Source organism: Diceros bicornis, chromosome 8, assembly GCF_020826845.1.
Source record: "Diceros bicornis minor isolate mBicDic1 chromosome 8, mDicBic1.mat.cur, whole genome shotgun sequence".
Lineage (NCBI taxonomy): Eukaryota > Metazoa > Chordata > Mammalia > Perissodactyla > Rhinocerotidae > Diceros > Diceros bicornis.
The window spans coordinates 63,144,821-63,288,999 of NC_080747.1; the positions used below are offsets into that span (position 1 = coordinate 63,144,821).

Below are 144,179 nucleotides of genomic sequence, written 5' to 3' on the forward strand. Positions count from 1 at the left end.
CTCTCTTAGATATCTTTGCACATGCTATTTCCTCAGCATGGTATGCTCTTTCTCATTTTGTCCTCCTCTTGAAATCATCCTTCAATATTTAGCCCAAGCACTACTTCCTTTGTGAAGCCTTCTCTAAAAGCCCTAGTGTATTTCCTGTTCCCACCTCTGTTACAATAAGTGTGGTTAGATTAACTAGTAAATTCTCTTCTACATCTAAACTACCTTGAGTTAGACCTCCACAACCAAGACATCTGGACTAATACTTTGTATTTCTGCATGAAGGTTCTTTCAAAAAAGGCTAACAGCTGCTAAAATAAGTTTGGAAATCACTGAACTAAACTACAAGAAGACATTATTATTGGTTGAATCATAGTCCTTAAAAAGAGGTATCCCATTTGTGGACATGAACTAGAAAAGGTTCCCCCTCTGGGTGAATGCAGTCTATCAAAATATAGCCCCCACTTACCTCTTGGCCGGATGTTTTTGTGCAATATGCAAAATGAACAACCCTATCACAGTATGCTAGAATTATCTATGTAAGTACACATCTGTCTTTCACATCCTAGATTGTGAGCTCTGTCTTTAACCCTAGAACGTCACAGTGTCTGACACATAATGCTCAAGAAACATTTGTTTATTTAATTAATTAATGGTAGTACTTCTCAAATCATACCATGTGGTCTTAATTTACCAGCAATTAGCTGCTAGTAAAAGAAATCAGAAATAACAGTAACAAACAAAATAAATTTTATTTTTCTCTCACATAAAAGAAGTCTGGAAGTAGTAGGTTCAGGGCTGATATGGCATATCCATGGTCAGCAGGAACCTAGCTCCTTCTCTCTTTGGTTTTGCTGTTTTTAAAACATGGATTCCTTTCCTGTTCGGAGTCCAGTATGGCTGGCAGGGCCACCTCATATGGTTGTGCAGTTTGTTTACTACAAAGGCACCTGACCAAAAAGCAAGTGAGGTTATGTACTGTGAGGAATTGCATCTACTCAGAAGAGGAACTTTTTCTAATTTATCTGCAAGGATAAGTGCTTCTTTCTGTTCTGTTCAAAGGCACCAAAGAGATTATCAGAGATATTATGGCTATTGGGATTGCAGCTATCCCATCCATTTTCCTGGCAGGACAAAAATTACTTCCTCCCCTAAGCCCTGTCCTAGAAGGCCCACCCTAAAAATATTTGCTTAGATTTCATTGACCAAAACTTAATGACAGGACATAACCAGCTGAAAGGAAAGCTGGAAAACAGTGTTTCAGTTAAACACACTGCCACTAGAAATAAACTACTGGGCAGCCTCAGTATAGGTGCAGCATACATACAATCCATCACTTCAACATTGGATGTTGATGAGTCCAAAGAAATAGAGTTAAAGCATTGTATTGAGTTCCATAACTAAAACTTTTAACTATAGCAAAACTAACTTACAACTATGTTTATCTAAATTAAAGCAAGACACTTTCAATAAAACTTTCATGGTCTATTTTTAGAAACCAATAATTTCTCTCTCTCCCTTTGTTTTTGGTATCCCAAACACCATCCACATTTAAATTCTGAGTTGTCGAGTAGAAGGAATCCCTTATTCTTTATAAATTAAAAAACCTCTTCTTAAGAGGGTGTTTCTCCTAACTCAGATCCATTGAAACTTCAGGACTCTGTGTTTTACATTCATACCTATATTTCTTTTTTTTTTTTATAATTTTATTTATTTATTTTTCCCCCCAAAGCCCCAGTAGATAGTTGTATGTCATAGCTGCACATCCTTCTAGTTGCTGGACATGGGACCCGGCCTCAGCATGGCCGGAGAAGCGGTGCGTGGGTGCGCGCCGGGGATCCCAACCGGGCTGCCAGCAGCGGAAATCGCGCACTTAACCGCTAAGCCACGGGGCCGCTCGATACCTATATTTCTAAGCCAATGGTATTTAGTAAAGGCTCCTCACTGCCTTTTTTTCAAGTATCTTTTTTTTCTTTCTTTTTTTTTTTTTTTGTGAGGAAGATCAGCCCTGAGCTAACATCCACGCTAATCCTCCTCTTTTTTTGCTGAGGAAGATCGGCTCTGAGCTAACATCTATTGCCAATCCTCCTCCTTTTTTTTTTCCCCCAAAGCCCCAGTGGATAGCTGTATGTCACAGTTGCACATCCTTCCAGCCGCTGCACGTGGGACACGGCCCCAGCACTGCCAGAGAAGCGGCGCATGGGCGCGCCCCCGGGATCCGAACCTGGGCTGCCAGTAGCGGAGCGCGCGCACTCAACCGCTAAGCCACAGGGCCTGCCCTCAAGTATCTTTATAACCTGAACTCAAACACCTTTCCAGACTTAGCACATTTCTCCTTTACTCACTCAAGGTTCTATCCAAACTTGTTTCCTACATATGCCCTAACTTACTCACTCTGTACTTTTGTTCTTGACTGTCACGTCTCAACTTTCTATTTCCACACAATCAAAACAAGCACGTTTTTCAAGCACTAGCTCCAATGCTGCTTCTTTCATAAAGCCTTATTCGATGCCCCCCAACCAGATATTTCTTCCTCCCCCTCTGAACACCCACAGCACTTTGAGAGAAGGGACTCGGACGTGTAAACTTGGTTTAGTATAAAGCCTATGGTTTTTGGAGTAAGACAGATCTCGGTACAAATTCTGGCTCTGCCACTCACTGGGATCCCAGGCAAATTGTTTAACTTCATCTGAAACATAGATATAATATGGGCTTGCAGGGTTGGCATGAAAACAAACAAAATAGTAAATGTTAAGCCTCACAATAGTAGACACTCAATGTTTCCTGACTAAATTAATAAAGATAGTGTATAGGCTGATGCTGAGTTATATTAATATTGGGAATTTTTCAAAGATACCTTCAAGGACCAGCTACTGTGCTTGCTTTTGTAAGATTTTATCAGAAGTAAAAATCATAAAAACAAAACACACTGACATAATTAAAAGACAGAATCCCAAGTAGAAAATACTTAAAGCATGTGTTTAATTCAAGAAATCTCTTCACAAGTAATCTTTAGGTAAGCATAGCCTGAAAAAATTGTGGAAATACACAGATCTGTTTGCACTGGATTGGGAGGCGAGAGTGATGTATTCTACTTCCAATTCTGTCATTAAATAATTTTGCTACCTTTGGTAATTTACCAGGATTTTCATTTCAGAGCTTTCTTGTCTATCAAAAACAGAGGAATAAAAACAGGATATTACATAGCCTAAACAACATGAAGGTGAAGATAACCAAGTGAAAATATTATGAGAAATAATAAATAACAAAAATTCTATATATTATCATAAGTCTTGTAATTATGTTATTACAAAAGACAACTAAGTGGTTAAAAGAAGCATGTCTCTTTGGCTCTCTTCCTGTAAAATTTTCTTCACTATCAGCTATAATGCCTTGTTTTCTGATAGCACACCCTAATCAGTTCCCCAGAACCAACCTACCCACCTACCTTTCTTTTTTCTTCCTTCCTTCCTTTAATAGTGCAGGATTTACAATTGATCAAATAAATTAATATTTTTACCTGACCAACTCATTTGGTGGATAGAAGAGGATTATATGCTAATGCACGCGTTGGCCCACATAACTGTTTTACAAAAAATACCAAATGTCACTGTGTTCTCATGCTAAAAGCATTGAGGAAGAATATGCTTCTCTGTTTTTCTTGTTCTTGTTTTTCAGGACAACCTGCAATTCTGTGTAGCAAGCGGGAGCTAGAGATTGAAATCATAGAAAGATTATATGACATCAACTCAGGCCTCACAGTGATATGTGAATCTGTTAATAAAGTTATAATCAGTTATTAAAGGAATGATTTTTCAGATGAGAAATTTCCGTGAAATTCCAAATTTCCAAAAGAATGTAGATGTTCAACCTTTGGATTTATTTTTGTTTTTATTTTTATTATATGCTTTTTAGTTAAAATATCAGCACATTCAATAGAGAAGTAGAAAGAGTGCATAAAGAAACAAAGAGGTGGAAAGATATTGTTCATTTTATCAAGATTTTACTACCTGGCATGTTATTCGGAGAGCATGCATAATACCATAATTTTCCTAAAATATCGTGAGGAATGGATATTTTGTGTGCTCTAAATTTTCTGTTTGAGCATTTTCATATTTCTTTCAGATGCCAGGTACATTTTTCTTGGATTTTTCCTGTCAACAAAGGACATTTAGTATAGCCTCAAAAAACATGTCCTATACTGTGCTGAAGAGATTGTTGAACTAGCTACACCATTGGGCTGAGGCCAAAGTGAGGGATTCCTTCCCACAGAAATGAAGATGGCTGGTTGTCTGACTTACCCCATCGCACGGGAGAAACTGGATCAGCAAGAGAGAGAACAGTGGACAGGCAGCTACAGGTGGAACAGAGAGAAGATGGCAGGCCTCGTGGTGGGAGGTGCCAAGGAAGCTCTGCCCAAATGTCCAGTTAACTTATTGGAGCTAGAAACACAGCCAACTCCATCTGACGTGAAAAAGAAAGTGCATAGTTGTACTTTCGACTCAGTGACCCTACCCATCAGTAAACTGTGCTCTAGTGAACATCAAGCTCTGACCCATCTGGTTTGCCACTCCTCTTTCCTTGGGGTTCTAGTGAGTAAGGGGCGCAACAGAAAGAGGGTCCATCCAACATTTCCTAGAATGGAGAGAGGACCTGAAGTCTTCTTCTCTGTGAGTCTTTAGGAGACAAGGAGAAGAGTTTACTCTTAGCAACTTTGTGAAAGACTCCCAGAAATATTTGACTGATAAGAGGAATAGGGGGATAAGAGTGGGGTGGAGCAGAAGCATTTTGCAGGAGACTGGAGGTCCCCCATTCACTTGTAGAATCAAGATGCAGCAAAACTTGACTTTTGTCATATTCCCTTCCTGATATACAGCCTGGTAAGTCATGGAGAAACTGTCATTTCCTTGAGGGCCATATATTTTTGTTGTTGTTGTTGTTAATAGCCCTTTATTAATGAATTTGCATTGTAGAAAATACAGATAAGCAAAAATAAAAATATTACATTTTCACTACATTTAAGACCTTAGTGGGTGTATATCTTTCCAATTCTCTCTATTTTTTTAAAACTAAATGAACTCATACCATATATGCTGTTTTGTAACCTGCTTTTATCAGCTGATGATGTCCACCTATCTATTTTAGTAATTGTTTGTTTTATTTTATTTTTTGTTTTTTTTGGTGAGGAAGATCAGACCTGAGCTAACATCCAATGCCAATCCTCCTTTTTTTTTTTTTGCTGAGGAAGACTGGCCCTAGGCTAACATCCATGCCCATCTTCCTCTACTGTATATGGGACGCCACCACAGCATGACTTGACAAGCAGTGTGTCGGTGCATGCCGGGGATCCGAACCTGCAAACTCTCGGGCTGCTGAAGCGGAGCACGTGCACTTAACCCTTGCGCCATCAGGCCGGCCCAGTAATTATTTGTTGTATCTAATACACAGAATATAATTTTTAAAATTCCTTAATGACAAAAATATCCTTTAGAGCTGGTTTGTCCAAGCCAGTCTCCAATCCAGGACCATACATTGCTTCCAGTTAATATGGCTAAGTCTCTCTTCATCTAACGCTATCCCTCTTTTACGACCCTGACTTGTTCAAGGAACCAGGACAATTGATCTGGAGAACGTCACACTTTCTGGTTTGTCTCATTGCTTCCTTGTGTTGTCTTTTGGTTTGTGCCACGATCTCCTGTGTTTTCTGTAAACTGGATATTTATATCTAAAGGTTTAATGGATTCAAATTAAACATTTTTGGCTAGAATACATCATAGGTACATTCTGTACATCATATTACCTCCTGTCAGAAGACACATAATATCTGGTTGACTCACAATAAATGATACTGAATTTGGACCCTGGATTAGAGTGATTACAGGCCGCCCCCCACCCCAAATCTAGCTCAATGGCTTGTGCATGTGGAGACTTAATAACTGGTAAAATACAGATTTCACTATTGTTTTTTCCCTTAAATTAGTTAAGCCTTAATTTGGTTTTAGAATCCATTATCTGACTGTTTGGTTTTTTGGTTTTGTTCTTTCTTTTTGATTATAAACTTACCTTCATGCTTAAGTTTTACTTGATATATTATTGTAATTAGTTTTCATGCACCATCTTGTGCAGGAAACTGTGGCCCAGAAGTGCACTATATGGCAGGGCAAATAAACTAGATGCTAAAATTTCACAATAGATATTCCACTCATTAAATAATTTACATTTTGAAATTTGAGACTTTTATAATCTAGAATAACTCTTTAAATGTCAAATATTAGGTTTTTGTTTTTGTTTTTCTAACTAATACCAACTGCTGATACACCTACACAAAACAAACTCAATGAACTTCCACCAGCTGACCTTCAAAGTAATCATTAGTTAAAGGAATTACGCTGTTTGCTGCAGCAAGGATAATCTTGTTGTTTGTGTATATTTCCAGAATTATATTCCACTTTTTTATTTAGCTTATCTATATGGGTGGCCCAATCCCCCAAATAACTAGGAAAACACAATATTTCAAATCATCTAATTTCTTCCTGTTTATTTTCCACATATATTATATTCTTTCTATATCTACAGTGTGCTCTGTATCTACACTGTGCTGTTTTTCTATAAACAACTTTCAGATTTAACTACTTTAACTGAATAGACCAAACCAGTTTTTTTGACAGAATTTATGAAACAGAGCAATCTTTTGATGTGAAGAGAGCCTCTGTTTCACTCTAGTTCTAAAATGACTCATGCTCATCGCACATTTTAATTTGTGTTCTTTTGTTAACCATTTCAGTTCCTCCTTTCTGTCGATCCGAACTTACAAGTTAGGATTCCAACATATGATGTGATTTAAGAGAATCACTACACAAAACTGTTTCCTCCATTGCTTGTTATAATGCCTGAAAATTAACCATAGGGATTCAGTCCTTTGAAAATAAAAACTTTTCTAAAATATCATATTAAAATGCACATCATCTTAAATTAGTGTGTCCCAACACCTGCTGTGCATACTGTTACTTCCATGAGATTCTCAGGGTATAGGGAGAGGGGACATTCTGTGGTCAAATATATACAGGAAAGGCTACACACTGCACTTATCTCGAAAATTCACAATACTCTTAAGTTTAACAAGAAAACTGAAAACTCTTACCTAAAGAAACATGTTTAACTTCAGCCTAGTATTTTCTCAAATATATTGACCACAGAACTCTATTTACTTAATATCCATAAATGTCCTATTGTATCAGTGTTCTATGGAGCATACTTGGGGAAACACTACCTAAACCTGTAATCAGCAAAGTCATGCTTTAGAATCATAGAACCAGAAAGCTGGAAATCTCGTGTTATTGATAATGTATCTTAAGACTCAGGTTTTTCAGATAAAGAAATACACTCATAAAAGTTAAATAACTTGGCTTAAATAATAAAGCCAAGATTAGAACCCATATTTAATTTCCCATCTGATTCCTGGGAACTCAAACCATACACTTCTATAATTCTCCATTTGAAATGAACCACACAAATTATTTGATCAAAATGCTACAGAACTATAAAGCACATAAAAAGAGGCCTCTTCAGTTGGGGTATTGGCTGTCTTATTTCTGATCCCATAACATATGACGGGGGAAGGAATGTGAGTTCTTGTGGTGTTCATTTGTTTATAAAAATGGGATTAACTCAATAGGTAATGCTTTGAAATTTACTTTTTAGATAACTTCTTTTTTTTTTTGCTGAGCATGATTCGCCCTGAGCTAACATCCATGCCAATTTTCCTCTAGTTTTTTCTTTTTCTAGTATGTGGGCTGCCAGCACAGCAAGGCCGCCAACAGGGTGGTATAGGTCCACGCCCAGGAACCGAACCTGGGCCACCAAATCAGAGCTTGCTGAACTTAACCACTAGGCCACTGGGGCTGGCTCTTGAAATTTACTTTTTTATTTGGCCTTATATTGTTAATGTATTTTTTGCCATTAAATATAATCCTAGAGCACAGTTCACAACCCTATCAGACCCAACACTCCCTTTTAATGACAAATATTTTGTAATGACTTCTTTATTATCCTGAGATGAAATATACAATTTTACAATATTATGTTGTATACAATATTATATTGTATGATAATATATTATATGCACATAAACAATTTACCAAAAGGTAATAGCTATAATATATAGGATAATTAAAAGCAAAGCAATTTATAATGAAATGCTAAGGTTTGACTTCATTAGAAGGCAGAGGGAAGAAGTTAGATGCCTATATGTAGCTTTAATGTGAATGCCATGGCTACAAAAGCAAACTGATATACATATGTGTCGATTTGTCATAGGAGTGACACTGTCACAAGTGATACGATTTTTCTGAAATGGTAAACTATTCTGATAACATTCCAAGTACAACAAAGTACATTCTTTCCTCTATTTATGCCATAGCTGCATGCCCAGAAAATTCATATTAAAACCATGAAAAAGAAACCCTTTTACGTTTTAAGTGAACTGGAGTTGAGTTTTTGGTTCAGATCATTATACACAGGTTTTTTACCAACATGAATGTCTAGGGAGATATGTGAAAATCATGTAGGATGCATGGGTATGCATCCTTTTACGTGCAGGATTTTCCTGAGAATTCTAGAACATCTAGCATTCCCAGCCTCTGTCCACTAATCCCAAGTATTACTTCTCGCTCCCATCCGCATGCTGTGATGTCCAACAAACTCTCAAAATGCCCCCACCCATGAGTGGGGACACACCAGTTAAGAACCGCTGTTGTAGAATATATTTCAATTCCATTGAATTAATATGTCACTAAGAGATTACCAACTATTCACTAAATTCAAGGACACAATCTCCTTAAATCACTGAATAATCATAATAGGAACCACTTACCAAGAGCTCACAATGTCCCAGACATTTTTTTGTGTGTGTGAGGAAGATCAGTCCTGAGCTAACATCCATGCCCATCCTCCTCTTTTTGCCGAGGAAGACCGGCCCCGAGCTAACATCTATTGCCAATCCTCCTCCTTTTTTTTTTTTCTTTTTTTTTGCATTTTCTCCCCAAAGCCCCAGTGTATAGTTGTACGTCATAGATGCACATCCCTCTAGTTGCTGTATGTGGGACGCGGCTTCAGCATGGCCCAACAAGCTGTGCGTTGGTGCGCGCTCAGGATCCGAACCCCGGCCGCCAATAGCAGAGTGCGCGCACTTAACCGCTAAGCCACGGGCCGGCCCCCTGTCCCAGACATTTTATTTGCATTTCCTTATTTAACCTTTACAATCACCATAAAAGGTAAGTAGTAGTGTTATTTCCCTCCCATTTTACAGATGAGAAACCTGAGACTCAAAGATGTCGAACAACTCTCTTCAAGAGAGTCAGGATCCAAATCCAGGTCTCTGTGACGTTGAGGTCCATGTGCTTAGCTACAACAATATATTGCCAGATGTAGTTTTTATTATTCTCAGAGCAGCCATTCTCTTTCTGTTCAGTACTTTTCTTACCTTCTGAAGCAGCTTCCCTTCATAATTGCCTTTCCTTTTTGATCTTTCTGAAACAATTCTTTTCTGGAAACACGAGGCTCTCCCCACCCCCCAGCCTTTTAAAGTGGAGATCTGTGTTAGATTTGGATCTGCTACAATTGGTTCTAATTAATGTCCCTACCCTCAGGCTGTCTCTGAATGAATGACTCAATATTACTGAGCAAATTCAATTTTTAAAGGAGCTTGAGAATTTTTAACCTGAACCAACATGTCCAGGGAGTACACTAGTACGTGTTCATTGCCTCTTTCTCCTCACTGGTCATTCACTTTTTAAACGACCGGCCGGTTGCTTTCCCTCCCACTATTGTCATCTGAAAATATTATTTCAGTAGTTATGAATGACCTCCTCATTAGCGGAGTGTTTCTTTCCCTCCTTTAGTAGAGTGGAAGTAATTTGAGGACAGAGAATGTATGCCACTTTGTTTCCTCTATGATATATTGCAATGCTTGTACATAGTAAATTCACAGTAAATATCTGTTGAGTGACTACATGAAGCCAAGTTCAATCTAATTTAGCACAATAATTATAAGCTAAACATGAACAGACTTCTTCACTTGGATCCTTTGTATTTTGTTTTCCACACCTATAAAATGAGCTGAATTCACAGGGTTGTTGTGAAGACACAATGAGATACTTGTGAGTGTTGCTAGGACGAGACTAGCACATAGGAGACATTTGAAAAGAGGAGCTTCTCTTCCCTCTCCATTCCCTCCCCACACCGCCTCCCCTTCACAGAGTGCTTTGAGGCCAAGTATTGAGGGTTCAAATTTTGAACCTGTGTATGTACAGGGTTTTTTTCTTTTTATATGACATGCATATGGAATTTGGTGAGATATCTGGGCAAAATCAACAAACTTTTAGTTTTATATTATTCTTATTATTTTAATAGGTACAGAGCCCATTTCCCTAATTAGGAATGAAAAAGGAAACCAGAGTGTAGTAGCCTCATGGTTCAGACTAACTTCTTCACCTATACTGTGACTATATGTGTGTATTTCTTGAGAGAATGTTCATCTCATTGTGTTGAGATGCATTCTGAAGAAGTAGGTCTTTCTTGTTGATAATTGCTAAGGAAAGAGGCTAGTCCTCAGACAGGAAAGTCTTACTGGGTGGGTAGGCCCAAAATTGATATGAAGTGAGATTTGATGTCCAAAGGTCAAGGAGTCAGAATGTTTGGAAGTGTACTCTTGAGTAATTACTATTAAAGATGGCTCCCATGATCTAACATATGGTAGCAAATGGGGGGGCCAAGAAGGAAGGACACAGATAAGATCTGTTTGGGTTTTTATTTTGGTGAGAAAGACTGGCCCCGAGCTAACATCTGTTGCCAATCTTTCCTCTTTTTGCTGAGAAAGATTGGCCCTGAGCTAACATCTGTGCCCATCTTTCTCTATTTTGTATGTAGGACACTGCCACAGTGTGGTTTGGTGAGCGGTGCTCGGTCTGAGTCCGGGATTCGAACCTGCAAACCCCAGGCCGCCGAAGCAGAGCACTCGAACTTAACCACTATGCCACTGGGCCGGCCCCTATTTGGGTTTTTTTAATTGTCTTTTTTTCCCCTCCAGAGTAGCACATGAGCTCTGGAGGAAAGATATAACTTTGACCCAGATTATCCAAATTCTTGCTACTAATTAGGTTGATTTACCTTTTTTTTATTCCCCCAATATTTAATAAACTATTTTAGCTGCATTACAGGAAACCAGGAGAGGGTCATTTGTCCATGTTTGGGCCAAAGTACCAAAAGGGGGATCTGCACTCCTACCCCCCACCCCCAGTACGGTTGTCTCAATGGCAAACAGTTTAAAGACTCCAATGGCAAGGGAAAACCAGAGGAAACAGGTGGGCCATGTGGTCCAACTGTCTCCTGACCATCTGTAAATTCTTCTAATGCTAAACTTGGAAGATCTGGGTTATATTTTTGTAAAGAAAAAGAGAATCCTAACACATATGATTCACTGCTCTATCCTCAGAGCCTTCCTAGCACATGGTGCTCACTAAGAATTTGTAGAATGAATAAATAAGCCAGTATATACTTACTGAGCTTTGTCTTGCTTTGTTCCTCTCACTGAGTTTCACAGCCAACATCTAAGTTACAGTAGAAGCAACTTTTATTCAGTTTCAACTCAGTACCCATTGAGTATCTTCTATGAACAAGGAACTGAGCTAGTTGCTCTGGGAGACGCAGGTATGAATAAGATATGGCATCTTGCTTTCAGGAGCTAAAAATCTAGTGGCAGAGATAGACAGACAAAAATAATTCTTTAATGTGTAACCTCAAGGAGTCTGAAGCTCCCTACCTCATTACCTGTCTCTCTTTTTATAAGCGTTTTTCAATTTCTCTCTCAAGAACACTTGTGCTTTTGTACTTCATCTTCCTGGCCTGATTGGCTCCTTTGCCACCATTCTTATGTTCTTTCATATCAACAGTTCTTATTGTTCTAATAGGTCTTTCCTCTCTCTTTCAAGTAAGCTTTGAGTACATCCTTCTTCACTGGAGAAAAGTCTTCCTTGGAGGCTTTTCCTTGATTATTTTTCAAGTTTTTTTTCTTTTCATTTTTTTCTTTAAGTTTTTCTGTACTTCAATTTGGCCATTCTTTTTTTTTTTTTTTCAGTTAATTCTTACTTTATTTGGTTTACAAATATTTAAGTTTCCTTCATAAGTATGTATTTGGTCTCCCAAATTAAATTGTTGTAGTTGGCCATTCTTAACTTTTGGTAGAATAGCCCTCTCTATATTTTCCCCAGAAGATATTTAGTAAATATTTTATTAGTGAAGTGAAAAATCTGTGCCTAATGTGTTTCTTTCTTTTTTTTCCCTGTAACACATAATATATTATAGACGCTGGTTAAAATTCTTAATGGTGGATACATGCACACTGTGTTATAAACAATATTGCCTCATTAAAATCAGATGAGATGTTAAGTATAGTTATCTGAAATCTGAGTTGTATAGCAAAGGACCAATAAAATGAATTAAGGCAAACAAGTATAATGCCATTCTAAACCTCTCCAGTTTCGGTGAAAGAAAGAAAATAAATATTACCTTGCATTCTTTAACAAATATTTTATTACCATATTTCAGATTTTGTATAGCATGTTACAATTTACAAAACTTTTTGATGTACAGTCAGCTCATTTGATCTTTACAACAACGTTGTTTTGAAGAAATCAGAGATATCATAACTGTCATTTTTAGCAGATAAGAAAACTCAGAGATGCCAAATGACATCTCCATATTCACAAGATCTGTTTGTATGTGGCAGATCCAGGTCTCAAATTCAGGAATTCTTACCTTTAAGACATGATCTTTCTGCCTCTAATAATAATAATGCTATATGTTATTTCATCAGGCCCTTTATATTTACATTTAAATGTGGTTTTATATATTCAGGTTTTATCCTGAAATTCTGAGCCACAACTTCTATTGTAGAAATATTTTTCATTAAACTCTTGTATAGAAAATTAGTATAGATTATTTATATGGTTATCCAGTAGGACTAAACTTTTCACCATATAGAATCTAGACCTTAGCAACTACTAATGCAGATTGTGCTGCTTGAAGTATAGGAGTTGGAGAAACCCAGGAGATGGGCTCCATACACCAAAAAATTGCATTGGATCCAAAGACAGCTCTCTAATGAGCTCTATTTCAAAGACTGCATTAAAGTGAGAACACTCACACAAATGTCTGTATCAGTGAATTAACACCAATTATCAAAATATTGGTGAGTTAAGGGGTATTATATTATTAAAGGAATATAACAACAATCTGACTCTTCATTCAAATGAAATTTTGTGGAATAAAAGATTTGTCTCAGTGAAACAACACCGGGCAGCCTGACAATTTCTTGAAGTCAAGACAAACAAATAGAAATCATCAGAGAGTTTTCTTTTCTTTTGTTTTTTTTGTGAGGAAGATCAGCCCTCAGCTCACATCCACGCCAATCCTCCTCTTTTTGCTGAGGAAGACTGGCCCTGGGCTAACATCTGTACTTATCTTCCTCCACTTTTATATGGGACACCGCCACAGCATGGCCTGACAAGCAGTGCAGCGGTTCATGCCCCGGATCCGAACCCGGGCTTCCAGCAGCAGAGCATGTGTACTTAACTGCTACGCTACGGGGCCAGCCCCAGAGAATTTTCTATTAGAAAGATTAGATGGAAATGACAAACTAACAATGAAGTAAAAATGAAAAACTTTATAATGTATTTCCTCCAGAAGTCGTCACTAGTCTCACATATGTCTAAGTCACATAGACTGTCTCATGAGTCTCATAAGTGCGTAAGTCTCATGCACTTAGCTGCCTGCCATGCTGAAAGGCAAACTGGAAATCCGTCAACCAGAAACACGTTAAAAAAAATCCTTTCTTTCCCATGCCTTTCACAAAAGAGCAGACCCCAACTAACAAAAATATTTCTTACCAAAATTTTATTTTTTTTAACAAGTTTTTGTTTGTTTTGTCTTCTCTTTGAGGAAGATTGGCCCTGCACTAACATCTATTGTCAATCTTCCTCTTTTTTTTTCCTCCCCAAAGCCCCAGTAGATAGCTGTGTATCATAGTCGTAGAGTTGTAGGTCTTCTATGTGGGACGCTGCCTCAGCATGGCTTGATGAGAAGTGAGTAGGTCCACACCCAGGATCCGAACCAGTGAACCCTGGGCCACCAATCAGAGCGTGCAAACTTAACTGCTATGCCATGAGGCCAGCCCCCCAAAATTTTATTTTAAGATAGTTGTATAACAGCCTAATTTGCATCCAGATGTTTGTGAATTGGATGTTTGTCACTTAGGGAGTATGACAGTGTCAAAATCAGGTAAGAAAATTCAGTAAGGTCATTTAAGATGTGGATTAAAATCTCTATCAGCTCTTATTTCTTTCATATTTTTATTCCTAAGATTATATATTTGTAGACTAAGATGTGGCATAAAGCAAAGAGAGCATTAGAATAGAAATATGACAGCATCAATTTATTTTATTTTATTTATTTATTTTTTGTGAGGAAGATCAGCCCTGAGCTAACATCTGCCAATCCTCCTCCTTTTGCTGAGGAAGACTGGCCCTGGGCTAACATCCGTGCCCATCTTCCTCCACTTTATATGGGACGCTGCCACAGCATGGCTCAACAAGTGGTGCATCGGTGCCCGCCTGGGATCTGAACTGGTGAACCCTGGGCCGCTGCAGTGGAGCTGGCGCACTTAACCACTTGCACCACCAGGCTGGCCCCGATAGCACCAATTTAATCCTTCATATAATTTAAAAGAGAACCTGATCCAGGTTGCTAAATAGATGCTACAGGCTCTTCACGTACTCTTAGAATTTAGCGTTGGGTTTTGTTCCGGCTGTTGGAAAGTCTTTTGATCCAAAACATCTTATAAGCAGTTTACATGGGGCATACAGAGTGTTTTACTCAGAAAGGAGACTAAATTGCTAGTCTTGCCTTTGATGTTGCTCATACGTTGCTATATTTTTCTGCTCTCAGAAGCAATTTCTAGGAAGTCATAAAGGATTGTTAAACACATAATCATGCTATATTTTTGTTTATTTATCTTAAAATATTGACTTTTTCCCCAAACTTTGTTTTATTTTCTTGGGGAGGTTACACTTCCTGGAAGCTTCTTTCTCCACTGTAGTACCCTAACCTGGATGCAGACTCAGGTCTTGAGTTGACCCTGCTTAACCAGCCAGCTGTGTAATTTTGGCAAAATCTCTTCACCTTTTAGATGTCAATTTTCTTATCTATAAAATGAGAAATTTGGCCTTGATGTCCTCTCAAGGTATTCCTTCTTAAATATTCATTGACATAAAACAGGTGTTCAAAAATACTCATTAAAGGAAAAAACATTAGCCTGTTTTTCACATGTATGTTTGGTCAGAATTATAAGGGTCTCTTAGACATCAATGGAATGAGAGGACTGGCTGGGAAAGGGGACATATTAAAGGCTTCTTTGCTGGAAATATCCAACATATAGTGTCATGAAGTTCAAGTCTAGGAATCATTAACAGAATGAGGTGATAACCAGATTTTGATACTGCAATTGTTTTAAAGTTTTCAACTCTTACTTTATGGACATCAATAGGACTAGGAAGGGGATGAAGAGATATGTTCTCTGTACCCTGCTACTCACACACTAGTGTGGCAAGGAAGCACAACAGATCACTGATCAACTGGGAGAGGCATGCAACATTGGCAATTCACTGTTGGCAATCTTTGGGTAACAAGATTCTCTTGGGTTCTCATCAATTATAGAAGAGGTTTGACTGTCAAGTTTCCCAGTACTTTGGAAATTTCTACTTTCTCGGGTCACCTATTATAATTCTGTGCATTAAAAAAAAAGTCTGGATGAATAAACATGTTAACAGTGGTTACTCCTGGGGAATGGGATTACTGGGGAGAGACATCCGTTTTTACTTTACACTCTTTGGAATTGTTTGTATTACTTTTGTCATAAAAATTTTTTTAATGTGATATATTAACAATCCAAAACTGAAAATAGGCTTGTCATCCAGACCTTTCAGGCAATAGGTGTGATTCTCAGGCTGAAAAGAAAGAATTATTCTCAACTTTCTAAAGTAGATTTTATTAATATGGTTTAAGTTTGTAGGCATTTGAAAGAACACTATTTTCATTTGCTTCTCTCCCTTCACAAGTATTTGATTATTTTATTGTATTCAGAGATTTTTTGTGTGCCTAATTTTCCAACGGATAGACTGTATTCTGGGTACATAGTAGATGATCAATAAATGTTTGTTGAAAGATTACATTAAATAAACGTTTAGCTTATTCTATTTTGAAATCAGAATAACTTTTCTAATAGAAGGATACCAGTTTGGGCTCTGAAACAGTTCTTTTTTTCTTACTAACCAAAAAGATTTTATAGTATCTCTAAAAGTTATCTTAAAAAATTCTCTACTTATTCTCAGGAAATAGTCTACATAATCAAAAATCTGATTTAACAGGGCCGGCCCGGTGGCGCAAGCGGTTAAGTGCGCGCGCTCCGCTGCGGCGGCCCTGGGTTCGCTGGTTCGGATCCCGGGCGCGCACCGACGCACTGCTTGGTAAGCCATGCTGTGGCGGCGTCCCATATAAAGTGGAGGAAGATAGGCACCGACGTTAGCCCAGGGCCGTCTTCCTCAGCAAAAAAAAAAAAAAGAGGAGGATTGGCGGATGTTAGCTCAGGGCTGATCTCCTCATAAAAAAAAAAAAAAAAAAAAATCTGATTTAACAAATAAGCTGTATATATTTCAATTTCTAAAGGAATTATTAAATAAAGCATTTTATATTGGCAAAGCTTTTTCATATTATTTAATAAGCTATTCCTCACAACTATTCCTCTGGTGCTATTATCTGAGTTCAAAGGGAGTGATTAAAGGAATGAATGGATGGATGAATAAATGCTTTGCTTAAGATCCCAAAGGCAAGGAATGGCAAAGACAGGTTAGTGTTCACAGACCCTGTCTCCCCTGACTACTGTTTGGCCCCCTGAGCACTGCTGTCTCCCCAGAACAAAGAGGTAGCACTGGAATGCCTTTTTTCCATGGCAGTAAATAAGTGGGTCATCTGTTGTAGTAAATGCTTGGCAGGGAAAGATGAAAGACTAAGCCAGATAAGAAATGCCTGCTTACTGCAGGTACAGTTTAGCATCTTGGTTTATAATTTATCTATAGTAAATGTTATGATCACCATTAGCAATTCTTCACAGTCTTTACCTGTACAAACTCACATTTCTTCTCCAGCGCCAAAATATAATTTCCCTCTGTTCTATACCTGGCAAGAGAGAGACAGAGAGAGAGAGAGAAAGAGGGAGAGAATATGAACAAAGTTTAAATGGATCTGAATTATGAGATTTCTTTGCTATATTTTATTGAATTTCACATTTAAAAATTGATGGAATGGTTCTTACTGAAAGAAATATTGGTATTGATAAATATACTTTGAAGGAAGGAAGAGAAAATTAAGTTTTTGGCAGTAGGTCAGCTTTTACTAAATCTATTTCTCTTTCTTTTCCTTTCCTTTGAATGGATAGCTGAGCATTGTTTCACAGAGAGCGTTGTTTCCTACTTGATCAAGTGTTTTAAAACCTTTTGATATTTTTGACAAGCTTCCCAAAATTCATATCCTAAATAAAGTCTTTCTTTTGACTTTTTTCTTTGAGAATTTTCAAAGGGCCCTGGGACTTCTCAAAGAAATTCTCTCTTCCTATAAAGAGGGAGACACTAAATTAATTAGGTTTGTTTGGTAAGCTAAATTGCATGGGAAGCATTGTCAAGTAAATGATAAACTTTCTTAGGTTATATTGCATAGGTAAATATTATTCACTATTTTAACCCTGCTACCTTGCTTCCAACATTACAACAGGACAAGACCGTGTCTGCATTCTATTTAATTTGGTTTACAGATGGGTCTTACTTAAATAAGCAAGACATTATCAATCTGGATATGCTGTCCAGCCTCAAGAATGCCTGCTACTTTCTATTAACTCTGCTAACCCAGTAAAAGATTTCCTTCTACAGGCTCAAGAAATCACCATGGAAGAAGAGAAACAAATAATGTCAGTCAAAAGGGGAAATTTTTGACACCCCTCTCACAGATGTGGTTCAGGCCCAATAAGCAACCTATAGTACCTATTGGAGCACAATTGCCACTGCTCCAGGATATACACCAATTAACCCATTGGGCAACTGAAAAGGTAATTTTGTGGGGAAAGCAATACTTTTGAAAACTTTATCCCACAGCAGCCCATATAGCCTACGCTCATTGTGTTATATGCCCAAAATATAATCTAGGGAAACTATTTCATGAGTCACAAGGCCACTTTTCCCTTCCTAAGGTACCCTTTGAGGTATGGCAATTGGACTTTGTCCAAATGTCACCATCTTAAGGATATAAATATATCTTGTGATGATCTGTGTGTTCTCACATTGGGTTGAGGGCTTTCCTTGCAAAAGAGCCATGGCTTTAGACAAATTATTATTGGAGAGAATAATTCCTGTTTGGGGAAGTTCCTACTGAGTTACATAGTGACCAAGGAACTCATTTCACTGGACAAATAATTAAATCTATTTGTAATATTTGGCCAATAATGCAACATTTCCACTGCGCTTACCATCCCCCGTCCTCAGGATTGGTGGAAAGAACAAATGGCACAATAAAAACTCAATTGGCAAAGCTTTCAGAAGCATTTAATCTCTCATGGCCAAAAGCTCTTCCGCTAGTGCTCCTCAAACTTAGATCTACACCCTTTGGTAAACATCAGCTGTCTCCTTTCAAGATAGTAACTGGACTTAGAGGAAGAAATGTATGAACCAACTTTGCCTAAAGGAAGTATCTTAATTATCGTCAAGGTCTTATTGTGGCACTTCAAAAAGAAAAAAAAGAGAGGTTGGGAGCTGATTCTTTTCACAGAGAGCTCCCAGACCTTAAGGATCATGGACCTGGAGAATTTATTTATCAAAAGAGGCATCAAATAAAAGACTCTTTGCAGCCCTGTTGGAAAGGACCATACCAGATACTTTTAACCAGTTCATGCGCTGCAGAATCAAAAGGCATAGACTCATGGATTCACATTTCTCGTTTTAAAAAGAGACTTTTCCACCTGAGTGGGTTTCAGTTCCTATTTCTGATGCCCGACGTCAACTGACCAATGCAAATATCTCCAAACCTGGATGAGAAGAAGACGGCATCTGTTGTAGACAGCTGTCCCAAGACTCCGGACTGGGCCTGTATTCCCAACCTTAAATCTCCTCATTTAAACCTTTGTTATGCTTAAACTGTATACCTATTTTATAATTGTTCCATTTAAGGTTTTCAGAATACTCTCAAACTTAAAGAAAGTAATTGATTTGGAACAGACTGGTGGAAGGCCAGGCATTTATCGGGTAGCTCCTAACGGAACTCAGTGGTTATGTGGAACAAATCTCTGGCCTTGGCTACTGCCTGGATGGCTAAAACACTACACCCCGAGCTTCCCTTGGATGCAGGGAAGGATTCACTGAGCAACATCTGTTGCCAATCTCTCTCTCTTTAAGGCCAGATGGGCTCATTCAGAGTTCCACGGGTATGACCACGGAGCAGCTAGCTATATTTGTTCCTTCTTTGGGCCTAGAGGGGTGTCATATCGCATACAGAAGCCCTTAACAGTTGTCAAGCAGGAATAGTCTTTTTAAATACTAAAATGTCTTTAATGAGGAAGGCTGTCCTTCAAAATAGAATGGCCTTAGATATTCTTACAGCATCCCAAGGTGGTACATATATAGCATTCAAACTGAACGATGTGTTTTTATACCTGATGAGTTTTCCAGTGCATCATCTCTGAAAGCCTTGAGTGATCCTACCTGGTCTTTTTTTTTTTTTTTTATAATTTTATTTATTTATTTTCCCCCCAAAGCCCCTATTTATTTTTTCCCCAAAGCCCCAGTAGATAGTTGTATGTCATAGTTGCACATCCTTCTAGTTGCTGTATGTGGGATGCGGCCTCAGCATGGCCGGAGAAGCGGTGCCTCGGTGCGCGCCCGGGATCTGAACCTGGGCCGCCAGCAGCAGAGCGCGCGCACTTCACTGCTGAGCCAAGGGGCCGGCCCATACCTGGTCTTGATTTGTTTAGTCGGCTCCCTTCCAATATTGGCTTCCATTTGCGGCCCAATTGAAATTCCTATTTCTATTACTCCTTGGAATTCTTGTATTAGTCATAATATTCACACTAATTACTGTTTTCTTTACTCATTGTTGTAAGACTAGCATGCTAGCTAGAGTAACGATTGCTCAGTGATGTGAGATGGTTGATCGATCTTACAACCCAGGATGAATCTCCTTGTCTTATTAAGGCTATGCCTAAGAATTCATTTTTAAGCTAATCTTTTCAAGTATTGGATTACTTGTTCTATAATTGTTATAAACAATGTAACTATAGGAAGTCATGTAAAAGCACATGTGCAATGTTTGTGTGATAATCTAAAAATAATTGACAAATTACATAACATATGAAACATTTCCCTTAATATATACCTCTATGCTTGTCCACTATATCCGACTATTTCCCCCCAATGTGGATAACTGGGCAAATTGATGAAACAAAAGCCTAGCACCGAGGGACATGATGGACCCAGGGCAGGCAGCAACCACCCTGGCACAGAGGGACAATATTTTGATCAGCAATGCCTTCTATTGAAAGATTATTGATCAAAAGGGGGAAATGACAAGAAATTCTCACCTATTGAGGTATACCTCAATACCAAATAGGTAACTATTTGGGTTCAAAACTGATTCAGCTTGAACTAAAAAGCCTGACTTATAGCCTATCAAACATACATTGTACATCTGCTTAACCATTAAAGAATACACTCTTTTTTTTTTACTTTTTAATTTTTTTGTATGTGAGGAAGATCAGCCCTGACCTAACATCTGCCAATCCTCCTCTTTTTGCTGAGGAAGACTGGCCCCAGGCTAACATCCGTGCCCATCTTCCTCCACTTTATATGGGACCCCACCACAGCATGGCTTGACAAGCGGTGCGTCGGTGCGCGCCCGGGACCAGGACCCTAACCGGCGAACCCAGGGCCGCTGCAGCAGAGCACGTGCACTTAACCGCTTGCGCCACGGGGCTGGCCCCAAGAATATGCTCTCTTAAAATAAGAATACATACTTCCTCTTCTATGCCCTATTGGTAACGCCCGGATTAGTCCCTTCTCTGACATCATGGTCATGTTGACCTGATAATTTGCAACTGAATACCTCTTTGAAATTTTGATGAAAATGTATCCTGGGTGTGTTTAATGTATGTAGTTTGTTCTAAAAAGATATGACTGCACTGAAAACCATGCTGCTCCGGAATGCTTTCTAAGGCCTTCCCGGGTTATAATCCTCACTCTGGCTCAAGTAAACTCACTTTATTTCTCTTATCTATAGAATGGTTATTGGTTATTTTGTGTTGACACCTTATTACATTTCTATTGAGTCGTTTCCCATAGTTTTTTGGAATTAAGCTAGTTGCTGTGGGGGGAAACTTGTTTGTCTGCAGAAATGAGTTTTTCCTCCACTTTATTTAGTGTTCGCATGAATTTTTATTCAATTTCTTGGGCTTTGGATATTTACTTCATCTTTTGTGTTCCGAACAGCATTTTTCCTTCCACCTATTGTTCATGTGAATTAGGCATTCACAGTCACATTTACAAACTGTTCTGGAAATTAAAAGTTTCCTTTGTGGCATGTAACTCCTAGAACACAATCCACCCTTAGTGGGTGCCCGTTATGCCTGGTACCTCTCCCAGTCTAAGCACCAGTACAGGTGCTTGGCCGACACCAATGTTGAAGGACAGCTTTTGACTAATAGGCAGAAAATCCCTCTTGTTTCATAGTTCTATTTAGAACATGAATGTTCTTTAAAGGATTTCTGTTTTGTTTTGTTTTTTTCCATTTCAAACTCTTGTTCTTAGCTTTATCTGCCTCTTTGAAGTATTGACCAGCCTCATGTCTCAGTATAATCACTGATAAATGTACGTTATTATTGTGCTGGCTTTAATTCTCTACTAAAATTTAAATATATTTCAGGTATTATTAATATCCATTTACAATGTTCTTTTGATTCTTAATATGGAACAAATCCTGCTGGATAACATTATACAAAACAGCAATTTGATTTACTGACAGTAAACCTAAGTAATTTCTACCCCATGGATTTTGCATTTTTTTAAATGTCAAAATCTCCCATGTAGTTAGTTACAACCAGAAATGACGCAAAAATTGAAATGCTTTTATTTAAATATTGTTACAGCATTAAAAAATTTTGCCTGACTTTCTAATATAAAATGTCTAATGGAATGGGCTGGCCCCGTGGCTTAGCGGTTAAGTGTGTGCGCTCCGCTGCTGGTGACCCAGGTTCAGATCCCGGGCGCACACTGACGCACTGCTTCTCTGGCCATGCTGAGGCCGCGTCCCACATACAGCAACTAGAAGGATGTGCAGCTATGACATACAACTATGTACTGGGGCTTTGGGGGGGAAAATAAATAAATAAATAAAACTAAAAAAAAAAAAAAAATGTTTAATGGAAGTCCCTCTGTACTGAAGATGCAACCCACTTCCAGACTTTTATTTAGGAAAAGATCATTTAGAAATAATTGCTTTTATTACTGTTGCATTTTCTCATTTTTTAAAGAATGCAGCAGGTATCACTAACTTTTATGGGTGTCAAAGGAGCTTTGTGATGAAATTATTACTGTTTCTCCCTTGTCTTTATCAAAACCCTTCAATCTCCAAGGAATGCAGTGATAAATCAAGCTCCTTAGCTTAGCAAGCAAGGGCTGCTTTTTCTGCCAGTCTCCCACAATTCTTTCCTAGTTCGCAAACATCCTAAACCATTTGCTTTCCCAGAACCCTCTCTGACAGTCCCTGCTTTTGGAAATGCCAAACCCCACCCACAATCCCCTTGCCCCTGGCCGTATTACAAAATCCTTCCATTACAAACTCAGCTGTGAAGGCCTCATTGTGAATACCAACATCCTTCTGAGTTAGTTTGTGATTCCTCTAAGTAGCAGTGATTTTCTAAGTGTGGTCCCCTACAGGCAGCATCAGCATCACCTCATCACCTGGGAATTTGTTAGAAATAGAAATTCTCTGGTCACACCCTAGACCTAGTGAATTAGAAATCTGGGAGTGATGTCTACTGTGGGTTTTAACAAGCCCTTTTCTGGTGATTCTCACCCACAGCCCCAAGGGCAGAAATCAACTAATAGCCATCTCACTATCTTCAGACTCTCACTGGTTTTCATAGTAGGTGCTCAATAAAGCTGTTATATAAAACCAATCCTTCTAAACAAACAAAAAAAGTCAGCTAAAATCGCTTAATTAAAATAAATTAATCTGAAGTCAATTTTCCCAAAGCTTATTCACCTAATGATCAGAGTTTTTTGTGTGTGTGAGGAAGATTAGCCCTGGGCTAACGTGTGTTGCCAATCCTCCTCTTTTTGCTGAGGAAGACTGGCCTTGGGCTAACATCCATGCCCATCCTCTTCTACTTTATATGAGATGCCGCCACAGCTCGGCTTGACAAGCAGCGGGGCTGTCCACACTCAGGATCCAAACCTGCGAAGCCCGGGCCTCTGAAGCAGAGCCTGCAAACAACCGCTACACCACCGCTACACCACCAGGCCGGGTCCAATGATCAGGCTTGTTAATGATCAATTTACCTAAGATTCAGCCTCCTTTGAGTGTTTTTTACATCCTTACCAGTTTCCATAGCTACACATTCTTCAAGCCACTAATGAAATCTCTACTCATTTGAAAATCTGAGATTTCCCCCACCTGGGCAAAGTCGTTGTCTCTTATTTGTTCCCAAGGTGAGTTAGCTGCAGGTTTCTCTCCTAACATGAATTTCTTGTGAGAAGAACTCTTTTTTTTCTTTTTCTGTCTTATACAATGCCTTGTGTATAGCAGACATTTGAGAAATGCTTGTTGATTTCCATGAAAGTGTAGTACGATAGTTGAGAGTATAGACTGGAGCCAAACCTTGTGTTCAAATGCCACCTCTTTACTTGCTAGCTGTACGATTTTGGGCAAGTTTTTAAAAAATGACTCTATGCCTCAATCTCCTTATCTATAAAATGGGCATAATATAATAGTACTCACCTCATAGAGTTGTCATAGAATAAAATGAGTTTATGTGTATGGAGTGCCTAGAATAGTGCCAGGCATGTAGTAAGCATTATCTAAGGATTAGTTATTATTATTTCTTTAGTTTTCAAATCCTATTTCTGCCTTTATTCATCTATCTGTTTATGTTTCTTCATTCCTTTTTCAATGTTCCTTGTTCTTACTTTATTCCCTCTGTCTCATTTGGATTTAATAGAATAATTTTATCACAAAAAATAAAATATTATCACTTTTTAAAAGTTACGATGCATGCTACAAATAGTTCATGTTCTCTGACCTAGTAATTGTCCTTCTAGAACACCAGCTTATCATTATTATTTTTGTTTTTGCTGAGGAAGATTCACCCTGAGCTAACATCTGTTGTCAATCTTCCTCTTTTTGCTTGAGGAAGATCTGCCCTGAGCTAACATCCGTGTCAATCTTCCTCTACTTTGTATGTGAGTCACTGCCACAAGCGGTGTAAGTCTGTGCCCAGGAACTGGACCCGGGCCCCTGAAGCAGAGCATGCCGAACTTAACCACTAGGCCACGGGGCTGGCCCCCATCTTATTTTTTTTAATGGTCAAAAACGTAACAAAAATTTATGGACAAAAATATTCATTTTAGCATTATTAACAATAGTTGAGTTCTATACATATTTTGGATACATCTTTTATCAAATATGTGGCTTGCAAATATTTTCTCTCAGTGTGTCGCTTGTCTTCTCATTCTGTTAACATGTCTTTCACAGAATAAAACTTTTTAATTTTAATAAAGTCCAATTTATCAATTTTTTTCTTTCATAGATTGTGCCTTTGGTGTTATATCTAACATCTCATGGCCAAACCTAAGGTCACCTAGATTTTCTCCTATGTTTTCTTCTAGAAGTCTTATAGTTTTGTGTTGTACATTTAGGTCTATGATCCATTTTGAGGTAATTTGCGTCAAGTGTAAGGTATGTGTTGCGATTCATTTTTTCTGCATATAGATGTTCAATTTTCCCAGCACCATTTGCTTAAAAGACTATTCCGGGGTTTTTTTTCCTGCTCATTTTTAAATTTGCATTTATTTACTTTTAAATTTTTATCTATCTATTTATTTTTATTGAGGACATTATATTAATTTCAGGTGTACATCATTATATTTCAACTTCTGAAAAATATGGAACACTTCACAAATTTGCATGTCATCCTTTCACAGGGCCCATGCTGATCTTCTCTGTATTATTCCAATTATTGTATATGTGCTGCCAAAGTGAGCACTGTTCTGTTGTTTTTATGTATTTTTTATTTTTTTTTTATTTTTTTTTTGAGGAAGATCAGCCCTGAGCTAACATCCATGCCAATCCTCCTCTTTTTGCTGAGGAAGACATGCCCCGAGCTAACATCCATTGCCAATCTTCCTCCTTTTTTCCCTTTTTCTCCCCAAACCCCCAGTAGATAGTTGTATGTCATAGTTGCACATCCTTCTAGTTACTGTATGTGGGACGCAGCCTCAGCACGGCCAGACAAGCGGTGCCTCGCTGCGCGGCCAGGATCCAAACCCAGGCCGCCAGTAGCGGAGTGTGCACACTTAACGGACAAGCCACAGGGCTGGCCCCTATTCCGTTGTTTTTAATGTCAAATTCTATCCTTTCTCTTATGAGAAAACACAATCTCTTTATAGTGTGATTCAATGTTTTACTTCTTTTGACAGAAGAAAACTTTTCTTTTTTTTTTTTTAATTTTATTTATTTATTTTTTTCCCCCAAAGCCCCAGTAGATAGTTGTATGTTATAGCTGCACATCCTTCTAGTTGCTGTGTGTGGGACGCGGACTCAGCATGGCCAGAGAAGCAGTGTGTCGGTATGCACCCGGGATCCGAACCCAGGCCGCCAGCAGCGGAGCGCGCATACCTAACCACTAAGCCACCAGGCTGGCCCAGAAAACTTCTTTTCTAACTCGATTGGAATTAGTGGTTGGTTAGTTAATCATATAAAATAATAACCTCATACCTAAAACATTTTTTTCACTTAAAATCTATAAAACTCATTGATTTGCTAAAATCTTCTTTGAATATGGATCTGCTGATTGTTGTTCTGAATTGTCTTTTTTTTTTTTAATAAAACACACACATAATGCATTGCCCATGATTATGCAGTGTTTTCAGCTACAACTCAGACTTCTTAGGTTTAAAACTGTGCTCCACCATGGAATTATTTAGAGTATCTTAACCTCTCTGAGCTTTAATTTTCTCATCTGTAAAATGAGAGTAATAATAGTACCTATATCATAAAAGAATAAAATGAGTTAATATATGTTAATCACTTGGAACATTTGTCCGGCACAGAGTAAGGGTGATATAGGAATTCGCATTAAAGTGGAACAAGCATGTGTGAAGCACTCTGAAGGAAGAATCCTTTTAAATTTTTATTCTTGGGCCGGCCCTGTGGCTTAGCGGTTAAGTGAGCACACTCCACTACTGGCGGCCCGGGGTTCGGATCCTGGGCACGCACCGACACACCGCTTCTCCCGCCATGCTGCGGCCGCGTACCACATACAGCAACTAGAAGAATGTGCAACTATGACATACAACTATCTACTGTGGCTTTGGAGGAAAAAATGGAGGAGGATTGGCAATAGATGTTAGCTCAGAGCCGGTCTTCCTCAGCAAAAAGAGGAGGATTAGCATGGATGTTAGCTCAGGGCTGATCTTCCTCACAAAAATAAATAAATAAATAAATAAATAAATAAATAAATAAATAAATAAATAAATAAATAAAGCTATCTAAATTTTTATTCTTTTTTCTATATTTTTACAGTTGCCTTGTTACCCCAAATTTGGCAACAATGGTTTCTAACAGCTTGCCTTTATCAAGTCTTTCCAAAGCTCTTAGATTAATTTTCGTATTAAAAAAAAAACACTTTTTTCTTTCTTGTACACATAGTTCATCAACAAATATAAACAGATTTGGGAAAATAAACTCTTGAGTATAAAACTCTACTAGTGGAAGAATTGGTGGGGATTACTAGCCAAGTTTGCAAGGTGCTGTCGGAATCAGTCAATATTTTTACCAAAACACTGGAAAGGTTCAGTTAATTTGATTAATTGATTACATTAAAGTTGGTTAATAGAGTGTGTACTACAAATGCAACAAAATCATGTTTCTTTGTTTTGTGTGTGAGGAAGATTAGCCCTGAGCTAACATCTGCCAATCCTCCTCTTTTTGCTGAGGAATATTGGCCCTGGGCTAACATCCATGCCCATCTTCCTCTACTTTATATGTGGGACGCCTGCCACAAGCTTGATAAGCAGTACATAGGTCCGTGCCTAGGATCCGAACCTGTGAACCCTGGGCTGCTGAAGCTGAGCACGCAAACTTAACCACTATGCCACTGGACCATCTTCCCTTATCACTATTTTTAAGCCAACAGTGACTAGACTGTGGCAAATTTTAAATTGGCACTGAGATGCTCCAATGCACAAACCAGTATAAAAAGTTTTAGCACTTTCAAAATCAGTATAAAGTTTTTCTCAGCAATGAAGATTCCATTTAGTGCATTATGACCTCAGTATAATAACACTTTAATAAATTAAGTAGGGCCAGCCCCATGGCCTAGTGGTTAACTTCGGTGTGCTCCACTTTGGCTGCCCGGGTTCTGTTCCTGGGCACAGACCTACGCCACTTGTCTGTTAGTGGCCATGCTGTGGTGGCAGCTCACATACAAAATAGAGGTAGACTGGCAGCGGATGTTAGCTCAGGGTGAATCTTCCTCAGCAAATTAATTAATAAATTAATTAAATAAAGTGTTCCATTTATTTTCATATGTAATGCAGGAGGTCAAGTTTAAAAAATCGGTTGGAATGGTAGTAGATGGGCTTCAAATAAGAATTCTGGACTGAGGATAAAAAAAAGTCTCAGCTAGCACTATACTACATTCTGCAGCATATAAAACTAATTCAAACTGGACAAAACACACTACAGAATTCAAACAAAAAATTTTTAATAATCCATTCATTTAAAAAGCATAATTGAGCTGAGATAAAGTTACCGAAAGCTAGTCTACCTAAACCAGTTTGACTAAGAGTTTCTAATGTGTTCAAAAGTATATAAAATAAAAATACAAATAGACAATCAGGATGCAAAACATCCACCCACTTACAAAAAGTAGCAAATTGTATAAATAATTATTAAACATACAAGGTTGAGATGGAAAGACCCTTAATAAATTGCTTAAAATATGAAAGGCAAATGGACCTTATCTAAGATTTTAGTCAGACCCTTACAAGTGGTAGTTTCAAAGCTTTGGCCTGGTGTTTTTCCTAATGAAACAACCATTAAGAGGTTTATTCTTCAGCACTAGGCCTATTTCTCACTCTGACAGACTCCAGAGGACATAATTTGAAGAGGAGTGGGAGTAGAGGTTGCAAACTCAAGCATCTGCTGGGTCTTGGCAGACACTGTGAATGAGTGAAATGCCTAGAAAGGTGATACAGTGATGATGATTGTGGTGTAGAAGAGTTGATGCCCTATCTAAAAAGGGCAATGTCTATGCAGCTCCAATGGGTCAAGGCCATGTAGAAATATGGGCCCAGTATGGCTTGGTCCGCTGATTATTTTCAAAAGAAGATAGAAAGCCAGATTTTTAGCTTAATTAGTTGTCAATTCAATTAAAAAAATATTTGTGAGCAATACTGTATTAAAGCATACTGTCTCTGAGAATTCATATTTCTCCTTAGGAGATGTGTGTCTGTGTGTGAGTGTGTGCATGCATACATCTGTGTGTGTATGTATGATCTAATAATTATCTGCTAGATAATTGAAAGAATAAAGAGGCATTTTTGCAACTCACACTTGAGAGAAAAGTTAAAGAAGATCGGACTGCAGTGCATATGTCCTTGGGGACTGTTCTACAGTCCTTGGAGAGTACTAATGGACATAAAGAACTGTCCTGTTGGAATCTCTTATTCTTGACTAAACGACTCCAAATATTGGACGTGTATTGTTAGAAGGATTGTAAATCATGGAGTAAGGCCATCCCTTTTACCTATGGAAGGGCTTTCAGCAAAGATGAATGTATAGCATTGCACAGTGGAAGTACAATGAAGGTGGTGATCGTACAGTAAGACACAGACCTCAGGACAGAGTTAAGAACTAAAGTCAGCCATAAGAGGACCTGCTGTGAATGGTTTGACGTCTTGCCTTTGTTTCCTTTTCTACTACGGAAATTGTTATTATTAGCATAGTGTTAAAATTTTTTCAATAACATATATAATTCTCTTTGTTTATCCCATCCCTTCAGTTAAAGTCTGATGGAGCGATATATTGACTAGGTGTTTGTATTAGTCAAAGGCTTGGCAGGAAATAAATGGTAAATTCAGAGTTTAACTGAAGAGGGTTTAACAAGGGGGACTATTTACAGAGGTGTGAGCAGGGTTAAGGGCACCAACAAAGGATGTTGATATAAATACGGACTAGCAAGGCTGGCAGCTACCACCGCATCTAGGTCTGAAGGAGTGAGGGGACACGTGGTGTTATGAGAACTGGGTGAGAGCCGGAGCTACGGAAGAAGGGCTGCCTGGAAGAAGCAGGGGCCATGGAGGAATGCAGCCACCTCAGGACCACAGCCAGACAGGAGGGAGCAGGGTAACACCCTGGCCTCTTTCTTCCTGCACTCTATCTCTTGCTGGCCCTTCCCACCATCAAACCCAGTGAGAAGCCAGAGGGGAAGGGAGCCCCAGTGGTTCAGTTCAAAAGGGTCAGTCTCCAAGGGTACACAAAGCAAGGTGGACAAGGGTGCAGAATGGACATGGTCGGGGGAAAATGAAGTATAAGCAGTACAGTATTCTTTTAAAATAATAAATTACAAGTAATTTACCAGATTATAGCATGGAAAAAAAATCTGCTGGGAAAAAATGACTAAAGATAATGAAGCACTTCTGTAGCAGGTGGATTACGGCAACTGTCTGATGAGGCCAGACAGTTTTGTAAAAATAGTTTCCTTCTAATCTACTCAATTATTTGAAAGAGGTAACATAAACAACAAACGAGGGTTAGCCAGTGAATATAATTTATTCAGATTCTGCAATGAATTGTGATAATGCCTTCTTGTACCTATGAAACATACATAATTCTCATGGAATAAGGAATACGGTAAATAGTCAGAGGTAACTTGATAAGATTTAGCAAATTAGACACGGATTTCATATTAATTCAATTAATAGTAAGTTAAGATACAGGGTATAGTATGTCATATTTTAATTCGTAATCTGGAATTAGATATTTTATAAAAAGGTGCAAGGAAAAAAAATCTGCCGATCTTGGCCAAAAGAAATTAAACATTAAATAAGAGCTAACAAACTTCATAATCGGGCAACATTATTGTAAAAAACATAATCATACTTGCTTGTCTTACTCTCAGATGGCTCTCTGCATGCAGCTGGTGTTTTCCAGACCAGGATGAACCAGAGTCTCAGTATTTCTTTCCCTTTATAATTACTGGCTCTACACATCACCCTAAACTGCCCTGGTTCTCTGGATGGATGTAAAGGTTCTACTAAGAGAGTGTCTCGTTGACTGCTCCAAACACATTTGCTACTGCATGGCATCAGGCCCTTTTTTCCTCTTCTGCTGCTTTTCGTTACATTCTGCCTGTAAGAAAGATGCCAAAGCCATTGACACCATCACTGTCCCAAGTGTGTCACAGGGCTGCAGCACGCTGTGTTTGAGAACTTCTCTCATGTCCTCTTTGTTACCTGGTTCCCATAAACAAGAAGTCCTGTGCTCACAGGTCCCTCAGAGGTTTCAGTAAAATGACTCTTCTAAATATTTTTCTTTTGCCTCCCTCCCCAGGTTCTAACACTCATCCTTGGAAGGTACTGGTGGAAGCAGAACCCTGAGGAACACTCTCAGAATTGCCTTCTCTGTCACTCTGGTCCTGTGCCCTTCAAACGCTCCCACCTTCCTTAGGATGAACCTTTCCTCAGAGCCATGCAAAGACACCCTGCAGGTCCTCTTTACGTCCACCATGTATCTGAATCTAAGGGTGAACTCAGCTCGGGTTTAATGGAGCCCTCCTGTTACACAGCTGCTACTTCCTGAATCCGTTCTGTGAGCTGTATAAATGGTAAGCTGTGGCAACACTGCAAACATCACGACCCTCACTGTCAACCATGGAAGGAGTCAGGCCTCTTCCCATAGCGGAGCCTTGAGAACTAGGGCGTCTTACTCTCCCTAAACTTCTATAGCCCTCCTTCTAGACAGGGGTAAGGAGAGCAATGCATTCTGGTGTTTTCTTGAAGAATTACATGTTTTATACTGTCAAAACAAATTTCTAGGCCCAAGATGGAGCAGCTCCTGCCCGGGGTGCCAGGTCAGCACACCAAAACTTAGATTTAACTTTCCTGTCCTTGTAAATGCTCCACTTGATCAGAAACTGACCAGAAAGGCAGTATATTCAGTCAGCCAACCCCCAAACGCTAAGCCAACTCTGGGCCTTCTCACCCCAAACAAGGGGTGATGTGGCCCAGCCAATCAGATATTTTCTATTTTTCCCTTCCTTGTTCTTTATTCTTTATCCTATAAAAGCTTCCTGGCTTCTGCCCCATTTTGCAGTTCTCCAAAGGAGACTGTTTGCTTCATGAAGTGGCAAATAAAATTTTTGTTTGTATCACCTAAACTGTCTTCTTTAATCATTTTTAACAATACTATTTATGGTGGTACAAACTAAGGAAAGATAAGCAATTACCACTACATATTTTAGAACCTAGATTATTACAGTTGAAAGGAAATTTTAGTTACTAACTTTTCTATCCTTATTTCTATGCCCAGCCATTATTATTTTCCATTGACCTTTGGAGAAATCTATTAATTTTTCTAAATACAATCTATTTTTCCTGATGGCTCAGGATGCTAGTTACTCTCTATCCTTGGGCTCCTGCATATGCCTTTGACTTTTTTTTTTCTTGGGTTAGAGCTCTGTCATCTCTCCCAGAGGAAAGCATCTTTTATTTATCCATTAAAAATTAACCCTTAACAATTATCCATAGTTGTTTATCATAAATTAACAAGATGTCACTGAATCTGAGGAAGTGCAATGGAGAATCATGTGCCACAAAAATGTTGCCATCCCTATTTTCAGATGGAAAAACTGAGGCACTGAGTGGGGACATAACTTAGCTGGAGTTGGCTATGCCAGGAAAGCCTGACCTGAATGTTTGGCTTCTTGATTATCAAAGGCCCCTCCACCCTGAGTCTCTTTTCTCTCCATCTCTCCCCCCATTCCCTCCAACACTACCACTATTCTACCTCTACTACTTGATAACTTTGGGAAGAAGAAAAATGCTAACCCAGTAGCAACGATAAAAAATTGTTTAATGGAATAAAATCATTTAGACAAAGATGAGATGCTACTACACGTGGATGAATATTGGAGTATTTGGACTCAATATTTTTCAGATAAAAATGACTAAGAAATAATTCCCAAGATTCCCTGAAAATCTTGGGCTCATTTCCTGAAGCAGTAAAAAGGAGACATCCAGAGATAGAGAAAGAACTTACTCACCCCAAGGCTGGAGCTTGGTGAGGAACTTAGCCTCAGTTTGACCTAATCTAAAAGAAAGACAGGACCTAAAAGGAGTCCAACAAAATGTCAAGTTCTCTTCTAAGTCTACAAAACACAAAGCCACACAGTACAAAAGGGAGGAAGACAGTCACATCCACACAGTACAAAAGGGAGGAAGACAGTCACAACCTTTCAATTTCAATTACTTACATATCCTCTTATGAGTTGTGCGCCCTCTTCTACAAAAATAAAACATCTTCCTGAGAAGTGCTTTGTTGGTATTGTTAATTTTCTCAGATCTAGACAACTTTTTAAAAATGCATCTCCATATTTTAGATAAATATTTCAAACAAGTTTTACTTCTCCATGCATTAGAGATAAAAAATTAACTCTAATAAGTGTTTTGTTGGTGCTTGTGATTTACATGCTTGCCTTTGAAGACCAAAAAATAATGTATATGTGCTTACATGTTATTTACTTTCTCCCACACACTCTGATATTATCTGGCCATTTTCTAATTTAAAACATCAGCATCAAAAATACTGAGTCATGGGTGTATGTACGTATAAACACCAGAGTTTCAGGGTGGCAGTGAAGCAGGAGGGGGGGTGTAGGGGTCAGATGCACTGGCTGTGATGTTAGGTTCTAACATTAGTTGCATGGCCTTGGGCACGTTACTAACTTTTTGGATCTTCAGTTTCTTCATCTATAAAATGGGAATTAAGCAAGATACTGTATGTACAGTGCTTAGCACAGTGTCCAGCATGAAATAGCTGTATGATACAGGTATAACAGTGGTTAAGAACATAAGTTTCTGGAGCCAGGCATCCTGCGTTAAAATCCCAACTCAACTATGTTTTTTTGTGTGTGTGTGTGAGGAAGATTGGCCCTGAGCTAACATCTGCCAACCCTCCTCTTTTTGCTGAGGAAGATTGGCTCTGGGCTAACATCTATGCCCATCTTCCTCCACTTTATATGGGACATGGCCACAGCATGACCTGACAAGTGGTGCGTCAGTGCGCGCCTGGGATCCGAACCGGCGAACCCCAGGCTGCCGCAGCGGAGCACGCGCACTAAACCGCCTGTGCCACCGGGCGGGCCCCTCAACTATGTTTTAATTGGGCAAGTTACTTAACTTCTCAGTGCCTCTGGTCCTTCACCTGTAAAATGAGAATAATTATAGTGCCTATCTTATAGGATTGTTGTGAAGATTTAAACAGTTAAAACATGTAAACCCCTTAGAAAAGTGCCTGACACACAGTAAGTATTCAATAAGCATTAGCTATTACTATTAATCTAAAATTGTGCTGTCCAATAGGGTAGCCACATGTGGCTATTGAGCATTCAAAATGCAGTGAGTCCTAATTGTGATGTGTAATGTAAATTATCTCAATAATTTTTTATATTACATGTTGAACTGATAATATTATGGATACATTGAGTTAATTAAAATTAATTTTACTTGTTTCTTTTTATTGTTTTAATGCAGCTGCTAGAAAACTTAAAAGTACATCTGTCACTCGCATTATATTTGTATTGGACAGAGTTATTCTAGAATACAGAAATCTTAAAGCAAGAAGTTCATCAAGAAGAACTTTACCTTTCAGTTTAGTTCAAAATCCAGGATACTTGTGGTATACTTTTTTTTTTTTTAATAATTTTATTTATTTATTTTTTTCCCCCAAAGCCCCAGTAGATAGTTGTATGTCATAGTTGCACATCCCTCTAGTTGCTGTATGTGGGACGCGGCCTCAGCATGGCCGGGGAAGCCGTGCCTCGGTGAGTACCCGGGATCCGAACCGGGGCCGCCAGCAGCGGAGCGCGCACACTTAATCGCTAAGCCAAGGGGCCGGCCCATGTGGTATACTTTTTGTCAAAAAGAAAGAAGTATTGAGGAAAAGCAAGGGAATCACAAAGTACTAAGTGAAGCCATTAGCACTGCCAAAGAGGGGCCGGCCCTGTGGAGTAGCGGTTAAGTGCACGCGCTCTGCTGCTGGCAGCCTGGGTTCGGATCCTGGGCGCGCACCTACGTGCCCCTTGTCAGGCCATGCTGTGGCGGCCTCCCACATAAAGTGGAGGAAGATTGGCACACATGTTAGCTCAGGGCCAGGCTTCCTCAGCAAAAAAAGAGGAGGATTGGCATGGATGTTAGCTCAGGGCTGATCTTCCCCACACACACACAAAAAAACTGCCAAAGAAGTTGCTACAATTTTTGGTTGCATTAATTTTTCCAGGAAAAATTAACTATTCTTTTCTCCTCTAGAGTGTTTTGTTCAGTTTTGGGATCACATTCTAAGAGACACAGGCAATCTAGAGCATATCCTTGGTAAGGCTCCTAGAAGATGAGAGGCTCCCATCACCACGCCACGGAAGGAAGGAACTGAGGGTGGGGAAGGACATGGACACACTCAGCCAAGTGAGGAGAAGACTTAAGAGGCATGATAGCTGTTGGCAGGACCAGGAAGTTTGCCATGTGGAAATGGAATTGACCCAAAGGATTTAATTAGGTCTAAGTTACAGGGAAGGTGATTTCAACTTTAATATAGGGAATAACTAACAATTAGAGTTGTCCAAAAATGCAATGAACTACCTTATAGAATATTCAAGACTTTGTCACCAGAAATTTAAGCAGAGAATTATAGAGAGGGTTTATACATCAGGTAGCTAGAAGACCTTCAAAAGCCTCTCAAACTCTGAGATTCCATGATTAAGGCTTTGCTACTAATTCAGGAAGAGAGCTGGCCAGTTCATGCACTACGACTAGAATAACTAGAGACCCATGGCCCATGGTCTTAATTAGATGTTTGTTTGTTTGTTTAAAAGATATAGAAATTCACTGGTGCTAGCTCAAGAAAACAGGGGTTATTGCAGGGATATATATGGTAGATAGGCATCTCCCAAGAACTCAGGGAGAGGGACAGTGATACAGCAGACTTCACGGAAACTAACAGGAACTGAGGCAGCATTTGCTACCTTCCTCTCAGGGGCCAGTTGATCTCTTTCTTTTTCATGATATCTCTGCTTTTCTCGGTATCCTTGCTCCATTCTATTCTTGAAACTGACTAGCTTCATGTAACTACTCATGCATCATTTCTGTTTGCTAATAATTTTAGCTTGCCTTTTGAGGCTTTGCCAGCCTTGAGTCTACTTCATGACCTTACAGCTTGAGTTCTCCCACCTAAATATTTCAGTCTTTTGTTTTCCCAAGCCTAGCCTCATGAGAGGAACCACTGACCTAGCTTTTCTTTTCAAGCCAGATCACTGGCTACAGTATGGATGGACCTTTCTTGAGTCAGATGGCTTCCACTGGGGAATAGCTGGGGCTGGGGAATTTTACTTATACGGGAGGGGAAAGTTTCCACCAGAAGCAGATGTGAGTGGGGCAGGAAGTTACTGATGTTTGTAGTATCTCCACTGAAAGATGAAGGTCACGGAGCTTAAACCCAGAAATTTTGGGATCCACTTAAGTTTATTCTCTGTATTAGGAAGAGAGAGCCTATTCAAAAGGTTCTGGTTTGGGACTAATGACAGAAATGTGAATTTTGCTCTAGGATGTGTTCTAGGACCCTGCTACTCAAAGTGTGGTCCATGGACCAGCACCATCATCAACATCACTTAGGAGCCTGTTAGAAATCAGAATCTCAGGCTCCAGCCCAGGCCTACTAAAGTAGAATCTACATTTTTCATAAGATTCCCAGGTAATCTGTATTCACATTCAAGTTTGAGAAGTGTGGCTCTAGGATGAATTGGTTTGGTTTAGGCCTTCTAAAAGTTACCAAAGGCTTTTATTAGGAAACTTCCAGTAGTGTGCTGTAGCCATACTAGAACCAGTTGCTAAGTTGTTAGAAATTTTCTAAGTTGGTTGATGTAACGTTTGGTAGCTTAAAATCAGCTGTTGTGAGAATATTTACACCATGGAGATGGGTGAACGCTACAAATCCGTTTCTTTTGTACTGGTGAGCCAGTTGTTAAACATTTACCGCATTCACTGGACAGTTCTAAATCTCCTAACTCAATCTGGAATTAAGGTAGTCTCCTAGGGGTTTTTGGACACAGAAGCTCCCATATATGGGAGGGCAAGAGAAAATGAGTTCCAATTCCTCACTAAACTTTCAACCTTATGACTGAGAAATCATTATTATAGATAGTCATTTCTTTATGAAAAAATAATCAGTTTGAAGTAAGCACAAGGAGGGAAGGGAATCAGGAGTTGGTAATACTTAAAATCCAGCTAGGAAATTGTCCCACCTGACAGCTGGACAGTTTTGGAGCTAAAATCCGGATGTTGAATAGCAGTTTCTGTTTAGAGGAAAAGATAAGAGTGGGTCAATTCTGGTCCTAGAGACATAACACATGGGGAAATTCATACTTTTATTGCCTATATTATATTGAGCATAAACTCGTTAAATAAGACAACTCCTCCCCAAGTTAATGGTAGTTATGGATGCAAATATTTCACGGTACTACATAGGGAGTGGTTTTTAAAGGGTGGTCTCTGGACCAAGCACATCAGCATCACCTGAGAGCCTATTATAAATGCAAACTCACGGGCCTGCCCCAGGCCTATTGGATCAGAAACTCTGGGGGGTGGAGCCCAGAGAGCTGAGTTTTAACAAGCCTCTGGGTGATTCTGATGCATGCTACTGAAATAGAAAATGTCATGCAGTTCCTTATTTTTGTTCAATAAGAGAATCCATTTTCCACTTGAACCCCAAATGCGAAGTGACTCTTCTTGCAAAGGAGTTTCTAGCTCAACTGGAAGATGGTTGAGGAAGGCAGAGAACACAGATCAAGAGAACTACAGGGCTAAACAAACATTTAAAAGCTTTTCTCAGGGAAATTAGCCAAGCAGACAGGCAGCTGGCATGTTGCCAAGACTCCTGGAGAGTATAAACCTTCCTAGAAAGCAACTGGGGAAAGTTGAATTTATTTAATTATTTTTAAAGATTTTATTTATTTATTTATATTCCCCCCCTAAAGCCCCAGTGGATAGTTGTATGTCATAGCTGCACATCCTTCTAGTTGCTGTATGTGGGACACGGCCTCAGCATGGCGGGAGAAGCCGTGAGTCGGTGCGCGCCCGGGATCTGAACCCGGGCCGCCAGTAGCGGAGCGCGCGCACTTAACCGCTAAGCCACGGGGCCGGCCCAGGAAAGTTGAATTTAAAGTGAACTTTGAGAAAGTGCATAAACACAGCCTAAAGACTTTCTGCAAATACTAATAAAAGTTCTGATATAAAGAAAGCAATGTCCTAGCACACATAGGGATGAGAACAGCAAGTATCATATTAAGAAATAAGCAGATACTGGAAGAAGGGGTACTAGAACAGCTTATTCGTGTTGCCTCTCTGGTTAAGAACTCTCACTGGTTCCACACTAATGATGACATTGAACATTTAATGAGTGTTTATTCTGTGCCAGGTACTGTAGTAAGTACCTCAGTAAATTATCTCATTATTAGCCCCTTTTCACAGATGAGGAAACTGAGGCCTAGAGAAGTATAGTAACCTGCCCCCGGGTCACACAGGTAGTTAACAATGATACTGGGATTCAAACCCAGGAAGCTTGGCTCCAAAGCACCGCTGCTTCACCAAAATACTCTGCTGCCTCTCTTCAGTGAGAACCTCATCATGTATTAAATATTTAGAGGCTTGGAGTTCCCATTTCAGTGCGGATTTTTGTAGTTTTTATAAGTCTCAAGCTAAAGAACCTCTTTCTTTTTTTTTTTTTTTTGAGGACGATTGGCCCTGCATTAACATCTGTTGCCAATCTTCCTCTTTCTTTTTTCTCCCCAAAGCCCCAGTAGATAGCTGTATATCATAGTTATAGAGTTGTAGCTCTTCGATGTGGGACACCACCTCAGCATGGCTTGATGAGCAGTGAGTAGGTCCGCACCCAGGATCCGAACTGTGAACCCAGGGCCACCAAAGTGGAGCGCGAGAACTTAACTGCTACGCCACCGGGCCGGCCCCAAATACCTCTTTCTATATTGTTATATACAGATAACTGGACTCTGGATTCAGCCTGACTAATGCCATCAAGTTCTGATGCTCAAAGTGGGCACTCAGGTAAGCTGCACCTCTACAGACACTACTTTAATAAGGCTACTACTACAAGCAAACTACATGTCACTCTGAGTCCCAACAGTGAATGTGTAAATTCTATTGTTCTAATAGGAGACATAAAGAAGTGTACAGTTGGTGGCCAAATGACCCCAGCTGTGGAAAGGGAGGGATGTAGAGTCTAAGGACCAGCACCTTTAACCTAGGTGTTTGTTTTTGTCTGAAATGGATCTGGTGAACCTATTCCAATTCTGGCATTTACCCTCAAATGAAATTCATTTTTAAGTATCACAGTGCAACAGCTGTGTTGGTTTTATTCACCACATCAAGCACACCACTTGACACACGGCAGGCACTCACATATTTGTGAAAAGAAGGGAGAAAGGGAAAGAAGGAAGGAGAAAGGGAAGAAAGTTATAGTGGTAGATTCAAGTTCTTTGAATTGTTTTGAATTAACAGCCATAAATGAATGTGGAACCTTTGAAGTAACTGCTTAGGTTTTAACACAACAGGACAATACATTAGAAATCTTATTCTTCATGTAGATGAGTACGATACATAAATATGAAGTAAAGCATTTGTGAAATTCCTACTTTGATCTAGTCCAACTTCCTATGGGCAGCTTCATGGAAGCAAGTTAATTTTGCAGGCTTGCTATTCTAATTAAGTCACTAATTCATGCATGCATCTATTCATTTATTCAACAAACTGAGTGCCTCCTATGTGTCAGGTATTGTAGTATGTGCTGAGGTTACAAAAATGAATAAGACATGATTTCTGCCCACAAACAGCTCAGACAGCTGCCACCTAACAGAAAAGATACTGATTCTTTTTTTTTTCAGCCAGAATAACCTATGCGTAGGTCTCAGATCTGCCATTTTACAACTAGAAGTGTTATATAAATTTGTCAAATATTATTCAGTTGATCCTAATGGCACAGCTTGCCAGCAGGGGTAACATGTAGAGCTGATTAAGGAGATTAACTTAAAACCACGCTGCTCCTGTGCTGAGTTAAAAGGAAAGCCTGTGAGTGAGCGGGACACCCACCTTGGGGCGCAGTGGAAAGCCTGGAGAATTAAGTCTCTACAGGGCTGGAAATGCGGCGGTGGAAGCTGGTGACATTCTTCGGATTTTCTGTTTTTCATGCTTTCCTGGTTACTCTCAGAATCTATTAAAATGAGTTCTATGTGCATCTGCAGAATCAAAAAAAAGAAGAAACAGAGCACCGCCACCACGACCGTATTTCCAGGAAGGGCAGATTTCTCTGAAGATTGTAGAGCTGTTGTACCGGAACCACGAAACACAGGGTCCTAGGCAGCACGGCAGACTGACGGTAACACCGCCACGGGGCACCGGCGCCGTACGCCCTCTCCAGTCGGCGTATTTTGGTTCCCGCCCCTTTCCTTTTGCTACTTCTAAACCCTTCCCCCTCCGCTCATTCCGGAAAGGAACCCTTCTAAAATTTCTTCCAAGTTGAAGCGTAGGAGCAATTTCGTCAACACAATCCAGAATGGTCAACATGGCGGCGGCCGTAAGATGCCTCGGTAGAGGTAAAGCGAGGGGGTGTCCGGGCTTGCGGGGAAAATAGCTGTAGCGCGGTGTCTCTTGTTGCAGCTGAGTGTAAGCCGGGCTGTCCTAGGCATGGATCTGCACGGGTGCTCGAAAAACCTCCTGCTCTTTCTGGGCTCCAGGTTCTCCAGAGGGTCATTACTGCTTGAAAGAGACCTTAGTAGAGGTTGCACGCCTTTTAGAGCGTCCACCCTAGGGGTGAGGTGGGAGTGGGAAGGGAATGTACATTGACACCTCTCCAGCACCCGTAGGGTCAGAGGCAAGGACACGTTCTATCTCCAGTTCTGGGGGTGTGGACTGCAGAGGAAAGACGTTTGATACCTGAAGTAAGTTCTGGTATGGAAAAGGTGGTATATTTTAGTGGCTTACGTTTGTGAACTTTAATAGTTTACAAAATGCTTGTTGGTGCTTTCAGAGTACATCGTGGTAGGCGATTCCAATTCTTAAATTTCCAAACGTTGTCTAATTTGGATCAACATTGATCATTTGGAGGCTAATTCTGTAGTACTTCTTGGTAGCAACTCTTTTCAGCAGTTAATAAGGTCCAATTTGTTGGCTAGGATGACAGCCCTTTTTTGGTACAAAGCTTATTTATTTTTGTTTTGTTTTGTGTTTTTGAAGCACAATGATATGTATTAATAATCAAGGTAGATCTTTACGTGGAGGCAGCAGCCAAATCAAGATAGATCTTTACGTGGAGGCAGCAGCCAGCATCTCCCCCATGTTACAGGGGAAGAAACTGATCCTGTTAAGTATGTGGCCAAGTTCATATATAACTAGTAAGTGGCAGAGAAAGAACTTGAAGCTTCACTCCTAGGCCAGTGGTTTTTTTGCTTTTTTTTTTAAATGCATCGTAGTTTTTCTCTTTGAGCTTCTCACAGGAAAGCTCAGTGTCAAGATCAGCATTCTCTATTTGGGATGGTTGTTGCTTAAAAGATAGGGATGGCAAGAGATCACGACAGACTCTGCTGACTACTAAGTCAGCAAACCAAAAAGTATATCTTTACTGAAAAGAGATTGATGGCATTTTCTTTATGTATGATAGAAATAATGTTATATTAGACAAACCAAAGAAACCAAAAAGAGAACCAAAGGTTATCATTCTCTCCTTGCCACATTTTCTTCTCTTGGCTTCCAGGATACCTCACTCTCTTAATTTTCTTTTTATCTCACCTGTGACTCCTCACATTACTTTGCTGGTTCCTTTTCTTCTCTCCAGTTTCTTACCTTGGAAAGTCTCAGGAGCCAGGATTCCATCCTTGATTCTCTAAATTCTAAATTTTTGTATCTAAATTTACTCCTTTGGTGAACTCATCCAAGTCTTGTGGCTTTGACTATTGTCTGTATCTTAATGGCACTCAAATTTATGTCTACAATTGGACTTCTCTTCTGAATTTTAGATTCTTAAACTCATCTACCATTTCTAGGTCTGCACTTTATCTTCTTTTTTTTGCTGAGGAAGATTCACCCTGAGCTAGCATGCATGCCAGTCTTCCTCTATTTTTTAGTATGTGGGCCACCAGCACAACATGACCTCCAACAGAGCAGTGTAGGTCTGCACCTGGGAACCGAACCCCGGGCCGCTGAAGCGGAGCGTGCAGAACTTAACAACTAGGCCACCCAGGCTGGCCCTCCACTTGTATATCTTGTCAGCACCTAACACTTTTCTAAATCGAACTCATTATTATAGCCTGCCACCTTCCCCTTCTCATTTCATGGTAACTCCATCATTTTAGTTGTCTAGGCCAAAAACTCAGAATATCCTCAACTACCCCTCTTTTTCTCACACTTCACAGTTGGCATATCCTGTTAGCTTTACCCTCAAAATAAATCCAGAATCTTACTTCTTTTCGTTACTCCACTGCAACTACCTTTCAAGCCACTACCACCCCTCACCTGGATTTCTCTACAATCGACCCTCAACAGGTAGTGAAATTGGTCCTTTAAGAACTTAAATCATGTTATTCCTATGCTCACAACTCTGCGGTCTCCGCATTTTTCTAAATCCAAAGTCTTTAGAAAGAATGGCCTACAGCTGTGCTGTCCATTTTGTTATCCACTGTTGAGCACTTCAGATGTGGCTGATCTGAATTGAATGTGTCAAAGACGTAGATTTTGATAACTTAGTATCAAAAAATGTAAAATATCTCAATAAATTTTTTATATTGATAACATGTTGAAATGATAATATTTGAAGTTATTAGCTGTAATAAAATATGTTAATTTTTGTTATTAATTAATTTCACTTTTTTTTTTTTTTACCTTTTTTATTGTGGCTATTAGAAAATTCAAAATTATACATGTGGCTTACCTTATACTTCTATTGGACGGCACTGGCCTGGGGTCTTCCATATCACCTGGTGCCTGCCTTCTCCCAGCCCCATGCACCCAGCTTACCTCTTTGACCTCTTCTCTAGCTACCCTCTTGTTCACTCACTGTGCTCTAGCCACAATGGCTTCCTTGTTCCTTAACACCAAGAACATTTCTGCCTTGGGAGAACTTTTTCTCCCAAGTGGAGTGGGCCTGGAACACTTTTTCTAGATATTTGCATGATGAGCTTTCTCATTTCTTTTAAATCTTTGCTTAAACATCACTTTTTTAATGAGGCCTGCCTTAAGCATCTTACTTAAAATTGCAACCCACTTTTCCCTTGACTCTCAATCCCTTTTATCCAGTGGGTCCCCCTACCACTACCATTTTACGTTTCTTACTATTGTCTCCCCCTAACTAGGATGTAAGCTCCATGGTGACAGAGATTTCTGTCTGTTTTGTTCACTAAATGCTTAAAATAGTGCTAGCACATGTTTCGTTGGCATATTTATTGTTGAATAAATGAATGAATGAATAAATGGCTCTTCAACAAAATGCCACCCCTTTTCCATGTGTTATAATGAGTAATATTTAAAGTGAATTGAATCCAGTTTTTGCTCTCATTTGTTCAGATTTCTTTGCTTCATTCAACAGATGTTTATTATGTCTTCATTTGCCAAACACTGTGCTATGTGTTGGGGACAGAATAGTGAATAAGCTACACACATTCCCTGCCTAGGGTGCTTATCATCTACTCAGGAGCAGTCATTAATTGGATAATTATTTCTTTAATTACAATTGTCCTAAATGCTGTAAGAGTGTATATGACAGACCTAATCTATTCTGAGTCTTCAGGGAAGGCTTTTCTGAAGAAGTAGTTTCTGTAGAGTCCCTGAAGGATCATTGGATAACTATGAGTTAGCTATTGGGAAGGAGGAGTGGAAAGTGGTAGGCGAGAATGTCACAGATGGAGGGAAGACTATGTTTGAAAATCCTAAGATGGTAAAAAACTGTGTGTTCAGATAACTGAAAGGAGGCCAGAGTATTTGAAGCGTGGCAAGTGTGAGAGAGAGTGGTGTTAGATGAAGCTCACTAGATGCGTTAGAAGTAGATCGTGGAGAACCTTCTTAAGAATTTGCTGTATTCAAAGAGCAAGGGGAAGCCATCCAGATATTTTAAGGATATGATAAGATTTCCAGTTTTAAATCATCCCTCTTATTAGTAGGTAGAAAAGAAATGGAGAGGGCCAAGAGTAGATGAGAGAATAGTTTGGAGTCTGTTGCAGTAATCCATTTGGTAGATGATGAACTATGGTGGTTATAGTGGGAAGGCAAAGACTAGAGGGATAAGATCTAGGGAGAGTGAGGATTATAGAGTCAGTTGAGAAGTCCTGGGGAACTCTAACCTTTCAGGATCAGATATAAGAGAATAAGCTAGCAAAGGAGATGAGTAATTTCCATCTCATTGTCAAGGGGTGGGGGTGGGGGTGACTTTTGAGAATGAATGCAGATTTGGGTAGGTTCATAAGTAGTTGAGGCAATTCTGAGGGCTTATATTTTCTCTGAAGTAGCAAGTGAGGTTATCTGCCAAGAGTGAGGGGAGAAGAAATACATTAAAGGAATGTAATAAAATAATACAGATAGACAGATTGACTACAGGGGGATTGAAAATACAGATATCATGGTCTAACAGTGCTGTTTAAATAGTGATATTTTTGTAATTTGGTTTTTCTTAGTCTGTAGCAATTTGATAGATTTTCTGTGAAAATTTTATTTCTGGTTGTCATGACTGGGAATTCTAAATAGTAGTGGTTGGTTGTTTTATAGCAGCTTCCAATTGATGTATTCAAGAGAATTATTACTTTGAGGATCTTGCCAACGTTGTTGGGTTCTTGTTTAGTACAATTAGAATTATTGTTTGGAAGTGTTCGCCTAACATTGAATAGATAATTGCTGTTCCTTCGTTTACCATATGTGATTTTTCAAGATAACTGGCTTCTTTAAAAATGTGGAGGATCTTTTCTTAGACTGTTGCATACCAGCATAGCCCACTCAATTTGAGATTCTGTATCTTGTTCGTCTATTTCCCTTTTTCTTCCTAGCATTAAAGCCTGTTTTGGCTTTTGTACCACAAAGAATTCCCAACAATAAAGAGGTCTCCTACGCTGCCCCAAATGTCATTCCTATTTGTTCGTAGAATTCATAGTTTTGGTGGTTATCTTTTACTTCAACTTTCTCTTGGAAGATTAGAAATGAAATTGAGTTGTTAGGCATGTGGCTTTGATGACATTTGAGCTGATGGTAAGGAGTAGGCCATGGGAGAATATGGAGATGGTGCATCCCAGTCAAACGTAACATTAAATGCAAAGGCCCTGAGGTAGGAATTAACTTGAGGGATTCAACGATCAGAAAGAAGGATCACGGTGAGTAGGTAGGAGAGTGGTATTGAGTGATAGGCAAGGGCCAGCTCGCATAGGGTCTTGTAGACCACAGTAAGGACTTTGTAGCTATTCTGCATGCACAGTGCTGTCTATGCACTTGGAATGAATTCACTTGGTGTATAGACTAGTCTTAAAAGTTCCATACTATTGGTTGTTGCACGATTTTACATAATAAATGGATTTTAAGATATCAGATTTTAATAGTCATTTTACATGAAAGTCTAGTTGTAGAGTACTAATATAAAAAATTGAATTTAAGCCAATTAAACAGAAAAGAAAATTTAGATGGCCAGACGTATGAAAACATACTCAGCCTAACTCATAAGAAAAATGCAAATTAAGACAACTCTGTATAACATCTTTCATCTACTAGCTTTGCGAAGACCAGAATGTTTGGTAACATACTATGTTGGCATGAGTGTGTGGAAACAAGCAACCTTTTAATTGCTGGTGGAAATGTATATGGCACTGTTATTATAGAGAGAAGTATTTATCAAAATTACAAATGTTCATATCCTTTGACCCAGAACATTCCTATCTTGAAATTTATTCTATAAATATACTTGTAGGTGTGCAAAATGATGTTTGTGCAAGATTTTTCACTGCAGCACTGTTTATAATAGCAAAATATTATAAAAGACCTAATGGTTGGTCACTGATTAAGTAAATTATGGTACAACCACACAGTGAAGTACTTTACAGCCCTAAAAAAAAGTCTTTATGAACTGATATGAAATGATTGCTGTAATACATACATATACATACACTTTTATGAAAGGCATACATGCAATTATATATATATATATACACATCTCATAAAAATATGTGTGTGTAAATCTATTTATATGTGTGAAAATGGGCTCTAATACCTTTAAGTGAAAAAGCAAGGTGTAGAACAGTGAGTAGAGTGTGCTACCATTTTATAAAAGATGAGGGAAATAGTATTTCTAGAAAGATGCACAAAAAATTGCTAACATGGGAGGGAAACTGAGGGTTAGGGGTGGGAGGAAGACTTTACTTTTGTATGTTCTTCTGTAATCCTTAAATAAAAACATTTTCCTAGTATTTCTGCATGCAAAAGAATATTTATAATGTATATAAAGAATAACTTAAAATTCTGAATACTATTAAGCTTAAAATAATAGAACATTATCAATACCTTCAAAGGCTCCAATGCCTTTTTCTTATTTCATCTGCTTCTTTCCCAGAGGTAAGCACTTTTCCTGAATTTCTGTTTTATCACTCCTTTGTTTTCTGTATAGTTTTAACACACACACACAAATGCACATATATATCCCTAAATACAATATTGATTAGTTATGCATGTTTTTGAACTTGAAAATAATACCAGATAATTCTTCTGCCACTTACTTTTTTGTTCAAAATTATGTTTGTGAGATTCATCTGTGTAGCACATAGTTTATTCATTTTTATAGTCCTATAACTTTCCACTATAGGAATATACCACAATTTATCTATTCTACTTTAGATAAATGTTTGGATTCTTTTCTGCAGTTTTGCCATTGCAATGTTATCATTCTTGTGCGTATCTCTTAGTACACATGTGCAGGAGTTCCTCTAGGGTACATGCCTAGAAGTAGAATTGCTGCATCATTGAGATGTGCATGCCTAGCTTCATTGGGTGATGCCATATTGTTTTCCGAAGTGGTATTCCAAGTCATACTCTTACTGCTATGTGTAAAATTTAGCAACTCCAGACTTTTTTAAAAAGTTTTGCCAATCTGACGTGTATAATCTGTAGTCAATCTGGTGCTACTTAAATTATCTCATTTACAAACTGTTACCTATCCACAATAAGATCAGAGCACTGCGTTCTTCATTGAGAAAGTCTTGTGAAAAAAATATTGTCAGTTGCACTAAATATACTTAGTGATGTGGTTGATTTACATGCTAGTATAATTTTAATTTGGTTGCAGGCCTGTTGCAGGCCTGTAACAGACAGGCCCACTGACTACCCTTTAAGTAGCACTGTAGAATGATATTTTATTGTGGTTTAAATTAATATTTACCTGATTACTAATGAGATTGTACATTTTTCCATATACTTATGCACCATTTGTTTCCTTTTCAGTTTGAAACCTGTTCATCTCTTTTGTTCATTTTTTAATTGGGTTGATCTTACATATTCTGGATATTAATCCTTTGTCCATTAAATATGTTGGTATTATATTCTTCCAGTTTTTGGCTTGTTTTCACTTTCTTTATCTTTTTTTTTTTTTGTGAGGAAGATCAGCCCTGAGCTAACATCTGTTGCTAGTCCTCCTCTTTTTTTTTTTTGCTGAGGAGGATTGGCCCTGAGCTAACATCCGTGCCTGTCTTCCTCTACTTTATATGGGACACCGCCACAGTGTGGCTTGACAAGCAGTGCGTCGATGCGCGCCTGGGATCCGAACCTGCGAACCCCGGGCCACTGAAGCAGAGCGTGCGCACTTAGCCGCTTGTACCACTGGGCCGGCCCCTAAAGTATCTTTTGATAAAGAGATATTCTTAACACTAATGTAGTCACTTTTTTGTTAGTGCTTTTGGGTTTTGTTTGTGAAATTGTTCCTTCCTCAAAGGTCATTAAGATACTTTCTTATATTCTGAAATACTTTAAGTTTTGCCTTTCACATTATAAGTGTTTAGTCCATCTAGATTTGATTTGTGTGTGTGTGTGTGTGTGTGTGTGTGTGTGTGTGTGTGTGGTATGAGATAGGGATCTAAATACACTCTTCCCTATGGATAATCACTTGTCTTAGCACCACTTATTGAATTCTTTGCACAGTAATTTGCAATAGCATCTCTGTCATATTTCACATATCCATATGTGTATGGATATGTTGCTAGGCTGTTTATTGTTTTATTAGTCTGTCTTTCTGTACTTGTGCCAGAACCAAAGTGTCTTAATTACCATAGCTTTATAACCAATCTTGGTCTCTGGTAAGGCAATTCCCTCCACTTTATTCTTATTCTTCAGAAGTAGGGCATCTACTTTGGGCAACTCTGTGAATGTCTTATCTATAAAAAAAAAAGAATGAAATTTAAATTATTAAAAAAGTTCAGGATACATATGCATATTCCATGATAATAGAGCTAACATACTCTGTTGAGCCTGAACTAGGTTAAGTTAAAAATAAATGAAGACAAAATTGTTCAATTAGATGTGTTTACTTGGCTTGAGTTTCAAGAAATGCAGTTTTTGTTATTATACTTTTTGAAGAATGGTTAAAAATCACAAAATATTGAATATTTTTATTTTGGAAAACATTGATTAAGAATGTAAAGGTTATGAATGTAATGATTAATATTTTATATATTTTTTCTTTCTAGTCTTGATACATCATCAAAGGCATAGTCTTTCCAAGATACCTTATCAGACACCTCTTTATCCTTGTTCTGTATATGTTCAGATCTCCAACAGACATTTTGCTGCTGCTACAAAGTAAGTATTTTTTTAAGTTATTTCATTTGCTATCATTTAAATTTTTGATTAAAAAAGATTATGCTTGGTTCTATAAAGATATACAGGGACATATAGTTATAAAAGTTTATCATCTCTGCTTCTTTGACCTTATAGTCTGGAGGAAAGATATGACTTATTATAATATTACTTAACATTTATTGAACACTGATATTCAGTAACTAATTTAATCCCTACAGCAATGTTATATGGAAGCTTTTTATTTGTTTATTTATTTTGCTGAGGAAGACTCACCCTGAGCTAACATCTGTGCCAATCTTGCTCTACTTTCTATGTGTTCGCCACCACAGCATGGCTGACGAGTGGTGTGGGTCCGTGCCTGGGATCCGAAGCTGCGAACCCGGGCCGCCAAAGCGGAGGGCACTGAACCTTTAACCACTTGGCCAAGGGACTGGCTACTGGAATCTATTTTTATTATGCTCTTTTTTTGAGAGGAAAAGTAAGGCACTGATAGATTACGTAACTTGCCCAAGGTCACAGAGCTAGTAAGTGTTGGAGCTAGGATTTTGTGACATAAGAAATATATTGATCTCTGCCGCCAGTTCCTGACACAGAGCTCCTAAAACCTTTGTAATCTCCGAGTGATAGAAGTGTCTTTTGTTCTAATGAGGCAACTCTTGGTGGGCTCCTAGATGGGAGCTGGTCACCAGAGAGACCAAGCCGTGATTAGAAGCTTGGAACTTTCAGCGTCACCTTCCATCCTCCAGGGAGGAATGGGAGAAGAGCTAGAGATTGGCTTCATAATTGATCATGTTAGGAGAGCTTCTGGATTGGTGAACACATCCACATGCTGGAAGGGTGGCACACCCAAACCCAATGGGGCAGAAGCTCCTGTGCTCCAGACCCTTCTGGACCTCACCGTATGTACCTATTCATCTGGCTGTTCATCTGTATCCCTTATCATATCCTTTATTATATAATAAACCAGTAAATGTTAAGTAAATGTTTCTCTGAGTTCTGTGAACCATTCTAGCAAATTATGGAGCCTGAGGAGGGGGTTGTCGGACCCCCTGATTTATAGCCTGTTGGCCAGAAGTACCCAGAGGCACGGACTTGGAATTGGCATCTGAAGTGGGGGCAGTCTTGTGGGAATGAGCACTTAACTTGTGGGATCTGATGCTAAATTCAGGTAGATAGTGTCAGAATTGTAAGATACCCAGCTGGTGTCAGATAATTGGTCGTTGTGGAGAAAAAACCCACGCATTTAGTGTCAGAATTGTGAGTAGAGGAAAATACTTTCCTATTTAATTGTATGCCCTGTTCTACATCTTGCTTGCTTTTAGCCTAATAATATATCTTGGAAATTGTTTTAGATAGAGCTGTCTAGTCTTTCTTTAATTGAGATATAATTGACATATAACATTATGTTAGTTTCATTTGTACAACATAATGATTCAATATTTGTATGTATTGGGAAATGCTCACCACAGCCAGTAAGTCTAGTTAACATCTATCACCATACAGAGTTACAATTTTTTTTCGTGTGGTGAGAACTTTTAAGATTTATTCTCTTAGCAACTTTCAGATACGCAGTACGTATTAACTATATTCACCATGCTGTACATTACATCCCCATCCCCATAACTTATTTATTTTATAATTGGAAGTTTGTACCTTTTGACTACCTTTACCCATTTCACCTACTCCCTACCCCTGCCTCTGGCAGCCACCAATCTTTCTCTGCATATTGTGAGTTCAGTTTTTTTTTTTTTTAGATTCCACATGCAAGTGAGATCATATGGTATTTGTCTTTCTCTGTCTGACTTATTTCACTTACCATAATGCCCTCAAGGTCTAGCCATGTTTCACAAATGGCAATATTTCATTTTTTATGGCTGAATAATATTCCATTGTATATTTATACACCACATGTTCTTTATCCATTCATTGATCGATGGAGGTTTAGGTTGCTTCCATGTCTTGGCTATTATAAATAATTCTGCAGTGAACATGGGTATAATATTTCCTTGTGTGAATATACCATAATTTATTTAATCATTCCCCTATTGAGGCATATTTATCTTTCCAATCTTTTGCTATTACAAATGATCCTTCAGTGAATAATCATGTACATACATCTTGTCAAGTAATATGAATGTGTTTGTAATACAAACTCAGAGAAATAGAATTATTGAGTCAAAAAATACGTGCATTTATAATTTTGATAGGTAAAACCAAATTGCCTTCATAGAGATCTTGCCAATATATGTCCTTACAGCAAGTATTATTAGAATGCCTATTTTTTTTTTTTTCTCCTTTTCTCCCCAAAGCCCCAGTAGATAGTTGTATGGCGTAGTCTCACATCCTGCTAGTTGCTGTACGTGGGATGTCGCCACAGCATAGCCGGACAAGCAGTGCGTCGGTGCACGCCTGGGATCCAAACTCGGGCTGCCAGTAGCAGAGTGTGTGCACTTAACTGCTAAGCCACGGGGCCAGCCCCCAGAATGCCTATTTTTCCATATACAGTATAGTCAAAATTTTTGAACTTGCCCTTTTTAGTAGGTAATAAATGATATCATCATGGTTTTAATTTCTATTTCTTTTATTATTATTATTGAGTATATTATTATTATATATTATTATTATATGAGTATATTATTTGTGTATTTTTCTATATGTTTAAGAGCCATATATGTTTTCTTTACTGTGAATTTTCTGTTTGTGTCCTGTTCCCTTTTTTTGTTGTTGCTTAGTAGGAGTTCTTTATATATTATAATTTAGCACATATCTGCACTGTAACTTTGGTTTAATATGTTTTCACTGTTATGATAGAGGAATGGACCAAGTGCTATGGGATCACAGATGAAAGGCCAGTTAATTCTATCTGGAGGAGAGTGTGGCAAGACTTATTTGAGCTGGGTCCTGAAAGATAGATAAAATTTTGCAGGGGAATTGAGAGAAAGGTATTTCAGTGGTGCAGAGGCATGAAAGTGAATGATATGGATGTAACACAGTCTGATATGGCTTGAATATAGGATGAAGAGGGAGGTGGCAGAAATGTAACTAGAAAGGAGGCTTCCTTTGAGTGTGACTAGTACCTGGATTCTTTTTTGTTGTTGAGAAGTTGGAGGAGTATTGGTTGTACCAGTTTACATCCCCACCCAGCAGAGAGTGCGAGTGCCCACATTTCTAACAACTCTGGAGATATCAATCTTTATTTGTGTTTTTTCATTGTATTTCTAATTTACATCTTTTGCCCATTTTTCTATTGGACTGTTTGTGTTTTTCTTTTTGCTTTGTGAAAGTCTTTATTAGAGATATTAATTATTTTGAGAATATTTTATCTTTAAATGTTGTTTTCTTCTATCCTATAGAAATTTTTCATTTTATCTCTTCCCCATAGTCTATTCCAGTACAACTTTAAAAGCAATTTTCATTCACCTAAAAAGCATAGCATGAGAAATATATATACTTCAAAAAACCCATGGAAAATTATTAGCAGATGATTTTTTTCATGCCTGACAATGAGAGTTATTCAGTAGCTTGATGACAATCATAGTATTCATAATTTTAGTTGTGCTTTTAATTTTTTAACGTACTCACTTTGTTGCTGTTGTTAGTGCTGTCGAGTGGATTCTGACTCCTAGGGACCCTGTGTATAGCAGTGGAACCCTGCCTGGTCTTTTTGCGCCATGGTCTCACCTTCCAGCGCTATATCAGACAGTGCTCTGCTGCTATTCATAGGGTTTTCATGGCCAGTCTTTTCAGAAGTGGGTGGTCAGGTCCTTCTTCCTAGTCTCTCTTAGTCTGGAAGCTTCACTGAAACCTGCCTACCATGGGTGACCCTGCTGGTATTTGAAATACTGGTGGCATAGCTTTCAGCATCACAGCAACACGCAGCCACCACAGTGTGACAACCAACAGATGGGTGGTGGGGTTCCCTGACCGGGAAACGACCCTGGACTGCAGTGGTGGTGAGAGCACCGACTCTTAACCACTAGACCACCAGGGCTGGCTATACTGAGTTTATAATATACTAAAACATAGTTTTTTCATGACCAATTTTTTCTTAATCAGGATCTGAGACATGATAGAGGGGCTTGTGCTTGTTTCTTTCTTATTTTGAGTCTCCTCACTCCTCCATGTATGTTCTTATACCTGTGGTTTGCCAATGACAGATCCTGATAAAAAAGGCCACTAGGTCACCTCTGACTCTGGTTCTGTTTCTCTCTTGACAATAGGTTCTTTTCTTGCTTCTTCTCTATCTCAATTTTTTATTGATTGCTGGACATCTTGTGTAAAGCATCTGAGGCTGAAGTACGTAGTATTTATGCCTGGAAATGCTCATGCCTCTTTTGTCACAACGTTGAGTCAATTCAGTCAGAAGTTAAGCTAGGTTTTGGTTTCATTGTTGCTATGGTTACCACCTGCTTCAAATTTCTGTACTGTTACCTTGTGCTTAGGGTGGGGACTGGGTTGCTGGAAGGTTTTTCTCTGTGTTCCTGTTCCGTGCTCACTTTTCTGCCTTCCCTGTGCAGCTGTGCCTCAGGGGAGGGTGGGGAGGGTCTCTCTCCATACTCTTGCTCCTCCCCTAGTAGAAGACTGCTGTTGCTTGTTAGTTTGGTGATGGGTGCAGGAGGGATTCTCTGTTTTCCAAATCCAGCCTTCTTCTTAAGTAGGCCCAGTGTGGCTGGACCTTGGGGATGAGGTTTTCTCAGTATTTTTGTCCCTTCTCCTTGGTATGTATCTATTGCAGGTTTTTACCAAGAGTGTCTGGGCCTTTCCCCAGTTTTATTGGTAGAGGGTACTGCACTCAGAACTATTACCTGCCCTACCCCTAAGGGTAGAAGTTTTAGTGTTTTTTTCCTTGTTTCTTTTCTCTACACACAATGAGTGTTTACCTGTGCCCTAGAGGGTTTCAGGGTTACATGCCTTTCTGGCAGCAGTGGCTAAATCTCCTCCATGCCTACACCTTGGAGGGAGGCTTTCTAGTCTCCTGGCCTGCTCCAGTCTTTCCCGGGGGCATCTAGTGGAAGTCTGTGGAAAGGGCCTACGAATTGAGTGTGAACTCGCCTTGTGTCTGGATCTCCCAGGGGGTTATACTGTCATGCTAGCCCTAAAATTTTAGCTGATTTTTTTCCTTATCTGCTTGCCTGCTCATATTCTGCTACAAGTGAGACCATCCTGGTGCTCTGCATGTGGAATGGGGGTGGGGAGTGTGGACTTACTCTCCTTAGATTTCAGGCTACTTGGTTGCCCTGAGATCTCAGCTCTGTGATGCTTCAAGAAAAGTTGTGATTTTATCCGACTCTTTCTCATTGTTAATACTCTTTACAGCTTTTATTTTTTTATTTTCATTTATTTGTATTATTGTTGACTGTTTTATTCTGTCAGCTTTTACATTGTAAGTGTAAGCAGAACTGCATTTAGTTTAATGAATAAACCAGCATCATAGATGTTAGTGAATTTATTTATGTGATTACACTGAGAAATAAGAATTCCAGATATTTGCATTTCCTTAATAGTTAGATGCCTAGGCATTTTCTCTTTAGTTGGTTTATTTCAGTTTAGTTTGGCGGTACCCGTGTGTTGTGTTGTTGTGTCTGCCTCCCCATACCCCCATGTTTCTCCCTTGACAATAGGTTCTTTTCTTGCTTCTTCTGTGTCTCAGAATTTTTTATTGATTGGGTTCAGTGTAAAGGGTTCTCCAGCCTTGAAAAGACTAGGATCTCTGGGGTCACAGATCTTCAGAGGTCTTGAAGTGAACTTTTTTATAGCATTGATTTTTTTCTTATCTTGTTTTATTTGAGTATGATCCAAGTGTAATTATTTTTCCTTTCATGCTTCTGGAGTTAGAAGACAGATGAGGCAGGGAGAAAGTTATTACCTGAGTACAATCTCTTATTACTCATTTAATCTATGGTTTAGTTACCCAGGTAACTGCAGTTAAATTCTGTTCTCTTAGATTCAGACTGCCAGATGTTTCTCCTTCACCTTCCCAAAAATCTTTCTAGTATGATTTATTTTATTCCCTGAGAATTACAGTATTTAAGCTCTCCTGATAGGGCCTTACATAATTGCATGAACAACAAAGTTCTTCTGGGTGTGATTCTTCTGAGTCAAGATAGACATTTTTTGGAGGTTTATGGAAAACAGACAGGGTCTATAAAATTAGTTATTATTGACAGATTTTCTTCTGTTTTGTTTTTTTTATTTTTGAAGAAAGTGTTTTCCTTAGAGTCCTATTTGATCTGAGTTACGATGTTATACGTTTTTTTTTAACTAAAGCACTGTTCCATCTTTAACTTAAAAATATTTTCACTGAACCACCTCAAATATTTTGTAAAACAAGGTCCAAAGAATAAAGTAAATTGCTGTATACCCAACTCAGTCTCTTTATTGGGTTTTGCAAATATTTATTAATTTAATAATCATATTTCAGCCCCTGGGAATTTTATATTAATTGAAAATTAATTGGACAGGTTCAGCCATGATTAAAAATTTAGTGGAGAAATCAGCATTGTGTAAAGTAAGTCTGTAGGTTCTAGCTAGGACACTTATTCATTTTATTTTAGGTAGAGAGTTTATTACTAAAACAGGCTCTCTAGGCTCCTTCCTTGTTGGCCTCACTTGCTCTTTTATTAAACATAAAATAAAAATGTGGTTTCTCCAGTTTGGAAGGTTTCAGGATTTTGAAGAGTACTTCCAAGGTAGCTGTTGAGGCGTGTTGCATCCATCCACTTGGGTACCTGCTTAGACTTGTCATCAGTCCAGAAGGACACCTGTGTCCCATTAAAAATGAGCATTGTCATTATCTGCTGTTCTGTTGGATTGCTCATTAGGTGGGAGGATATAGTTATTAGTTGTGATAATAAGGATTCATTGAGTGCTAAAAGTGAGAATGGAATTATGCATTGGCTTGGTTTTTGAGATTCTTTTTTTAAAGTTATTTTACTGTCATTCATTTCTTTCACATGAATTTTCCAAGACCTCATAGTAGTTTTCTATTGCTGTCATAACAAATTACCACAGACTTCATGGCTTAAGACAACACAAGTTTATTATTTTGTAGTTCTATAGGTCAGAAGTCTGACATGGATCTCACTGGGCTAAAATCAAGGTGTCAGCAGGGCTTTGTTCCTGTCTAGAGGCTCTAGTGGAGAATCTGTTTCCTCCCCGTTCCCAGCTTCGAGAGGCCACCCACATTCCTTGGCTCATATTTCCCCCTTCCTCCATCTTCAAAGCCAGGAACAGCAGATTGACTATCTGTCATGCTCAAATTTCTCCTGTCTCTTCCCATCTCTGTCAGATTAAAGGTGGGAAAGGGGAAAGTTTCTCTGCTTTCAAGGACTCGTGTGATTAGATTGGGCCCACCTGGATAATCCAGGCTAATCTCCCCATTTTAAAGTCTTTAACCTTAAACACATCTGCAAAGTCCTTTTTGCTATGTAGATATGGATGTCTTTGGGAAGCCATTATTCTGCCTACCACAGAACCTAAATTTCTTTCTAGAATATTATTTCACTAATTTAAAGCTTTTATGGTTAAAAGATTATAGGTGTGATTTGAATTGATGCTGAGAAAATGTATCACCTCTAATTCTGTCTTCTTAGTTTCAAACTCTTACCTGCAATTACCTGTTGAGTATTTTTTCTTATTTTGTAAGCACCTTGTTAGCTTTTACTATGTAACAAACCACTCCACAATTATTTATCATTGCTAACACATCTGTGGGTCAGCTGATCTAAGCTAGTTTTGGATGGATGTCTCTGATGACCTTGGCTGGGCTTGCTGCGCATCTCTTGAGTCTGCACGTCAGCTGAGAATTGTCTAATCTAGCCTGGGGCTCTGTGGAGGCAGCTCTCTTTCACATGTCTTTCATCCTCCCACCTTTGGGCTAGCCCAGGCATGTTCTTATGAAAATGGCAGAAATACAAACATACAAGTGGAAACATATTAAGCCTCTTATGGCCTAAGCTTTTGGTCACTTTTGCTTTGTTCTATTGGCCAGACTAGTCACATGGCCAAATCAAGGTGCTGGGAAATATACTCCATCCTTTTAAGTGGGAAGAACTGCAAAGTCACTTAGTGAAGGGACTTAAATGGAGAGAGGGGTTAAAGAATTGGGGCAATGATGCGGCTAACCCCACACTCAAACTCTATCTTCCCCCGCAAACTGAACTCACCTCTGTGACTATCTCCCTCCCAAGAAACCTGTTTTCTTTCTTTATTTCTGATCTTAATTAATGATACTACTCTATGTTTAGTCACCCAAGCCAGAAACTTAAGTATTCTGGAGTCTTCTCTTTTCCTGTTCCCTGTCTTCAGTATTTACCTTGTAAATACCTTTCTAATCTCTCGTCTTCTCCAGCCTGTTACCATCACTGCTCTGGTTCAGGCTGTCATACCTCCTTGATAAGGAAGGGAGGGAATAGTCTCTTATCTCCAATCCAGCTTCCTGGCTATGATAGCCGTCTCTTATATTGCAGCTAGAACACTCTATTGAAATACAGATGTCACTCTCATTCAGTGACTTCTTATTGCCTCTAGAGGAGGCCCTCTGTGATCTAGATTCCCCAATCTCATCTTCTGCTGTTTACCGCCTTTTACTTTACCGTTTAGTTCAGGAGTCAGCAAAATATGACCAGTGGGGCAAAAAAGTCTTATCTGCTACCAATTTTTGTGGGGTTCATAAGCTGAGAATGGTTTTGACATTTTTGAATGATTGGAAAAAGAAAAAAAAACAGTATTTTGTGACACAGGAAAATTAGGAAACTTAAACCAGTGTTCATAAATAAAGTTTTGTTGGAACACAGCTACACTCATTTTTGTATTGTCTATGACTGCTTTTACATTACAATGGCAGAGTTGAGTGATTGAGACAAGAGACCATAAAATATTTGCTGCCTGGTCCCTTATAGAAAAAGTTTGCCAACCCTTGCTGTAGTCAGAACTTATTATGATGCCTCAGTACTTTCGTTATGTTGTTTCTTTGCCTGGCTATTTCTTTAAATAATAGCCTTATTGAGATATAATTTACATACTATACAATTCACCCATTTAAAGTGTACATTTCAGTGGTTTTTAGTATATTCACAGAGTTGTGCAACCATCACCACAGTCAGTTTTAGAACATTTTCATTATCTTCCCCCTAAACCCCATGCCAGTTAGTAATCACTCCCCATTTCCCTAACCACCCCCCAGCCCTAGACAACCATGAAATCTACTTTGTCTCTATAGATTTGCCCATTCTTGATATTTCATATAAATGGAACCATACAATATGTAGTCTTTTGTGATTGGCTTCTTTCACTTAGCATAATGTTTTTGAGGTTCATACACGTTATAGCATGTATCAGTGCTTCATTCCTTTTCATTGCTGATTAATATTCCATTGTATGGATATACCACATTGTATGTATTCATTTGTCAGTTGATGAACATTTAGGTTGTTTTTACTTTTTGGCTACTATGAGTAAAGCTGCTATGAACATTTGTGTACAACTTTTTGTGTGGTCATATGTTTTCATTTTTCTTTGTTGTATTCCTGGGCTAATTCTTTATCCTACAAGAATTAACTTTGGGGTCATCTCTTCCAGAACTCTTCCCTAGCCTTAAATGTCTTTTCCCTACAGCTGCAATAACACTCTCATAGTACTTACCACCTTATATTGAAATTATCTGTTTGTGTGTCTGTCTCTTCTACTCCTCTAAGTTTCTGGAGAGCAGCATCAATGCCTTATCCAACTTTGTATCAACTGCAGACAGTGCAAAAGTTCACTTAATATTTGTTGAACTAGAAAAACTGTAAAGCAGTCTATGCTTTTGAATTAAAATAAACTTTATTTTTTATTGTTTTTTCTGTCATATATATTGGCTTTTTTAAGTCTGTTGGAATACATATTGAGATAACTGATCTTGAATTTATGTTTTTTTAAGGCCTGCAAAGAAAACAAAAAAAGGTGCCAAAGAAAAAGCATCAGAAGAGAAAAAAGATGAGATAGAAAAAATAAGGTCATACCCCTTTATGGAAGGTGAACCTGAGGATGATGTCTACTTAAAACGCTTATATCCAAGGCAGATATACGAGGTGGAAAAAGCTATTCACTTACTTAAGAAATTTCAAATTCTAGACTTTACTAATCCGAAGCAAGGTGTTTATCTTGATTTGACATTGGATATGGCACTGGGGAAGAAGGTATGTACACTCAATTAAAATAAGTTTATTTGTGAACATTGGCTATATGAATTGCTGTTTCTTAATTTTTAAAATTCTTGTCTCCTATAATAATTTGTAGAAAATCTTATACTCTTTCTATACTTTAGGATGAAAAATATCTTTTTTTGGTTTTTAATTTTCCAATATAAAATATAATGTTTGTTGACATAAAATAACCAATAACCATTCTATAGATAAGAGAGATAAGGTGAGTTTTACTTGAGCCGGGGTGAGGATTATAACCTGGGAAGACAGTTTCCACAAAGGAAGAAAGCATTCCAGAGAAGCATGGTTTTCAGCACAGTCTTGTACCTTTTTAGAACAAAGAACATACATTAAACGTGCCCCAGATATGTATTTCAAAGAGGAATTCAGTTGCAAATTGGCAGTTCAACGTGATCCTGATGTCCAGAAAGGGACTAATATGAGCCTTACTGATAGGCATTACTGATATTGACGTAGGAGGGGAAGTAGGCATTCTTATCTTGAGAGTGCATTGTTTACTTTAATGGTTAAAGCAGGTGTACAGTGTGTGTTTGTACAATAAATCAGGCTTCTTTAGTTCAAGCTGAATCCATTTTGAACCAGAATAGCTACCCCATCGATATACCCCAATATGTGAAAATCTCTTGTCATGTTGAACATACTCTGTAGAGTTGATGAATATATATCTCCTATTCACATGCAAATCACTGGTATAAATTTCAACAAAAGTAGTGTTAAAATTAGCTGAGGTATTACTGTAACTTTGAAAAATGACTTAAGCTGCCTGGGTGTCATGTTCCTTCTCTGTAAATGAGGGTTTGGGATCAGCTCAGTGGCCTTCAGATGGGTTCCTTAGAGTCTTGGGTTGAGACTAAATTTTCATAGGTGGGGCCAAGCCCCTCACTCTGGCTTGGACCAGAGCCTTTCTGCTCTATCTGTTTAAATGTTGCAGTTCCTCGGAAGACATTTGTTTATAAAACTCTGAAAGTAGGAAAAACACTAGATTAGAATTGAGGTCCATTACAGCTCTAAATTTTGTAGGCATCTCATTTAAGAAATCTAATTTTCTTGGAAATGATATATTTTTTTTTTTTTTTGTGAGGAGATCAGCCCTGAGCTAACATCAGCCAATCCTCCTCTTTTTTTGCTGAGGAAAACGGCCCTGGGCTAACATCTGTGCCCATCTTCCTCCACTTTATATGGGACGCCGCCACAGCATGGCTTACCAAGCAGTGCATCGGTGCGCGCCCGGGATCTGAACCAGCGAACCCCGGGCCGCCGCAGCGGAGCGCGCGCACTTAACCACTTGCGCCACCGGGCCGGCCCTGGAAATGATATTTTAATTTTCATTCTGAGGATGTCTTTTTTTAGTCAAACTAGAAACATAAGTGTTTGAATACAATTTAACAACGTCAGCAACGACAACAATAATTGAGCACGTAGGAGGAGGCAGTACAGTGTAGTGCTTAAGAGCATGGGCTCTGGAGTCAGATTACCACGCAGGCTAGAATCCTGGCATCACCACTTACTTGCTCTTTTACCTTGGGCTTCTGATTTAACCTCTTCAAATTTCAGTTTTATCATCACTTTATAAAGGGAGATAAAATGCTTAGTTCTCGTGGTGATAGCGAGGATTAAATGAGGTAATGAATGTAAAGGACTTGGTTAAGTGTTTAATAATAATAATCAGCATTTACTGAAACTTTCTATGTACCAACCACAGTGCTAAATGCTTTGCATGCATTTTTTCATTTAATCCTATAATCTTAGAAGAGGAAGCTGAGACACAGAAACTGAAGTAACTTGCTCAAAGTCACAGAGCAGGGGGTAGAGTTAGGATTTGAACCAAGGTCTCTCTCAATTCTTAGTTCCTATTTATTAGAAACAGTTTATACCAGCTGTGTTGCAGTTTTATTTTATACCATAGTGTTACTGTTAGTTCTTTTATTTTAAAAATGTTGTAGTGTCCAAGATGATCACTTTCTCAGTCAACCATTAATGTAGTTCTTAATGAAGTCTTGTAGGACCACAGGCTTCATTTCATAAATGGAAGGCACTTGTAAACTAATAACATTGAAATGGTACTGTTGTCCTCCTAAGACGTTTTTTGTTTTTGATAGAGTGTTTGTACAGCAAGCCAGTATCCCCTAGGGAATGCTATTACTGGGATTGCTTTCCATTGAAAAATTTGCTGAAACCAGTTGTGACATTAATGCAAAGGAATTCCAGTCAATAAAACTGAGTTGCATGCCTGGTATAAAGTGTGCTTAAGAGTTTGCTGCCTTGTCTGAAAAGAAATCCTCAGGAGGTTATCTCTACTGAAAATAAAGTTTTTCTAAAAATATAATCTCTCAGTCGGTTTTAATTAGGGAACAACCCCTTTTCTTTTTCTTCCAGACCTTAAGGCTGCACCAAAATTATGGGCCTAGAACTTGGTTCCATGTGAAGTCTCCTTAAGAGATCTGAGCCACAGGCATAGACAGGTCCTTGACCAAATGATTGAACAAATTAGTTCTGAGGCCTGGTAGAATATACATCTGTGTTAGGGTGCCACTAAGGCGTGCCATTATTTATTTTGGATTTTCCAACTGCCCAAAGATATCTGAAAGTGGTGGGTGGTCCAGATTGTTTCAAAATAGACCTGCTCAGAAGAGCCTTTCAGGCTTGGCATTCTGTCTTGGATTTAAGGTTAATATCATCTGATTGTTTAAAGACAACAATGGAGATTAGGAGTGACCTACTGAGCAGATCAGCTGGATATCGTCTGTTGTTCTGTATGTATAGCTATATTCATGTCCTGTTTGATGGTCAAAAATTACATGTTCTTTTGAATTTAATTCAAGATAGCAAACATTTATTGACATCCATTATGTGGAAAGCATTGTACTAGGTGCTGGGGAAGATATGGATGTGCAAACACATCTCTTAATATGAGAGACTGTGATGAATGATATAGAGATAGAAGCCAAGTGCCATGGGATTATGGAGCTGGGAAGAGAGATTTAGATTTTCATTATGGTTTCTTAAAAAAGATATATAATCTCTTATGCCTTAAATTATAATCAGTGAATAGTTATGGATTAATGAGAGGACATTAAACATTAAAACATTAAAAACAAAACATGTGAGTTCTGTTTTTTATAAATGTGAGAGATATAGAAAAGATAAATGAATTTTTCATAATTATTTTTTTCATTGTTGTGTATTTAGAAAAAAGTGGAGCCATTTGCCAGTGTTCTTAGTTTTCCATACCCATTCGTTTCAGAAATCAATAAAGTTGCTGTATTTACAGGGGTGAGTAACCTTTGTCAACTTTTTATATCATTTAACTTTTTTTTACATATCACATTAATCAATGATTAGAATGACTGAATGAGTGGAGTTAGAGAAAATCCTAGCATTCAGCTAGACTTATTTTCCCCATTTGAAGCTCACAGCAGTTAGATGGCTTATTTGAGATTATGTCATTAGTTTGAGAAAGAGCTAAACCACAACATTAACTTCATCATTATTAGTCTACCACATTATGTTTCTCACAAGAAACTGAAGAGCAATATAGAATTTATCCTATTAGCTCCTGCTTCCTACTCAAACTGCTCTCCTCAAACAACAACAATAAAATTATTTTAAAGCAATGGGCCACTTAGTGCTGTGAAGACACAGAAACCACACTTGTAAATATATCTAGTCTGGAAAGTCAAGGAAGACAAGGCTATAACAAATATAGTAATACATCTCTTTGTCACTCTTTGTATTATAAACATTTTTTATAATGTGTTTATGAATTCGTTTTGTAAAGTATTTTGATTCTTCTCCATATACCTCACTTTCAAGGAAGAAGTTCTTTTACTTTTTTTCCATAAAAGTGGAGAATATAACTGTTGGAATGCCACAAAATTTGAGGAAAAAAGGAAGTGATACATTTTCAAAGTGGAGCCAAATGGCATAAATGGAACATATAGAAAGAAAATAATTAATACGGTGTGTTTTTCTTTTGAATTTTCAGACAACAGACTAAATTTTGGCTCTATCATTTCTTAAATTAAAAAACTTTTCGATATTGGTTTGATAAAATGTCTCCATTTAAGTTAGCAAAACTAAATATATACTTAAATCTTTTACTTTTGGAAGACGTATTGATGACATTGGAGACTTGGGTTAAACCACTTGGTAGGTTCCTAATATGCCATTTTGATGTATTTCCTCATATGTTAGTCAAGAAGCACCTTAATGGGCCGGCCCCGTGGCTTAGCGGTTAAGTGTGCGTGCTCCACTACTGGCGGCCCGGGTTTGGATCCCGGGCGCGCACCGACGCACCACTTCTCCGGCCATGCTGAGGCTGCGTCCCACATACAGCAACTAGAAGGCTGTGCAACTATGACATACAACTATCTCCTGGGGCTTTGGGGGAAAAAAATAAATAAGTAAAAATTATGAAGAAGCACCTTAATCCCCTACAAACTAAACTTAATCTGGACGTAATATCTCTGATGCATCTAATTGAAAAGTGACGCATTTTCAATTAAAAGTTAAAATCACATTTTTATTTTGAACTGTGATATTTCTGACAAAATACTTGAGATCAGATTGAATTTGTTTAAAGATTGATGTCCAAACTATTGTATTTTGGTAGAATACATCTGAGATTAAAATAGCAGAAGAAAATGGAGCTGCGATTGCAGGAGGAACTAATCTGATTCAGAAGGTACAGTGTTGTCTTCATGTTCATTAGTTATAGAAATCGTTCTGTTGTCTTTGCCGTCCATTGATTTATTACATGTGGAACATAACCACTATGCTTGTATCTTTTGATAAATGGTTACAGAGCTTTATAGAACAGGGAGAAATTTTCCTACTCTTTTGAGTCTCAAAATCAAGCTAAGAAAAAGCTATCCTGATAGTCTGATATTAGTTATGCTTGATTTATAGTGTGATTTTTTTTTTCCTTGCTTCCTATATGTTTGTGAAAGTTTTGTGGGTAGACTGGAAAGGGCAATATGACTCTTTGTAGTTTTGAATGTGTTATTTTAAAGTGAAATCCAAAAGGTAGCACACATGGATCTCTCTATTCATGTTTTTTTTTTTTTTTTGTGAGGAAGATCAGCCCTGAGCTAACATCTAATGCCAATCCTCCTCTTTTTGCTGAGGAAGATTGGCCCTGGGCTAACATCCGTGACCATCCTCCTCTACTTTATATGGGATGCTGCCGAAACATGACTTGACAAGCAGTGCATCGGGTGGAAACATGACTTGACAAGCAGTACGTCGGTGCGTGCCCTGGATCCGAACCTGTGAACCCCGGGCTACCACAGCGGAGCAGGCACACTTAACCGCTACGCACCCAGGCCGGCCCCTCTGTTCATGTTTTGAAGATCGAATATTTGTTTTGCTTTCTTGGAGTGAAAAGAGTGATTAATTTTAGTAGATCACAAAGGATAGTATCTGATTTCTATAATATGGTACTTTTAGTTACTTTTAACTTTTACCCTTCCAGTCATTTCAGAGTGGCATAGGTTCAGGATGCAGGCAACAATGATTAGCCTGCCTTGAGAAAATAAATAATTTCTGGAGCCTGTTTGAAACAAGGACATTTTTTTTTTTTAAAGAGGTGGGAAGAAGAGGCATGTCTGTTGAATTTTGAGAATTATTTCTGAAAATACAAAAGATTTTCCTTAATATTTTCTAAGATCTCTTCTGTACTTAATCATTTAGATGATAGAATATTTTTCTTTTTGTTTTTAGAGCAGGAAAAAGTGATTTGAAAATTTGTCTTGTGTTCCATGTCCAGATTTTGATTTGAGGGAAGTTTTAACTGGGTCCTTCCTTTGGGGTGTACAGCAGTGCTTCTAGTTTGTTTTCTTACTCCAGTAGTACTCTAAATTTGAAGTGGATTCTGAATTTTTAAGGAGTTTCCAGAATGATTTTTAGTCTTCATAACTAATGGAAAATATGAAGAGATTATGCTTTCATACAGATTCTAGGACAAAGTCAGAGAGTGGTACCCAATTCTTTCTAATTTTCATGAATTTTAATTTAATAAAATTATTAAAATTCTTTTAATTATTAAAAAATAATACCACAGATTCTTCAGAATTTGAGAGTAGAGCTTGGTCTCTGGAGTCAGAAACTAACTATTCTTATTAAACTTGTGTATTGCCTTCCATCTGTTTTCTTCCTGCAAGCATAGAGTATTTTGTAGAACTGTCATAGCAACAATGGAGTTTAAATAGATACCTCCATTCCTTCAATGTTAAGTAAGAAATTACTTCTCAATGGTGAGGGAGCAGAAAGTGTTCTGCAGCGTTAAAGTCATTAAATAAAACATATTTGAAAAAGTAATCCAAATAAGGAAACCTGATACATTTTGAAATTATTTGGTAAATAAAATATTATGGGTACAGAATTTCTCTTGAGGTGCCCCAGTGATGACCTATTATTAGAGGGGAAAATGCTACCTATATAAGGCATCATAACTAGTATATTCTTTCACATTACCCCTGCTATCTTTTAAAACTCATCCATGTTATTTTTGAAGGTATTCGGGTTAGGAAGTAAATTCAGTACAATTTTGTAAATAAATAGTATCATGGCTGCAATTTTTTTTTCACATTCCTATATTTTTTTGTGTGTGTGTGAGGAGGACTAGCCCTGAGCTAACGTCCGATGCCAATCCTCCCCTTTTTTCTTGAGCAAGATTGGCCCTGAGCTAACATCCGTGCCCATCTTCCTCTACTTTATATGGGACGCCGCTGCAGCTTGGCTTGACAAGCGGTGCGTCGGTGCGCGCCCAGGATCCGAACTTGCGAAGCCCGGGCCACCGAAGCGGAGTGTGCGCACTTAACTGCTTGCGCCACCGGGCCAGCCCCTCCTGTATTTTTTGATTAGCTTAAATACTATTTTATTTAGTATTTGTAATAGGTGAATGTAGGATAAATTTACTTAACTTTTAGTCACTTCTTAGGTAAGCCCTTTATTTACTAAATTCATTTTACTTTATTTTGAAATATCACAAGTATGCTTGGTTCTGAGGGATTTTAAAATAATTTCATTTTTACTTGCCTCTAAGGCTTGATTTCCATCTGTATAGTTTTGTGTTATTCTATGATGTGATCTTAAGGTTAACTATAGCATAACTTTCAAACATAATTTTAAGTTTAGTTCAAAGGAACATGTTTTAGAATCAGTATTGGAAGGTCTTGGAGTAGAAATTTCACGTACAGTTCTTTGATGTTTCAAAATTGCCTCTGCTTTCGTATTTCTAGAAATGAGAGTTCTCGTTTGGGAAACAGTGCCTGTGTTTGAATTCTGGGTCTGCCTCTTACAAGTGCACAGACTGACTCATCCTCCTTAAGTTCTCAGTTTCCTTATCTGGAATGTATGGTCAATATTAGTACTTGCCTTGTAGAGTTATTGTAAAGACTGGATGAACTAAACCATGTGAAATATTTAGCAGAATGCTTGGCACATGATAAGTGCTCGTTTAATGTAAGCTATTATTGTTAAGGGGAGTACCATATGTTATTTAGGGAGTAAAGAATTTGTAAAAGGAAAGAATGGTAACAGGAAGATAAAATACAAGGATCACTGCTTAATTTTACCAGAGTTCAAGTTTTTAGGGTTCACTGTATAACCCCAAACCAAGGCTTTGAATGATGTATTGTGGTAAGATTTCATGCAAAAAGAATCATTGGTAAAATATTTGTTGCCCACGGAGTATTGTTCTAAAAAGTTGCTTCATTTTATAACCAACTAAATTTTTAAATGGAGTATATTGTAGTAGTATAATAATTATTTTGAGTGCTTGCCTGAGTTAATTTAAAATGTCTTTTAAAAATTGAAGTTATTCCCTTTGCTCTTAGAATGGAATTAGAGTATGGATAATAAACTATAAAGAACTTGTCTTTGACCATCCCACTCCTCTTGTATTTTTAGTTATTGGAGGCAAAGAGAATTTTAATTTCATTTCTTTGTGAAAATAATTATAGATTCAGTTCTCTTGATACTCTAAATGTAGGAAGGTAGTGTAGTTGCTAGTGATTTGGCAGTTTTGTGTTATTCCATGCCAAAAAAATTTGGCAATTTTACATGTGATCTATTACAAAATTACAAAATTTTCAGCATATTTCTTCAGTTTTAATGGACATATGAATTTAACTTTGTGGGACTGTATGAGCCATGTAGACATCAGTGCTATGTTCTAGCTTATCATACTTTTGCCTAACGTAACTCCATGTAAGAATTAAACCCATTAAATGTTTTTTTAAGAAATAGATGTCGCTATTTTTAAAAGAAAACATCAGAAAATATTTTGCTTCTGATGGTCTTCATAATTGGTAAATGTGTTCATATGATTCTTGTGTTTGGAGAAAAGAATTGTGCTTAATGTCTGTTTTCTAAATTATAAGGGAAATTACTACGTTATGCTTTGTTTATTTTCAGAAGGATAAAGCTTTTCATATAATCTAAGGCTATCTTTTTTCCCTGATTTTTAGATTTTGGATGATGAAATTCAATTAGACTTTTATGTAGCTGTTCCAGAAATAATGCCCGAGCTTAATCCATTAAAGAAGAAACTGAAAAAAAGATTTCCAAAGCTTACTCGAAGTAAGGGAGAATACTTTTTATTATTTCAATATGCTGAAATTTATCAATTTCAATATGTTTAGTTAGAAAACAAAATTGCTAATATATATGTAGAATAAATAATATGTCCTGGTATTTGAATTTTGTGTTATATAAGCACATGTGGATTTGATTCTTCTTCCTTTGGTATTAATATTGGTAATCTAATATAATTTGAAAACCTAGCTACTTTATAATACCAGTTCTTTAAATTTAGGCCATGTGCTAGCTTGAAATTAATAGAATGTATCACCCACTAGGTATGTTGTCATCATATTTTATGCCTTGTTATCAATATAATATATTATATATAATTTGTATATTATGTGTTATATATCATATGCTCATTTATGTCAGTATTCAACATATATATGAATGCTTACTGTGTGCATGGCTCTGTAGATATTTCCCTTAAGGAACTTTCCCCTTTTGGATATTCCCCCTTATGAAATCTAGTAAGAGAGGTAAGGTTGCTACATAAATAGCCATGTTATGAAGTATATGTGATAAATTCACAAGGTGCTGTAGGTATTAAGTAGAGGAGGAATTTACACATAGGTAGGGAAATCAGAGAAGGCATCCTCAAGGAGGTGACATTTAAACTGTACTTGAATAATTAGATGAGTAGATTAAGGGCAATATTATTTTAAGTAGAAAGAATCTGTTAATCATGGACACTGAAGTAAGTCAGACATTATAGGCCACGTACAAGAAATATCAGTTAGTTCTCTTTGGCTGTAGTGAATGGTACCCCTACATTGAAATGAAAGAGAATAATGGAAAATTATGTTGGAAAGGTAGATTGATGCCATATTGGAAAGGATCTTGAATAAGACCCTCATAAGCTTGAACTTTTATTCTATATTCTGCATGAATCTCTTACATGTTTTTAAGGTGGGGAGTTCTTTAGAGCTTTAATCTAGCAAGAGTTTGTAAGATGTATTGGCATGAATCAAAACTAGAGGTAGGGAGACTAGTGTGGGTGCAGTCGCCAGAGACTAATAAAGGTAGTGTTTAAAGTCTTTATAATGAGAGTGGAGGAAAGAGGACCGATGTCAAAGGTACTAGGACTTTGCACTAAGTAGTTAGGAAAGGACGGATTGAGAGAGAAGGGAAGAGTCAAATGATGCTGAGATTTTTAAGCCTAGGGATCTCTCCTAAAAAGCTGATATCATTAATAGAAACAGGGAGTAGATTTGAGAGGAAAAATAAGTTCATTTGCAGGCATAGTTTCTTTTAGGTGGTGCTGGATATCTGCTGTAGATAGGTGTTATTTTGAATAAAATTTTATAGTGTAAGCAGAGCAAACATTTTTAAATTGTTTTAGTAGATTGGTCTTTAGAGTTCAACTCTAGTTGAGCTAAAAAAATCCTGCTAAAATTTTTCATACATGGTAGCCACTAACACTTATCTGAATTACAGATCATGTTCTGTACTTAAAGCAAATTCAGATGTACTCTCCAATTCTTTTGTTGTGGTAGAGTTTTATTTATTTGTTTTTGATAGCCTACATCGAATAACACATCCTTATTAGATATTGCACTGAGGTTTGGCACTTTTTATTAGGGCTTTCCATTACAGTAGTGTTTGTTGCCATGCAATCAGACTTATATTCTTTTCTCAGTAAGACCTGAAATTGAACATTATTTTAAAAATTAAACCAGACTTATAGTTAAATTTCATGAAAATATTTCTCATAATTTTTTTCTAATTCAAGCTCAACAAAACCAAACAACACTAAATATGGTCAGTTAAAACTGAAACTGAGGGCCGGCCCCGTGGCTTAGCGGTTTTAAGTGCGCGCGCTCCGCTGCTGGCGGCCCGGGTTTGGATCCCGGGTGCACACCGACACACCGCTTCTCCGGCCATGCTGAGGCCGCGTCCCACATACAGCAACTGGAAGGATGTGCAACTATGACATACAACTGTCTACTGGGGCTTTGGGGGAAAAATAAATAAATAAATAAAATTAAAAAAAAAAACTGAAACTGAATACTGATTATCTCTGTATTCAGTTAGCTCTTTGCTTTGCATGGTGAACTGGTTTTTCAGAAATTGATTTTTGTCACCTTTGCTACTTTATCCATTCTCTGAATAACCCTTCTGGCCTCTATTTTCTTTAGCATTGAGATTTTTTTTGATTACCATTTTCATCACAAAATTTGGGACTACTGTTTTTAGTCTGAAAGGTTTTCAAGTAACTTATTTTTGTATTTCAAATAAGAAAAATTTTCTTTTGAAATGTTTATTTTTGTTAATGGCCTTTACTTCATTTCTAGTTTCATAATGAATCATAGCTTCTGTATACCATGGTCAAGTTACCTAGGTATGTCCCCCCGTCATTTGCTTAACAAAGCATCTTGAAAAAACAGACAGACCTTTTCTCCTCTAACTTTTTCTTTTCACCCCCCCACGATCTGTTTAACAGCACTAGCAAAACGTTTGTGTTCTTTAAACATGAAGACAAACAATTAACCTGTCAAAAATGTTAAAACAGAATACACCAGATGTGCATTAGAACAAATGAAGCTTGTATTATGCATTTTCAGAGCTTATCCAGATTCTTGTTTAGTCCCCTTATATCCAACAAAAGACTTTAGGGTGAAATAGAAATCATGTTTTGAGCAAATGGGTGAAATTAAAAAACAAACAAACAAGCCCCTGCAGCTGAGCTCATTAGTTCCTCATTTTGTCTTACACTTTGTTTTACTAACGGGAGTGAGTGTAACCATCTTGGCTAGTTTGAATATGCACATTTTGCAGGTGTTTAATGCTGCAGTTTTATTCATTTTATTTTAATTGCTTATGTAACTGTAGGCAAGTTCTCTATTTTTCAGATGCACGTTTGGCTTGTTTTGTTAACATTTCCTTTTTATAAAAAAAGACATTTAAAACTTTAAAATTTCTTGGAAGAAATTGGGCTTCCTTTTGTTTGTCAACTAGCTTTTTTTCACCCAATATAAGTGCCATCTGAAATTCTTTCATCTCTAATATAGAGATATCTTGTTGATGTATATATTTTTATTCCTAATCTTATCTATTATTTAGCATTTATTAAACAAAAAATACTAAATAAAAATATCTTCACTTAATGGATTCAGTTTTCTATTGTACATATTAACCCCTGGTGGGTACTATAGCATATATGGAAACAATTGAATTCTTTTAAACCATGCTAAGTTATTGGCAGGTAGGAAAAAAAGAACATGATTACAAAATTGGACCCACTGATGTGTATTCCTCTTAACACATAGTTCTTAGAATTGAACGTCAGTGCCCCAGTTGGAGTCTTGTCAAAAGGATATTCTAGCAGGCTTGTCTGAAGAATATTCACATCTGCTGAGTAGGACACTGCTTGCTGTAAGGAGGTTGGTGTTATATCATATTTGCATTATTGAAACAATTAGAACTCTTTGGTTATAGAAAGAAAAATGCTAAAACATATGGAGGTTTTGCAGAGTAATCAATTTGAAATTTTTCTAAATCCTCCCCACCATGTATTAGTTTAAAATCTATTTATGTGTGAAAGACTCCGTTGATGAGTAGGCATGATTATAATTATTATAGATGAATTATTGATATATTACAGCTGGTTCTGGTACCCTTTCTCCATATCCTTTACTCCAGCTGTAGTGGCCTCCATGCCCTTCCTCATACACACTAAGTGTTCTCCCTTCTCAAGTCTTTGGACTTCCTATCCCATCTGTCTGTAATGCTATTTGCTTATTTGCCTGGCTCATTTTCTCATTCAAATATCACTTAAACAGGACGGCTTTCCATGACCATGCTATTTCAGATATTACCCCCCACTTCTCATTATCAGTGGATTTCTCGTAATTGTGTTTTTATATTCTTTTTAGGGCTTATCACTCCCGGCATCTCACATTTTTTGTTTGTGGGTGTGTGTTCAGTTCCTCCCATTAGAGTAAGGGCATTTTTGATTTTGTTCACTACTGTACTCCCATGGCCTAGAATGGTACCTGGCACATAGTAGGCATTCAACAAATACTTGTACAGTGAATGCACATTTAATGCAGCATGTAGTTGATAGAAGATTTGTATTAAATATTGCCACTGAAGAATGGATTATCTATAATTTATGGATTTTTCTGGGTTAGAATAATTGTATTTATAGTTATTGAGTATCTGTTGTGTGCCAAGGCTTGAGTGTGATGACTATGAACAAGACAAACAAGGTCCTTGCTGTCTCAGAGCTAACAGTTTTGTTTTCTGTGGTAGACAAACTGGTTTAACTGAGCATTTAGTCATGCTCAGGTATCTCTAGTTAAACAAATAAACACATACCCCTAAAACCTTTGATTCACTATCCTTTCTAGCTACGATCTTAGTCCTTAAGTTGTTTCATACCAAAGTTTTCAAACAAGTGGTCTTTAGTGGTTGGCTGTCTCCATTTCCTTACTGAGTGTTATTCTTCCTTACATCCTTCTCTTCCATAATTCAGCTAAAATGTTGCTCTCAGTAATAATCACTGATCTTTCTTTTGCCACATTTAAAGATATGTTCCTAGTTTTCTCTGTTTCTTGAAACTTTCTTTTATACTGTACAATCTTAACTCATCTCCTTTCTTACTAACTGTTCCTTCTTTGTCTTTCCTAGCTTCTTTTATTCTACTTGCTTCTTCCCTGTAATGTTCCCTGGTAAAGAAGAAGAGAGAAGGTACATCAGGGTGAAATACCTGACCATATAGTTGAGTACAGGTTATGTCATGGAAATTGAATAGAGAGAATTAGAGGAAGAGAAAGGGAAAGGAAGAAAGAAAAAGGAGAAAAGTGGAAGAACATAAAAGCACAGAGAAAAGAGAAAATGGAGAAAGAGGAAAGCAATTACATAGCAATAAGGGATGGTAAAGCCCTAGAAATGGTGAAGATTTAACGTTGGGCGATATTGAAAAGCTGAATAGAGCAGTGGTTAACATAAACCTCTCTCAGTCTTGGCTTTATCACTTACCGTGAACTTGAACAAATTTTTTAACAATTTTGTGCCTCTGTTTATTCATCTACGAAATGGGTTTCGTGATAACATCTCCTCATACTGTTTTTATTATAATGTATGCAAGAGCTTAGCATAGGCTGGGTACATAACAAGTACATAATATGTATGAGCCTCTATTATTATTGACTCCCTACAGTTCCTAAAGTAGCTATTTATGCTCCAGAATTACTTTAGAAGAACTTATTCTTTTTCGTGTCTTCATATATCATTTCTCCCTTCATAACTCATTTACTGAATAAGCAGATAATTATTGAGGGCCTACTATGTGTCAGGCAGTGCACTTAGTACTAAGGACTGAAAGATGAAAAGATAGTCATTAAGGAGATAAAAATTGAGAGGCGAGAGAGATGAAAACAAACTGCTACAATAAAATGTGGAAAGTGTACTAGTGGAAAATGTACAAAGGCTTAAAGGAATGAGGTACTACTTTGTAGAATCAGATTAAATAAAGAAGGTAGCAGTAAGTTGAGAATTTAAGCGTGAATAGGCATTTTCTTTCCTGACATGCATTAGGAGAATATTCTAGGTAGAGGAAATGGCTGGTACTAATACATAAAAGTATGAGAAAGCCAGTTGTGTGCTGGAAATTATAAGTAGCTTTCTATTGTTTGGTACATAAAATGTTATCAGATAGTGGCGGTCAGTGGAGTTAGACAGTGGTAGGCAGTGAGCCAGATCACGGAGGGCTTTGTGTGCCATACCCTGGAGATTAGATTTTATCTGCTGTGTAGATAGGAGCCATTGAAAAATATTGCTCAGAAGAATGATATAAGATTTGCTTATTAGAATGACCATATGTGAGAGCTGTGTAAGTGATAGCGTGGTGATATGAGGATGATGAAACTTTAAGAACAGAGACAGTGAGGAGGCTAATGTCGTAGGCTAGGTAAAAGATGAATAAGGACAGAATCTGAGCAGTGGCAATGAAGACAGAGAAGAGAAAGGCTGTTGTGGGATATTGAGGAGGTAGAATTAACAGGAGTTATTGTTTGGATGTGGGAGGTAAGGGAGAAAGAGGAATCTAGAATGATTCCCTAATTTCTGTCTTGAGTAACCCAGTGAATATTATTTTATAGATAGATATACAGGAGATGAAGCAGGTTTGGGCATGACAATGAAATGATGAGGTGAGAAAGGGAGGATGAAGATAGGCTGGCACAAATTTATTATTTTCCTGAAAGTAAGTCAGTATTAAGATGAAGTAGGTTGTGATAAATAAATGTGTGCAATGTAATCTTTAGAGCAAGTAAAAAACTCATAGGCAGGGCCGGCCCCATGGCTTAGCGGTTGGGTGCGCGCGCTCTGCTGCTGGCGGCCTGGGTTCGGATCCTGGGTGTGTACCGACTCACTGCTTCTCCGGCCATGCTGAGGCTGTGTCCCACGTGCAGCAACTGGAAGGATGTGCGGCTATGACATACAGCTATCTACTGGGGCTTTGGGGGAAAACATAAATAAATAAAATTAAAAAAAAAAAAACTCATAGACAAAAAGAGATATAGCTTAAAACTAAATAGAGGAATAAAAATGATATATTAAAAATTTTTTGTTTAAAACAAAAGAAAGCAGGGGGCTGGCCCCGTGGCCTAGTGGTTAAGTTCGGTGTGCTTCACTTGGGCAGCCTGGGTTCAGTTCCTGGGTACAGACCCGTGCCACTCGTTGGCAGCCATGCTGTGGCAGCAACCCACATACAAAATAGAGTGAGATTGGCACAGATGTTAGTTCAGGGCGAATCTTCCTCAACAAAAAACAAAAGAAAAAAAAAGACAGTAAAGAAAGAATAGAGGAACAAACGAGATGAGACAAAATAGAAAACACATAACAAAATAAAGACCTAAATCCAGCCATATCAATACTTAGATTAATTGGAAATGGAATAAACACTTCAACCAAAAGGCAGAGATTATAAGATGATGAAAAAGAAATCCAGTTATCTGCTGTCTACAGGAGACACGCTTTATGTTCAAACACAAATTAGCTGAAAGTAAAGTGAAGAGTAAAGATATGCGATGAAAACAGTAAGCATGAGAGAGTTGGTTTGGCTATATTAATATCAGACAAAATAGACTTTTAAAATAAGGAATTTACTAGAGAAAAAGGCTGATATTCTATAATAATAAAAGGGCATGCTTATCTAAAACAGAGCCAAAAAATACATGAAGCAAAAACTGACAGAATTGAAAGGAGAAACAGACTAATCATCAAGTACAGTTGGAGATTTTAATATTCTCTCAGTAACTGATAGAACTTACAGACAGAAAATCAGTAAGAATATAAAAGACTTGAACAATACTGTCAACCAGCGTGGCCTAGTTGATGTCTGTAGAACACTTCACTCAACAACAGGAAGTGTTATTTGGTGTGTACTTTTTACGTGTACAGGGAACATTCACCAGTTAGACCATTTGCTGGGTTATAGGGCAAGTTTTAATAGATTTAAAAAGATTGAAATCATGCAGAGTATGTTTTCTAATCACAACAGTTAAATCAGAAATCAGTTACCAAAAGAAATATGAGAAGTCTCCAAATACATTAAAATTAAACAACCCATTTCTAAATAACCCATAGATCAAAGAAGAAATCACAAGAGAAATTCGAGAATGTTTTGAACTGAATGACAATGAAAATACAACATATCAAAACTTGTGAGATGCAGCTAAAAGCAGTACTTAGAGGGCAATCTTTAGCTTTAAAGGCTAAATTAGAAAAGAAAGGTTTAAAATCATTGTTCTAGGTTTTTACCTTAAGAACCTAGAAAAAAAGAAGCAAATTAAACCCAAAGTAAGTAGACGGAGGAAAATAATAAATATCAGAGTGGAAGTTAATGAACTAGAAAAAGGACAAATGACAGAGAAAAGCAGAAAGGAAAACTGATTCCTTGAAAAGATCAATAAAATTGATAAAACTTTAGCTGTACTGATTTTAAAAAAAAAGAGAGAACATAGATTATCAAGATTGGAATGAAAGGGGGACATCAATACATGTCCCGTAGACGTTAAAAGATAATAAGGCAATATTAGGAACAACTTTATGCCAGTAAATGTGACAACTTATATGAAATGGGCAAATTTCTTAAAAGACACAAAGTACCAGAAGTGTCCAGAAGAAATAGAAAATCTAAATAGATCTGTATCAAGTAAATAATTGAATTGGTAATTTACAAATTCCCACAATAAAAAGTTCAGGCCCACATGAATTCTCACTGGTGAATTCTATCCAACATTTAAGGCAGAAATAATACCAATCCTTCCCAACCTCATTTAGAAAATAGTGGGGAAGGAACACTTGCCATCTCATTTATGAGCTCAGCATTACCCTGACATCAAAGCTAGACAAGGACATCACGAGAAAAGAAAACTACAGACTAATATCCCTCATGAGCATAGAAGCAAAATTCCTTAACAAAATATTAGCAAATTGAATCCAGCAGTATGTTATGTATGTATATATGTATGTATGTATGTGTGTATGTATATTTATATGTATGTATGTGTATATGTATATGTGTATGTATATAAAGTTTAGTAAAGCTTAACCAAGGAGATTTATTCCAGGGATACGAAGTTGATTTACATCTAAATGTCAATATAATATACCATGTTAATAGAATAAAGGATAAAGACCTTAAGATTATCTCAGTAGATGCAGAGAAAGCATTTGACAAAATCTAACACCCGTTCATGATAAGAACTCTCAGAATACTAGGAATAGAAGTGAACATCCTCACCTTGACAGAGCACATCTATGAAAAATCACAGGTAATATCCTTCTTAATGATGAGACCATTAAGACTGAATGCTTTATACCTAAGATAAGGAACAATGCAGAGATCTCTGCTCTCACCACTTTATAACATGGTAACAGGTCAAAGAAATATAGGGCATACTTATGAAAAAGGAAGAAATAAAAACTGTCTTGATTCCTAGAGGGTATGATCCTAAGATATTCTAGTAAGTGAATTCTAATAAATGAATTTAATAGGGGTACAGGATATAAGAGCAACACACAAAATCAACTGAATTTCTATGCACTAGCAATAGACAATCAAAATGAAATTTATAAAACAGCTTCATTTACGAGAGCATAAAAAACCAAAATACTAATGAATAAATTTACCAAAAGGTGTGCAAGACCTACTCAAAGGAAACTACTAAATGTTGCTGAAAGTTTAGAGAATACCTAAATAAATAAAGGGATATACCGTGGCTATGGATTTGAAGTATAATATTGTTAAGATGGAATTCTTCCCACATTTTTCCATAGATTTAATGTAATCCCAATTAAACTCCCAGAAGTCTTAAAAATTTTTTTTTCTTTTTTAGAAATTGACAAGCTTATTCTAATATTTAAGTGGAAAGACAAAGGACTTGGAATAGATAAATGATTTTAAAAAGGGAAAACAAAGTTCTTCGAACAAAGTTGCATTACCTCATTTAAGACTTTAGAGCTACAGTAATCACGGCAGTGTGGTGTGGCGTAAGGATAAGTGAATATAGGTCACACATTGAGAGTTCAGAAATGGACCCAAACCTAAGGGTCAACTGGTTTTTGACAAAGGTACCAAGATTATATTGAGAAACAATAGTTTTTTCAATGAATGATGCTGAAATAACTGGGAATCCCTTTCCTCACATCAAACACAAAAATTAATTCAAAATGGGTCATAGACCCAATTTTAAGGGCTAAAGTCATGAAATTTTAGAAGAAAATTTTCAGGAGAAAATCTTTACAGCCTTGGATTAGGCAAAGATTTCTTAGGATGCAAAAAGCATTAGCCATAGAAGAAAAAGTTGCTAAATTGGACTTATCAAAATTAAAAACTTTGCTCATGGGAAGACGCCACCATGGGGGAAATACTTGGCACACATATATCTAATGAAGGACTTGTATCCAGAATGTATAAAGAACTCTTATAACTCAGTAAGCAAACTGTCAACCCAATTTTTTTTAAAGGGGGCAAAGGAATTGAACAGGCACTTACAAAAGAAAATATACAATTGCCGTTAAGCACATGAAATGGTGCTTGACATCTTGATCATTAGGGAAATGCAAATTCACATCAACATGCTTTGATTAGTAGAGAAAGAGATAGAAAAGGAAATATATAAGGTCAAAAGAAGGAAGTTTTGTGTTTGTTTTAGGATGGAACTGGCTTAAAAGCTCAAATCTATGTCATTACCCTCCATCTATCACTTTTTTCCAGTTTCTTGTTTCTAACTTTATACAGTATTCAGTATTCTCTCAGCACCTTCACTTCAGTATGTTTTAATGCAGAACTATTTCTCTTCTTAAGCTCGGTTCTTTCCCACTTTGTTATCACTACAACATCATCATTATGATATCAAACTCAAAATTATGAAGTCGTTTATTTGTTCATTCTTTCAGCAAACATTTGTCATATTGCACTCCTTACTAATTACCTACCTGCATCTAGGTGGAGATATTAAACTCAAGAGAGTTTGTGGCTAGAGGTATAAATTTGGCAGTTATCAGTGGATAAATGGTGTTTAAAGCCATGTGTCTGCATGAGATCACTTAGGGAGGTGTGTGTGGATAGAAAAAGATAGGCCTAGTGACTTAGCCCTGAGGTAGTTCAACATTTGGAAGTCAGCTAAGTGAGGGTGGCTCAGCCGACAAGAATAGAATGTAACAGCTGGTGAGAGTAGTGTTTCAGAGGACAAGTCAAGATACTATAGGAAGAGAAGCGATTTATACTCTGTGAACTACTGTTGATAGGTCAAGTTAGAGGAACACTGAGAAATAAATGACTATTGGATTTTCCAATGTGAAGGTTGTTGGTGACCTTGACAAGATTATTTTCAGTGGAGTAATGCGGATGATAACTTGATTAAAGTAGGTCTAAGAGAAAATGGAAGGAGAAGAAGCAGAGGCAGAAAGGTTACACAGCTTTTTTGGAGAACTCATGCTCTTAAGAGGAGTGTTGGATGGTCGCTGGAAGGCAATATGAAGTCAGTATTTAAAGATGGGAGATTTTATAGCAAATTTTTAAGCTGGTGACGATGATCTAGGAAAGCAGGAAAAATTGATAATGTAGAGGAGAGAAGGGAGGAGTGGTGTCCCTCTATAGGTGAGGAGGAGTGGGATCCAGTGCACAAATGAAAAGGGATGGCCTTCCTAAGAGCATAGACAGTTCATCCCTAGTGATAGGGAGGGAGGCTGTGACACAAAGTGTTGTGGATATAGATTCAGGTCAGTCAGCAGATAATTCTTGAGTTCTCACTGTGTACAAGGTGCTATTCTTAAGAAAACATAACGTAAAGAAAAAAATCTAAGTTGAAGTTTAAATAGCGATAGAGATAGTTTAATCAGGTGCCTGTTTTTTGTATATCACTATTAGCATCTTACTGTTTATTATTATACTATCTGTCATACTGTTTAGTACTCAATTACATAAGAATGTGATACTAAAAACTCTTAGTATTTTTCAGTATCATAGGTTTATTTTGGATTATTTATACATTTATATGATGGATTATTTTATAGATTTTATTTTAATTTGTTGTCCATGTTTCTAAAGTATGATAAGCATCATCACTGCATGTAGTTATTAGTTATCTATTATTGTGCAACAATAGTACCACAAGTTTAGCGGCTTAAAACAACACACGTTTACTATCTCAGCTTCTGTATGTCAGGAATACGTGTATAGCTAAGCTGGGTTCTCTGCTTCAGGGTCTGAGAAAACTCTAATCAAGGAATCGGCTGGGGCTGTGGTCTCATCTGAGACTTGTCTAGGGAAAGATTCACTTCCCACCTCATGTGGCTTTTTGTTAGAATTCAGTTCCTTGTAGGCTACTGGACTGAGGGCCTCAGTTTCTTGCTCTGTGACCCTCTCCGTGTGGCACCTCACAACATTGTAGCTTGCTTCCTCAGATCCAGTAGGAAGAGGGTCTCTTCCAAGATAGGCATTACAGCTTTGTGTAATGTAATCATGTACACATAAGCATTCTGTTTCTTGGTTAGAAGCAAGTCGCAGGTCCCATCCACACTCGAGTGGAGGGGATCACACAAGGGTATGAACACTAGGAAGTGGGGCCACCCTAAAGTCTGTCTGTCGCAACTTATTTGCTATATTTTAACATGAGATGGATGTTTCTCTTATTCAGTAATTTTTGCTCCTTGTTTAGAAGTAGTGATAACTTTGAATTTTTTTATTTTTCTAACCAGATTGCATTGGCCGTGACATCCCCAAAATGCTTGAATTATTTAAAACTGGACATGAAATTAAGGTAGATGAAGAAAGGGAGAACTTCCTCGAGACCAAAATAGCAACAGTAAGTTACAGTGGAAATTATTCAGCAACCCTCTTTCTTTTTTGCCTAAGTGATTCGTTAATAATTATAATATACCAGTCCTTTGAACTTGTTCTTGTCACTAGCATTAGGAGTGGCACTAAATATACACATAGATAATTTTTTTTAATAGCTTGGACTCATAAATTTTAATGGTACTATAGAATTCTTTCCTTGCAGAGTTATGTGCCACTCACTGGCATTTGCTTGTACTTTGCCTTATTTGACTATTCTGTGTATGTTATTTTTGCCTTCTAATATTTTAAGCTTATTGAGAGCAGGGTCTTGATATTTTATATTCCCTACAGAACATTGCATAATGCTGAGCCCATAGCAGGTATTTAATACTCTATTCAAGGAATCGACTGGGGCTTGGAATTGAGTAATTTACTTTATTTTATGAATTGTTTCTGATTATCCCTGCTTTTGTTTTAAAAATTGTTTGCCTACTTACAAAAGGTGCTGGAAATCAATTTCCAAAGCCGTTTTTAGGACACTAATATAGATATGTCAGATTTTTATAGGACTGTGTTTTTAAATATATAGTTATTTGCTAATATCTTTTTTATACTAAAGAATCTCTAAAGTGCCTATTTAATGTATGTAATTTTTTTCCTGTGCAATGACTATAGGAATAATATTAGTACTGATGGCAAAATTTAAATGCCTACCAAGTCCCAGGCACTATTCTAAACCCTTTTCTTATAGTCTATCTTTTAATCCTCAACCCTATGAGAGATAAATTATCATCCCCATTTTATAGATGAAGGCGTGGAAGCCTGGAGGGATTAAATAATTTCTCCAAGGTCTCACAGCTATTATAAGGCAGAATATATATTTAAACTTTGGCAGTCTCCTCAGGAGTCCAGGCTCTTTACTGCTATACCATCTTGCCTCATGGCTGGAATTATTTGAATAGCTATTATTCCTCCTCCCATCTTCCCCTTAAGAGTAATTCTACATTATAGCCAACAGCTAGTGGTCCAAGCTAATTGAGCTATGCCCACTGTAGATCATCAGAAATATAGAAAATAAGCTAGTTTTATGGAAGGAAAACCTGCTTTAGAAAGGGGGCAAAGCAGATTTAATCCAGTCAGGAATTGAGAAACCCTTCATTGTCATCATTATCATCAAAGCTCATCTCTAGTCCATTTGGCCTTGAGCTCTGCTAGAATCTGATGTTGGGATTCCTTGTTTCCAAAAGGGCCTTAGCAGTGCTTATTGTTTCTTAGGGATGACAACATTGTAATGTAAAAAACAAAAAAAGCAAAACCCCAATGCAAATTTTAAGAGAATGTTCTAGAGCTCTAGAGACTTGGGTTGAATACCTGTTTTGCTACTTAAGGGATGGCAGACTTTAAACAAGTTTCTTAATGTTGTTGAGTCTCAAATTTCCTCATCTATAAAGTTTATATAGTAATATCTATTTCACAATGTAGTTTTGAAGATTAAATAAAATTTTAAAATGGTAGCAGCTGTTGCCGTTACTGTTTCAGTTGGACTGTTTGGGACTACAGAATGTCTTTCTTCCTAGCTGGATCTTTTCTTTTTCTTAAGTAATGTTTTCAGTATATTCAGTAGTTAATAGTTTATATAGATCCTGACTCAGAGTATAAGAAACCATGGCATCTCATTCATTCTTTTCAAGAAATACCATAGTGATTAAGATATGGGCTCCAGATCAGACTACCTGTATCTTTTAGAGATATAATGCTTTTTTGTAATGAAAAAGAAATTAGTCTGTGTTTAAAGAGAATCTTTTTGAATACTACTTAAATATTATAGTATAGTAGGAGGTTAAAGAGGTTGGTTTTAGATTCATATTGTCTGGATTCAAATCCTAGTTTTAGATTAGAACTGCGCCACCTTGTTCTCTGAGCCTCAGTTTTCCCACTTCGCCTATATGTAAAATGAGGTTAATAATGATACATAATTTCTAGGGTAGGAAGGAGTAGATGAGATGGTGCATAGTAACTGTTAAGCAGACTTCTGCTTCTGGCTAAGATGGAGTAACAGGGACCTGATTTACTGTCCCAACTAAAACAATAAGCATTACGTTGATACCAAAACCACACAAAGAAAATGGCAGTCTAGTATCATTCATGAATGTAGATGCTAAAATTATAAACTAAATTTTAGCAAATAGAATCCAGCAATGTATAAAAGGATAACATATCATGACCAAGTAGGATTTATTCTGGGAGCGCAAGGTTAGTTTAACATTCAACAATCAGTCATTATAATTCACCATATTTACAAACTAAAAACCATAAGCCATGGGGTCATCTCAATAGATACAGACAAAGCATTTGACAGAATCCAACATTCATTCCTGATTAAAAAGTCTCGGCAAGCTAGGAATAGATGTTAATGTCCTCAACTGATAAAGGGCATCTAAGAAAAGCCAACAGCTGACATCATACTTAGTAGTGAAAGACTGAATGCTTTCCTCCTAAGATCAGGAACAAGATAAGGTTATCCACTCTCACAACTTTTCAGCATTGATCTAGGGATTCTAGGCAGTGCAATTGGGCAAAAAAAGAGGCATCTAGATTAGAAAGGAAGAAATAAAACTGGCATTAGTCACAGATGACATGATCTATCTACTAGAATGAAGAAGCAAGTTAAGTAAGGTTGCAGGATACAAGATCAATATACAAAAATCAGTTTTGCTTTTATATAACAGCAATGAACAATTAGAAATTAAAATTAAAAAATAATAAATGTCATTTATAGTAATATCAAAAATATGAAATACTTAGAAATAAATCTGACAAAAGATGTGACAGATCCATACACTGAAAACTTCAAAAGATAGTTGAGAGAAATTAAAGATCTAAATAATGAGATGTGCCATGTTCAAGGATCAGTAAACTCAATATTGTTAAGATGTCTGTCGTCCCCAAAGTAACGTATAGGCACGGCACATTCTCAATCAAAAAACTCATTAGCTTTCTTGTGGAAATTGACAAGCTGATTCTAAAATTCATACAGAAATACAAAGAATCTAGAATAGCCAAGACAACTTTGACAAAGAACAAAGTTGGAGGTCTACCTGATTTCAAGATTTATAAAGCTACAGTAATTAAGACAGTGTGGTATTGACATCAAAAGAGACAAACCATCAATGGAATAGAATAGAGTCCAAAAAAAAAAAAGGAGAGAACGTACATGGACAATTGTTTTAAAACAAAGCGTAAATGCATTTTTAATGGAGAAATGAGAGCCTTTCAACAAATGGTACTGAAACAATTGGATATCTATATGCAATAAAATCAACTTTGACCCACACTTCATACCATATATAATTAACTTAAAATGTATCAAAGAACTAAATGTAAAATCTAAAATGATAAAACTTCTGGAAGAAAAAGTTGGGTTGCAGAATGATTTCTTAGATATGACATCAAAAACGATCCACAAAAGAACAAATTGTTAAATTGCACATTATACAAATTAAAAGATTTTGCTCTTTAAAAGACACTGGTAAGAGAGTGAAAAGATAAATCACAGGCTGGAATAAAATGTTTGCAAATTATATATCCACAATATATATCCACAATATATAAAGAACTTGCAAAACTCAGTAATAAAACAACCCAGTTTTAAAAATCAGCAAAAGATTTGAACCCACCTCACCAAGGTGTGACAAACACATGGCAAACAGATGACAGACACATTGAAAGACGCTCAACGTTTTTAGTCGATCGGGAAATACAAATTAAAACCACAATCAGATATCACTACACATCTACTGGAATGACTAATATTAAGAAGACTGACCATACCAAGTGTTGGTGAGTGTGTGGAGGGACTGGAGTGCTCATACGCTGATGTGGGAATGTAAAATGATGCAACCTCTTTGGCAAACAGTTTGACAGTTTAAGAAGTTTAACATTCACCTACTATATGATCCCACCATTCCACCTTAGATGTTTACCCAGGAGAAATGAAAACATGTCCGTACAAAGACTTGTAAACAAATGTTTAGGTCAGATTTATTTGAAATAGCCAAAAACTGGCAACATTTCACATGTCTATCAACAGGTGAATGTATAAACAAACTTTGTTATATCTATACAATAGAATATTCTTAGTTGTAAAAAGAAACTATTGATACATGCTTTAACATGGATGAATTTAAAAATAATTATGCTGAGTGAAAGAAGCCATACAAAAAGGAGTACATACTGTATGATTCTATGTATATAAAATTCTGGCAAATGCAAAGTAATGTATAGTGGCAGAAAGCAGACAGGTAGTTGCCTTGGGGACAGGGGTGGGTGAGGAGGGGTGAGAAGGAGGGATTACAAAGGAGCACAAGGAATTTGGGGGATGATTGACATGTTTGTTATCCTTACTGGTGATGGTTTCACAAGTGTGTACTGTACATATGTCAAAACTTAATAAATTAACATCTTAAAAATATGCAGCATATCCCATGGAATACTATTTAGTAATGAAAAGGAACAAACTACAGATACATGCTGCGATATAGATGAACCTCAAAACATTATGCTCAGTGAAAGAAACCAGACACAGAAACTACATACTGTATGATACCGTTTATATGAAATATCCAGAAGAGGCAAAGCTATAAAGACAAAAAGTAGATTAGTGGTTGGTGAAGGCAGGAAGAAACAGGAATTAACAGTAAATGTACATGAGGGATCATATTGGGGTGATGAAGATATTTTAAAACATTTATGGTGATGGTTGCACAACTTGATAAATATACTAAAAAATCATTGAATTGTAAATTAGAAAATGGTGAATAATATGGTATGCAAAATATGCCTCAATAAAGTGATTAAAAATGTGCAATTATACCTCAAAGTTGTTTAGAAAGGAATAAAAATCTGTTTATAATTGTATCTAATACAATATAACTATTCGATAAAAATATTTCTTCTTGTAAATATCAGAGAGAACAGATTTTTAAAAAAGATTTCAAAGCAAACTATCTTCCTTAAAAAGTTTGAGATTTCCATGAGTGATGTCTTATACAATTGGGAATACTGAAGATGTGTCTTTGTTGTTGTTTTTGCCACCTGTGTGAAATAAGAATTGGATTTAGGGGGCCGACTTGGTGGCACAAGCGGTTGGGTGCATGCGTTCTGCTTCAGCAGCCCGGGGTTCGCAGGTTCAGATCCCGGGCACGCACTGTCGCACCGCTTGTTAGGCCATGCTGTGGCGGAGTCCCCTATAAAAAGTGGAGGAAGATGGGCACGAATGTTAGCTCAGGGCCAGTCTTCCTCAAGAAAAAAGGGAAGGATTGGCATTGGATGTTAGCTCAGGGCTAGTCCTCCTCACAAAAAAAAAAAAAAAAATTAAGAATTGGATTTAGAATGAGTGTGCAGGAAAGGGCACTGACAGGATTACGTGCCTGTTAGGGGTCCTCCTCACTTTGGATAAAAAGAGGGTATCTAGAGCAGGGTCAACAAACTACGGCCTATGGGCCAAATCCAGTTGTGGCCTGTTTTGTACAGTCTGTGAGCTAAGAATAAAGTTTTAAATGGTTGTAAAAAACAAAACAAAATAAAGAATTTGCTACAGAAATCATATGTGGCCTACCAAGCCTCAAATATTTACTGTCTGGCTCTTTAGAGAAAAGATTTGCTGACCCCTAATCTAGGAAGATGGTTTTTGGGAGAGTGAGGTGTGTTAATTTTGTGTTTCCATTTGCCTGTACGAGAGAGACTATCTTACTTTAGTCAAATCATCTCGATGTCCCTTATTATGATTCTGCAGAGTCTGTTCTGTCGTATTGCTTCAAGATCCAGTTCTGGTATTGATGTAATGTGAAAGTGGTCTTGAGTAGTTTAAGCTAGTTTTCCTTCTGTATCAAAGTGATAAGTACAGTCAGTTGAATGATCTTTCTTAATTATCTGACTTGAGGTTTAGCATCTTGGGTACTAGAACTCAGCTACATAATGCCTTTGTATATCAGAACTGTACTAATGCTCTTATACACAGCCAGTATCCAACATTTCTCAGCAGTAGTTTCAGGTAAATTAGTTTTGCTCTTAATCTTTCCTACCATTTGCACCTACAATTTACATTTTTATGAAACTATGTCTACACGCTATCAGATCAAATGCTCATATCAGTGAAACATGTCATTCAGATGATGTGTTGAACATCATGTAAAAAACAGGTTATGATTGAAATATTTTATTTTGCAATCAGTTTTATTGCTATGTAGTCACCATTTGTCTTCTCTCTTGGCATGAAGAATAAGTTGGTTGGGACAAAAATAAGTTGCTAAGTGATCAGATTTAGGGAAAGACCTTAAAGCATAAAACTAAAAATAAAGGTTTTAGGGGAAGAAAAGGCACATTCCTTCAACTGGACCCTAACTTTTTTCTTTTTTAAATTATGGCTCTTTCCCTGAGATAGAAATGAAACTAAGGCAGATTCTCAAAAAATCAAAAAATGAAGTTGAGGCATAATATGTACCTCTCCAGTATATAGCAGCAGTTTAATTTCAGAAATTTTAAAACAATTTATCTGAATTTAAAATGTAGAAAACAATATAATAGTCATAATTCTGCTGCCCAAATAATTCTGTTGACATTTAAAATTTTTCAGATTAATACATGTACTTGGTTAAATTCAAGCAGTTTACAAAAATACGTAAGGAAACACTAACGCTCCTCTCCCTGCATTTGTTTTCTCTTGGGACTTCTATTAATAGTTTTATTTTGTCCTTCCAGAAATGTTAAGGCATAAACATAAACATCCTTACAAAAATTTATTTATGTACAAGATATTATGCCACATATGCTGTTTTGTACCTTTCTTTTCCACTGAATGTAGCATAGATGTCTTCAAAGATGCAAAGAGATCTGCCATGTTCTTGTTAATGGCTGCATAGAGTTGTATTCCATCTTGTGCATGTTCTATAATCAGTTCCCTATTGATGGACATTTAGTTTGTGTCCAGTGTTATGCTTTACAAATGATACTTTAATGATGTTCTTATGAATATATATTGCCAGTTTTTTCCAAGTATACTTATAAAGTAAATTTCCAGAAATAGAATTATGTATATGTTGAAAATTTTAACTATTGCCAAATTACTCTCTAAAATGTTTGCACTAATTTATAATTCATCCAATAGTGTGTTATAGTGCCTCACACACTCACCAGCATTAGATATTATCAAATGTAGTCATTTTTGTCAGTTTGTTAGGTTGTATATTACTGGTATGTGTGTGTGTGTGTGTGTGAGTGCCTGTGCACTTTCAGCAGCTTAAAAATTGTGAGGTGAATGTTACCATTGTTTTCTCCTTTGGTTATGATCTTCTTCTGTTCTGCTTCTTAAGATCCTGAGTTTCCCCCTCTGTGCCCCCTTTCCTATTCCTTTTCTTCTCATATTCCTAGGCCTGCCCTGATTCTCCACCACTCTCTTTCTTTTCTCTGCGGGCTCCTGTGATTCCTTTTATTGTGGACCCCGTCTGACTTACCTCTACCGTGACTTGCTCTGTTTACTAGTGCCTACTAAATGGAATTGACAAGAGCTGTGGTCATTGAGGGTAACTGTTTGTAAAATTGCAGTGTTCACAACCACTGAGATGGCCTGGCATCTGCTAACTACTGAAAATAAAGCCTTTTCACCCAGTGTTTGGGACTGATTTTTCTGACCCGTGATGTATTAGAGATTTTCACTGTATCCTATATATTTTAAAAGTTATCCTAATTTATTGACTTTTCTTAAACTTTATTCTCTGAATAGGAAAAATTATTATTAGCTTATTTATACTCTCACTGAAAAAAGAAAAAACAAAACAAAAAACAACCAACTTAATGTGTAAGTTCTGTTTAACAAATATTTATTAAGTACTGACTCTGTGTCAGGCACAATATAATACAAAAAAGAATAAGACCTTTTTTCTTAAGCAAGGCATATCTAATAGGGGAGATAGATATGGAAATAAATTATGGAAAAGTGTGATAAGTGTAGTAATAGAATTGCATATAAGATATAAGGAAGTTGCAGAAAAGAAGCAATGATTGAGGTAATCATGGCATGGAGTGGGTCAAGGACTGCTTCTAGGAGGAGTTTGAAAATATACTCCAGGTAAATTAAGGATCATTATTCAGATTTTAAAATAATATATAAGATGCTGAATGGTCTATTACACATCTATATTGGTTCAGGTGTTTTAAAGGGACCAAATAACAGTGACTTAACCATGATAGAAAGTTGTTTTTCTCCCAAGTTTGAGCTGGTCGGCACCTCAGGGCTACTTTGCTCCACATGGTTATCCAGGGATCAAGGTTCCTTCCCTTTTGTTTTTTTTGCCATCTCCTAGAGTCTTTTGTTCTGTGTGTTTGAATCTTGGTGATAGCATGTCTGACTTGTAGCCTGTATAAAGGAGGCAAGACTTGCTGGAGAAAAGCAGCTTTCTTTCATGCTTGTGAACCATTGCCCTTATCACTTCTGCCCTCGTCCCATGGTCCTGAGTTTAGTCACATGGCTTAGCTGAAGGTCTGTGGTATGTAGTATCTAGCTGGGTGACCATGTGCCCAGCTAAAATTTTAATTATTTAAAAGAAGAGGGGATGCCCTAACTCATTCTACGAAGCTGACATTACCCTGATACCAAAACCAGACAAGGACAACACAAAAACAGAAAACTACAGGCCAATATCACTGATGAACATCGATGTAAAAATCCTCAACAAAATACTAGCAAATTGCGTACAACAATACATTAAAAAGATTATACACCATGATCAAGTGGGATTTATTCCAGGTATGCAGGGAAGGTTTAACATTTGCAAATCAATCAACGTAATACACCACATTAATAAAATGAAGAATAAAAATCACATGATCATCTCAGTAGATGCAGAGAAAGCATTTGACAAGATACAGCGTCCATTTATGATAAAAACTCTGAATAAAATGGGTGTAGAAGGAAAGTACCTCAACATAATAAAGACCATATATGAGAAACCCACAGCTAATATCATCTTCAATGTTGAAAAACTGAAAGCTATCCCTCTAAGTACAGGAACCAGACAAGGATGCCCACTGTCACCACACCTATTTAACATAGTACTGCAAGTCCTAGCCAGAGCAATCAGGCAAGAAAAAGAAATAAAAGGGATCCAAATTGGAAAGGAAGAAGTGAAACTCTCACTATTTGCAGATGACATGATTTTATATATAGAAAACCCTAAAGAATCCACCAGAAAACTTTTAGAAGTAATAAACGAATATGGTAAAGTTGCAGGATACAAAATCCACATACAAAAATAGTTGCATTTCTATACATTAACAACGAAGTAGCAGAAAGAGAAATTAAGAATACCATCCCATTTTCAATTGCAACAAAAAGAAGAAAATACCTAGGAATAAACTTAACCAAAGAGGTGAAAGAGCTGTACACGGAAAACTATAAAACATTGCTGAAAGAAATTGAAGAACACACAAAGAAATGGAAAGATATTCAGTGCTCTTGAATTGGAAGAATTAACATAGTTAAGATGTCCATACTTCCTAAAGCCATTATAGATTCAATGCAATCCCTATCAAAGTTCCAACAACATTTTTCACAGAAATAGAACAAAGAATCCTAAAATTTATTTGGAACAACAAAAGACCCGGAATAAGTAAAGGAATCCTGCGAAAAAAGAATAAAGCTGGAGGTATCACACTCCCTGATTTCAAAATATACTACAAAGCTATAGTAACCGAAACAGCATGGTACTGGCACAAAAACAGACACACAGATCAATGGAATAGAATCGAAAGCCCAGAAATAAACCCACACATCTATGGACAGCTAATCTTTGACAAAGGAGCCAAGAACATACAATGGAGAAAAGAAAGTCTCTTCAACAAATGGTGTTTGGAAAACTGGATAGCCGCATGCAAAAAAAATGAAAATAGACCCTTACCTTACACCATACACAAAAATTAACTCCAAATGGATTAAAGACTTGAATGTAAGACCTGAAACTATCCAACTTCTAGAAGAAAACATAGGCAGTACGCTCTTTGACATCGGTCTTAGCAACATATTTACAAGCACCATGTCTGACCAGGCAAGAGAAACAATAGAAAAAATAAATGGGACTACAACAAACTAAAAAGCTTCTGCACAGCAAAGGAAACCATCAACAAAACGAAAAGACAACCTAACAATTGGGAGAAGATATTTGCAAACCATACATCTGATAAGGGCTTAATCTCCAAAATATACAAAGAACTGATGCATCTCAACAACAAAAAAACTAACAACCCAATTAAAAAATGGGCAAAAGACCTGAACAGACATTTCTCCAAAGAAGGTATACAGATGGCCAACAAGCACATGAAAAGACGTTCAAAATCGTTAACTGTCAGGGAAATGCAAATCAAAACTACAATGAGATATCACCTCACGCCTGTCAGAATGGCTATAATTAACAAGACAGGAAACAACATGTGTTGGAGAGGATGTGGAGAGAAGGGAACTCTCATACACTGCTGGTTGGAGTGCAAACTGGTGCAGCCACTATGGAAAACAGTATGGAGATTCCTCAAAAAATCAAGGATAGAACTACCATATGATCCAGCTATTCCACTGCTGGGTATTTATCCAAAGAACTTGAAAACACCAATGCATAAAGATACATGCACCCCTGTGTTCATTGCAGCGTTATTCACAATAGCCAAGACTTGGAAGCAACCTAAGTGCCCATCAAGGGACGAATGGATATAGAAGATGTGGTATATGTACACAATGGAATACTACTCAGCCATAAGAAACGATGAAATCCAGCCATTTGTGACAACCTGGATGAACATTGAGGGTATTATGCAAAGTGAAATAAGTCAGAGGGAGAAGGTCAAATACGGTATAATTTCCTTCATTAAGTAGTAGATAACAACAACAATAAACAAACACATAGAGACAGAGATTGGATTGGTGGTTACCAGAGGTCAAGGGGGGAGGGAGGAGGGCGAAAGGGATAATTCGACACAGGTGTGTGGTGATGGGTTGTAATTAGTATTTGGGTGGTGAACATGATGTAATGTATGCAGAAATAGAAGTATAATGATGTACACCTGAAATTTATACAATGTTATAAACCAATGTTACTGCAGTAAACAAAAAATTTAAAAAATGAAAAAAAATAAAACAGCTAGATTTATCCTAAAAAAAAAAAGATAGAAGAGAGGATGGATTTGGGAGACAGTTAAGGTTTTGCCACAGCTGAGGAAGAGTCAAGAAACCTAAATGAATAAGAAAATAAAAGGTAGGAATTTTTGTTCATTTTGTTTATTGCTGTATCCCAATTCCTAGAATAGTGCTTGGCAAATAGAAGGTGCTCAATAAATAATTGTTGAATAAGTGAATATACAAATGTATGAATAAACAAAAGCTACTGCCAATTGAAGATTAGTTAGAAATTATTCAAAGACATTATATATAATATATAGTGAATCAATGTTTTATTTTACAAAAATTTGATTTACACTGAACTTTTCAAAAAATTCTTATGCCGTAATATTGAAAGTGAAATTTTTAATTCCTGATATTTCACAAAATGAGCGTCAGAATTAAGAATCCTGTCCTTTATTCATTATAGGAATGCTTAGCCAGGGATATGTTCTGACATTACAGAAGAAAATTAAACTGTGTCCAGATATTATAGCATAAACCTGCCAGAATAAAGACTTTGAAGTAATTTTTGAAGGGTGCCTGTTAGTATTTTATAACATATCACAAATCCATTTTCTGTTAACTGTGAGGCTCTCAGAACGTGCTTTGTTTTTTCCACTGATAGATTCCTTGTGTGCTTTAAGATATGTGGCCTCTAGCCTACTTTTCCAAAACACTGAGTGTAATTGCAAGCCAGTTGCGTTGTTGATTAGTTGTCTTAACTTGTCCTTTATTATAAGGTACAAGTTCTAATTTTCTATCAATATTGACTTTTCCAGTTTATAGAGGCACACATAATACCTTTATATTTGTCGAAAACTAAAATGTTCTCTCTCTCTCTTTCTCCTTTTACTTTTGTTAATGTTGACTGCCTCACATATTTCAAAAACAAGCAGATGTGATAGCGTTGTAGTTAGGTTTCATTTGCCAAGAGTGGTAGAGATCAAGGGCTAGAACTTTTCACTAGGAAAAAAATTTCTAGAGCTGCAAAATATGGCACATTAATGCTTGTAGTAGGAAGCATTTATCAAGAAGAGAGGGCATGAACTGTAGTTTAAAGGAAAATTTGGAATGTGGTTATTTGGTGTGTTTAACCTTCATGGTATTTAATACCATAATAAATTATATGACTCTCATGGCCTATTATGTATACTCCTAAAAGAGCCTATAAAATCAGACCCATGTTTCTGTATATATGTTTTCAAGTAGCAACTAGCTAACTTTTATGTCTGAATCGGTTCTGTAGAATCTCACATATGTAGAAGTACTCATTGTAGTTTTCGTGGGTTTTAGACTTTGATTTTCAAATTGTTTCTAACTGAAAAATCTTTGGGGATTAATAAAGTTAGATAAAGTTTGAGGATAAAAACATAGATTTGTATTATAGTGCACACTGGACCTTTTACAGTGTACAATGTACTATGAAATCTACTTAGTTTCAAATCATTTTTTGTAGTTTTGGCCCGTTTATAAGTGCTTTGCTGTCAGCACAGGAACTTGGTAGAATTTTTCACACTTTATAAAAAGTGTTTGGCTTTCAAAAGAATGTTTAGTGAGGACCTGCTGTATTTCCAATCAACTTGCTCTGTTTTTATTTTTCACTTCAAAGTAATTCTTTCCAAGTATACATGTACATACAAATGAGGCTTTTTAAAATGACTTTCACTACATTTTCTGAAAAACTATAAAATCAGGAATCTTGATGTTTTATCCTCATTTTATGTTAAAACATTGGGGACTCCTTGCATTCATAGCACTTTAGAAAAGAAAATCTAAAGGGAAATTAAACCTTTTTCATAACATTTTAGAGAAGAAAGTAATGAAATACCACACATTTTCTTGGAATTTATTGCTTTATAAAGCCTTACCTCTAGTTAAGCTCTTATTTGTAAATACCCTCGATGTCTGAATATCTTTCTCCTCAGTTTTTTGTTTTGAAAAATTTTAAATGAATGGAAAAGTTGAAAGAATAGTACAATGAACACCTGTATACTCGTCACTTAGATTCACCAACTTTGTCACATTTACTTAGAAAAAACAGTAAAACTAGTTTGCTTAGAGAAAATGATATATTCTTTTTTATTTTCTGAACCACTTAAAATTAAGTTGCAGATATCATAATACTTCACCGCTAAATATTTTTGCATGCATAGCCTAAGAATAGGACATTCTCCTGTATATGCTTTTCAAAGTACTTTTATTTTATTTTTTTCTTTTGGTGAGGAAGATTGTCCCTGAGCTAACATCTGTGCCAGTCCCCCTCCATTTTTTGTATGTGGGACGCCATCACGACATGGCCTGACGAGTGATGTGTAGGTCCGCGCCTGGGATCCGAACCCGCGAACCCTGGGCTGCTGAAGCGGAGCGCGCAAACCCAATCACTATGCTACTGGGCTGGCCCCAAAGTACTTTTATGTTTTAGTATAGCTTTTAGAATTGATTTATTGCCACTTTTTTCTATTTATAGTTTATTGATTTGCTCTTTTAATCCTATTATCCTGAGATTTGTTTTGTTGTTGTTTTTCTGATTTTCTAAGTTTTATATGAGATTTGTGAGTTTTCATTATTTTTTTAAATAATGAGTTCAAATCCATGAATTTGCCTCTAATTACATGTTTTGATATTTCGTTTTCTTGTCATTATTTTCGAAATAATCTGTCATGGTACTTTTTGTTCTTTTTGGGGAGAGTATTTAAAACCTTTTTTGGCTTGTTTAAATTTTTGTTTTATTCTAGTTTGACTGCCTTATGGTTGAAGAATGCATCCTTTGTAGCTCCTGCTTTTTTGTGTGTGAGGAAGATTAGCCCTGAGCTGACATCCAATGCCAATCCTCTTTTTTCTGAGGAAGATGGGCCCTGGGCTAACATCTGTGCCCATCTTCCTCTACTTTGTATGGGACGCTGCCACAGCATAGCTTGACAAGAGGTGCATCGGTGCGCGCCTGGGATCAGAACCTGCGAACCCCAGGCTGCCAAAGCGGAGTGCGTGCACTTAACCGCTACACCACTGGGCCGGCCCCTATAGCTTCTACTTTTTAAAAATTTCTTGAGACTTTCATTGTGGCTTATAGCGTAAGACTGACATTCTTTTTCTAAATATTCCATGAACACTTGGAAATAACGTATTCTGAGGCTTCCAGGTAAAGATAGTGGATTGAACACCACAGTGATAACTGATTAGAAAATGCCAAATTCTAAGTCAGCAATAGAGAAAGCCAAAAAATTAATATGATCTAAATTTCAGGATCTTTAAAAAGGCTCAGGATCTAGCTCTAGATATCTCTGGAACTGGGTGTTATGGTGTGTGTGGGGATGGGGCAAGAGCCCTCTGAAATAGGGAAGATCAGTTAAAAACTATTGAAGATTTTTACATACTTCACTGGGTATGTATGTAAACTGGGTAACTGCCCTTTCCCATGCTGGCAGATGGCTGGAAACATTAAAACAGAAGGTCTCTAAACTGGGGGAGATCTGAAGTTGAGAAAATTGAAAACAGGGAGATACAGTGAATATGTGTTAGACTGAATGCTGAGAAACCCTTTCCTCCACCCTACCCGTCGCCCCTGATTTGGCTCCCACAACTCTGGCCACCAGGTCTCACCCTCTAGGCAGGAGGAGATTAGATGAGACTTAGTGAGGGTTAAGACTTTTGAGCAGCTTTACAGTATTTTCCTTCCCTTTTAAACATTCCTGCTGGTTTTACTGTCTCTTTCAATCTCTGGATAGAGAGAGAGTTGTTCGTTTCTGGTACTTTGATGAGAATTATTTGATGTGACTTAAAAATAATTGTTACAATTTGTAGCTTGTTGGTTTTTGATACTTGTTTTCAGGTTCCTCTTTCCCTTCTTTCTTCCTTCTTCCCTCTTTCTCCTTCCTTTTTTTTCTTTTAATAGTGCTCTAAAGTTTTTCTTCTGTTTTCTTCCTCCTCCTTTTTGTCTGTTTTTTCTTTTTTAAAATTTTTTTCCTCCTTTCTACTCTTCCTTCCCTCCTTGGTCATCCACCTACATGTTGGAAAGACATGAAACATATAATTAAATTTATGGGAAAATTATTATGAATTAGTGGGAAGTGAATACCACAGAATAGTTTTTCAGTGATGTGCAACTTAATTTTGATTACATAGTGTCGCTAATCAAAACATGTTGCTTGCTGGATGCTGCCTGAGTTAATAATGCTATATAATTAACAAATCAGTTGTTTATATTACAAATGTTTTTAACATAAAAGTTTGTTCTCTAAAGATGTTTAAATGTTTTCCTGTGGTCTTATTTATATTATTGATTCATTATGTCATAAAACTTTTTTAACATATTTGACAGTCTCTGAATTATTACTGATTCCAAATTAGTGGCATCAGTAAGTTTATTATGAAACATTGATTCCTCCTGTGAGTGAGTGGAGTCCTACTCTTCCTCTTTATTTTCTTATATCACAGGACAGTTTCCCACTAGTATACTCTAAAATCAAGTTAAGTAAATGAAAGAGAGTAAAGCAGTGTAAAGAAACTATGTACTTTTAAAATATGTGTGCCGCTTGTTCTGTTTTAGTTTAGAAACGTTTACTATTTTTATTCTTTTAATTTATTAATATATAATTAGAACATAAAATCTTGAATAGTTTAGAATGAGGAAGACTTCTAAAAACTTCACTAAATATGATTGAAATTTTGAAGAACATCTTTTAAAAATACATTGTATAATAACCTAGCTTTGACATGAACAGTTATCATAGCATTAAAGGCAATATAACTGTAGCCCTTTTACAATCATGTAAATGTCCAGATTTTGAGGACTTATAAATAATAATGGTATTGGCAAATCAAATCTAAACTCATTTTCTAAAAAGAAAAAACACAGGGTAGGACAGCTCAGATTTATGTTTATACCAAATTGTGCCAAGACCTGATTTAACTAGTGTTTCTTGTCTGGATTTCAAATATACTTGGATCTTTGATGTACTTAATAGAAAGGCAGTGTCTTTGATGTGCTTTTTTTCCCCCTCCTTTTAAAGTTGTAGACATGGTCCATTCATAGGCGTGTATCACTGTATTTTGCTTGTGTAATAGTGAATTGTTTTGTGGCAAGAATATGGTCAGACTGGCAGCTGATAAAAGATGAAGTATATTGTAACAAAAATAAACAAGTTCAGGCCAAGGGAGTATAAACATACTAAAGTCTGGTATTGAAATCAGAGCTTTCAGTTTCAGCGAACATGTTAGAGCAGGAAAAGTGCATGTGTTGGAGTTCTTTTAAACAAGGTGTGGGTATTATAGTACATAGAAATTGAGAGCTTATTTGGAAGCAACTAGGTCCATAAGTTAGAGTGGCAAGCAAGGCATACTGCTGAGGGCAATTAGATACAAACAATAGTTGGATAAAAGGCGGCAGCCCGTTGACTCATGGCTCACTGCCATTTCTCTTCCTCCTTTTTCTTCATTCCTTCCAGTTGATGATTAACTTTTCTTTTGTTGCAGTATTTTTGGTATACTACAGTGTGCTGTGTCATAGATAAGGGAATTATAAAGAGGAAAATAAACTGTTGAATGTAGAAATCAAATTCTGTACTTTTTAGTTCTCGTTAAAAATAAAGGAAGTAGATTGGCAATAGATCTTACATCTTCAAGAGTATGGGGCTAAGAAAGAGGAAAGACTAATATTTGTCTAGAACCCAATATGTGCCGGCATTTTGCTCGATGCTTTATCGTGAGAGATGTGTATTTAACTGGGATGAATAATCCTTGTAATATTTTAGTTTACATCCTTTGGATGGATTTTTATCAGTGTTCTTACCCGTAGGAATATTAGAATAAAAAATAGTTTATTATCATTTCCAGTTTTCTTACCTATGCTATCATGAAATCAGATAATTTCCTAGAACTTTTGGGAATTGAAAGTGTGACTCTCCTCTTCTATCAGATATAAATAATAGCATACAAAAAACCACACCATTTGAGATAAAGAGCTAACTTCTGTAATTCACTGCGTTATCTCAATCATGCGTGCTCTTTGATCAATAGAATAACACAAGATGAAAAATATAAATGTGGCATAACATGTAAAAGAGGAGTAAACTGACTTGCTTTCCTTTGTTTGCCAATCTATTTGTTAATAAGCAGTTGTCAATATACTGCACACACAACTTTCTTTTGTTAGCTTTATTTCAAAAACCAGCGATAAGTATGATACTTGTACTGAATTCTTTCTTTATCTGAATAGTGGGAGAAGAAATTAAATGGATCTGAAAGATAATTCCTTATGAGTTTCATTAGTGTTACTTCTAAACAAATAATAACATTCACTAATATAGTATTTACAGTAAACAGTAAAATATCTTTTAGACCCTATTATGGATTATTAAATATATTAAATATAAACACAAATTAAGCATTTTCCCAACATCTTTATCACAAGCAATGATGAAAGCTGCATCTGCTTAAGAGCACCCTCCTTCCCCCATTTAGATTTTGGTAAAGATATTAATTTGTTAAAGCGATGTAAAGCATAACTCATACCACAACTTGTCTTTGCATGAATTTTCATATATTTGGAGACAAATAATGTATTCTGATACAGGAGTTGGCAAACAGTGGCTCTGTGTTCTGTTTTTGTACCACCTGTGAGCTTAGAATGGTTTTTTAAAGGGTTGTATAAAAAAAATAACATGCACAGCAGCGATCATATGTGGTCCTGAAAGCCTAACATATTTGCTATCTGGTTCTTTACAGAAAAAGTTTGCCAACCCTAAAATATAAATATATAACACACAGTTCCAGTTCCAGATGAGATGGTGCAATCATGTGACGCTCTGTCTCTCCCACTGAATGCATATTATAAAACCTGGACAGAATACACGCAGTAGTTATTTGAAGACTCTGAAAAGTAAATAGTAGCAGGTGAATTAGGGAAGAACTAATTTGAAGTGCCACCAAACTGGCAGTGAGTTTGCCATTTTCCCTGTGTTGTCACATGGTCTCAACATAGCCTGAAAGCAGGAAGTGGGCATCAGTGCAGGAAGGGAGAGCTCCAGGTGAAGTGCTCTATTTCAGGCTTGAGAAGTAGAGATCTTGGCTCCTCTCAGTGACAGTGGGTGCAGAGGAGGACACAGGTATCTAAGACTTTGAGGAAAGGGAGCCTGCCTTTCTTAGTAGAGGACCTATGGTCACAAGAGTGTCGGGCACACTGCCTTTGCTTTTTTTGTCTGTCCTCCACTGCAGGACGGGTTGCAGAAAGTAAGTGGCAAAATGGGGTAAATAAAGCTCCCAGCTTTCTGGGCAGAGTGCCAAAAAGGAGAGCCCCAGGGAATGAGAAAGTATGGGGGACGTCAAGGAGAGGGGAGAACTTGGGAAAGAGACCTCATAAAAATTATTTATGAACTTCTGGAGATGAAATTAATGGAGATGAAGAGTTAAGAGTCAGAGAACTTGAAGATAGTTGATAGAAATGATCCAATCTGAAAAACAGAGACAAAAGATTGGAAAAAAAAGAGAAAGCCTTTAGGGTCCTATGGGACAATAACAAAGATCTAACTTCATATCATTGGCATCCCTGAAGGAGAGGAGGAAGTGTTGTGCAGAAGATTACTTAAAGAAATACTGGCAAGAATACAGAGAAACTCTCATACATTGCTGATAGGAATACGAAATAGTATAGCCACTCTAGAAAACAATTTGGGGTTTGTTTTTTTTTTGGCACTACCTGATTTATTTATTTTTTTTTTCCTTTTTTTATTGTGGTAACATGGTTTATAACATTATATAAATTTCAGGTGTACGTCGTTCTATTTTGATTTCTGTGTAGATTGCATCATGTTCACCACCCAAAGACTAATTACAAGCCATCACCACCCACATGTGCCTAATCACCCATTTTGCCCTCCTCCCTCCCCTCTTCCCCTCTGGTAACCACCAGTTCAATCTCTGTCTCTATGTGTTTGTTTATTGTTGTTTTTATCTTCTATTTATAAGTGAGATCATACAGTATTTGACTTCCTCTGTCTGACTTATTCCGTTTAGCATAATACCCTCAAGGTCCATCCATGTTGTCACAAATGGCTGGATTTCATCGTTTCTTATGGCTGAGTAGTATTCCATTGTGTATATATACCACATCTTCTTTATCCATTCGTCCTTTGACGGGCACCTAGGTTGCTTCCAGGTCTTGGCTGTTGTGAATAATGCTGCAGTGAACATAGGGGTGCATATATCTTTACGCATTCGTGTTTTCATGTTCTTTGGATAAATACCCAGCAGTGGAATAGCTGGATCGTATGATAGTTCTATGCTTAATTTTTTGAGGAATCACCATACTGTTTTCCATAGTGACTGCACCAGTTTACCTTCCCTCCAGCAGTGTATGAGAGTTCCCTTCTCTCCACATCCTCTCTAACACTTATTTCCTATCTTGTTAACTATAGCAATTCTGAGGGGTGTGAGGTGATATCTCATTGTAGTTTTAATTTACATTTCCCTGATAATTAGTGATGTTGAACATCTTTTCATGTGCCTCTTGGCTGTCTGTTTATCTTCTTTGGAGAATGTCTGTTCAGGTCTTTTGCCCATTTTTAAATTGGGTTGTTAGTTTTTTTGTTGTTGGGATGTGTGAGTTCTTTATATATTTTGGATATTAGCTCCTTATCAGGTATATGGTTTGTAAATATTTTCTCCCAATTGTTAGGTTGTCTTTTCATTTTGTTGATGATTTCCTTTGCTGCGCAGAAGCTTTTTAGTTTGATATAGTCCCCATTTTAGTCCCATTTTACTTTTTCTGTTGTTTCCCTTGCCCAGTCAGACATGGTACTTGAAAATATGCTGCTAAGACCGATGTCGAAGAGCATACTGCCTATGTTTTAATCCGTAGATGTGTGGGTTTATTTCTGGGCTCTCAATTCTGTACCATTGATCTGTGTGTCTGTTTTTGTGCCAGTACCATGCTGTTTTGATTACTAGGGCTTTGTCTGTATTTTGAAATCAGGGAGTGTGATACCTCCAGCTTTATTCGTTTTTCTCAGGATTGCTTTGGCTATTGGGGGTCTTTTGTTGTTCCATATCAATTTTAGGATTCTTTGTCCTATTTCTGTGAAAATGTCATTGGAACTTTGATAGGGATGACATTGAATTTGTAGATTGCTTTAAGTATGGACATTTTAACTATGTTAATTCTTCCATTTCAAGAGTACGGAATATCTTTCCATTTCTTTGTCTGCTTCAATTTCTTTCAACATTTTATAGTTTTCAGTGTACAGATCTTTCACCTCTTTGGTTAAGTTTATTCCTAGGAGTTTTTTTGTTGTTGTTGCAATTGTAAATGGGATTGTATTCTTAATGTCTCTTTCTGTTACTTCGTTGTTAGTGTATAGAAATGCAACTGATTTTTGTATGTTGATTTTGTATCCTGCAACTTTACCGTATTCATTTAATATTTCTAAAAGTTTCTTGGTGGATTCTTTAGGGTTTTCTATATATAAAATCATGTCATATGCAAATACTTACAGCTTTACTTCTTCCTTTCCAATTTGGATCCCTTTTATTTCTTTTTCTTGCCTGATTGCTCTGGCTAGGACTTCCAATACTATGTTAAATAGAAGTGGTGAAAGTGGGTATCCTTGTCTAGTTCCTGTTCTTAGAGGGATAGTTTTCAGTTGTTCTCCATTGAGAATGATATTAGCTGTGGGTTTGTCATATATGGCCTTTATTATGTTGAGGCACTTTTCTTCTGTACCCATTTTCTTCAGAGTTTTAATCACAAATGGATGCTGTATCTTGTCAAATGCTTTCTCTGCATCTATTGAGATGATCAGGTGATTTTTATTCTTCATTTTGTTAATGTGGTATATCACGTTGATTGATTTGCAGATGTTGAACCATCCCTACATCCCTGAAATAAATCCCACTAGATCATGGTGTATGATCTTTTTAATATATTGTTGTATTTGATTTGCTATTATTTTGTTGAGGATTTTTGCATCAATGTTCGTCAGTGATATTGGCCTGTAATTTTCTTTTTTTGTATTGTCCTTGTCCGATTTTGGCATCAGGGTGATGTTGGTTTCGTAGAATGAGTTAGGAAGCTTCCCCTCCTCTTCAACTTTTTGGAAGAGTTTGAGAAGGATAGGTATTAAGTCTTCTTTGAATGTTTGGTAGAATTTACCAGGAAAGCCATCTGGTCCTGGGCTTTTATTTTTTGGGAGGTTTTTGATTGCCGTTTCGATCTCCTTACTGGTGATTGGTCTATTCAGATTCTCTGTTTCTTCTTGATTCAGTTTTGGAAGGTTGTACGATTCTAAGAATTTATGCATTTCTCCTAGATTATCCAGTTTGTTGGCATGTACCTTTTCATAGTATTCTCATAATCTTTTGTATTTCTGAGGTGTCTGTTGTAATTTCTCCTCTTTCATTTCTGATTTTATTTCTTTGAGCCTTCTCTTATTTTTTCTTGATGAGTCTAGCCAAAGGTTTGTCAATTTTGTTTATCTTTTCGAAGAACCAGCTCTTGGTTTCATTGATTTTTTTTTTTTTTTTTTTTTTTTGTTTCTTTCATTTATTTCTGCTCTGATTTTTATTATTTCCCTCCTTCTACTATTTTGGACTTTGTTTGTTCTTCTTTTTCCAGTTCCTTTAGGTACACTGCTAGATTGTTTATATGAGATTTTTCTTGTTTGTTAAGGTAGGCCTGTATTGCTATAAACTTCCCTCTTAGAACTGTTTCTGCTGTATCTCATAAATTCTGGCATGTCGTATTTTCATTTTCATTTGTCTCCAGGTATTTTTTTATTTCTCCTGTGATTTCTTCATTGACCCAATTGTTGTTCAGTAGCGTTTTGTTTAATCTCCACATATTTGTGACTCTTCTGATTTTCTTCCTGTAGTTGATTTCTAGTTTCATACTGTTGTGGTCAGAAAAGATGCTTGATATTATTACAGTCTCCTTAAATTTATTCAGACTTGTTTTGTGGCCTAATATGTGATCAATCCTGGAAAATGTTCCATATGCATTTGAAAAGAATGTGTATTTTGCGGTTTTTGGTTGGAACGTTCTGTATATATCTACTAAGTCCAACTGGCCTAGTGTGTCATTTAAGGCCATTGTTTCCTTATTGATCTTCTTTTTGGATGATCTATCCATTGGTGTAAGTGGAGTGTTCACATTCCCTACTGTTATTGTGTTACTTTCTATTTCTCCTTTTATGTCTGTTAATAATTGCTTTATATATTTAGATGCTCCTATGTTGGATGCGTGGATATTTACTAGTGTTGTATCCTCTGTTGGATTGTTCCCTTGATCATTATGTAGTGCCTTTCTTTGTCTCTTGTTACAGTTTTTGTTTTAAAGTCTATTTTGTCTGATATAAGTATTGCTACCCCAGCTTTTGTTTCATTGCCATTGGCATGCAGTATCTTTTTCCATCCCTTTACTTTCAGTATGTGAGTGTCTTTAGGTCTGATGTGTGTCTCTTGTATGCAGCATGTATATGGGTGCTGTTTTTTTAAGCCAATCAGCCACCCTATGCCTTTTTTTTTTTGAGGAAGATTAGCTCTGAGCTAACATCTGTTGCCAATCCTTCTCTTTTTTGCTGAGGAACCTTGGCCCTGGGCTACCATCCATGCCCATCTTCCTCTACTTTATGTGGGATGCCACCACAGCTTGGCTTGATAAGTGTTGCGTAGGTCCGTGCCTGGAATCTGAACCTGCGAACCCTGGGCTGCTGAAGCAGAGCACGCAAACTTAAGCACTGTGCCACCGGGCTGGCCCTGACCCTATGCCTTTTGATTGCAGCATTTAGTCCATTGATATTTAAAGTAGTTATTGATAAGTATATACTTATTGCCATTTTTTAACTTGTTTTCTGGATGTTTTAGTAGTTCTTCTCTATTCCTTTCTTCTTCTCTTGCTCTCTTCCCTTGTGGTTTGATTGGCTTTCTTTAGTATTGTTTGGGTTCCTTTCTCTTAGTTTTTTGTGTATTTATTATAGGTTTCTGGTTTGTGATTACCATGAGGCTCGTATATAATAATCTACGTATATAGCAATCTGTATTAAGCTGATGGTCTCTTTAGTTTGACCTCTTGCTAAAAGCCCTACTCTTTACTCCCATCCTCACACATTTTATGTTTTTGATATCATATCTAACCTCTTTTTTTTGTGTGTGTATCTGTTACCCTCTTATCATGGAAATAGATAATTTTTTCCTATTTGTTGTCTTCTCTTTCCCCCTTAAATAAGTCTCTTTGGCATTTCTTGTAGGACTGGTTTCTTGGTGATAAACTCTTAATTTTTGCTTGTCTGGGAAACTCTTTACCTCTGCTTCCATTCTGAATGATAACCTTGCCAGGTAGAGGATTCTCGGCTGTAGGTTTTTTCCTTTTAGCACTTTATACATATCGTGCCACTCTCTCTAGCCTGTAAGATTTCTGCTGAGAAGTCAGCTGATAGCCTTAGGGGGTTTCCTTTGTATGCAACTTGTTGCCTTTCTCTTGCGGCTTTTAGGATTCTCTCTTTATCTTTAGTTCTGGACAGTTTAATTACGATGTGTCTTGGTGTGGGCCTCTTTGGGTTTATCTTTTTTGATGTTCTCTGTGCTGTCTGTACCTAGATGTCTGTTTCCTTCATTAGGTTAGGAAAGTTTTCAGCTATTATTTCTTCAAATAGATTCTTTGCCCCTTTCTCTCTCTCTTCTCCTTTCGGGACATCTATAACATGGATGTTAGTGCACTTGATGTCCCAGAGGTCCCTTAGACTGTCCTCAGTCTTTTTAATTCTTTCTTCTTTTATCTGTTCTGCTTGGGTGATTTCCTCTAGTCTTTCTTCCTGCTTGCTGATCCATTCTTCTGTATTCTCTACTCTGCTTTTGAGTCCCTCTATTATTGTGTTCTTCATTGCTGATTGGGTCTTTTTTATATTTTCCATTTCTTTGTTGACGTTCTCACTGAGTTCATCCATTATTCTCCCAAGATCATTGAGCATCCTTATGACTCTTAGTTTGTACTCTTTGTCAGGTAGATTGTTTATCTCTGTTTCATTTAGTTCTTTTTCTGAAGTTTTGTCCTGTTCCCTTACTTGGAATGTATTCCTTTGTCTCCCATTTTGCCTCTTTCTCTGTGCTTATATCTATGTATTAGGTAGGTCAGCTATGTCTTCTGATCTTGAAGAGGTGGCCTTATGTAAGAGATGCCTTATGAGGCCCAGCAGTGTGGTTCCCTCTTGTCACCAGTTGCAAATGTTCCAGGAGTGACCCCTGTGTGGGCTATGTGTATCCTTCTGTTGAGGTAGGGTTGCTCCTGGGGAGGCTAGGCTGTCCTCCTGGCTGGCTGGTTGTAATGCTCAGCTGCATGTGGCTGCTAAGGACCCGTCAGTCACTTTGTCAGGCTTGGGGAGCCCCAGCACAGTTGGCTGCAAGGTGTAATAGCACATTCCTGTTGCAGTTTTTCTGTTAAGTGAGTAAGCCCCCAGTGTGGGCGGTTGCTGGGCTCAGGGGCTTACAATTACTGTAGGCCTCTGGCCTGTAAAGTTGTTGTCAGGTGTCTCAGGATTGCAGCTGAGTGGGGCCGGCCCCAGGTGTGGGAGCACCCAATTGTTTCAGACTTTGGAAGGTGGGGCCAATCCCCTTTGTGGGTATTTGAGAAGTACAAGTCTGCTACAGCTGACAAGCCCCACACCACAGGGCCACACACCCTGTCAACACAGTCCTGCCCTGTCCATTTGCCCTAACCCACTAAAGCAGACTCAGTTGCCCCACTGCAGTGGCTCCACACACTCCACCAGCAGGCCCACCCTTCGTGCACACCCTGCCCCACAGAGGGGGACCCTCTCGACTGACTGCAGAGTTTCCAGGCACCCTGCTTATGTGAGCCCACAAGTTGCCTGAGGGCTTGCCATTGGGTGGGGTCAGTCTCTTTGGTGGGCTGCCTGCCCTGGCTGAGCTGGATTAAATCAGTGCTCTAGTGAGTGGGGCAGACCCCTTGGCTAACAGGCCAGGGGAAGAACTCCAATGATGTCTGCCAGCATTGGTGTCAGCACACCTGTACTAGGTCACAACAGCGGTTGCTGCCAGTGTCTCAGTCCCTGGGGAGGTCTCACTTCTCACTGACATGCGTGCAGAGCCTATCAGGTGAGTCACTTTTCACCAAAGGACTGTACACCTTTCTTTCTGGTGATTTCATGTTGCTTTCTGAAACAGGTGAATTTGTGTGTGGGCCCTTTAAAAGCAGTCTCTGTCTCACTTACGTCCTTTGGCTCTTCTGGGGGCATTCCCTGTTGTAGTTAATAGCCAGAAAAGCCAGATATTATGACGCTCGTCTCAGCTGTGCTGAGTCCAAAAGCTGCTTATTTTGGTAATGCTCCCCTGCTCAGATCCCCTGCTTCTCCAGGGAAGGCTTCATACCTTAAGGTTGCTGCCTGCTGGCTGTAAAGCATCACGGCTAGAAGGTGGCTTTCTTCTCTCCAGAGAGGAATTTCTGCCTCTTCCATCTCAGTCAGCACCATCCTTGTTGCGGGGCTTCCTTTTATCCAGTTTTCAGCTCTCTCTCAGGGGTAATTGTTCCAAGAGTAATTGTAAATTTGTTATGTCCATGGGAGGAGGTGAGGTCAGAGTCCGCCTATGCTGCTATCTTGACACTGTCTCTAGAACACAGTTTGGTAGTATCTTATAAAGCTAAACATCCATTTACTGTATGACCCAGCAGTTCTACTCTGGGGTTTTACCCCACAGAGTTGAAACATTTAAAGTGAAATGAAAATTTATGTTCACACAAATATCTGAACACTAATGTTTATATAAACTGTATTGATAATCACCAAGAACTGGAAAAAACCCACTTGTCCTTCTGGGTGTGAATGAATTAAAAAAAAAAGCCCTGGTACATCCATACAATGGAAAAGGGTGTGAACTATTGATAGACAGCAACTTAGATGAATCTCCAAAGGTTACATACTGTAACCTCAGTGAAAGTAGTCTCAAAAGATTACATACTGACACTAAGAGCACAGGCAACAAAAGAGATAAATTGAACTTCATCAAAACTTAAGGCTTTTGTGCGTCAAAGGACACTATCAATAGAGTGGAAAGGCAACCCACTGAATGGCAGAAAATATCTGCAAATTGAATATCTGATAAGAGACTTGTATCTAGAATATATAAAGAACTCTCTTCAACATCCATTGATGATAAAAAGAGAGTGTAGATGGAATGTACCTCAATATAATAAAGGCCATATATGACAAACCCACAGCTAATATCATACTCAATGGCAAAAAGCTGAAAGCTTTTCTTTTAAGATTAGGAACAAGACAAGGATGCCCACTCTTGCCACTTTTATTCAACATAGTATTGGAAGTCCTAGCCAGAGCAGTTAGGCAGAAAGGCATCCAAATTGGAAAGGAAGAAGTAAAACTGTCACTTTTGGTGGATGATGTGATTTTACGTATAGAAAACCCTAAAGACTCTACCAAAAACTGTTAGAACTCATAAATAAATACAGTAAAATTGCAAGGTACAAAATCACTACACAAATCTGTTACGTTTTTATATACTAACAGCAAACTATCAGAAAGAGAAATTAAGAAAGCAGTTCATTTATAATTGCATTAAAAAAATACCTAGGAATAAATTTTACCAAGCAAATGAAAGACCTGTACACTGAAAACTATAAGACATTGATGAAAGAAATTGAAGAAGATACAAATAAATGGAAAAATATTTTGTACTTATGGATTGGAAGAATTAATATTATTAAAATATCCATATTACCCAAAGGAGTCTACATATTCAATGCAATCCCTATCAAAATTCCAATGGCATTTTTCACAGAATTAGAACAAACAATCCTAGAATTTGTATGGAACCACAAAAGATCCCAAATAGCCAAAGCATTCTTGAGAAAGAAGAACTAAGCTGGAGGTATCACACTCCCTGTTTTCAAACTGTATTCCAAGCTATAATAATCAAAATAGTATGGTATTCCCCTAAAAGCAGACACATGGAAGAGAATAGAGAGCCTGGAAATAAACCTACGTATATACAGTCAATTAATTTGTGACAAAGGAAGCAAGAATATACAGTGGGGGAAGGACAGTCTCTTCAGTAAGTGGTGCTGGGGAAACTGAATAGCCATATGCAAAAGAATGAAATCAGGACCACTATCTTACACCATAGACAAGAAATAACTCAAAATGGATTAAAGACTTGAATGTAAGACCTGAAACCATAAAACTCTAGAAGAAAACATAGGCAGCACGCTCTTTTGCGTCACTCTTGGGAAATTTTTATGGATCTGACTCCAAAGAAAGTGGCAAAAAAAGCAAAAATAAACAAATGGGACTACATCAAACTAAAAAGATTCTGCACAGCGAAGGAAACCATCAACAAAATGAAAAGGTAGCCTACTAAATGGGAGATGATATTTGCAAATCATGTATCTGATAAGGGGTTAATATCCAAAATATATAAAGAACTCATATATCCCAACAACAAAAAAACTAACAACCCAATTAAAAAATGAGCAGAAGATCTGAATAGACATTTTTCCAAAGAAGACAATACAGGTAGCTAACAGGCACATGAAAAGATGTTCAACATCACTAATCATCAGGGAAATGCAACGTAAAACCACAATGAGATATCACCTCATACTTGTCAGAATGGTTATTATCAAAAGTACAAGAAATAATAAATGTTGGCAAGGATGTGGAGAAAAGAAAACCATCATGTACTGTTAGTGGGAATGTAGATTGGTACAGCCACTATGGAAAACAATATGGAGGTTCCTCAGAAAGTTAAAACTAGAACTACCATATGATTCAGAATTTCACTTCTGGGTATTTATCCGAAGAAAATGAAAACTCTAATTCGAAAAGATATACTCACCCCTGTGTTCATTGTGGCATTATTTACGATAGCCAAAATATGGAAACAACCTAAGTGTCCATCAGTAGATGAGTGGATAAATAAGATGTGGTATATATATACAATGAAATACTACTCAATCATAAAAAAAAAAATGAAAGCTTGCCATTTGCGACAACACGGATGGACCTAGAGGGTATTATGCTAAGTAAAGTAAGTCAGACAGAGAAAGACAGATAGTGTATGATTTCACTTACATGTGGAATCTGAAAAACAACACAATGAACAAAACAAAACTCATAGATACGTAGAGCAGATTGGTGGTTGCCAGAGGGGAGGGCATTTGCGGGGGGTGGGTGAAATGGGTGAAGGGGATTGAATGGTACAAACTTCCACTAATAAAATAAATAAGTCATGGGGTTGTAATGTACATCATGGTGACTGTAGTCAATAATATTGTATTGCAAATTTGAAAGATGCTAAGAAAGTAAATCTTAAAAGTTCCCATCACAAAGAAAAGAATTTATGACTTGGCATGGTGACAGATGGTAACTAGACTTATAATGATCATTTCACAACATATACAAATGTCCAATCATTATGTTGTCCACTTGAAATGAATATGATGTTGTATGTCAATTATACTTCAATAAAAAATAAAAAAATTTTAAAAAGAACTCTTATAACTCAATAATAAAAAGATAAGTAACTCAATTAAAAAATGAGCAAAGAATCTGAGTACACATTTCTCCCAATAAGATATACAAATGGTCAATAAACACATGAAAAGATACTCAGTATCATTAGCTGTCAGTAAAATGCAAATTAAAACCAAAATGAGATACTGCTTCACACTTATTGGGATGGCTATTATCAGAAAAACAGAAATTGGTGTTGGCGAAGATATGGAGAAGTTGGAACCATTGTGCATTGCTAATGGGGATGTAAAAGGTGCAGCTGCTGTGGAAAATGATATGGTGGTTCCTCAAAAAATTAAACATAGAATTACCGTGAGATCCATCAATTCCACTTATAGATATATACCCAAAAGAATTGAAAGCAGGGACTCAAACAGATATATGTACACCCATTTTTCATAGCAGCATTATTCACGATAGCCAAAAGGTGGAAACAACTCAAGTGTCCATTGATGGATGACTGAATAAACAAAATGTGGTACATACATACAATGGAATATCACTCACCCTTAAAGAGGAAGGAAGTTCTGACACTTGCTACAACATGTATGAACTTGAAAACATTATGCTAAATGAAATAAACCAGTCACAAAAGGACAAATGTTATATGATTCCACTTATATGAGGTACCTAGAGCAGTCAAATTCATAAAGACAGAAAATAGAATTGTGGTTTCCAGAGGCTGAAGGGAGGAGAAAATGGGGAGCTAGTGTTTAATGGGTTCAGAGTTTTAGATGGGGAAGATGGAAAAAACTCTGGAAACAGATGGTGGTCTGAATTGCACCACAATGTGAATATACTTAATGCCGCTGAACTGTACACTTTAAAATGGTTAAAATGGTAAATTTTTTGTTATGTATATTTTATCACAATTTAAGTAATTATGGAGGAAAGAAAACAAAGGTTATATATTATTCCTTTGTATGACATTTCGAAAAGACAAAACTATTGTGGTAGATCAATGGTTGCCAGGGGTTAGGCATAGCTAAGGGAGATCACATGAGGGAGTTTTTTGGGTTCTGTATCCTGTATTGTGGTGGTGGTTACTCAGATGTACGCATGAGTTAAAATCCATAGGACTCTACATGCCAAAAAGGTCAATTTTATTGCCTTTCAATTAAAAAAATATAATAAAAAATATGTAAGCCTATAACAACATAGTTAGCCTGTTAGGAGCCATGGTGGTAGGTGGGGGCAGAGGTTTGGGGCTGTCTTCCAGTACCAGCAGTGAGAATGATTCTTATTTTGTTTCAAGAAAACATGAAAAGAAATAAAGTATGTCTTGTAATTTATAGCATCTAATAGGACTGGTTGCGTAATTTTAAATGCTAAGCTAAAACTAATTTTTTTTGTTAACAAGTAATACATGCTCGTAATAAAATATTTAAAAAATACTGTATAGCATGTCAGAATATAAAAAATCATTCAAAAATTGCAATTTGTAACATTTTAGTACTTTTCGTTACTGCTCTTTCTCTGTGCATGTATTTTTTATGTAATTGCTATCATACTATATATTGAGTTTTGTATTCTCCTTTTCCTTAAATACTGTCTCTTGAATATTTTCTCAAATCATTAAAATTCTTGCAAGGTGTCATTTTAATAGCTGTTTCATAATGTCATATGGATATATCATAATTTATTCAACCTTGTTCCTTTTATTGGACATTTAAATTTTCTAATATCTCTCATTATTAGAATATCATTCCTATGAACATAAATTTACATCTCTCACGTGCACAGAATACAGTCTGTGTACAAATGTGTAACTCTTTATTGAAAAGTCTTAATTTAGTGAGATTCAAACATGAAATAGTTTTCTCCATTCCCTGATTCCAGCTGTGCCATGTACCACTTCTATTCTGTGTTATGCATGGGCATGTTAGATAGATCTCATAATTTCAGTGACTCTCAGTAATTAGAAGTGCAGTCTGATCAGATCAAAACTCTAATCTCATATCCAAAGATTTTCCTTGCCCAATTTGGAACCTGGCTTTTATGGTTCCTGTGATCAGAAGTGGGAAGGGCTTATTAAGTTTCCGTTCACACTTTCTCCCATTCTGGACTTTACAGTGCTGCAGTGACTTGATTCAGTTCCAAAATACCTTGCTCCAATCCCTTTTCCAGGCCTAACTCCTCTGGGGAAGAGGCCTAATGAAGAGGATAAGAGAGAAAAGGCAAATGCCTCCACTTACCTGCCTGTATTTGTGGTCCCCACTTTGGTTGTTGCTGCTTCTATGGCCAGCTGTTATTGGTTTGATGTCCTTCAAACACATGTTCAACCAGCCAACCTCCACTTCTGGCAGGTGCCCCTTGATCTCTATACAGGAGCCTCTTGGAGCCTTGTCTCCTCACTTAGCTTGCTTCTGCTTAGGAAGGGTGTTGATTTATGGTAAGACCTTTTTGGTGGCTTTAATTGTTGGCGTCTTTCATTAGAATATAGGATAGTAAATTCCTCTTTTGCTTTCAGCTTTAGGACCTGGTCATGGTCCTGAAAAAACTTCCAGAAAAGCCTCGTACCACATCTTGTTTCAAGTGCATATATAAAATTTACTACAGCTATTGAAACATTGCTAAGTGTTTTTCCTACTGTTATTTTAAATGTCAGTGCAATTCTTAGCCTGACAACATTTTTTGCCTCACCTGCATAGTACATGCATAGTAGGATATCAAAGGTCTGTCAGCACCCAACAAAGCTTTCTGTTAAAAAACACAACAAAAATCTTTTCTGCTCTAGCAAAAATTAATGGTTGCTTTTGCCCATTCACTTCCTCGAATATCCTTCAGTCTGTCTTCCACCTCAGGAGACTGCAAACTGTGGCCTGTGGGTCACTTCAGCTCTCTACCTGTTTTTGTAAGTAAAATTTTCTTGGAACACAGCCACAGTCATTCATTTATGTGTTGTCTATGGCTTCTTTCATGCTACAGCAGCAGAATTGAGTAGTTGCAACAGAGACCATTGGCCTACAAAGTCTAAAATATTTACTATCTGACCGTTTACAGAGAAAGTTTGCCCACTCCTGTTTTACACCCTTCCTCTAAAATTCTTTCTAAAACATAGACCAAATAAACCATTTGTCTGCTTAGAAACATTAAATAGCTTCTCATGGCTGATATATTCTAAAATCTTGAGCTTTACGTTCAGATCTTTTTTGCAGTGTGGTCTCAAGTCACTATGTTAGGTTCAAATTCAGTATTTCCTGTTATTTTCAGTGATGCAACCTGAAGTCTAGAGTTATTACACATTGTCAGCTGACAGGCTGAATTTGGCTCCCAGACTTATTTTGTTGGGCCCAAATAGTGGTTTTGTTTTCTTTTGTTGAATCAACATTTAAAAACTAGACGAGATCACATAGAAATCCAGATTTGTAGTTGTTCTTGAAAAGTCAGGAGTTCTCATAACACTGGCCTCACAGCCCTCAATGTAACAGTCTGTTAGCGCCGAGTAGCTAATGCCTCCTTCTTACGGATCAATGCTCTCCAGCTCTGCACAGCCTGTGTCATGCAGGTGCTGTTTGCATATACGTGCAAACCCAGTCCTCTTCAATCATGCATGTTACCTCCTCTGGCCACTGTAGGCATTTGAGTTGTCAACCGTGGGCCTAGATATGGTGAGCTACCTCCTGGTCACCTGATCCACCTTGTTCTCACATGACCTCATCCTGCTCCCTCTGCCTAGAAGATCCCTTGTCCTTCAAAAATCTTCATCCTTTAAAATTCAGTTTAAATATCGCCTTCTTTGTGAAATGTCAATCACTTCTTCCTCTATGCCCTTGGAGCACTTTGTTCATATAGTTAGAGTGGCACCTGTGATGTTATAGTTTAGTGACCAGATGGTAAGCTCCTTGAGGGCAAGATTTGTATCTTACTCATCTTTCTGTCTTCAGCATGTTGCTTGACAAAGAGTGGGGGCCAAGTATATGTTGCTAAATTGTATGGTGTTAACATCTAAAAACTGGGAAAGAGTAAAGGATTCCTTAGGCAGAAAGAAAAATTCATGTTTTTCCCACTTAAATGCCTATTCTTTTCCTTTCAGTAATTCACTTAGTTTCCTCTTTTTCTCTCCTTAATTTATAACAAACTCATTTGTGTTTTCCAGGCAACAGATATTTTACTTTTCGTTAAGGATAAGCAACACTTACTAGCTGTGTCCAGGGTCACAAGCTGATAAGCAGTGGAAGTGGGGTTCAAACCCACATTTCTCTCCCTTTAGAGCTCGTGCACGTGGCTGATGGGCCGCTCCTTACTGTGTGTGTGCCCTTGGATAAGTTACAGTTTTCTGAGTCTCAGTTTCTAATTGTAAAAGAGGAATAATAATAGTACCCATCTTTAGCATTCTTGGGTGGAATGAATAAAAATATCTGTATAATGGTTAGAACAGAGCTTGGCTTAGAGTAAGCACTCAATAAGTAGAGATGCTCAATCGATTATTATTATTACTACTTTCCTTAATATTGTATAGAGGATACACAGATTATCTTCCTTTTCTTGGTTTAGACTGTTAAGAGTCATGGGGATTAATAGTACTGGCCCATCTGCAGAAACCATATGCCAGGTCACCCTTTATATAATCTTTGAACATTGCATTTGGAAGGGATTTTGGAGGTCAAATGTTCTAACACGTGCCTTATCCAAAGCAGCAGTCCCTCTGTAGTTTCCAGATAGAGATGATCAGTCATCTGGAGGCTGTCAGAACATTTACAGTGACGAAAGTCGGCCACTTTAGGAGGAATGTGTGATTGTTTAAAAATTATGCATACATACTTTTCTTTTTTCTTTTTTTTAGTTCTATCCTGTGTAAAATGTAAAAAATTAAGTTGAATCCTTTCCCACACTCTTGTCCTTAGTCCTTCAAAATGTTTGAACGGACTTACCTCTACACTGGCAGTTCTCAAAGTGTGGTCCAGGGATCCCTTTTAACTGAGACATTTTCCTCAGGAGCCTTTCTTCTCTCTTCCTCTTTCTTTTAATCAGAAATCCTTGAAGACCCTAAAAGCTCATGCTAAATTTTTGGTGTGCCTGTGTGTATTTTTCTGAAGCAAGGTTTGATAACCTGGAAAAAGTTTAAGAATTACTACCTTAGACACTCTCATGACTACGGTTTGCTCTGCATACATCTGCATCTCAAAAGGGCAAAAAATGGTTAAGAACCACTGTTTTTTAGTTTTCTCATAATGGTAGAAAATGATTGAAGACAAAGATTAGGAATTGCATGGAACGAGGAAAATGTGCAAGTCAAAGCAAAGAGATAGAGTTCACCTGTATCCACTGAGCCACTACCCTGACGTCTTTGGTAAGTCTTTCATCTCGTCTGCTCAGGGAATTATTTCTGACATAATCAGAGAGGTTAAGCAGAAGGTAGGATTCAGTAAAGCAGTCTTTTCTTGAAAACATCTATGCTACAGAACGAGAAGTAACTATTTTGCCCTGTAGTGGACAATACTTTAGCTAAACATAGATAGTATTTTGCCTGTTATGTATTCAAATACACACGTATGCACACACACAAATACAGTGCTTAACATAGTTCAGTATCCCCTTCAAGGTCAAACCATCCGTTTTTTTCCCCTGCTGTACAAAGTCTTATGCTCTGCCATTGAGAATCTAACAGATAATATCATCTCCTCAAAATGGTCATCCTTGCCTTTGTAAGACCACAAAATGTTATTGCATGGGAAAGTACTGTGGGAAGTACAGAGTAACTGAGATGTAGGTACAGAAGCTTGCAGATGTTGCTTTCCTGAGTTATCTCTGGATCATTGTCAGCCCAAATAAATTTCCTGTGCAAGTTTTGGTCAAACTCATGATGCACTTCCCATAGTGTTTTCCCATGCAATAACATTTTGTGGTCTTATGAAGGCAAGGATGACCATTTTGAGGAGATGATATTATCTATCAGATTCTCAATGGCAGAGCATAAGACTTTGTACAGCAGGGAAAAAAGGGGATGGTTTGACCTTGAAGGGGATACGGAAATATGTTAAGCACTATATTTGTGTGTGTGCATACGTGTGTATTTGAATACATAACAGGCACAATACTATCTAAGTTTAGCTAAAATATTGTCCACTACAGGGCAAAATAGTTACTCCTCGTTCTGTAGCATGATGTTTTTGTACGTAGCTATCTTGTCATCATTAGCCAATTAAGTAATTACAGTTATGCCCATAAATATATAATTTTTTCATAATTTTGTGCAATATCTAAAAGAAAAAGTCAAATGCAGGATTTAGGCTATAAATATAATTTAAAATTCAGTAGAGGACATAGTACTAAACATTAGACATGCTAAAATTTGGACAAAAGTATAAACTTTAAAAACATTTTTATATATTTTAAAATTTAATGAAATCATTGTGAAGGCATCCTAATAATGAAAGTTGCAGGAGAAGTAATTGTTTTGCATATCTAAAGCATATTTTGTTATTTTAGCTTACTGTAGAAATGGCAATATAAGTCTGCAGAAAGTATAGTTGCAAAAATCTAAGTTTAATGTATATTAGTATAATGGTATAGATCATAACAAGAAAGATATGTTGGACATCTTGCCTTTTCTTGTATCTATTACTTTCCCAAATTTAAGATAAGTATAGGTCTTTAACAAAGAGTAAAGGAACTTATTTAGAGCTGTGGTGGTTACTTCAGTTGATAATAGAAAAAAGGACAATTTCAGGTAAAGTGGAGAATTAGAGAGGAAAGAAAGGAGACAGGGACGCATGTCCATACCCTTAGTGTTTTGTTTTGTTTGCTTTGTTTGTTTTCTTCTCTTTTTTAACATAGCAAATGTAAGGTGCCTGGTCTGCTGGTGAACTTGATTCAATGCAAATTAAAGTCTAAAGTCTGTGGACTTAATAAGGTGAACTAAGAATTGCTTGATTTTCCTCTCAGAACTCCCACTTATGGATTGGCACAAAGTGAAAATTCCTCCAGTAATGTCCAAACCTTCTCATTTAAGGTTGGGTACTGCATTGTGCCCAAGTGAGTGTCAAATAAATGTGGTCTGATGATGATGAGAATCATTTTTTTCAGGAGGAATTCTCATTATGCTTATGCAGCACATTTCTCACAAAAGTCTCAGAGTCATTTGAAAATAGAAATCTTGTTTGAACTTGAACTCTTACTGCATGATTTTTGCCAGTTATACAATTATAAGTTTTATATGAATTTTAAAAAATTGATTCATTTGTCAAAGTGCAAAATCCTCTAAACATTGGAATATAATAGAACTGATTTTAACTGGTATATTTAAGAATAACAACATGCATTGAAACTGAATGGTAAATGCAAAGGCTTTCCAAAGATGTGAGCCAGGCTTAGGAGTTTTATGACTAGGGCTTGTTCACTATATATTTACTTACTGTAGTTTTTGCTGAGTAGCAGGATAATTATTATTGCGTAGTTAGAGTGTTAGCATAGTATCTTGAAAATGTCTCTGTGTGAGATATGTGTTGTCTGAATGTGTGTCATCAAGTAGTTTTATTTTGGACTCGTGAAAGCATTAATTTCTACACGTTTTCTTAGTTTCTTCTAAAAGTAAATGAACAAATAACTGCAAGAGAAACTATCACTAATTCCTTGAGGATAGGGGTGGGGGGGATGGTGTTTTCTGCCCCAGGATATCCTTTGGGGAAATTACTTGGAAGTCAGGGGATCTCAAGTGGAACAACTTCAAAACACTTTGCTATAATATGTTATATAAGGTAATTAAGTCTTCACGTAAAGACATGCAAATGTAGCATTCTGAAAGAAGAGTTCTGGAACCTTTTTCTTTTTCATAGTAGGGTCACAGTAGGATAATTTGCATTAGTTGAATATTTGAAAAACACTATCTAGAATAAATAGTGATACAGTTACCAAAAATTGTATTATCTTTTCACTTTCACATCATTAATGTTATATATCCTTTTCTTTCAGCTGGATATGTCAAGTGACCAGATAGCTGCCAATCTGCAAGCAGTTATCAATGAAGTTTGTAGGCACAGACCGCTGAGTTTGGGTAAGTGGTTTGCTGGGGTACACTTCCTTGTAGCCCTGCGATACTTTAAAAATGTAAAATGTTATGTTAAGAGAACAGTCAAGTTAATATGCAACTACAGTAGCAACAATATTTCCAGGGATTAGAGAAAAAGAATTTAATTCTCCAAAAGATCCCTAATTACCTTTTTAACAAGTTGTAGTTGTTTAGAGGGGAGACCTCTTTAACATTAATAAGGAATATATCCTGGGCCGGCCCCGTGGCTTAGCGGTTAAGTGTGCACGCTCTGCTACTGGTGACCTGGGTTCGATCCCGGGCTCGCACCAACGCACCGCTTCTCCAACCATGCTGAGGCCGCGTCCCACATACAGCTACTAGAGGGATGTGCAACTATGACACACAACTATCTACTGGAGCTTTGGGGGGTGGGGGGGGAAGGAGGAGGATTGGCAATAGATGTTAGCTCAGAGCCGGTCTTCCTCAGCAAAAAGAGGAGGATTAGCATGGATGTTAGCTCAGGGCTGATCTTCCTCACACACACACAAAAAAATAAGGAATATATTCTGAAACCTTTGTAAATTCCCACATTTATTTCTATCATTAAATGTAGTAAAATTTGAAAGAAAAATGTTAACTGATTGCCTTAAACTTACAATGGTGTTAAATAGAAACTAAAATCATTTATGAAGTGATATTTTGAAGCCAGACCATTTACTTTGTCATTGGCACCAGCAATTGGCTTTCTTAATCTTATTTATTTTAGAAAAGAAACAAGGTTTTTAATCCTGTCATAAGAGTCACTTCTTATAAACGAGATAATTCATGGAGAGCAGTGAAACTTGATGGAGATGTGGAAGCTGTGTTGTAGGCTGGGAACACGTCCAGTGCCCTTATCATCGCATTACATGCCATTCACATTCCTTCCTCCGACAAATTGCACTCACGGCTGGTTGAAGCCAAGCCAGGGTCCATTACACTGAATTGACTATTCACTTGTAGGCTTACCATTATAGTAATCTGTCAGGTTTAGTTTTATGACCAAGCGTATAATTAAACACAATCTCAAGCTGTTTTTCCTCTTCTTTGGGAGTTAGACACACTGGTGAATAAATACCTCATTTGTTAATTCTTTTGTTCTAGATATGGCCGTGGTCCTTAGTAATTGTATGTGTGTGTATTCTTTTATTCCATGGAGAACTTTGATTTCAGTATAGGATCCTCAGAGACTATAGCAGGAGTAGAATGGAGGACAGTAAATCTCTAAAAACAACGTAGTTATCCTCTTTTTGCCGTTTTAAATGAAGTCCCTTAACATTGTTCTTGTGAAAAGCTTTTTAATTTTTAGGGAATTTTACTCAATGTTTGGTAACACAGAGGTAGCATCTGTGCTGTTTTAAATAAATACTTAGAATGTTACCATCAAATGTAAATATCACCGCCTGCTCCCTTCGCTGTTGACTTTACAATAAAACAAATTCTAGGTGATCATTTCTGGAAGAGAGAAATGAATTATTAGTGAATACACGTTTCAAGGATAAATCTCTAATATTCTAGAGTACGGCTAGTTTGTCTTCTACTCTAGAAATGACACAATCTTCCCTTTCTTACAATTCACTGTATTAGTTCAGTAATATCAGTACTTCTCAAGTGAAAATATAACATGAGCCCTGTAAAGTTTCTTGTTGTATGTTGTATTTGCTCATTAGGTATCTATGAAATAAAATGAAAATTGATCCTTGTCTTTGTTTCCAGGACCCTTTGTGGTGCGTGCTTTCCTTCGTAGTTCAACAAGTGAAGGTTTGTTACTAAAGATCGAGCCATTGTTGCCGAAAGAAGTAGAAACCAAAGAAAGTAACAAAGAAGCTGCCTAAAAGCGTTGCATTGTGAAATTATTTTCAGTGGATTAAGAAGTAACAGAGAAAATTATAAAACTATAATTTTTACATTTGCTGTCTTGTTATTTCTTAATCATAATCCTTGAAAGTGAATTTTAACTCTGGAAAATCTTACAACACTTTCAAAAGTAAGAAAATAAAATTTTCTCTGTGTCTGAACCTACCTTTTAGATCCTGTTAAATTTTCTTCCTTAGAATTTAAGTTCTACGTGCTGGTAATTATAGCAGCAATTTCTAGCTTAATAACTTTCCCTTGAGAACCATACCATCTGAGGGAAAAGTAACATCCTCAGTTCCCATAAGACTGAATGGCGGAGTCATGAGCTGTGTCACAAATATGACTATTTGCTAAAGAAAAACTATGGAAAATGTTCATTCTAAAAAATTCTGAATGTGATTTGTGATAGCATGAATATAGAAAATGACTAAGCCATTAAAACACGTGGGTGGGAAATTTTTTTTTCCTCTTAGGAATTAATTTATAATCATGTTTTTTTTGTAATAACAGTGCTGTATATTTTTATGGTGCTTTGTAATCTACAAGGCACTATATGTAGTATTTTCATATACTTAACATCATTTGATCCTGAGTTCCTCTGCTTAATAGCAAGTAATAGGTTTGGTTAGTGTTTGTTGAATGAACATCCCATGAGGTAGATAGAACAACTTCATTTATGGATGAGGAATTAGGCTAAGAAATTGTCTTTTATCAAGTGCCAGTTTGCAAACTGGTGTTGGTCCTTAAGTGTTTACTGGTATGTGACAAAATGAAAAAAATCTGGATAATTTGGTATGCATTTGCCAACTGTCCTTTCTTGGGAGTGATTTCCTTTACTCTGCGACTTCTTTCACTTTTTTTAGGAGATGTTCAAATGCTCTTTTTTTTTTTTTTTTGAGGAAGATGGGCCCTGAGCTAACATCTGCCAATCCTCTCCTTTATTTTTATTTATTTATTTATTTTTTGCTGAGGAAGACTGACCCTGGGCTAACATCCATGCCCATCTTCCTCTACTTTATATGGGACGCCACCACAGCATGGCTTGACTAGCAGTGCGTCGGTGTGTGCCCAGGATCCGAACCAGCGAACCCCAGGCGGCTGCAGCGGAGCGTGCGCGCTTAACCACTTGCGCCACGGGGCCAGTCCCCAAATGCTCTTTTTAAATGAAATAATAGTGCTGATAAATTTGTTGGTGAGTTTTAATAACACTTATATTTGTAAAGAATATTTTGACAGCTCTCTGTAGGCGTCCCAAATTGTTCTTGAAATTTTAGTGGTCTGAGAAGTCCAAGTGACTGTAAACAACCACTGTACTGCCTTAAGCTTTTTTCCCACAGGAAAATTAAAATTTAAAGGCTATTTACTAAAAACAACTGTAACATTAATTATAAAACAGTAACAGCCGTTGCCTTCTATTGAGTACCTACTGCTACTTACTTTATACGCGTCCTCTGATTTCATCCTCACAGGAGTTCAGTTTGGAGGGTGCTGCTCCCATTTTGCAGATAAGGAAATTGAAACTTCTGTGAGGTCCCCTAAGAGGCAAACTAAGATTCAAACCTAAATCTGTCTGATTTTTTTTTTCCTGGTGAGGAAGATCAGCCCTGAGGTAACATCTGATGCCAATCCTCCTCTTTTTGTTTTGCTGAGGAATATTGGCCTTGAGCTAATATCTGTGCCCATCTTCCTCTACTTTATATGGGACACCGCCACAGCATGGCTTGATCAGTGGTGCGTCGGTGCGCACCCAGCATCCGAACCTGTGAACCCCGGGCCGCCGAAGCAGAGCGCGAGCACTTAACTGCTGCGCCACCGGGCTGGGCCCTAAATCTGTCTAATTTTGAAGTCTGTTCTCTTAACCATTAGGCTATTTTACCTCCTTTTTATATATTCTAAGATAAGATAAACTATTTAACTGAACAGTTTTAAATTTTTAAAATACTGAATAATTACCCTTCAGTTTCTTGGTATCTCTAGTTATGGGATTATGTCAGAACTGATTGTGAAGAATGTAGAGGTAAAAGAATTGGAAGGATGGGATGAGAAAAGAGTAGTGCAGATGGAGAAAAAAGATATCCACTTCTTTCCCACGGTTACCATCTTTTGAAAGCTTACTCGTTATTTGAAGATCCTAATTCACTGAGTAGAAGCTTTGTTATTGTATTTGTAGATTTTCTTCGATTAAGAGAGTAAGTATACTCTTATTGAAAATTTTAGAAACACTAATAAATATAAAAAAATAAATCACTCATAATTCTGCTACTCAGGGATAACCAGCATTAATATTTTGGTGCTTTCCATTGTCTTTATCTATTGACAGAGAGAGAGAGACAGAGAGAAAGAAAGAGAGAGAACAGGCACACACATGATTTTATAAAGTAAGCATTTCCCCATATATTTAAAATCTTATATGAAAAACGTCGTTTTAATGGTTGAGCAATATTCTACCCCGTTGATGCTCTAATCATTTCCCAGTTGTTGGGTATTTAACTTTTTTCAGGTCCCCTTGAAAATTATTTACAATGCTTTGGAGAAAATCTTTGAGCATAATTTATTTTCCTCTAAATTTCTAGAAGTGACATTCCTGGGTTAAAAGGTATGATATGGCTAAAGGTCTTAATTATATATTAGAAAGATGCCTTTTTGATCAGAACAAACCAGAACAAGGAAATACGGTTGGAAAACTTGCTCTGGGCAAGAACATTCCAGGGCCTTATTAACTGGCCTATGAATAAATTATTCCCTACCCTTCCATTAAAGTATTTTTCCTTTTGGCTAACTAGAACTAATGTTGAGTGTTTATAATGGTATGCTTCTGGAAAAGAGGCACTAGATTATAAGTGAAAAAGAATTGCACTAGATTACTCAATATAAATCTCTTTCTCTTTTGTCGTATTATTATTTGTAATCTTCTTAGAGAACAGTAAATTAATTCATATTTAAAAAGAGTAAAAACTTAAAAATTTTTTAGTAAATACTAGTAATGCTCAAACTTGAGCCTGTATACAAATGACCTGGAGGCCTGCAAGCACGAATTGCTGGGCTCCACTCAGCGATCTGGGATGGACCTTGAAAATTTACGTTTCTAACAAGTTCCCAGGTGATGATGATGTTGCTGGGCCAGGGACCACACTTTGAGAACCACTGGTCTCTACTAATAGCTCTTTTAACCCTAACTGGATAAAAAATCTCTGGCTTCATACCAGCATCAGTTTATTTAAAAATTCCACAGGTAATTCTAATGCACGGGGTTGAGAATCACTGGTATATGTGGTTAGCCACGTTATAAAAGATATAAAATATGTAATAAAAGTCAAGATTTTAAAAGACCAAGATGAAAAAAAAAGATAATGGACTGAATTTAAGAGCCAGGACTAGTTTCTAGCTTTCTGGTCTGTCCCTATGTGTAAATAATTTAAATTCTGGATTCTAATCCTGTGGGAAAACAATTCAAAATCTGAGGTCTGTAAGACAAGGACATCATAAGATGATCACCAATGTACTTTCTAACAAAAATTTTATGATACACCTTTTACAGGTGGCATTTCACATTGTTAGAAGTGATGTTATATAACATAATTAATTAACATTATGAATATGAACACACATGGAAACATAAATCTAGTGGTTTTATTTAGCATTGTCTTGTTAAAGACCAGATGCTTGGAGTGGGATGGGGGGACCTATTCCATAGCAATCGGGCTTTTATAGCAAGTAATCACAGTGTCCAGTAGGTGGCGATAATAACCTTTCATACAACTTAAATAGTGTGCTTACTGGTAAATACTTCTTTTTTCATTTGACTATACAAATAAAAGAGCAAAAATACTTTATAGACCACTTGCAGCTTTGTTTTGGAATAGATCATTTTCGTTTGTACATTTTGTTCTATTGGGCATATTAACAGAGGTTGCTTTAGGCGTCACTCGGTAATAATGCATATTTAGGTTTTTTTATTTGTTTCTGTTTAACTTTCTTTATAGAGTTTTTCAAATATACTGGAAAAAAAAAGAACATCCAGGGGGCCGGCCCGGTGGCGCAAGCAGTTGGGTGCGCGCGCTCCGCTGCGGCGGCCCGGGGTTCGCTGGTTCGGATCCCGGGCGCGCACCGACGCACTGCTTTGGCAGGCCACGCTGTGGCGGCGTCCCATATAAAGTGGAGGAGGATGGGCACGGATGTTAGCCCAGGGCCGTCTTCCTCGGCAAAAAAAGAGGAGGATTGGCGGATGTTAGCACAGGGCTGATCCCCTCACAAAAAAAAAAAAAAAAAAAAAAGAACATCCATTTCCTCATCCTCCAGCTTCAACAGTTATCAACATTATGCTACTGTTCTAGTTACATCTATCCCTTCCATCTGTCCACCTCCACTCCCAGCTTGTCCTCATCTCTGCTAGAGTAATTAAAAGCAAATCCCATGTATCATATCACTTAACCTACAGAATTTTAAGAATAGTCAAGCCATAGTTACATGAAGATTTTAGGTCCATTTTTCAGAATTCATTGTTTTTGTGTTCCACTCTGGCCATTGAGGGCATTTAGTTTTCTTGGATTATATTTTTCATATAATAATGGGCAAAATACCTATTTCTAGTGTTTTGAGATCATAGAGTAACATAATTAGTCACAAAAGATTGTATGTAAATATCAGTACTTTAAAAAATAAGAAGGAAAGAATTGATATCTTTGCTTAAATTTTTATTTTATTTATTTATTTATTATTTTTTGGTGAGGAAGATTGGCCCTGAGCTAACATCCCTCGCCAATCATCCTCTTTTTTGTTGAGGAAGATTAGCCCTGAGCTAGCATCTGTGTGCATCTTCCTCTACTTTGTATATGGGATGCTGCCACAGCATGGCTTGATGAGCGATGTGTAGGTCCGTGCCCGGATCCAAACCTGTGAACCCCAGGCCGCCAAGGCAGAGCGCGCAGACTTAACCGCTACCCCACTGGGCTGGTCCCTGCTCAAATTTTTATTTTTGAATCAAAATATAAAATTAGAAATTTAACTATTATAAGGAATAGGTTGAAATAATATTCAGTTTTCATCTGAAGGTATCCAAAGGAACAAAAAGTTTTACTGTATTTTGTTTAAAAGAATAGAAGCACATTAAGTAAATTTGGCAAGTAGAGAAAAGAAGAACACAATGAGGAATTTAAAGAGAACACTGACCCATAATTCCTTAAATAACCGCTTAACATTTTGTTATACTTCATTTTTTTTTGTCTCCCCATGTGGAGGTCTCCATTTTCCTGAAATAACATGGCGGTGATCATGTTGGGTATAGAGTAGGAAGGGAGACATCTTGGCTCTGGAGGTTTCCCACATCTCCAGCTCTTTAGTCACTTTCATTTGAAAAAAGCCAACCAAAGCAATTTGCAAGTATTTGCTAAATGAAAGGTCTAACACTTTCTGTATCTCATTGTTAAAACTTTGTATTATTGTTTTGTAAGTTGGTAATTGTTTTAGTAAAAATTAATTTATACAAATTTTTAATTAAATGGAATAACCCAGTGTTTCCCAAAGGGCAATAAATATACCATTAGTGGCACCAGAAATGAATTTCGATGGTAAGTGAACCACATTTTAAATTAATAGTTAAAGGGGCCAGCCCGGTGGCGTAGCAGTTAAGTGATTTGCGTGTTCTGCTTCAGTGGCCCAGGGTTCGCCGGTTCGGATCCCGGGCGCAGACCTACACACCGCTCATCAAGCTATGCTGAGGTGATGTCCCATATAGAAAAGCTACAACTCTACAACTATGCTACACAACTATGTACTGGGGCTTTGGGGAGAAAAAGGAAGAAAGAAGAAGATTGGCAACAGATGTTAGCACAGGGCCAATCTTCCCCAAAAAAAGAAAAAAGAAGGAGCTCTGGACCTTACTTCACTCTTTAAAAAAGAAAATTAATGAATTCATAGTTAAATATGTCTTTAATGTAGTACAGGAGAATATGACTAACACATAAAGACCACAATTTCATGGGTATCATTGCCTAGGATGACATTACAGTAGGTGATTATTTGTAAAGTCCATTTAAAATTATTAAATATATAAATTATATAAACTACTGTCCAAAGTGGCTATACTATTTTACATTCCCTCCAGCAATGCATACATAAGGGTTCCAAGTTCTCCCCATCCTTGCCAAAGCTTGGAATTGTCCTTCTTATTATAGCCATTCTAGTTAGTATTTAGAAGTCGTACACATTTTAATTGAGAAAGTGAGTATTTGGTGAGAAAGTGTTTGTGGATAAATGATAATAGTTTTTAAATATGTGCCATTTGGAAGGTGGAGTGTATTTACACTGTGAAGCTCCAGAAGTAGAGCTAGGACTAATGTAAACTTTATAGGGAAGCAAATTCTGGCAAAAAGTTAAGCAAAACTTAAATGCTGTGTACTTTCTTGCCAAGTTGTCATGACCTTTTTATTGAATGTATTTACATACAGCTGTGTCAGTTAGCATTCTTCAGTTACGGTCAACAGAAATTGACTGACTTAACTAGAGAAGGAATGTATTCTAACAATGTACAGTGATTCACAGAATCAAAGGAAAAGCCAAACAAGTGGGACTTGGAAAGGATAGGAAGCAGCGCAGCTCAAGGGATCTGAGGAGCAGGAACCAGTGGACAGTTTCCTCAGAGAGCTGCTGTCAAGGTGAGTCAGCTCTGTTTTCTGGCCTTGTGTCAGTCACTCCACTCAAGATTTACATTCTTAGGGGAGAGAGTCTGCTTGGCCTACTTGGTCAGGAGAAGGCAGAATTGATAATCTCACCAAAAGTGCATACAGGGTAGGACGTGATTCCCCAGGGGAATACTGAAGTACCTTTACCAAAAGAAGGGGCTTATCTCTAAGGCCCATTCATTGCTTGAATGTTTATTAAATGTCTCCTGTGATTTCTAAGAAACCAATAACTATGTTTCTTTGAACTCAAAATATTTACTTTGTTACTCTCAAAGTATTTTTACATACATAGCAAATATTCTTTGAATGCCAAAAAAATGTTGCCCATTTATTTTTTGGAAGCGAGAAATGTCAATTTCATTTTATTAAACATAAATACAAACACATGAACAGATTCACATGGTAAAAAGATTGAATCAGACAGAGCAAAACTTCTGTGATTCTCCCACTCAGCCTTCCGTGTGGGTCAATGTGGATCATCTATACTTGTAGAAATTATGTTTCTGCATCTACACAGTTAATTGCCTGTTGGAATGTGTAGGTTTTTCATGTGTAAGAATAGATAGTATTACTGTATATATTGTTTTGCAATTGAATATTTTTTACTCAACAATATCTGGAGCATTATTTCCATGACTACTACATTTTAAAGAATGCTTTAAGTACTCCATAATATGAATGTACCCTGATGTACGTTACCAGTTCCCTAATAACAGACATTATGTTCTTTCCAATATATCATTTTGATGAACGTAATTATGTGTCTCTGTGTAAGTATGAGCAAGTACCTCTTTAAGGTAGATTGTTGAGATAGTATAGTGATTAAGAGCACAGACCTTCAGGTCAATCTATAAAGATTCAAGATCCCACTCTGCTATGTAGCTGTACATTGTTGTTCTTACCCAGTAGTTTTTTTTTTTTTTTTTTGAGGGGTGATACAGAGTTTATTGAATTAGATTTTTCTGTTTACAACTGAGATCACATCTACATACGCTTTTGCTAGTCTACATGGGTACATTATTTCTAATGAATTTAGATTTATGATGAATGGGCTCAGTCATACAAAAACACACACATGCACTCACACTAATTGTTTTAAAACAGTAGTGCATACATTATACTCCTCGTATAAAGCCAGCTTTGATTAAAAATCACTAGGTTCAAAGACCAGTCTGATTTGAAGGTGAACCAAGAGACACACTGTATGATTCTAAAATCTATTTTAGCCATTTTGTGCAGTTGCTATCTTATTGGACTACAGTATATATTTTTTAAAAGGACACTGATGAAGGGCACCATCTGGCATTAACTTTAACCAGACAGCTGGCTTCCTCCCTCTTCCCCCAAAAACCTTTGGCCAAGAGTTCTCCATTGTGAAGACTGAAAGGACCGGGTGATACTTCAGCAGCAGTCCCATCACTACTTGGAGGTAACAGAAGCAGGCCCACGTCGTCCTTTAATTCTACCACACTACGCAACTCACAAATGGTTCTGAAATTAGAACATTTACCGCCATACTTAAAAACTTAGGGACACGGAGAGTCAGCTAGAACAGGAGAAAAGAAAGTCATAGGTGGGTAGGTAAGTAGGTGGGCACAAGAAGAGCCAAGCTGCTCTGTCCAACACGTGTGTACGTGTGCTTTAACTAAATGAACTCAGGAGGCCAACAGCAGTAGACCTGCTCAATTCACCTTCCAACTCAGAACAAGACTAAAAAGCTCAGGCTTGAGTTTTCTCCTATGCGTAGGTTCTGCCGGTGATGAGGAGCTCATAAGCAGGATCTCTACTCCTGCACAATACGATGCATGCACGCAGCATGCCCAGCGCTGCCTAGATAACATGCATCATTTCTTGCAGCTTCTTCACAGCTAGAGCCTCACACCCCTCAGCATAGAGGTCGGAGGGGTGGGCCAGACTGCCATTAAAGCTGCTGACGGTCTCTCTGCAGCTGCTAAGAGGGACACTCTGGTTTTTGGTTTCTTTGAACCAGTCTGTATTTTCCCAGTCTGAATAGTTGTGAATTCCACAACAGTGCAGCTGTCTCTGTACATAATCAATAGCCCGGCTAGCAGCATCAGGGTTGGTTCCGTTGTAGGTCTTATACACTTTCTGAATGCTGCGATCAACCTCATTTTCCACCTTTGCTCTGTAAACGTATCCCAAAACCACTACAACAACTTCTGGGACAAAAACCAAGAGTAGGATGATGACAAATGTGGCGAGTCCGCAGCGGCTTTCCCGGATTGTGGCGCAGCAGCCAATTAGCCCAATAATGAAAAGCAGGGCTCCCACAGCTATGATCACGACAGCAGGGATGAGAGTGTACACATCTTCAAAGAAGTGGTCATAGTCATCGTAAGTGATGAAGACATAGGCTCCCACATAGCATAAAATGCCAGCTTTTCCCCAGAAGATGAGGTTGAGAAACACCAGCACGGTCTTCAAGGAGGTGATGCCGCACTGGCCCACAGTGCCGGCGGCCGCTGGGGCCCTGCTCGGCGAGCCGGACGCGCTCACCGGGCGAGGCGGCAATGGCGACGGTGCCTCCCCACTGGGAACTGCTGGGCCTGCGCGGCGCTTCCGGCAGTTCCCGGCGCGCCTCGCTCCTCCGCGCAGCCGCCGCGGCCCCCCCCCCCCGGGCCCCCCCGCGCTTCTCCTTGCCCAGTAGTTTTAAGGAAACTACATTAACTTACAACATAAATTCAGAAATATGAACAGCTTGATGAATTTTCCCAAAGTTAACATGTACCTAGCACATAAATCAAGAAATAGATAATTCCAGCACTCCATTAGCCCCTTTGTTCCCCCTTTGAAAACTGCTCCCGTTCAAAATAACCACTATCATAACTTCTAAGATCACATATTTGTTTTTGAACAATTATGTATATGGAATAATAATTACCATAGGTATTTTAGGGGGGAAGTCTGGATTCATTCACTCAACATTATGTTTATTGAAATTCATCTGTATTGTGTGTATTTGTATTTTGTTCATTTTCATTGCTGTATAATATTCCATTGTGTGACTATATCACAGTTTATCTACTGTTGATGGACATGTGGATTGTTTACAGATTGGGGTATTATAGATAATGCTGATATGAACATTCTTATGCATTTCTGGTGAAGTTTTAGGGCTATTACAAATAATGCTGCTTATTAACATTCTTGTCCACTTTTTTTCGTGAACAAATATATGCATTTCTGTTGTATATATACCTAAGAGTGGAATTGCTGGATCATAAGTTAGGTATATGTTTATTTATAGTAGATAATGCTCAGTAGTTTTCTGAAGTAGTTGTACCAATATACACTTCCAACAGTGTATAAGAGTTCCAACTACTCCTTATCCTTGCCAATAATTGGTTTATCTTTTTCATTTTAACCATTATGCTGAATGTGACATTGTCCAGTAGTTTTTGAAGAATTAAAAATCTCTTTAGTTGGGGAGACAGAATTTAGGATATCACTCCCCATTGATTAAAGTTGGCTCTGAGGATGGGCAGGGGCCGGGCTGGGCAGGCCTACCCTAGGAATGAGGGAATGCTGGTGTGTCAGTTCTGGAGTTTTCGTCTAGGGCTGTTCCTGGGCCTGGCTCTTAACAGGCTCTGCCCTGCCCAAGCCCAGGCTTGCCCTTCTTCACTAGTCCCTCCCTGTATCTGGTCCAGTACCCTTTGGGAAGGGGAAGCACTGAAGAAGCGTAATACAGGGGCTGGTCCCTTGGTTCTGGGCTGATGGTCTCGGCAGAGGCTGGGACAGGAGCCACAAGAGTTGCAAATAGTTGACTCAGGAAGGCCTCCTGACTCCTCTCCCGAGGAGAGGCCCAGTGCCTGACTCCCTCCCAGGGTCCAGACCTCCGCCTTCCTGGCTCCTTCTGCCCTGTGCTCCCTCCCCCCCACCCCCAGCCCCTGCACCTTCATTGCTATTCAGGGTAAACCCTCTGTTTTGTACCTGTCAAAAAAAAAAAAAAAAAAAGATCACATGGTGATCTAGAGTTTTATGGGATTTATAAAATAAGTTTTTCTTTAAAAATTAGGTGGAAAAAATAGTTATTCTCTGACTCCAACAAGTTACTGTCTTCCTGGGGAGGGATTAATCTTGTTTGGATTATCCTAATATAATAAAGGGCCCTCTGTCAGACACTAGAACCTGGGTTTAAACATTACCCTCTCTTTGTATTTAAATCCCAATATTCAGTAAAATTAGGTCTATAAGGTTTTAAAATTATTGTTTCTGGTACATTATGCAATTTCAAATATTACTACTCTTAACCTAGAACGGGGACTGCAAATTCATGGCTCACATTCCCCCATCTCCAACCAGGCAGATTATGACAGATGTTTTGAACTGCAGAACTCTTTCCCACTGATTTCTATGTGGTCTCAGATTTTTTTTTCTCAATACAGTGCTCCACACAGTCACACTGTAGATTAGAAATGTGATGGAAGATTAAAACACTCTTTTTATCCTGTACCTCGAGGTACAAGATAATTTGCCGAGTCTTAAAATTTCTCAAGTATTGCCATTATTGGTTGGTCCTATATTAGACTGACAGAAATGTGACTCATTCTTAGAAAGATATCATTTAAACATGAAAACAGGAATGCTTAAAGACACATGCACCCCTATGTTCATTGCAGCGTTATTCACAATAGCCAAGACTTGGAAGCAACCTAGGTGCCCATCAAAGGACAAATGGATAAAGAAGATGTGGTATATATACACAATGGAATACTACTCAGCCATAAAAAAAAAAAAGATGAAATCTGGCCATTTGTGACAACGTGGATGGACCTTGAGGGTATTATGCTAAGCGAAATAAGTCAGAGGGAGAAAGTCAAATACTGTATGATCTCACTCATAAATAGAAGATAAAAACAACAAACAATCACATGGAGACAGAGATTGGATTGGTGGTTACTGAAGTGGAAGGGGGGAGAGAAGCGGGTGGAAGGGGTGATTAGGCACATGTGTGTGGTGATGGATTGTAATTAGTCTTTGGGTGGTGAACATGATGTAATCTACATAGAAATTAAAATATGATGTACACCTGAAATTTATATAATGTTGGAAACCAATGTCACTGCAATAAAAAAATAATTTAAAAAATACATTAAAACAAACTCTATCTTAAAAAGAAAGCTGTCATTTAGATCTATTAGTTATACTACTGAGGAGCTGGCTTACTTTAGTCTTGTTTAGTTTTTTAATTTTGGTTTTCCTTTCTATTTTAATATTTAATTTTTTGTTTTCATTTGGACTAGGGAAAATTCTGAGAAGGTTGCTGCAGCTTCATAGGTCAAAGTAAGTTAGGGGAAGTGACTTGGAAGAGGAGGAAAGATGATACAGATACAGGGTTAAGCATAGATCCTGACAGTTTTGGAGTTTGGGGGACCTTTAAAAGTCTGTGTGGTTCTGGAGTATATTGGTTACAGTGTGATATATATTAATAATAGCTTTTCATTTGAAATTCAAATTAAAAATAATTTATAGTAGTGAATTACAAATAGCACTTTTCAAAGTGAAAAGTTAAAGAATGAGTTACTTTAAAAAATTTTGGCCATGCTAAGGTGATAAAACTGATTAAAACCCAAAATAAAAGATAAATAGAACCTGAGGGGAATAAAGAAGGAAGGAGGGATGGACAGAAAATAAAAGAGTTTGGTGATATGGATGGAACCATGGATCTAAGGAAAAGTAAGCCAGGATAGAAGTTGTAGCATTAGTTGTATATGCTAATGTCATATTCCCAACTCCAGCCCCTACTAAGTGTGTTACTTTGAGCATTTACTTGCCTTGTAAGCCTCAATCTTTTGGGCTATAAAATAATCATTAAAAAGATCATCTTTATTAACCTCACAGTACTGTGAAGACCAATTAGGTAATGTAAGTGAAATAACTTTATAAAATTAAGGTGGTATTATTGTATTGTAAATATTGCTGTTATTGTAAATATGAGGACAATATATGAGCCTCAACATGTAAATAGCTCAAATTAGATTGAAAGAAGAATTCTACTTTCCATTTTCTGCCCATAATGGAGTAACTTACACCAGTCTTGCCCTCTACCTGTAAACAAGTAGAAAACTGGACAAAAGTATGAGTATTTCAGACACTGGAAAACGTGCTGTATGAGAGTGTGCTCTCTGAATGGGTGGAAACAAATGAGCTGAGTTCTACCACAGCCTCAGCATTCTGCCTGGAGTCACTTTCCAGACGACGCACAGAAGGGGGGAAGCCAAAGAAAGCATGGCAGTCTCTATAGAGAAGACAGTGAGATCAGATTTGGGGAAGGCTGTGGCAGTTTCAGTTTGTGGGGCACAGCACCAGAGATGTAGGAGCTATGCAGAGAAGCTCCAGGGATCTGCAGAGGGATTTCATTGAACCTTTTGCTGTGTGCTGAAGTGCACATGCATGGAGTGCAATGCCACAAGGCCAGACAAGAAGCAATTACTGGGGAACTGTAAGTTGAACAATTCCCAGAGCTTGCATGTGGTTGAGAGACATTTGAGTTTTGACCACCATTTGAGTGGCAAGACCTCATTGAAAATGTTGGGTGTTCAGTAGATGCTCCAGAGCCGTGCATTAGAATAGAGCTAAAAGAGCTCTAGAGTAAAGGCTACTGTGGACCACCAATAACTGAGTTTAAAAACAATCTCAAAAGAATCAAGTTGATTTGTGAGTGACTTAACTCCCAGCCAGATTCAACATTCCTTAAATGCAGAAAACAAAATCCAAAACCTTAAGAACATAATATTTATGGTGTCTGGTACGCAATAAAAATAAGCAGGAAAACGCAAAGAAGAAAATCAATAGGAACCGATCTAGAAATTACAGAAATGAATGATATAGTAGACAGGACTTTAAAACAGCTATTATAAATATGTTCAAGTATGTAATGGAAAATATGAACATAATAAGGAGAGATCAACTGATTAGCCACTGAAGAAGAAAAGAAGCATGAACTTGAAGATACTTCCAACTATCCAAATTGAGGTACACAAAGAATATAATAGTAGTAATAAAAAGAACAGCTCCTCAGTGACCTGAGGAATATTCCAGGTGATCTAACATATGTGTAATTGGAGTACCTGAAGAGGCAGGAGAGAGGAGCCAGAAAATATATATTGAGGGAATAATGGCTCAGGTTTTCCAAATAGGATGAAAGGTATGATTCCTAAATCTAAGAAGCGCAACTAATTCCAAGCAGAATAATTGAAAGGAAAACCATTCTACGGTATATCATATTCAAATTGTTGAGAACCAGTGATAAAGTGAAATTCTTAAAAGCAGCCAGAGAAAAAAGAAATATTAAATAAAGGGGTACCAAGATAAGAACTACTACTAAAAAAAGAAAAAAAAAGAAGAACTATTACTGATTTCTTGCCAGAAATAACACAAGCCAAAACAAGGAATGGAATAACTTTAACATGCTGAAAAAAGAAAGTTAATTTATGATTCTATGTCAAGTGAAAATATCCTTCAAAAATGAGAACAACACAAACACTTTTCTGGACAAATAAAAGCACGAGAATTTACTTCCAGCAGACCTGAATTACAAGAAATATTAAAGGAAGTTCTAGAGGAAGAAAAATGATACCAGATACAAACCAGTTCTGTGCAAATGAATGAAAAATGCCAGAAATGATAAATATGTGCAAAAATACAAAAGGTGCTTTTTTCATTTTTATCTTTTCTTTTAAAAAATCATCTTTTAAAAGCAAAAGTTATAATAGTGTATTGTGAGGTTTATAATGTTTTGAAGTAAAATAAATGAAAATAGTGGCACAAAGGTTGGCAAAGTATACATTTATACATGGTCCACTTCATCTAGGTGCAGTTTTCTTTGTTCATCTAGTCTTTTTAATGAACAAAATCTCATGTAAAATCAAAAGTCAAGTTATATTTAAAAATTTTGCTTTTGTGTTAGAGAACACATTTGTATTTTCAAAAACAAGCACTATAGTAGAACTGACTTTATAGTTCACTGATTATGACAAAATTTTACACCCATGTGACCATGATGAAAATCAAGGTACAGAACATTTCTGTCACCCCAAAAAGTTTACTTATGTACTAATTCCTGCTGTTAGCCTCAAGCAACAATAGATTTGCATTCTGCCGGTATATTTTTGCTTGCTGTAAAATTTCACATGAATAGATCATACAGTGCAATGCATGTGTTTTATGTCTGGCTTCTTTTGCTTAGAATAATGTTTTTGAAATTCATCCATGTTGCTGCATGTATCAATAATTCTTTTTTTATTGCTGACATATTCCATTGTATAGATATACCAAATGTATCTATCTATTCACCTGTTGATGGGTATTTGTGTTGTTTCTAGTTTTGGGCTACCATAAATAAAACTTCTCTGAACATTCACGTACAAGCTCTTTTTGGTGGGCATTTGCTTTCATTTCCCTTGGATAAATAATGGAACTACTAGGTCATATGGTAAATGACAAGTGTCGTAAGAAACAACCAAATAGGTCTCCAAAGTGGCCGTGCCATTTTACACTCCCACCAAAAATGTCTGAAAGTTGAAATTGTTTCATAACCTCAGGAACAGTTGGACTTTTAATGTTTAGTTTTAGTTATTCTAGAGGGTGTATAGTGGTATCTCATTGTGATTTTAATTTGCATTTCCCTGGTGACTAATGATGTGGAGCTTCTTTTCATGTGCTAATTAGCCATTCTTATATCTCCTTTGGTAATTAGTAAAAAGTGTCTATTCAACTCTTTGCCCTTTTAAAAAATTGGGTTGCCTTATTATTGAGTTGTGAGAGTACTTTATGTAATCTAGTTTCAAGCCCTTTGTCAAATATATATGTTGTAAATATTTTCTTCCAGTTGTGGACTGACTTTTCATTTTCTTGTGTCTTTCAAAGAGCAGAATTTTATAATCATCATAAAGTCCATTTTATTAATATTTCTTGTATCGTTGGTGCTTTCTGTGTTCTAAGATATCTTTTCCCTTCCCAGAGTTGCAAAATTTTCTTCTATATTTTCCTCTATTACATTTCTTCTATAAGGTTTATAAGTTTTAACCTTTAATTTTAGGTTTAGGATTCATTTCAAATAAATTTTTTTCATGGTGTAATAATCAAAGTACATATTTTCCGTACAGATATCCAATTGTCTTAGCAACATTTGTTGAAAAGACCATCTATTCCCCCATCTTTGGCACCTTGGTCAAAAATTAATTAACCATATGTGTAGGTCTATTTGTGAACTCTCTATTTTGTCCCACTGATCTATTTGTCTATCATTATATTAATACTGCATTGTTCTAACTGTAATTTGTGGTAAGTCTTGAAATCAGATAATGTGAGTACTTCAACTTTGTTCTGTTTTTAAAAATTTGTTCTGGTTATTTTAGGGCATTTGTATTTCTATGTAAATTTTATAATCAGCTTGTCAATTTCTACCAAAAGGGCTCCTGGGATTTTGACTGAGATTTCATTAATCTATATTTTAATTTAGAGAGAACTGATACCTTCACAATCTTGAGTCTTCTAATCCATGGTTGGTATATCTCTCAACTTATTTAAATCTTCTTTAATGGTTCTCAGCAAGAGAAAGGTTAAGAAAGTTTCTTTCCGGGGCCGGTCCCGTGGCTTAGCGGTTAAGTGCATGCGCTCCACTACTGGCAGCCCGGGTTCGGATCCTGGGTGCGCACCAACACACTGCATCTCCGGCCATGCTGAGGCCGAGTCCCACATACAGCAACTAGAAGGATGTGCAGCAATGACATACAACTATCTACTGGGGCTTTGGGGAACAAAAAGGAGGAGGATTAGCAATAGATGTTAGCTCAGTGCCGGTCTTCCTCAGCAAAAAGAGGAGGATTAGCATGGATGTTAGCTCAGGGCTGATCTTCCTCACAAAAAAAAAAAAAAAGAAAGAAAAGAGAGTTTCTTTCCATTTCTAATTTGCTGAGACTTTTGTTGTTGTTGTTCATGAATAGGTGTAAAGTTTTATCAAGTGCTTTTTCTGAATCTATTTAGAGAACCATGTGGATTTTCCTTTTTAGATTGTTAGCATGGTAAATTACATTGATTATTTTTCAAAGGTTAAACCACCCTTCTCTTCCTGGGATAAATCTCACTTGGTCATGATGCATTTTCCTTTTTATATTTTGCGAATTTAGATTTGAGAATATTTTATTAGTAACTTTTCCAGCTAGGTTTAGCAGATATATTGGTCTTTAATTTTCTTTTCTTGTAATAGCTCTACTTTTGGTATCACAGTAATGCTGGACTTAAAATGAGTTGGGAAGTACTCCCTGTATTTTCTGAAACTTTCTGTAAGATAACTGTTATGTACCCTCAAATGTTGGATAAAATTCACCAGTGACTCCACCTGGAGCTGCGGTATTTTTTGTGGGAAGATTTTAAACTATTAATTCCATTTATTCAAATGATATAGGGCTATTCAGGTTATTTTTTTAATTTCTTTTTTTGCCAGTTTTGGTTTTATATATTTTGGCTATAAAAGAATTGGTCTGTTTCAAGTTGTCAAATTTATTGCAATAAATATGTTTAAAATATTCTTTTATTATCATTTTAATATCTTTAGTATCTATGGTGATGTCCCACTCTCATTTCTATATGGTAATTTGTGTATTCTTTTTTTTTCTTTCTTGATTTTACTAACCTAGAAATTTATTATTTTATTGATCTTTTTAAAAAAGCAGTTTGGATTCATTGATTTTTCTCTTTGCATTTTATTTTTAATTGAAAATTTTATAGCAGCTTCATTAAGATATAATTCATATACCATACAATTCACCCATTTAAAATGTGCACTCTTTTTTTTTAGTATATTCAGAGTTTTGCAACTATCACCATAATCAGTTTGAGAACATTTTCATAACCCCCCAAAAGAAGTTCCTATCCAGTAACTCTTCATTTTCCCAATATACCCTCCCCCAGCCCTAGGCAACCACATTCTATCTCTAAAAATTTAGAGATATTTCATATAAATGGAATCATATGTGGTCTTTTGTGACTGGCTTCTTTCACTTAGCATCATGTTTTCAAGGTTCATCCATGTTGTAGCATGTATCAGTACTTCATTTATTTCTACTGTTGAATAATATTCCATTGTATGGCTGTATCACATTTTGTTTATCCATTCATCAGTTGAGATATTTGGATTGTTTGGCTGTTATGAACAGTGGTGCTATCAACATTTGTGTAGAAGTTTTTGTGTGGACATATGTTTTCATTTCTTCTGGGTATATACCAAACAGTGGAATTGCTGGGCCAAATGGTAGCTTTATGTTTAATCTTTGGAGGACATCCTAGGCTGGTTTCCAAAGTGGCTGCATCATATTATATTCCCAACAGCAGTGTGTGAGGGTTCCAGTTTCTCCACCTTGCCAACACTTGCTATTATCTGTGTTTTTCACTGTAGCCATCCTAGTGGGTGTGAATTGATATCTCATTGTGGTTTTGATTTGCATTTCCCTGGTAGCTAAAAATGCACTTATTGGACATTCGTATTTTTTCTCTTGAGATATGTATATTCAAATTCTTTGACCATTTTTAAATTGGGTTGTCTTTTTATTGATTTTTAAGCGTTCTTTATATATTCTAGATACAAGTTGCTTATCAGGTATGTGACTTGCAAAGTTTTTCTTTCATTCTGTGTTGGCTTTTCACTTTCTTTGTTTTTTAAATTGTTTTATTAAGGTCATATTGACTTCAAAGAATTTATTCATTTCTTCTAGGTTATTAAATTTGTTGGTGTATAGCTTTTCATAGTATTCTCTTATAATCTTTTGTATTTCTGTGGTGTCCATTGTAATTTATCCTCTTTCACTTCTGATTTTATTTATTTGAGTCTTCTCTCTTTTTTTCTTAGTGAATCTGGCTAAGGGTTTGTAATTTTGTTCATCTTCTCAAAGAACCAGCTCTTAGTTTCAATGATCCTTTCTGTTGTTTTCTTAGTCTCTAGTTTGTTTATTTCTGCTCTGATTTTTTATTATCTCCTTCCTTCTGCTAACTTTGGTGTCTTTTTGTTCTTCTTTTTCTAGTTCTTTTAGGTACAGTGTAAGAATGTTTATTTGAGATTTTTCTTGTTTTTCGAGATATGCCTGTATTGCTATAAACTTCCCTCTTAGTACTGCTTTTGCTGCATCCCATAACTTTTGGCATGTTGTGTTTTCATTTTCATTTGTCTCCAGGTAATTTTTGAATTCTCCTTTGATTTCTTCATTTATCCAATAGTTGTTAAGTAGCATGTTGTTTAGTCTCCACGTATTTGTGACTTTCCCAGCTTTTTTGTTGTAGTTGATTTCTAGTTTCATAGCATTGTGGTCAGAAATGATGCTTGATATGATTTCAGTCTCCTTAAATTTATTGAGGCTTGCTTTGTTTCCCAACACATGGTCTATCTTTGAGAATGTTCCTTGTGCACTTGAGAAGAATGTGTATTCTGCTAGTTTTGGGTGGAATGTTCTATATATATGTATTAAGTCCATCTGGTCTAGTGTTTCATTTAAGGCCACTGTTTCCTTGCTGACTTTCTGTCTGGATGATCAATCCATTGTTGTAAGTGGTGTGTTGAGGTTCCTACTATTGTGTTGCTGTCAGTCTCCCTTTAAGTGTGTTAATAGTTGCTTTATATACTTTGGTGCTCCTGTGTTACGTGCATGTATATTAATGTATGTCTTCTTGGTGGAATGTCCCTTTTATCATATATAATGCCCATCTTTGTCTCTTATTATCTTTTTTGTCTTAAAGTCTGTTTTGTCTGATATAAGTATGGCTACACTTGCTTTCTTTTGCTTGCCATTTGCTTGGAGTATCATCTTCCATCCATTCACTCTGAGCCTACATTTGCCTTTAGAGCTGAGATGTGTTTCCTGGAGGCAGCATATTGTTGGGTCTTGTTTTTTAATCCATCCAGCCACTCTATGTCTTTTGAGTAATGAATTCAAGCCACTTACATTTAGAGTGATTATTGATATATGAGGGCCTAATACTGCCATTTTTTCTTTTGTTTTCTCGTTGTTCTATATGTTCATTGTTTCTTTTTCCTTTTATTTCTGTCTGCCATTTCATTTTGGTGGTTTTCTGTGTTGTTTTTCTCAGTTTTCTCTTTATATATGATTTGTGACTCTGCTCTGATTTTTTGTTTTGTGGTTACCATGAGGTTTGTATAAAAGATTTCATAGATGAAAGAGTCCTTTTCTAATAGCCTCTTATCTCCATTAGCCCAGGCGAGTTCCATCCCTTTCCTCTTCCTCATCTATGTTTTTGTTGTCACAAATTATTTTTTTGTGTTGTGAGTTTGTGAGCAAATTGAAGTGGTTACGGTTATTTTTGATGCTTTCTTTCCCTTTATCTTTTATGTTTTAATTGAGTTTTTACTAACCTATTCTGATAGAGAGCTGCTATTTTCTGATTCTGTCTATTTATCTCCTTGCTCCAAGCTTTGTAAAACTTTGCCTTTTTGTTTCGGGTAAGAGAGTTGTCTTCATTATTTCTTGTAATGCAGGTCTAGTGGTGATGAACTCCTTCAGATTTTGTTTATCTGGGAAAGTTTTTATTTCTCCATTGTATCTGAAGGATAGGTTTGCTGGATAGAGTATTCTTGGCTGAAAGTTTTGTCTTTCAGTATTTTGAATATATCATTCTATTCTCTCCTAGCCTGTAGGGTTTCTGCTGAGAAGTCTGCTGAAGGCCTGATGGGGGTTCCTTTGTAGGTTATTTTCTTCTGTCTTGCTGCCCTTAATATTTTTTCTATGTCATTGACTTTTGACAGTTTTAATATTGTATGCCATGGAGAAGGTCTTTTTGCACTGAGGTTATTAGGAGTTCTGTTAACTTCATGTACTTGCATGTCCAGTTCCTTCCCCAGTTTTGGGAAGTTCTCAGCTAGTATTTCTTCAAATAAGCTCTCCGTGTTTTTCTCCCTCTCTTCTCCTTCTGGGATACTCATAATCCTTATGTTACTTTTCCTAATTGAGTTGGATATTTATCGAAGAATTTCTTCATTTTTTAGAACTCTTAGTTCTCGCTCCTCCTTCACCTAATCATTTCTAAGTTTCTGTCTTCAAGCTCACTAGTTCTCTCCTCCATTTAGCCTCCTGTATTTTTTATGCTTTCTACATTGTTTTTTATCTCATTAATTGTGTTCTTCATCTCCAAAATTTCTGTTTGGTTTTCTTTTAGAGCTTCATTCTCTTTGGCAAAGTACTCCTTATGTTCTTTAATTTTCTTCCTGAGCTCATTGAACTGTCTTTCTGAGTTTTCTTTTAACTCATTGAGTTTGTTTATGACAACTAGTTTGAATTCTCTGTCAGTTAGATTGTAATCGTCTGTGACTTCAAGTTTGGTTTCTGGAGAGTTGTCATTCTCTTTCTATTCTGCCATGTTACTGTAGTTCTTCATTATGTTTGATGAATTGGTCCTCTGCTGGCCCATCTGTATTAGTAACTAACTCTGGCTTTGGTTACATTGGTTCTGAGCTACTTCTGGTTGTATTTGAGAGCTTGCACTCTCCACCCTCCACTGCCTCAGCTAGAAATGTTGTCAGTGCCCTCCTTGTGCTGTTTGTGCCTCTGAGGTGCTGGTGCCTTGCTGCTTCCGATGTCCCTGCAGTCTCAGGTGTTGCCACCGAGGTCACCAGGCTGCAAGCACTTCTGCTGCTTCTGGGGTCACCTGGGTCTTGTGTTCCTCCACTGGCTCTCTGTGGGCTCTCCATGGGCTTGGAATCTGCTGAACCATACACCACCTGTGCTGCTGCTCCTGGGTTGTCTGGGGGTGCTGGTTGCACCACTGCCAGGGGTGCTTGGATCACAGGTGTTGCTGTTGCTGCCAGGGACCTGAGGACCTGAGGACTTGTATGCGGCCCCTGCTACTGGTGAAGCTGGTGTTGGGGGTGCTACCCTTGGGGGCTGGGACACCAGTTCTTCTGTGGTTTCTGAAGCCTCTGGTTGCAGGTTCCACCTGCCATTGCTGTAGGGGGGAGCCAGCTAAGCAGGGAGAGGTTGTTGCTGCTCCCTCATGCAGGCTCTGGTCTCTGGTGCTAGCTGGTGTGTCTTGAAAACTCAGGTCAGGGCACCCCACCCAAGCCATGAAAATTCAAGTTTTGTTTAATATCCTCACTGTTGGAAAGATCTGGACAGTGCCAGGGACGGGGATGGGGCACGCTCACTGGATCTGGTGGGAGCTGGGCAGGGAGCAAGCCACACCTCTTTTTTCTGCCCCTGCAGTGACCACTTGCAGGTGTGTGGATCAGATCTGCTGGGAAATGGGCAAGGAGCAAGCCACACCTCTCTTTTCTGCTCCCACTGTGCCTGCTCACAGTCATGTGAGCTGTGGTGCCTGCTGTTTCCACTCCACGCCCTGGGTCATTGCTGCTGGGGGGATGGGGTCTGCTCCCCTAGTTCCACTGCCTCCCAAGGATCTAGTCCACCCACCTTCAGATGTATAGATGCATGGATCTCTTAGGCATCCTCTTTGCTGTGTAGGGAATCCTCTCTTGGTCAACGGATGTCCCACTGGTTGTAACTTAGAAGGGAAAGACAAAGGGAGCAACTCACTCTGCCATAATGCTGACTTCACCTGGCTTTTCACTTTCTTGATGCTGTCCTTTGAAGCACGAAAGTTTTTACTTTTGATGATTTCTGATTTATCTTTTTCTTTTGTTGTTTGTGTTTTTGGTGTCTTATCTAGGAAACCCTTACTTAATCCAAGGTTATGAAAATTTAACATTTATGTTTTCCCCTAAAAGCATTAATAGTTTTAGCTTTTACATTTAGGTCTTTGATCCATTTTTAGTTAAATAGTTGTGTGGTGTGAGGTAGGGGTTCAGCTTCATCCCTTTGTATATGGATATTTGGTTGTCCCAGCACCATTTGTGGTAGAGATTATTCTTTCCCCATTGATTTGTCTTGGTACTCCTGTTGAAAATCAAGTGAGTATAAGTGTGAGGGTTTGTTTCTGAACTTGATTCTATTCCATTGATCTATATCTCCTTTTCCCAGTACCACTCTGTCCTGATTATTGTAGCTTTGTCGTAAGTTTTGAAATCAGGAAGTGTGATTCCTACAATTTTGTTCTTTCTTCTTAAGATTATTTTGGCTATTTTGAGTCCTTTAAATTTCCATACAAATTATATAATCAACTTGTCAATTTCTGCAAAGAGCCCACTGGAGTTTTTGTGTTTTTTTCTGTAGGACATTTCTTTTTTTGAGATATAATTGACATATAACATTGTATTAGTTTTAGGTATACAACATAATGATTTGATATTTGTATATATTGTGAAATGATTACCACAATACATTTAGTTAGCATCCATAATCACATATATTTGTAGTGTTTCTTCTTGTGACAAGGATTTTTAAGGTTTATTCTCTTAACTTTCAGATTTACAATACAATACTGTTAACTGTAGTCACCATGCTGTACAGTGTTTCTCTGGGACTTATTCACCTTATAATTGGAAGTTTGTACCTTTTAACCACCTTCATCTATTTAGCCCACCCTCCACTCCCTGCCTCTGGCAACCACCAATCTGTTCTCTATATCTATAAGTTCAGTTTTTGTTTTTTAGTTTCCACATATAAGTGAAATCGTACAGTATTTGCCTTTCTCTGTCTGAACCTATTTCTCTTAGCTTAATGCCCTGAAGATCCATCCATGTTGTCACAAATTGACAGAATTTCCTTCTTTTTATGGCTTAATAATATTCCACTGTGTATATATACCACATTTTCTTTATCCATTTATCTGTCGATGGACACTTAGGTTGTTTTCATGTCTTGGCTATTGTAAATAATGCTGCAATGAACATGTGGGTGCAGATATCTCTTCAAGTTCTTGTTTTCATTTCCTTCAGAAAAATACCCAGAAATGGAATTTCTGGATCATATGCTAGTTCTATTTTTAATTTTTTTAGGAACCTCGATACTGTTTTCCATAGTGGCTGCACCAATTTACATTCCCACTAACAGTGCATAGGGTTCCTTTTCTCCTCAGCTAGAATTTTGATAGACATTGTGTTGAATCTGTAGATCAATTTAAGGAGTATTGCTATCTTGATACTTCTAAGTTTTTCTATCTGTAAACACAGGATGCCTTTCATTTATTTAGGTCTTCTTTACTTTCTTCAATGATGTGTTGTGGTTTTCAGTGTACAAGTCTTGGCCTTTTGTTAAATTTATTCATAAATATTTCCTCTTTTTGATGTTGTTGTAAGTGAAATTATTTTCTCAATTTCATTTTTGGATTAATTGCTATAGTATATACCTACAATTGATTTTTGTATATTGCTGTTTTATACAGCAACCTTGTTAAACTCAATTATTACTCTTAATAGTGTGTGTGTGTGTGTGTACGTATTCCTCAGGACTTTCTATATACAAGATCATGTCATCTGTGAATAGACATAGTTTTACTTCTTCTTTTCCTATCTGGATGCCTCTTATTTCATTTTCTTCTGTGATCACCCTGGCAAGAACCTCCAGTAAAATGTTGAATAGAAGTGCCAAGAGGGGACATCCTTGTCTTATTTCTGACATTAGGAGGCAAACATTCAATTTTTCACTATTTAGTATGATATTAGCTGAGGGGTTTTGTAGATGCCCTTTATCATGTTGAGGAAGTTTCTTTCTGTACTTAGTTTATTGAATATTTTTATCATGAAGTAGTTTTGCATTTTTTTAAATGCTTGTTCTGCATCTATTGGGATGATTGTGTGAGTTTTGTCCTTTATTCTATTGACATGATGTATTATATTAATGAATTTTTGGATGTTAAATCAACCTGGCATTTTTGAGATAAGTCCCACTTGGTTATGTTGTATAATCCTTTTTATATATTGCTGAATTCAGTTTGCTAGTATTGTGTTGAGGGTTTTTGCTTCTATATTCATAAGAGGTATTGGTATGTAGTTTTCTTTCTTGTGAAACCTTTGTGTGGTTTTCATATTGGGGTAATATTGGCCCCATAGGATGAGTTGGGAAGTGCTCACTCTTGTAGTTTTAGGACAGTTTGTGAAGAATTGTTATTAATTTTTTTAAATATTTGGTTGAATTAACCAGTGAAGCCATCTGGGCCTGAGGTTTTCTTCTGGGGAGGTTTTGATTTCTCATTTAATATCTTTACTTGTTCTAGGTCTATTCAGATTTTCTTTTTTTCTTAACTCAGTTCCGGTAGTTGATGTGTTTCTAGAAATTTGTCCATTTCATCTAAGTTACCTAATTTTTTCATACTATTCTCTTTTTATCCTTTTTTGTATGGTCAGTAGTAATGTCTCCTCTTTTATTCCTGATTTTAGCAATTTGAGTATTCTCTTTTCTTTGCTTGGATAGTTTCATTTAAAGTTTGTCAATTTTATTGATCTTTTCAAAGAACCAGGTATTGGTTGTATTAGTTGTGTCTATTGTTTTTCTATTCTCTGTTTAATTGATTACCACTCTAATCTATTACGTCCTCTCTTCTACTTGCTTTAGATTTAAGTTACTCTTCTTTTTGTAGTATTTTAAGGTGGAAGTTTAGGTTATTGATTTGATCTTTTTTCTTTTCTAATGTAGGCATTTAAAACTATAAATTTTCCTTTAAGCCCTGCTTTAGCTATATCCCGTAAGTTTTGATATGTTGTATTTTTTTTCAATCATATCACAGTATTTTCCAATTTATTTTGTGATTTCTTTTCTGACCCATTGGTTATTTAGTAGTGTGTTATTTAATTTCTACATCTTTGTTAATTTCCTAAATTTACTTGTAACTAATTTATAGTTTCACTCAATTGTGGTAGTTGGAGAACATATTTTGTATGATTTCAATCCTTTTAAGTTTATTGAGGTTTGTTTTATGGCCTAACATATGGTCTATCCTAGAGACTGTTCTGTGCACACTTGAGAAGAACGTATATTCTGCCATTGTTGGGTAGAATGTCCTATAAATATCTGTTAGTTCTAGTTGTTCAATTGTGCCTCCTTTTTATTAGGTAATATCTTTTTCCTCTTCTCCTTCTTCTTCTTTTTTTTTTTTTTTTTTTGTGTGTGTGTGTCAATGACATAGGATTTTACTGTTGTTTTCCTAACCCTATTTTCCCCCTGGGCCATTTGCTTTTTGTTGAGGAAATTTGTATAACACTGTGATTTTTAGGAATACTTATGCTGACTTATAGAAGAACTGACTGTATGCTTAAAATGGGTACATTTTATTTTATGTAAATTATACCTCAGTAAAGTTGACTTAAAAAGAAATTAATAATTCTGAGGAAAAGTTACTTAAGACGATAAATTATAGATTCTTAGAGTAACAAATTATTGTATTGAACAGAAAGTT

At 37.2% G+C, this 144,179-nt stretch overlaps 2 protein-coding genes, 1 long non-coding RNA gene and 1 other non-coding gene across 5 annotated transcripts; 1 reads left to right on the top strand and 3 right to left on the bottom strand.

Annotated features, from left to right (window-relative positions):
* Positions 1-11,502: 11,502 nt before the first annotated feature.
* Positions 11,503-39,964, bottom strand: LOC131409721 (uncharacterized). 2 transcript variants are annotated; one of them, XR_009220985.1, is made up of 4 exons: positions 39,783-39,964; positions 36,895-36,973; positions 17,217-17,274; positions 11,503-11,736 (listed from the first exon to the last, which is right to left on the bottom strand). It is a non-coding gene; the product is annotated as an uncharacterized LOC131409721 (long non-coding RNA). The 2 variants fall into 2 exon arrangements; XR_009220984.1 differs by lacking the exon at positions 36,895-36,973.
* On the bottom strand, positions 25,287-25,393 carry LOC131409859 (U6 spliceosomal RNA). Its single transcript, XR_009221048.1, has one exon. It is a non-coding gene; the product is annotated as a U6 spliceosomal RNA (small nuclear RNA).
* Positions 39,965-40,141: 177 nt separating the features above from the next.
* MRPL1 (mitochondrial ribosomal protein L1) lies at positions 40,142-118,346 on the top strand. The gene is made up of 9 exons (XM_058547328.1): positions 40,142-40,285; positions 48,386-48,497; positions 58,417-58,675; positions 61,892-61,975; positions 63,315-63,386; positions 67,174-67,285; positions 79,502-79,608; positions 116,232-116,313; positions 118,045-118,346. The coding sequence occupies exons 1-9, from the start codon at positions 40,246-40,248 to the stop codon at positions 118,161-118,163; spliced, it is 987 nt and encodes a 328-aa protein (XP_058403311.1). The 5' UTR covers positions 40,142-40,245; the 3' UTR covers positions 118,164-118,346.
* Positions 118,347-126,351: 8,005 nt separating this feature from the next.
* Positions 126,352-128,785, bottom strand: LOC131409267 (tetraspanin-3-like). The gene is given in 2 exon segments (XM_058546351.1): positions 126,352-127,521; positions 128,499-128,785. Coding segments are annotated over 2 exon segments (1,206 nt in total). The 3' UTR covers positions 126,352-126,602.
* Positions 128,786-144,179: the final 15,394 nt, after the last annotated feature.

What these genes read in the sequence shown, in the direction of transcription:
- MRPL1 (XM_058547328.1), top strand. Translation starts at nt 40,246, where the DNA reads ATGGTCAACATGGCGGCGGCCGTAAGATGCCTCGGTAGAG. An exon ending in AAGTTGCTGTATTTACAGGG is followed by an intron (nt 61,976 to 63,314) that starts GTGAGTAACCTT and finishes GTATTTTGGTAG; the next exon opens with AATACATCTGAGATTAAAAT. An exon ending in GCACAGACCGCTGAGTTTGG is followed by an intron (nt 116,314 to 118,044) that starts GTAAGTGGTTTG and finishes CTTTGTTTCCAG; the next exon opens with GACCCTTTGTGGTGCGTGCT.